Here is a 144,179-nt window from a genome sequence, read left to right as displayed (position 1 = left end):
ACTGCTGTGAGATAGAAGGAGGAGAGTTGGCTAGGTGTCATATTGTTGGCATGATCCATCTCCTCAATAAAACAACCCCCTGGAGACGCTGGGAGAATTTTTGGCTGGTATCAAAACACCACTTTTCTCTACAGTGCCCTCCCGTGTTGGCCACTTTTTTCTTCCTTCTTCCTTCCAGCCATTTTCTCCAGCAGACCAGGAGAACATCTCTTGTCCCACCTCTTCCTCTGCTGAAGCACTTGCTTTGCTGAGTTCTAGCTGGCATTGACTTGCTCTCAACTTGTGGGCCAAACAGATCTGCTGCATAGACAGAAGTCCACTCCAACTTCTGCCCTAGGCACTTGGCCTTCCCTCCTCTTCTGCTGCTGGACTGCAACGCACTGTTGTGCAGTATTTCTTTTGTTCCAACCTCTGCATATTCAAATCTTCAGTCTCAGGGAAATCAGTTATATTTTGTCATTAAATAGAATCACATGAATATCGGCATGCAGCTTCTGAGGGCAGTAATATTCTGCCCCCCACCCCCCAAAAAAAAAAAAAAAAAGAAAAAAAAAAAAAGAGACATTGTTCCAGGTCATGGCAGAGTGCTTTCTCTCTGCCTTCAAATACTGTTAAGGAGCAGAGGAAAATACTGGGTAATTCACGCAAGTCGTGACTCTAGAAGTCAGGAAATTCTGTCATCCAGATTTAGAGGGGGGAAAATCTGTGTACTTGTTTCTGTCTTTGATGCCATGGTAAGGAAGCCACCAAGCTCTGGCTAAATATTAGGAAGCCTGTCCTTACTTGCTCTTCTTTCCTTTCTTTCCTGTCCAAGAACAGACTGGCAATATTGTGTATTGTATTTTTTCTATACTTTAATTGTAATTGCAGCTAGGATTTTAAAAATGCAGAAAAACATATCTACTTGGAAATAACCAAGTATTTTTATTTCTAAGGAAAAAAAAAGTTATTTTTTGTTGGAAGGGAAGCTGAAGATTTAAGTCTCTACTGCATACCCTTGTCAAGATTTTGTATCCAGCCATTAGATTTAGTTCTTTGTAATACTAGTTACTCATCTCAGTTTATTCAGTTTTATGACTACTATAACTTAGCCATAACAAGATACAAAACACAGATGGAATATCCTGTCTAAACAAAATATATTGATATTTGTACTATGTTACAAAAAGTCCTTCTAATATAAATGCCTTGTTATTTCCACTCTGCTGTGTTTGATTTTTCAATGTTAAACTGTTTCTATGATTCATTAATACCGTGTCCAAAATATATTCCAGCTAAAATATTTAGGTACATTTTCATGATATATGTAAGTTTATATAGCCATATCTTGAACACAGGAATAGTAACCACTTCGTCTTGAGGAGTGTAGAGATCCAAGAGAAATTACCTACCATACCTGTAATTGGAGTTCTCTCAAAGGTCATAACCCTCTATAGATCCACACTTACCCTCCTTCCTCCTCTTGGGATTTGGAATACATTAGGCTTAGGATGGATTGTTTAGTTCTCTTTAGACCATAAAGAAACTGATGAAGAATAAGTCACATGGTGCTCCCTGTAAGGCTTGTATATAACTGAGCATTATATAAGTCAGTCTGATAGATGGCTAGAAATAAGCTTTCCAGTAACATTACTCAAATATTGCACTTAAAGTAATCATGATCTTCAAGTAATTTCAGTTGCATAAAATTAATTCCATTGCCTTCTACTGTTATAGCATCTACAAAGTCTCCTCTTTTGACAATATGAGAGTTGATTTGGCTAATAAACAATACCACTGTTTTATCAAACATCACACAAACAAAAGAAACCCAGATTTTTTTTCTGCTGGTTTTGGGGGTTTTTTTGTTTGGTTGGTTTTTGGTTTTTTTAAGAGGAGAATTGCAAAGAAATTACTGTAGGTATTATGTTTCCTAACAATGACAATGATGCAACACTTTATTTGTCATCCCAGATGGGACTCATGCTTTCTGTGCAAAAGATTGCTACTTTACCTCTCCAATATTAACTGCATGAATATAAAGGGCTGGCTTGAAGTTATAGCTTTCAGTGTAGATGGCAGGTGCTGTATTACAACTCTGATTTCATCCTGAAAATAAGCAAAAATACCCACTTTTTGCAAAGATTTTCCCTCCCTTTGTTATACTTATTTCAGCATCACATAGTATTAAAATGCCTACATATAAAAGGTCACTCTTTTTTCCTTTCAAAACATTTCTTTGTGGTTTATGTTCCCAGAGGCACACATAGAATCAACAATCGATAAGAGAACATCACATAACACTCTGACTTACCTTTGAGGAATATCATTTAGGTCAACACATTTTGTCAAGGAAAGTCTTTTACAGACAATCATTTTGTTTTTAATGACATTTTCTAATCACTAGGTAGATTTTCCTTGAATAACAATAATACAGTTCAGTTATTCAGTTTGATGCATTTTAGCAGGGAAAAAAAAGCACTGAAAGACTTCATTCTGAGCAATCCAGACAGATTTTTATGAACTGGAGCATTCCCTTTTTATAATTATGACTATTCCTGAAGTGAAGAGAGACTTGGTTTCCTAAAGGATAGCTTAGCAAGTTTCCACTGGCCTGCATAACCAGTGGAACACTAACAGAATCCTAACAGAATCCAGGTATCCTGGATTCTCTTGCCATCTCTGAAATCTTGAATTTCAGTGAAGAAAGTAAAATTTGTAAGTTCTGCTACTTAAGTTCACGTACATTTTTAAAATATTCTTCAAAGTTCAGGAATGCTTTTTGTTGATGGCATTATATTTTTCAAAGTGATCACAAAACAACACAGAAGAGTTCTTTCAAAAGGCTGTGAACAAGGTTAGTGTTTATAGCTCACTGTCAAAACCAAATCCAAATGCCACATACAATAGTTAAGCTCACAACTTTTACAATTTATTGAAGGACATAGAAGAGACAGAAAAACAGTGATTTTGGAATCATGTTAGTCCTGATACAACATTGCGGCCATTGATTTCAATGTAATAGGAAAAATAATTTTAAAATACACATTCATAAGTCACTGTAGTATTTTTCTATAATCTAATCTATGCTTTCCTATATGGTGTGAACAATATTGCTGTCCATGGAGACATATGTGAAAGCCATTTTAAGAAAAAACATCATCGCTACTAACCACCTGGTCAGTTCCTGTATTGAAGTCTTCACAGACTTTCAAACTTGTTGAAAAAACATGTTTGTTTTGGTGTACCATGACTTCAAAAGTCTGGTTACACCCACCACAAGGTTATGCAACCGTTCACATGCATTATGATCACATATCTTTCATAGGTTAATTTAATTGTTCAGTACAGAGAAACAAAGCATGTTCAATTGTTTTTTCTCTTCATTGTTCAGAGCATCACCCTGTGTTTAGGATACATTTCTCACACCCTCTATTGCATTAAAAAATGTTAATTGCCTCTCAAACATTACTATGTCATTTACCAGGTAATGTAAAGTATGTAAAGAAACTCTAACATAAGTTACAGTAATATTTACTAGTATTTAGCAGTATTTACTATGTTAGAGTACTGCAACATAGTTAAGAGTATTTATTACATTTACTTCAGCCTTCCTCACACAGTGGAAGAAAAGATTAAGGACAGATTCAACCAACAGGAAAAACAGCACTCATTGACACTTGGTTATTCAGCAGCACAGATAAGAGAGGCTGTGGCTGTGGCTGAAAATAGTGTAGGTTTAGTTCTGGAAAGCCATCTTTTGCTGTTCTTGTGAAGCAGTCCCACAGAGGAATTAGGTTGCCCAAGCAGCACAGAGCACGACCTGGATTTCCCACACCTACATGCAATTTTGAATCTTCACGACTGCACTGAGCCTGTGCTGAGCATAGGCTTGAGGAGTCTAAAAGTTATAGTATGTACTTGTACTGCTAATAAAATTTTACTGGCTGAGAAGCTCACTTTTTAAATTGTGGAAATTAACTCAGAGACTTTATATTGTGGCATCTCTGTACTGTGATATCCAGGCTTAGTTTACAGATCTGAAATATCCCATAGTGCTCATCCACTATTTTGCCTGGATGCTATGCAGCCAAGCAAAATAGAAGGGGTGACTCAGAAGGATTTGATTTTCAGAACAATAAATAAGTAAATAAAACATAACAATTTTGAGGTCAAAAATAACCTTAACAGTCTGCTGATAGTATGGGAAAAGAAAAATCACTTGTGCCATAGTGACAGAGCTTCCTTTTCTTCATTTCTAGCTGTGCATGCTGAGTTCAGTGGGGTGCAGACCACGTATGTGAAGTTTAGTGCTACTGTAAATTATTCTGTGATGTACCTGGATAAGATTCGGAGTGCCCTACTGGCAGTAACTGACTTGTCAATTCAGGTTTGGATGCAATATCTAATGTAAGATGTTCAAGAAATTTGGGAGAGGCACAGGAAACTGTCTTGACCAGAGAAAAAGACTTGATCCCATTGCTGGTGCTATGAGGGTCCGCATATATTTCATTTATCTGAATTTGTGTGGAAATTAGAAAAAAATTACAGGAATCAGCTGAAAATACTATCACCACGTAATGACATTGAGCAACGAGCATCTAAGAATAGTTTCAGATGTTAGCTGATGTCTTTTGCCAATGTGCTGGTTGTGAGCATTTCCCTTCTGAAGGAGTAGATACCCAAGGGTGGATGGATGCTGTAAGGAACCTCTCTGGTTAGCCACATGGCTTCTGTGAGAAGAGGCTTTCCAGACATGCTTTTGGAAGATGCAAATCAAACAGAACATCTAGAGGGCTGCCATGCTGACTCCAAAACCTGACTGGTTACCTCTTAAAGCAAGGATGAGTTCCATGCTGTGGGCATGTTGGGAACCATACAGAGAAGGGAGAATGCCATGCAGACCAGCTTGAGAATACACATGTGACCCCCCAAAGCATTTGATTACTTGTGTATGCAGACAGCTCAAGGGCCCTCCCTGACTGGTCTGAAAAATGAAGAAAGCATAAGAATAAATTCCCTTTTCTGTCATCTCAATCGTTTAAAATGTGCGTCTCACCATTCTAAATTCTGCAACTTCTGATGAAGAAAAGCAACTATTTGAGAAGATCAGGTCTGGCAAAAGTGGAGAGAGGAAGATTTTGGTGTTTCTTCACTACTTTTATCACTTTATTTTTCTCCTATGGAGAGAGCCAAGGGCAGGTTCATCTCAAAGGAAGATTTTCTAATACTGAGTGCCTGCAGTATGTTTGTAAAAGACAGAAATTAAGAACAGCAGGAAGAGAGAAGATATCATGAAAGGGTATGCTTCCTTTCTCCTGGTGCAGGTGTAATTTAGGGAGTGAATACAGAAATTATCTGTCATTTGTGACAAAAGGCAGTTAGGATCAGAAAAGGTTGGCCCTGAGTGAAAATGTGCTTCCTTGTGATTACAGGATGACAAAGTACACAGAGAGGACATCACAATTTATGGGTTATTTAGAGGTTATATTTTTTAAATGTACTCGATTGGACATAATATCTATGACAAATGGCTCTGGATTTGCACCATGAATAGAATCAGCCTGCAAAGGTGGCAGTGACATAAAACTGGCATTTTAAGATAAGTTCTCATAAGTCATTTAGCTCTGTTTACAAGATAAATCTTATTTTCATGCAAACAAATCTACAGAGAACACTTTAGCCTGCTAAGGCTAAAGTGATGCAAGGGGAAATTTTGTGTCATATTGGTAAGTCTCTGCTCTTTTAAAAGACTATAAAATATTCAGCTAAATACAGTTGAAAGGCAGGTATCTTGAAAAATGCAACCCCAGACACTTTTCCTTAGTTTATCTAGGAACTTGTAAAATAGTTGTTTTTTTTTATTGTGGGCAAAGAACATAAGGAAGCCACACTGACAGCATCAAATTCATTTGGAAATATTGGTGTTAGCATAAGGGACCCCTTGTCCTCCCCACAACGACATGTCTGCCTCCTCAACTTGGCCTCTTAAAAGACGGGTGGAATTGTATTTGGTGCACTGGGCCTTGTGGAATTACACAAGTCTAAAGAAAACTACTCCAGCATCTGTCTTCTTTCAAGCAGATTGTCAACAAGAGGTGGGGGGAAGGGAAGAAGGGGAGACTTTGCAAGGATGTTTTAAAGCCTGGAGATAAACTGTCGCTTTGAGCCTTGACAGCTCAAGAGCCTGACACATGCGGCTGCTCCCTGGGGGCTGTCCTGCGGCTTGGCAAGCTGATCACAGCCGCTGGGCTGTGACGCCACAGCGCCTGCCTGACCTGACATAATGGGCAGCTATTTACTGCAAACAAGGTAGATGGAAGAACATAGACTTAAATGATGCTCTGGTGTAAGAAGGAATACACCAGGGCCCCCAGTCAATCTTCAGGGCTTTTTTTTTTCTTCCCCTTCTTTTTCTGGGATTTATTCTTTCCCCAAGGAACAGGTGACTGTGGCACAGTACTAAGCTTACCCTCTCTAGATCAATAGAAAGAGATGAAGAAGTTATTGCAGGACAATAAAGAGAAAGAGAAAATGAACCTTAGATAAACATACTAACAGTTTGCTTTGCTTGTTTTTCGTGTATTACTGTGTAAGGTAAAAACACAAGCCCCTGGGAAGCCTGCAATAATGCTGTGAGCTTAATTACATCATGGAAGCATGATAATACTTGATAGGTGAAGAGCAGGTATCAATGAATCCTTACAAATATTGTGTATTACATGACCCCAAACACATGTGTTTCAAGTATTTCTTGCACGCCACGTTCAGCTATGACTGTGTTAAGGCAGAGGTACCCTACATTTCTGCTTCCCGCTGTGGCAGGGAAGGTAGTGAGTTAAAAAAAACCTGGCTTTTTTTCTCGTAGCATGCCAGCTGCCTAGTACAGACATCATTCTCCACTGATGTAAAACACCAGCAGCATTGATCCAATATGCTGGCTTAAATCAGATGGAAAAGCCATCCTGCTCGGCCAATGTAAGTTTATATGTGAACATGGTGATTAAACAAAGTTTAGACTTACATGACATTGGTGTAGCTTCAGCAAAAACAGAAAGATATGACAACACACAGAAAGTCTCAATTTCATTGTATGTTTCCTGACCTTCATCTGTTTCTATCATATCACTACATTTCATTTTCCTGCACAAGCTACTTTTTTCTTTTTTAATAGGTTTAGCAAAAAAACTGTAAAGATATTTATACAAAAGCTGTTTTTTCATTTATTTACTAAAGAAGGTTTTGGTTTTAGAATGGACTTTGGCAAATGTCAAAATTATTCATATAAGCCATATTAACATATTTGGATATATGTCCAAGCACCTGACTTGGCTGGAAGTTAGAAACCAGAAATTTAAAATGTTTTGTTGTCTTTTGGTATTTAAATTCCATGAACCAAAGAATTTTGCACTGCAGGTATGCTTACCTTAGAATGTAATAAATTGTCAACAGTTTAACTCAAAACATTATCAGAAGTAATACACTTCCATTATATTCTCCAAGTGCATGTAATGTTTTATACATGCCACCCTTTAAAATATTTATATACTTCCTTGATGCACCCTCCAGACCTAGATGCTTTGAAGCCTTACTAAAAATTTGAGCTAACTGACATAGTGTAGATGTTATTTATTAAGTAGGAAGGGGAAGTGCTTGTTGATCAGCTCTATTAGAAAAGTCTCAATATGGAGACATCTCAGTAGTGGATATATTTAAAAAGCCAGTTCCCATACTGCTTACTATGACAGAATGGAGCCTAGGACCTGTGGGTGGAAACAACCTTGCCACAACCTTGGTATGCCATAAGGTGTTAAAGATCCAATGGGCACATGTGGCTCAGCTGCTGCATCCTTCTCTGTCTTGACATAAATCCTTGTTTTACATCCAGTTTCAGTGAACGTTAGTCAGGATCACGTTGTATCTTAAGATGAATGTACCTGTTGAAGATCTTAAAGAAGTAGCACAAAACACTGTGAGTAAATTTGGCACGTGCTCATCAATCAGGTTCACTTCTGCTCATGGCAGGTCTGCTCTCTGAATATGCCACACACAGTATAACCTCATCAAATCTGCCTAAAACATAACTGCAACCTTTCAATTCCTGAAAATCTGGCTAGTTGGCTTGGCACAAAAACCAAACACACACTTGCAATACTAGATAAAGCAAAACTGAAATAAAATTTATTTACTGAAATAAAATAAAATTGTTGAGACATTTATGGTTATCTGCGTGAACCAACATCTGTCTTCACATTGGTATGGCATATAAATTATGTGCATCTAAAAGATACTATCAAAGAGCATGCAACCGGCTGTTTGGAGATGAAAAGTGTTTTTGTTCAGAAACTTCAGCATATATGATTAAGCATGAAGGGACCAGCAGCAGCATGAGATTGCATTCCTCAATACTACCATGAAGAATTACACGTGCATTTGTTTATACTGGGATGTATCCACTGCAGTCTCTATTTTTGTCTATTACAGTGATAGAGCTGAAACATACACTGAAAGGCCCATGAATAAATGGCACATTTTCCCATGTCTTCTGCGAAGGAGTCAGTATACATCATGAAGAATAATAAATAACAATGTAAGGATTTTTTTTCAGTGTGTGGTGAATTGAATGATGAGCTGTTCCTTGCATTAGTGAGAGCTCCTAACAGCATCATGGCTTCCACAAATGACATGTTATGGGATGTTTTAGGAAACATCTTTCTTTGAATGAATTCACTCTTCTTTGCAATTTTTAGTATAATGATGAATTTTAATATAATGATTTTCACTTGCCTTTTTTCATATGGCGTTAACTGCTGACCATACAAACAAACACAGAATAACTGGAAAAACAAAAAAAGTAATAATGACGTTAGGAAATTCACCACCTCAAGAAGAAATATGAATAATTGCCTTTTTTTTCCTCGGGTTTTGACTGACAGTAGAACTCATTCCACTATGAAGACATGGTGGATTCTACAACCACAGATCCCAAGCTGTACTGAATTCTATCCTCCTAGCACAGAGAGGTATTGCAACTTCATAATGTAGCACAAAAAAATGCTGACTACTGGCTCACACTTGTTGCCAATGTTTTGTGAGCTACCATAATTACACTGGGAGAATTAATGAGAAAACTACCCCAACACATCTGAGGAGAGAAGTCTCTGTAAGTTTGTTTCATACTGTTTGTACTAAGACTGTGGCGTTATTTAAGTTTCAGGAAGGTCTGAAAAGAACTCCCTCTCTCTTCCTATGAGAGCTGTGTAACTCTTTTTCCATAGGAAGACAATAAAACATTCACTGACAGATTTTTTCAGTGATTCTATGCCATGTTTTTACTTTGTGCAAAAGTAACACAACACATGAGAGAAACATAAATTGATACATATATGATCAAACTTCTGAATTATTAATTTTAAGGTCAACTCTAGTTGACACCAATAATCCTTGAAGTATCTGGAAGTGAAGTAGAGGGGAAAAAAGTCAAGATTATAGAAATTATTTAGACCCTTTTTTACCTGAATGTCTCCAAATTACCCTTTCTGTGTAGGTCCTTGTCTTTGACAGACCTGTACTGATGGACCTGCAGGGGACTTCAGAGCATGTGTTACCAGTTACTTGGTGCCTTGTAAGAAATCTGCAATTTGGATGTGGTATTTTCTCTGGCAGCAGAAAATTGCTGGTTCCATTTAAACATTTTAGAAGCTACCTGCTAAACTACAAGGATGGTAATATACTATTTCTCTCATGGGATTAGCTGTTTAAGTAAGAGTACCTTTCGAAATACAAGGCTTTACACTGGTTTCAGAAGAACAGAGTACCAGATGTGGTTCAGCAGTTTGCTGTGTATATCATCTCAGGGAAATCACCTGTGTCATGCTCCACATGAACATGGAGGACATTTTTATATTCTAAAACATCACAAGTGTGTGACTGAAAGTTTAATGAAATTAATGGAATTCAAGTAATTTATAGGAACTTGACATCAAAATTGAAAGTATCACCAGGCGGTTTCTGTTTGGTTGGGAGACCATCTTTCATGCCTTCTTTCAAGATACTGTGCTTTTTCTTCCTCGCCATTCACAAGTTCCTACATGAGCTGGAAAATCCCTTCTTCTCAAATGTGACGCATCTTTTGTGTGCCTACCGGCTTAGAATTATATCCTAGTATTTCATAGCATGCAGAGAACCTTCAGTGCCATCAACCATCACTGCTGAAATGTATTTCCATTGATCCTCGTGATGCCCACTCTCCCATGGCCCATGCAGCTCCAAGAGGCGCCTGAGATCCTTTGCCTAAAGTGTGGAGGAGATGAAATATTTCAGGTGTTCCTCGGCCTTTTTTATAGCCTTGCCACATCCTTGGAAGAGGAGCATCATGTTGTCTTCTAGTTCATTTAACCCACTAACCAAAGCAGGATAAGCTTAGTAATTGTCCATAAAATAAAATAACAGTTAGAAAATGATACATACCATAGACAAAGCTGAAGAATCTACAACAATGATAATTCATCTCTTTGTGCTAAGGTTGCATCAAGAAAGTGCCTTCTAATGATCTTATTTGACCTTAGTCCTCCTAATAAAAATAAAATTCCCTTCCATAGGTACACAAACATCCCAAACATTTATATCAGGAGTCTACTCTGGTAGGTAGACAACTCTATTCTTCAATAAATTGTGAAACTTATAGATCTCCCTTTGTAGCTACTTGGATTTCTTCAAACTAATCAGCTAATCTCTAACCAGCTTTTCCATTCCTGTCGGCTTGTGCAATATAACACACAATGCAAACATCTATACAGTCTAATTGTATGCAGCTTATTACTGGTTTATGACCTAGCCTAATACTTTGAAATGATCACAGGTTTGTGTTGGTGAATCTCCATTTTCCAAATAAGGAAGCTGTATCAATATGTACCAAAGCAATAACAAGAAAGAATTTATTACTCTTTGACTGAACTGTGAAGGTAATTCTACACTGACATAGTTTACTTTGTTTTAGTATCTGCCTTTAATTATTTACCACTTAAATTGCAAATGCTTACTCTTTTTTTTTTTTTTTTTCTGGAGCTATCTGCCCTTGCAGAAGACCCAGCTGTTTAAGGTATTGCACACTATGCATTATGATCAGGCACACCAAGCTGTCCAAAGGGGAAAGCTCTGAAGCTTGAAATCTGAGGCAAATGATGGATTTTCATTGCTGTACTTTTCCTGGGGATTTGTGGAAATAGGGAAAAAAAAAACTTGCAGTTTTTAAATGCAAAAAGAGGCAGTGTCCAGATTCTTACATGTCTGCTGGTAAAGCTGATGTGCTGCTGCTCAACCAGACAAGCCCTGACACCAAACTATCCACAGTTCAGAAGGGTGCCCACAGCCATCACTAGAAAAAGTCAGGCTTCATGCTGGCTGGATTTATCAGTCCTAAAACAGCTTCAGCAAGTCAATGGAATCACATCCATCTGGTGTCCTACAGAGATCTGGTGTCATGATGCTTCCCAAGTCCAGATACCAAATGTTGCTCCATATCAGACAGAGTAGGGCAGATAAGCCATGATCCCATAACCAGACATCATTTGTTGTGATCCACTGTACCTCTGACACACGTGGTGTGAGAAGAGCCAGCTCAGAAATCTAGAGAAGAGAGGTTGCACCTGGCTAAAAGTCTGTCTAAAAGAGGTGGCCCTCAGAGCAGAGCTGTCTCTCTCTGTTCCACATACTTCCTGTTGCTTGTTTTGTGCCTCTCACCCTAAATGGCCACCCTCATTAACAATGTCTCTGATAGAGGAGGAAGTGAATTCAGATCACTTAATCTCTGGGTACAGGTCTTCTATATCAATTTGCTAAAGGAAATATTTATGGGACACTCATGGGAAAATGTATTTGTGAAAAAAATCCTTTGGTTTTCTTGGACTTTACTGAATTTTCTTCATTTATTTCTGGATCTGTATGAGATCTTAGGGAACAGTGTCCTCTATGCAGTGATCCCTCTTATGTGTAGGTCTTAAATAAGAAGTATGTGGTGGAACATTCAAAACCAAGTTTCTAATTAGGAAATTAACACATAGAATGTGTCTGTCATCCAAGCCTAGCAACCATAACCAGAGACAATGAATAAATGGAAGAGTATGACGGGTACAATATTCATTCAACCTGTGTGTTCATAGGTGATGCCTATGCTCCCCCTAATGTTGATTGACAGGTGTATTTACATTTCGTGTCAAGGCCTCAGTCTTTCTTCTTTAGAAGTCTGGACTGTTACCAACTTCCATTTTATCCAGCTCCTCTGAATGTAGTCCTGAAGTAAGGAACTCGCTTAGGATTCTTTTCAGAAAAACGATACTTTTGATTATGTAATTTACCTTCTGAGACAATTCCAGAGATGATGTCCTTCAGACTGATTGATGTCTGTGTTAACTCAGATCAAGCATTCAAAGGCAAAGCTTTGCTTGTGCTACCACATTTTTCCTGTGCTCTGCATTTAGTCACATGCACACAAGGACATCTCTTCTTCGCTGGAGCTATAGTGTCCTCTGTGGAAAGCTGGAAGGCAGAATAATAAATGCATGTATGTATAATTATGTCAGCACTCTCACAGAAATGCTCAGAATAGTTTCTACATTGTAGTGAATTGAAACCAAGGACCACCAACCCTTGTCAGTACAGAGCTGGGAGCCGGTCACCCAGCTGTAGGGAATGTCTGTGGAAACCTGCCGGGCAGTTGGGTTTCCAAGCTGAGTTTGGAGATAGTTTAAATCTAGGGAAGTGCCAGATTAATCTTAATTAATATACTCCTTGAATTCATGGAACAAGACAGTAAATATCAAAGTTTCTAACACAAGGGGAAAAAAATCAAGGTGGGAATGTGGTTGTCCTGAGCAAAAGTCTGTACCAAAGCAACATACCTTTTTCATTTCTGTAGTGGTATTCAGCTGTGACTGCTAAGTCCTATAAACTTGGTCTGCAGGTGCTAAAATCTTCATCTTACATTCTCACTGGCTGCATTCCTGCTGCTTGCACAAAAGCAGAGTTTATGTTAATGCCCAGATACTTAAAAAGAAAAAAAAAAAAAAAGTGTAGTGATCAGTATCCATCATCTTTCCAACTGCCTTGTCACTACATCAATTAATACAATTGAGCAAAAAATGTCACAAGCCCAGTGGAAAAACATTTACACAGCCTTTCAGGGGGAAGTTTACTCCCAGCTTTTTTTCCCTTGCATTAGCTCCTGTCATCCACAAAACAACAGAACCCAGTGGTGTCAATTATATTTGATTGACTGAGTAAAGCACACACACAAATAAGCAAAAACAATGGACACAAAAATCTATATATGACTCCCCTTGTCAGTGAGAATGCTTGTCTTCTCCATTTTCATGCTGCACGGTGTCCTGCTGCTACGGGTTTAAATGTTTCCTTCAGCCCCCAAACTATCACCAATTAAGTTAGCAGGGTCTTCAAAGGTGTCAAATGACTCCCAGGGCAATTGGCTGTAACTGCTGTTCAATAAATGAGGTCTAATTTATCAGTTTAACTTCACTTTTAAAAACCTAATGTCTCCTGGTACCATGTGCCATTTGCCCAGAGAGTGAAGGGATGCCTGCCACGTTGCATTTTGAAAGTTGGATGAGCTCATGTTAATAGTCACGTGTTTTGTCTGTCATGCCTTTTCTCCCAATTTGAAAGACGTATTTGAATAAAATATGCTTCAGTGGTGTGGACTTGCGCAGTATGGTATCCAAATAAATCCTTCATAGAAAAATGAATAAAAGGACTTAAACACAGCTCATTGCTCACTTTGGCACCGGAGGGTTTGATCACATCTTAAAATACAGCCCCATGTTACTTTTTCTGCAATGCTTTTTCCTTGACCCTGTGCAGAAACAATGGAATTTGTGTTGAGGTGCAGGAATTCTGTGGCCATCACAAAAGCTCTTTCACAGGATACACTTTTCAAGGAATAAGGTGCAGGGTGGCTTACAACCAGCACTCTAAAGGTATTAGGCAATGTCTCAAAACGTCAGAAAGCCATGATAAAATTTTAGGAAATATACAGGGAGCAAAATGCCAGAAAAGTAGTGATTGGCTGGCATTAAAAAGTAAAATAAGCTTTCACTATAGACAAAGCTTGTGCTAGGAACAAAACTTTTGCTTTCACATGTGTCAGCATTAATATACATCTGTGGTAATGGTAATTCTGGTAACACAGGACAGCTTTAATTGAATATTTAAGTAAAACTGAAGTGATACTATTATGTGGTTTACAGTTTTTTAATATATAGAAGCCAAGTTGTTCAATCAGGCAAAAACATTCTCATGTGAGCTGCTACTTCAATCCTTTTTCTTTATTCAATCCTACCCTGCCCAACACAGGATCTGAAACATTTGGAAAAGATATCTTGCTGATGAACTAAAACTGAACTAAAAATTACATACTACACTGTCACACCACCAGATGAGGTGTAATACATTTGTTGTGTAACTTTCTCACCTTGCTAACCTCTCTTTTGATCCAAAGGTACCTGCAACACACCTACTCCTAACTTGAAACTGTCCTTTCATACTATGTAAGAACCTTAAGTTCACATTGAGGTTCACCATTGATATTAGCGTGGCACAAAGGAAGCATTTTAGACTTTAAGTCTGCATCCATATGCATCCACTCTGAAAACAAGTGTGGGAAGACAAACCACAGAAAACCTTAAAATAATAAAGCCAAATAATAACTACCTTTAGAATGCAAGTAAATAGCTATAGAAGCAGGAGCATTTGGTCAACATCAGTTTGGGAATAATTAAAAAAAGACATTCAGAACTATCTATGTGTGGTGAAGTACTTTTTCATCCCTCAGCTCTCTGAATATAAGATATGCGTCTGACTAATTTCCTACTGCTTCCTGATCCGTTTTTCCTTGTCAGGAAAGGTTTGGTAGGCAGGTATAGCTCTTTGTCGATGTCAGGGAGAGAAGGGGTGTTAGCATGCAACAATAAACACTGCATAGTCTTTATTAAAAAAAAATTATGGAAGCACAGAAAAATGACACACAAATAGACAGCTTCAGTTTACTTCTTGTTTTTGCCCCCTATCAACCTGCTGTCTATTCAAGCTTTGCTTTGCTGTTTGTATGATTAAACTTATAATGGTGCCCATGTGAGCTCATTTCTGCTTAGAGCTGGAGTAGAATGAGAAAACCTCCTCTGCATAGTGGGAGAAGAGGCACAGGGTCTCCAGTGACAGGGTGGGCAGTAAATATCTTGGTGAGGAATTAAAATGACTCCTGGGCTCCAGGAATTAGCAAAAGCCACAACCGAAGTGACCTTCTGAAGGAAACTTGGGAGTGCTTTCTGGTATTGCCAGAGATAGCCATAGTTGGAGTGATTTCCTAAAAAAAAATAGGCCCCATCTAGTGCACCTTTCAAAAAAATAATGATATTATTAATGTATTTAGTGGTACTAAAGTATTTTTGCTACTAGTCCAGAGTCAAACATTATCTTGCATTAACAAAGCTGTACAAGAAATTTTGCAACCTGGATGATGCTTGAAAGAATTTCTCTTTTCTTAATGTATGAAAAGTGCAATATTAAAAATTAAAATCAGACTAAATAATAATAATAAAATTATACACTTGCCATACTTATCTTAACGCTGTTAGTAAACACCCATCAGAACTTATCCAAATTACACAACACTCTTTTCATGACCTATTTTCTCCTCACTTACATCCTATCCTGATTTCCCTCAAGCATGTCACTGAACTTGCATTTGACTATTTTCAGAGGTAAAGTGTCCTTTTTTTCCCAAAAAGCCCAACACTGTGTTACCAGCTGTGCTTCTGGCACAGCTTCTGGCAAACCTGGCTGACCTTCTGCACCCACCAATGCTGTGGGTCTATTGACACGATGGTAGTATCAAGGAAACTATTGGAAAGGATATTTTAATTTCCTTTTCTTTTTGTTTTGTTGGGCATTTTTTGTTTGTTTGTTTTTATTTGATTTTGGTTTTTGTTTTGTTTTGGTTTTAATGAACACATACCTACATTCTCGTCGTGTTGTGGACTATTGCCCTCTGGAGTTCAAAGCTGGGATGAGCGTTTTCCCAACGTGTCTTTCCCGTTCAGACAGAAGATTGCACTATTCGCCTCTTTTGCCTCGGCTGAGTGAGTTTACAACTAAGAAGGAATTTTTCTGGCTTTCACTGAGCCCGGTTTACCTGCAGAGACAGCACTGAAATATTTGCTCCTTGGAATTACATCTTTTTCTTTGGGGTCAAGCCAGCAGTGGAGCTAATCCATGTTCATTAAATCATTAATGCTTATCTCAGCCATAGAACTATTTTAAAGACATTTAGAAGCCTTTGACATTTTTGAACATGAGTGGTTTCTTATTCCCACACATTGCCATTAGTTATGGAAATTACCGTTCCAGCCTTAATAGACAACCACAGTCATCACAGCAAGGTTTGTGTGTGTGTGAAGACAAGAAACTCACCTATCCTTTCAAAGCACACTTTTAAGACAACATATATGAAATTAATTTAAAAGAAAAAAAACCAAAAAACAAAAAAACACCCTTGATGTGTTATTGCATTCTGTGTAAATTTGACTGTACAGAGCCACAGGTTTTTGTTTGTGCTTTGAGTTGTTCACAAAACTTAATTAGTAAAAGCTCTGGTCTAGAAATACAGATCCAAGAAAGAATAGCACTTCACGTAGCTTCTTCTATGTCTTATGGAATCATATAAATATGTTAGTGTTCATCTGTGTATTCCCTTTTAACAGCATTTGAACCCTTGATTGCTTGGAATTATGGGGGATGCAGCAAGAGTGGTATGAAGCTGGGTTAAAAACAGCCAAGACATGGCATAAATCTGATAGGTGTGGTAAATGTGCCAGATTCTTCCCTTCTTGGACTACTAAATAAATTAACCAGGAAATTCAAATCCATAGGAAATCATACTCCCAACATTCTGCTCACCCTGAAATTAGCTATTTTTAAAATAGGGTTTGGTAGGAAAGCGCCACCCCTAGCTCAGGTTTAAAAACACTTTCAGAATATTTAGAACATACTTAACCATACTGCGGACTTCCCTTCCAGACTTGGAGATATGCTCCCTCTCCTACTTTTCTGCCAGAAATAAACTTTCATTTGCTTTGGTTTTGGTAGGGTTGGCAGGTGGTGAAATTGGGCAACCCACAGCCTGTGCCTTCAAGGGTCTGTGGGAGTGTGGGCATGAGGGAGGCAAAATGTCTGATGAGATTTCCTCTGGCGGAGCAATTTAGGCAGCGACCCTGCTGCCATCAGCATCTCCACTGAACCAAACGAGACCATTCGCAAACAGGCAACAGGACATAGACATTAAAATGGCATTGGAATATCTGTTCCTTAAAGTCACTGATAAGGAATACTCCACTTGACAAGAACAATATAATATCATCCTTGCTTTACTGTGGCATCTGAATAAAATTGCAGGTGGACAGTGTTGTTAGCACAGTTCCTAATGAAGATATACAGGGCTCTATTTTTGGAGAGTCTGTAACAGGTCTTGTGACAGCTCATGGAGATTTATACTGCAGGATGTCCTCAGGCATCTACTGGTTTCCCTTCTGCAAAGGTATTCCATGGTCCTACGGACTTTGTCCTGATGCATCTCAGGAGAGAGGGCTGCTTATTAACTCATCTAGTGTGGAGTATTAAATGATGGCCTTGCACTGCGTTTTGTCATGCATTAAGCTTTATCCAGTCACTTAAACAATCAGATCCATGCTCATGTATTCTGAATTCTTAATAGATATTTTACCAATAGTAACAGGAGCATTTCTTGGCTTAACACCAAAAAAATCAGATTTTAAGAAGCTGAAATACTAATCAATGGTGCTTTAAGCTGGCTTGTTTTTATACTACATTTAAAAAGTTCTGAAAATGTTTGAATCCCCAAAAGTCTGTTGAAAAAAATGAAATCTTCTTCTCCCAGACCACAGTGTGGTGAAATAAATTAGTATAATGATTTATGTTTACAGTTTTAGTCAATTCTGATAGAGATTATAGAGACAAAATGACAAACTGCCTTAGAGGTAAACTTAAATCATGTCAGCCAATCTTTAGTTTTTCCTTACTCTAATTGCTCCTCTTGTTCATTTATCTTCCTAGGCAATCTTTAGAAGAAATACTAGTTTAATCAGTGCATGTGCAAACCACCAGAGATAAAAAGTTTAGCCTAATTTGTCTCACTAAATTGTAATGCCTCTAGTAAACAAATCTTGGCTTGAAAGGAAACCAAGAAATCTAAAACACCCTCCACAAAATGTTTCTCTCCTCTTTGTTACATGTAGTATTGCTGATATTTTATAAACTTTGGCTTTTGATGCAAGCAAAACAAAAACATATGCACTATATGATTTGCAGTTATGCTGGATAGTTGCTTTCAAATATGCATAATAGTTTTTAAGCATAAGTAATTTCATATTATTACAGAACAGTAATGCAAATAATTAAATGGCAACATGAAATACTACATTACAACAACTGTGCAGTATATAATCAGAAAATATTAATTTTCATTTCCTTTTCTATGGTTTTGAAATCAATACAGTTTTGCAGCTCACACCATGCAGAATTTCTTAGCTTGGTATAGCTTTATTGCTGTTAATCTTATCTTCCTCTCACTCAAGAGAACAGTTTTGCCACTCACTTTGAGAGAAGTAGCTTCAATCCACTAAGCTCTGCTTCCACAAATGTGGAAGTGCTTGGCATGAAAACACATGCAAGTGTGTGAATCTTTGCAGAGTAGAGACATAAGACAATGAACAATCACTGGCTTGAAAGCATGCCAGGAATAAATTAATTCCGACCCCTCTGTTCATTTCTGCAAAGTTAATGACCTTGAATCCAGACGGCCCTTTCTTAAAAAATCCACAGGTCTAATTCACCAACAACATGCAGTGGCTCAATTTTAGAGGACTATTTCAATGGCTACATTTTGGTTGTTTTTCTAAAGAGGCCTACCAATTGAAGAAATCTCATAAAAGGAAATTTTGCCCTTATAAGGCTTCCAGGATCCAGACTTTCTGGGCAACTCAGATTAGAATCTGATCTCAATAGCTAGGTTTTTCAAAATACATCTGTGTGTCATTACTCATAAAACTAATCTCAGCAACTTGAATCAGACCTTATATGTGAGAAAATGAGCACGTATTTTCAAGCACTTGCTGGATTGGGCCCTAACCTTTTTTTTTTTTAATGTCTAAAATTTTTTGTACATATATATATAACTGCATAAACCTTGATCCTATGTCTCCTGATCTACAAGGAGAGACATTTTTAAGTTAAAAGAGTACAGCAGTATCTATAATAAGGCTGTTAGCTAATATATTTTGTTATTACAGAGCATCCTTGCCAAATATATATGCAATGGGTGAAAAATATGCTTTCTTCCTAATTAAGAAATTAGAGAGAAAAGATAAAAGCAGAGCATCTCCATTTCTGGACAACAGAGACATAACTCATGTCAGATGCTGCAATTCTTATCACTTTCTCATTATGCACATTTATCATGGTCATTCATCTACTTATCAGGTCTGCACGATGGTACAAACATCAAAAAAGCACAAACAGCCATAAGGCCTCTAAAGGAGCATGACTTTGTGCCTGACCTTTGAAAATATATCAAAAACACTTAATGTGCTGTCTCAGAGACGGCAAATTATGTAAATTTCAAAGATTAAAGACAAGTCTGAAGAATATTTATATATATAAAACTCTATTATCAGCATCTTTTTAATGGTCAATGTCTCTTTTTTTCATGCTTTCCTTGGTAAGCCTGTCTCTCAAGTGTTTTAAATTGTCACTACCTTCCCTACAAAATCAGGTCACAGCTGTGCCAGTTTACACAAACTAAGGATCAAACCCATGCTCATTTCTGAAAAATGGTCAGGTCTGGATCCTGTTGTTCTACAGCTTTAAGAGAACCTGACTACACTCTGTGAGCAGCAAAACTACACCAGTGAGAAAGTAGGAGCAGGTCCTCTCCCTCCCCTCAATACTACTGTGTGTGGAACCACCACAGCCCTTTTCTGTGTGCTGCAGGGCCTTCACACAGAGGCTCATAGCCTGGCTACATGAGTGACCAGATAAAAATAAAGGTTTCTCTCTGTTGGCTTTGCCAACTGATGAGCAGGCTCAATAAATCAGAACAATATTCTCTAAGAACACCTACCTCTATTTCCAGAGCACATTGACCAGCTGATTTTTATAGCTGTTCTTTGTAAGGGTGACTGATAGAAGATCAGTGCACGGGGAATAATTAATAAAGACTGGTCTGATACCTGTTGGTTACTATGACTGGAAGCTGGTGGGAAGCAGAGGAAATGGCTGAGCTTCTGCAAGCTGGTGTCCTTGTATCTGTGTTATTTATCCCTTGATATGGGATCATATCAGCTGAGTAAGGGCATCCTGCTTCCTCATCCTGTAAGGTACAAGCAAGGTAGTGTGGAATGGTGGAAATCACTGAAGCAGACAACTGTCCACCCTCTCTGGATTACTCACATCTCCTCAGGGATGTCTCTCACTCTCAGCCAGGGGAGTGTGCTAGGTAAAGGCAGTTCTCATTGACACTCAGAAACTCTCTGATACATTGCTTCTGAGTAACTTTCTACAAGTCTATCTGAATCAGAAAGAAGAAACAGAATACTGTCCAAGCATTCTTCTAACAATTAAATTAAACAAGTATGAATAAGGCACCTGACATGTAGCTCACTTCTGTAAGACACACAGTGGTTATGAGACCTCAGACATAATTTTAGATTTCTAGGTGTGAATTACAGAGAATTGTACTGAGTGTTGAAAACAATTAAACAAATGTAGGCTTTTTGTGAGATTTTAAAGAATAGATTACAGTTTTACAAAATAGTAAGTAGTCTAAATTTTGTGGTGAATAGTTAATTTAGTTGATTTAAAATGAAGGTACACTTTGCCTACTTACAGGTTTTGCTGTAAATGTTGTATCACTTGACATGCTGTGTGACACCTTCACTAAATGGCTTCAGCATCATACTCATAATGAGCAGCTAAAACATCACAAGGTGATAGACAAGAGCAGGCAAGATCTCTTGACTTAAGCACTGCTTTAACTTCCAGGCACTGCAAAAATATATGGGCCCTGGCTGCTTTAGTCTTTAAAGATGTTGTGCCACAACTGCCTAGCTAAAGGGATGCTGGTGTTTGTGGTCCTAAAAGAAATAATTTCTGGTGGGAACAGTGTCACTGGAAGCTCCAGCTTAGACTCCTTTGATTTGATCTTCTGAAGACACGGTGTGACACTAAACACAGAACCCACTGCTCTTAGCAATTCCCCAGTGAGTGTCATTAAATTATATGGGATATATGACCCATAACGGAGAGATGAGGATGGAACAATAAATGTGAAGAAAAAAGAAGGCAGAGTAATAGTCTTGGAAGAAAGATCAAGCCTTTTCCCTTGATCCAAGAATCACAAAATAGTACTTGTCAATGTCTCTAGCCTAACAATGCTGCCTCGCAGAAACAACTTTTGTAAGAAAAGCCATAACCTGTAGAGCTATTAAAATTCAGAACTTATTTTCCTGAAAATTATAGCAAAAGTCCAAATAAAAATGGTCATGCTTTTGTTATGGGGATGATTGACTATGACAATGTTATTATAATGACATGTAAAATAAGTCACCAAAAACCTACCCTTTGGTACATATCACTGCATAAACCTTGATCTTGTAGAAGAAGGCTATCACTGTCGAGAGAAGGCACAGAGCAAAAAGCGCTTATGAAAGAAAATCTGTGTTTCTGTTACTGATCCCACGAGACCACGCAGCCCATTGTTTCTGTTTTCACTGAACTCTTGCTGGGGCTCTGAAAGGATTTACAACTTTAGCAGAGGATAATCAATTCAAATACTCTGAAAGCACAGCTCTGAAACTATCCAATCAAAACCAAACTGACAGTGACAAAGAGAAAAAGCGTGTGTTTGGAAGCTGCACTCTTGAGATTACCAGAACTAGTGAGTGTAGTGGCATTGCGTCACCAGGTAGAATCAAAATGTAGAGGCAGGAGACAGGCTACTTATGTGCACAGCAGAAAGAGATTAAAACTGCAAGATGACAGGCTGGACATCACTGTTTTATGGACTGGAGGCTGTGCAGATGTCTAATGATGCTGATCCTTTTACACCACTTCCCATTTCCCAAGGCCTGAAGCCTTGGGGGAAAAAAGAAACACCCTTACAATGCTGAGATTGTAATATAGCATTGAGTTTTCCTTTTTGCTCATGTTTGCTGCGTTTTGATTGTGTTGAGGCAGTGTACCATGTACAACCTATTAGCATTTTACAGAAAACACTGCACACATTAACCTAAAGGTCCAATAAGTTATCCACAGAATATTCTGAGAGGGTTTAATGAAGAAAAATATACTTTAAAGTTTAATTCACAGCAGTTTGTTCATTTGTTTGTTTGTTTTTCTTTTTTTTTTAAGAGAGACTTACAGTCCCAAATGACTATAAACAGATCATTCAAGCCCTAGAATGGAAAACACAGTATAATTGCATAATTGGCAATGCATGTAATTGTATAATCTTACTTCAGTGATGGTGGCAAGATGACCTGTTGTTATTAAGCATGAAATCTCTCTTGAATCTCAAATCTAATGTGGGGGAATTAATTTACTACTATTTTTGCACTGCTGTAAGCATAGACAATTTCTTAGTTTCCTGCTCCTAAAATATTTACCTTTCTTCAAGGTTAGGTTGCAGGGTAAAATAACTCGTAATCAAGAAGATGTTAATAAGTAATAAATAAGCAATAAATAAAAAAAACCAAGGGAATGAAAGCTGTCATCTAACAGACCTGCTTTGTAGATATGCAAATCAGAACAATTGAAATAAATTGGTAACTCCTGCAGCTTTGTACAGCTACCAAATAACAGCAGCAGAAGCTCACACTGAGACAAGATTCACAATTCTTCTAGGCAGATCATTGGCAACATTTATTCAATCAGAACAAGATCTGTGTAAGTATGAAATTTTAAACACACAAAATTAACACCTTGAGATCACTATAGGAATATATAAAGGATAGAATTTAAAAATAAGTGCTATCTTGGTCAGTGACAGAAGCCCTCAGTTGTGTTGCGGGCTGCAAAATGGTATAAGCAGTATAGACAAAGCATGATGGGGCAATAGATCACAGTAATAACATTTGCAATAAACAATAACAGAACAAAGCAGACATCTATAAAAATCCCATGAGGAATTTGCCTTATCCATAATTTTTCTTTACATTTGAGAAACTGTGTCAGGAAAGCCATTACAGCCAATGGCACCAATTAATTTCTGCAACTTTTAATGACATGTTTCTGGGTAAAAACCTCAGATAATACCCCAGGCTCATGATTGATAGAAGCCTGTGTTTGATTTGTACCAGACTGTTGATTTTTTAGTATTTTTAAAGAGTCCCAGTGCAGCCAATCAAACAATCAACATGAAATACTCAGATCTTCCCTTGTAAAGTACAAGAAAACAGAAAGACAATGGGACTTCCTTCATAAAGTTGACAGAATATTGGTGATTTTATTTCAGTAGCTCTCCAGATGATGGATGACCCAAATTTTTATTCCAGAAGCAAATGATAGCAAAAAAGAAACCCTCAATTCTCTTGCCATTCTGGATATTATTTTACATCTAGAAGGGTTGTTGAAATGCAGAGGAGATAAAAATAATTGATTTTGAGGGATGAAACATCAGAATAAACTGATTTCATGTTTGGTTTTCTGGTTTTCAGCTAACCAACAGGTTTCAAGCATATAAAAAAATCCAGCTTGGATTTTTTTGTTTCTCTCTCATAGATAAATATGTGGAGAATTTAGAAAATTTGAATACATTTCCCTATTATTTTCCAGAAGTGTTTATCAACATCATTCTCTTATACTTTGAGATCAGTAATAGAATTAAACTGCCTGAAAACAGAGGGAGGTGCATCTTTGCTGTCTACTGAGCTTTGTACACCCGTTGCAGATTCTTATCCCCCAGTCTCTGTCACAGTAAGACATATATAACTGCTGTGATACTGAAATTACTTAATTATTTCAATCTCCCAGTGAGGACGTGGAAAATCACGTGTTTGTGAATCAATTCCACGGGGCAGCTGAGCGTGCAGGAGAAGCGTTTGTGCGTGTAGCTCTTTCTGCATGTGTGAGTGCTGGGGGTGATGCCTGGACACCACAGCTTTCAGAGTGAACAAAAACAGAGAGAAAGTGGCAGGGGCTGGTTTTCTTAGCTACCTGCTCGGCAGTGAGTGCTGTAATCAGCCCTCGCTGTTCTCATGGATAGCCGGCCCGGCCTACAAGCAGCGCCGAGATACGGCCGACAGGCCTGTGAAATCTGGTTTATTGCACCGGCGTGGCCACGTCCTGCTGGGGCACGGGGAGCAGCAAGCCCACAGCCACAGACCTCCTACCTTGCCAGAGAGCCTCTGGAAGGCAGACTGACCATGTCCAAGGCTTCTGATGGAGGCCTGAGTGCGTATCCCTCAATTCCTCAGGCGCTTCCCGCAGGCTCCGCGGTGACCTGTCTGTAGCTGCTAGTGCCTGCCTCCACATGGCTCCTAAATTCCTGAAGATGGGATGTGTGTCCTTACATTCTCTGGAGAATACAGCACAGGATGACCCCTCTGAAACTTAGCTCTTAGGACAGTAACTTTCCCAGTTATGAACTCAGTTTCATTTCTGAGGTCTGTGGCTTTGACATTTGGCCATTGTTAACTGCAGGTAAATGTGCAACAAGAGCATGGATCTCATTCATGAAACTGCCTTAGAGGGCTTCAATAACACCAGTTTAATTGACTTGTTTGGAATATTTGCTGAATGCTGGAAAGTTTTGAAATAAATAAGAAGATATGTAACATGATCAGCAAATAACAGTTCGCAGTAATGATCGTTGGTGCATTGTACTTTTCATGATTGGTACTGATACTGGTACCTTACTACTGAAACAGTATTTATTCTATTTCCCTCTCACTGCTGATTAAGATCTCAAACTTCAGGTTCAAATGGTAAGAAACTGTTTAGCTAGGCCCTCTCATCTGGACTGCCAGGAAGGATCATGCCAGCTCAAAGAAAAGGGCAATTCTACCAAATTTAGTGTATGGTGGGGAGTTCAGAACTGCAAATACTATGAAATTAATATATCTCCTTCCTTCCAAGCCTTGCATGCACAGTAGTAGAATAACTCCTTTTTAAAAGACCACTCTGTCATATTAAACTGATTTTAATCAGTACTCCCAAGCTTTTGGAAATCAAAATAACTCTTCCTAAAAAAAGTAATTTCCTTTTACAGTGTTTGTTCAGATATATATAGATATACAAAAATCTTCTCTATCAGTCCCTCCCTGCCTTAAGAAGTTACAATCTTCCCTCCACAAACAAGCAGATTTTTTCATTTCCTTTGGACAAGAACATTTTCCATTAAAGTCTTTATTTAATACTTCTTTCATTACAGGAAATCCTTGTTACAGGGGTCACATCTGCTATCAGTGCCTAAAATAAAACTGTCATATAACTGTGATTGCATTTGAGGTTAAAATTTGGCTCTCATAATATGTCTTCTACAAGAATTTTCAAGTTCTTCTTGTTCCAAGCATTGTCCCTTTCAATTGTCCCTTTCAATTACTTAGTGCTTTCTCTTTGAAGAATAATTATCCACCATAAAAAAATAGTATCTGTTCTCATGCATATCAGATATGAAAAATTCAAAGGCTATGAGTATTAATAAATAACCTTGTTTAATTTTATTGTCAGAGTTATGCAAAAGAATACCCTAGGAACAGCACTTCTGATATTAATTACTGTTTAATGACCAGAAAAGAGAGTCTGGAAAAAAAATGCCACTAGATTTTGGATACAGGCATCCTATTTTTCTTTCTTGTTGCCTTTGTGGCAAGTACTGGGAATACTCAAACTAAATAATGAAATATGTCACAGATGACTCAAGTAAACTTGCATTTGTTTTGTGAAAAGACGATGGTTTCATCCCAGAGCCTAATTCAGTAGATTTATCTGCTACAATTACAGTGCTTTGATCACTCCAGAATAGGTGGTGTAGTGTGGGGTGTAGCTGTCCTTTTCCAATTCACTCTCCTTATCAGGATACATGTCTGTTGATTTGTGGGAAGCTGGCTGTTTTTCGTTCCTGACAAACTCCAGTGATTAAAATGTAGTGGCTTGCTCTTGTTCCCCTGATAAAGGTGACAGCTGCAGAGTTTCCAGTGTTAGTGGATATGGTCCATGCAGATTGCTTTTTAATGAAAGCAATATATTATCTTACCTAGAGGCCCTGCAGCCTTACCTTGTTAATGTATTCTAGCTTGGCACCACATTCATCTATAAATTAGTTGTATTAAACATGCTTCTTACTATTTATCCAGTCTCTAAAGAGTTGTGGTTCTTTTGGCTGGGATTTTTGGTTGTTTGGTTTGTTTGTTTTTCTGGTTTGGTTTTTTTTTGGTTTGGTTTTTTTTTTAGTTTATTTCTTAACTTTGCTTCATACCTCTTCCAGCAGCAACATTATACACACAATGAACAGTGGTGTAGTGTTTTCAGAAAAATATCTAGGATGAAATAATACAGTCACAGATACTGTGTACTCTGTACTTGATGACTTGATAATCCTTCACATTTATTCATTAAAATATGCACTAAAGGATGTGGAATCAAAACCACTTGATTATAAAAGTCATATCTGGAAAGGTTTTCCTCTTCAATTTTAAAATCAAGATGATTGGGGCAATTAATAAAACAAAACAAAACACAAGGTAAAGCTAAGCAAAATTTGGCTTCAATATCTCCTTTGAATTGTCTGAAACACAGCAGATTGAAGTAGCATTATATTCTTTAAGAAAAGACTTCAGGTCTGTGAAACACTCAAATGTCAAATTCATTATCACCAGGAGCAGTCTGTTCTTCAGATATAAGCAATGTCACTGCTAGAAATTTATGTTATTTTCAACAACCTTCATTTTGAACTAAGTTTCAAAAAAGGACTGGAATAGGGACCAACTTCTTATATTAGAAGTATTTTTCTAGCAAAAGATAAATATATTAGCCAAATTTCTCTCATAAAATACACATAAATATAAATAAATTTGAATTACATTTCTGTTACTTATTCCTAAATTATAATGAGAATTCAGTGCATTGGTATAACCCAAAGGTGATCAATACCTTATCTTTACAAATCTTTTGTATTTATCATAATTAGAAAAGAAGTGATTCAATAATTCCAAAATACGTGAGCTGCTAATGACTATGAGAATGTTTTATTAATCTTGAAAACTAAGTATACCTGGGTCAAATCAAAGACTTTTTCAGTGGTGGGCATTCTGTATTTTGTATTTAAAATACTGGAATTTAACTCCTTTAGCATATCTGTGTGTCTTTGCTCTGCTTGTATCTTTTTTAACAATGCATGTACAGTAGGCAAGATAAGTAAGGGATTAGTAAGGATTAAAGGAAAGCCTTTGATTTATACACAGTCTGAACACTGCCTCCACAGTTAATTTTTTGAATTTTTGCATTTTGTTGGAAAGATAACAAAAGGCAGTACCTGTTTATTTCCTCCATCTAAAGCAGCACTCCTCTTATATTCTCATTTCCCTAAAAAATTCCCTTTCTAGATATTTTATTAAAATAAGGATACTCTCAGCAGAAGCTTTGATGTGAAGTATTTATTTATTTTCTGTCTTGCTTTTGTTTACATTGTAAATTTTAAAGTCATCTGGACCTGTCAAGTTTTCTTGCTTCAAGTGAATAAATTGTCATCGTTTTGTTGAATACCTAGCATCCACTGAGCCTGTGAATGCAGAGATAAAGACAGAGAAAGAAGGCATGTAAACCTGTAATTCTGAGAAGGGCCATAAAGCCTTCTGGTCACTTAACCCGGAAATACCAATTGGCAGCTGGGGTGGGGACTGCACTTTCTCATGCTCCCTTTTTTTTTTTTGGCCAAGGTTTCTTTCTAAAAACAGATTCACTTTTTCCCCATGACAAATATGTGAGAGGTATTAAAGATATAAGTACACGTCATTCAGCCTTGCACACTTTTACATTCTTTTTGAAATCAACAAAAAGGCTTCACCTTGTTAAGCTACTTTGGACATATTTGTTCCCTCTCACTCAATACAATTTATTTATGTTTTCTTTGTAACCATCTAAAGTGCTTATTATGGCATGCTGACTTCTAAATCATACGTAAATAACTGAGGTCATGGTTAAAATTCAAATGCTTAAACTGGTAAATTAACATCATGGGTGGATTTGAGTCTTCATAAGCAAATTTGGTTTTTGCTTTTGCAGGGAATAGTATCATGAATTCATACTGGCACAAACCTAACCAGCACTAATTTAACACTTTATGCCCTCTGCAGCTATCTAAGAAGGCTGCTTGTACTCAGCAGTACTTCAACTGCTAAGTATTCAAGTTGATTTTCTGAATGAGTGCCTGTCTTAGCAGAATTGGCTCTAATAAAATTGAAAACATTATAATTGAAAATTTCATTTAAGCATTAACTTACAGATTGCTTTTTCAATTTTGTATGATAGTGTTAGTATGGCTGTCACTCCACTGCCATATTTTGTTCATAGAAATGTAGAGAGTTCATGGAAACCCACATGTTTCACACATCTGAAGTGCATTTCATTTCAGTAAATGCTTGCATTTCCTTCTCATAAATAAAGAACTCAGTAAGAGAACTCAGATTGGTAAAGAGCTTGTAAAATTTAAAATATTATGAAGTGCATAGTTTTATAATTGTGTAGAAAGCAATCAAATGGAGCACTAGTATTCCCATATCACTAGGAGATATTGAGGACTACAGTTAATGTATTCTGCATCTTGCCTTTGGCTTCCTTACATAGCCTCTTGAGCACACAACCTTGAGCATTTGGAATGCATTCCATCCTTTTTTTGCTCATCATCTGTGCCTCAAGAGCACACAGCCACCAAACCAGACAAAACCCTCTGGGCATTCCCAGCCTCCATCAGGGAAATGCAACAGCCAGGTCGCGGATGTAGTCCTTCTGTTCCAGAGAAGGCTAGAAAGACGAGGAGATGTGATGAAGCAAAGACAGAGGATATGACTCCACCATCAGGAAAAAGAAGGGCAAAGTACAAAGGCTCAAAAAGGAAAAAAATAGTTTTCATTTTGTGCCCATTAATCATTTCGACAACTGTACAGGTCCACAACACGTACACATGCAAACCCATAGAGTGCTGATTGCAGCATTTGTTCTTTACATATAACCAACCATTGCTTTGCAAATTGGTTCCTCTGATATATTTTGCCATAAATAATCTGTTTAAAGTAAACATTAGATACACTATATGGGCTGTTCCCCGCTATCTTTTTTGTATATTGCCATTGCGCAAAGAGAATTTGATTGACAAAATAACACACTGGTATAAAACAAGCAGAAATACCATGTCATAAATCACAACAGAAAGAAAAGAGATTATCAAACAACTAAATAATGCAACCCACAGCAAAACATACCAGTAAATCATACAAAGCAGGGTAAATTAGATAACACTGTCCATATACAATTACACCAGTTGGCTCCCACAACAGCCTTTAAATGTGACATGTTATTTGACATGTATGCAATTAGGGCTTAAAATCAATTTTTTTCTATTCCATTTAAAATAAAAAATGTACTATTTCCAAATCAAATGCTACCTTTTTAGTCAAGATGGACAAGAAATAGTATCAGGTTAGCAGCAGCATCTCAGCAGCATAATGCAAGGCAGAAAAGGATGGCTTCCTTGAATACTGTGAAAGACCAGATTTCAGATCATTATTCAAGCACACTATTCATGCTTATTTATTATTCCAACCCTTTTCCCCCCACCGACGGCTTATTGCAAAACCAGAACCCATTGAAAAGTAAAAATTCTAAAGCATGATTATATGGACGACATGTAAAATAACAAAGAAGGTTTAGCTCTTTCCAGGTAGATATGCACTGTTAGAGAGCCATTAGCATCTCTAGTGTTCAGCCCACGGGACAGTGACAGAAGTGACACCCTGGTACAGCACTGAGCACGGAGCTGGAAGGAGGAACATCACTGATGTGATGTTTCAGGGCTGTCAGATTCAAATACCTTCTCTGCCACTGTGCTTTTACCAGAAAACTCAAAGCAGCAGTGGTTTGCTTCTTTACCCAGTTTAGGCAAGCATTAGAAACATTGACTGGTCTCAGTGAAAGTTTGAGCATGAAGGTGACTAGAAATTTGTTCAGTGTTCAGCATCACTGGGTGATAATTGCCAGCGTAGTCCCAGCCTCCTGGTGCTTTTTGGCTATCCACTGACAAGTGAGCACATGAAATGGTTCCATGGCTCCAGGCTGACAGATGGGTGACAGGATGTCACCCTAAGATTGGAGAGACATGTTGGTGCAGGTAAATGGTCTAGGTTTCTGGCTTTTCCTAACTTTCACCGGTTGTCTTTCCAGCCAAAGAACCTTTTACTCTCCATGTTCACAGTCTGCTTGCATGGCTCTTCCAAAAGTAGTCCATTTGCTCCTCCCTGGCCCTTCTCTCTCCTCCTGACCCCACCTCTGCAACGACTGCTGAGACACCCTCTGCCTAAGGAGAGGAAGGTGGACAAATGCATTTACAGACGGAGCTGACAGTAGGTAGCAGACCATGCAAATAACACTAGGGGTGGGGTCTGCAAGGGTTCCTGAGATTTAAGGAGCCACAAAGCCCATTTTAGATCCCAATCTCTGTGGAGTTTATGTTGTAGGGGCACACTGGTATATCCATGCTGTGCTGTGGCATGCTGAGCAGCAGACTGGTGGCCCAGCTGGTCATAAGCAAGTTCCAGCTAGGTGATATCTTCTTGTGCTTCTCCAGAGATGGATTTGCTGCACAGCCCTGGAGAATAGAGGTAACTTTGATCTCAAATTCTTGAGTTGTATTTCTCCTCATTTTTACTTCCCTAGCAGTCATCTTCCAGCTGGCTTCTCCCTGTTTATCCAAAGCAGGTTGCGCTGACAAAACAACAATTCTGACAGTTTGAGGACTCAATTTGAAACATTAGCGTAAATTCAGCATAATTCTCTCTGTCCTTCCTGCATTTGGCAAAGAAACCAAACCTTTCTAATCCCCAAAAAAGAAAGATGATAAAATTATTCACACACACACACACAAACACACACACACACAATTAAATATACAGATATTTCCCTTATACTTAAAAAGACATATTCCATAAAGATCAGCTGTACACTAATGTTCTTGTACATTTTCCTATATAGAAAAATTCTCATGAAATGCACAGTCTACATAGATTTTAAATAATCCAATGAATACTTCAAAACTCTCAAAACCAATATTAGCTCCTTTATGAATAAAAAATATTATTATTGGAATAGGATTATATACATCCTGGTGCTTCTATCTCTTTTTTTCTTGTGGTCTATTTATTACCCTGATGGTTTTAAAAAAAGGTAGAAAGGAAGCAGTTTACAGTTTCCACACAAATTTTTTTCCAGGTCATCATGAAACTTTCGGCTCATTTGAGGAATGAAATATAATATAATATTGCACCTGAAGAGAGCCCCCAAAAGTGAGATGGTTGCACAAGGTAGAAACCCAGGGAAATGTTAAACATCACAGGTAAATAAAAATGGAGGTGGGGAGAGTTGCCATTCATTCTTCCTTCTCTTTCTGTGTCTCTCTGGTCTCTGAACACTGGGGCTGTTGCATCAGGAATTGGTTTTATTTTATGATCAGGTATGTCATACTTGCTTATAAAATACAAATGCTTATTAAATACACTATATATAAAAACTCTTCACTCATTTATATTCCTATAGAGAACATGAAATCTCAGGAAATTATAATTACTGAAACAAACTGTTCTGCGATGATGGCTGTAATCATGATTGTACTTTAAGACTAGGTATTACAGCAGCTACCTCTAGAATGCTTCTGTGCACTACCCTGCTGGCAGTAATGCTGTGCTGTGGAATCAGACTCAGAGATAAAATTAATTCTAGCGATGAGTGATAAATCAATTCCTCACTGCTTTCTTTTGATTCTGTGTATGATTTAGAAAATGCTGCCTTTTTAGAGAAAGCTCTTTCTGTATCCTTGTCATCATTTTCATTCAATACACTTGATAAGCAAAGCACAAATATTCTGGAGAGTCCTCATTCCAAACCCTTGATTTCTGACCTTGCAAACAAATAATTTTCCTGGAAAATCATACTAAGACTTAGAAAATTACACCCTTTGAGGAGGATTTTCCTAGATACACAGGAAGCAATTAAATCTCGCTGCATTTCTCATATTTTCTCTTTGAGGTCTGCCGATTCCAAAAACGTGCAAGACCCAGCTATGCCTTAGTGAAACCACCAGATGTTCTTGCACAGGTCACTGGTGTGATGGAGAAAGGCGTTTTCCCAGATTGCCTGCTGCAGGGAAGGAGGATCGAGAGGAGACCCAGGGAAACACAGCTGCTTACAGTAACGCCTCTCCTGGGTTGCTAAGCCTAATTTTATTTTTTTGCAGAGGACAAGCAGAAACCTTCCCTTTAACACAGGGACAGCACTTGAAATTCCGGTTTCCTTCCTCCGCTTGTCCCGGTCCCCGCTGGCAGGCGGCAGAGGGAGCCGAGCCAGAAGGGCGCTGCGGCTCCCGGCTCCCGTGGGACGGGGACAGCCCCGCATCCCGCCCGCCTCGCCTCTCCGCGGGCCGAGGGCCCCCTCTGCTGCTTTCCTGGAGAAAACGAGCTTCCAGGGAAACGTGCGCTCCCGCACACGGCCGGCGGCGCTGCTTCAGGACAGAGGCTGCAGACTCGCCTCTCACCTGCCGGGGGATGCCCGAAGGCAGGTTTGGCGTCTCTTCTGAGTGGGAAGAAAGAGGCGATTAGGTCACCTCACAGGATATTTTCACCTCCTGTGCCCGCAGCTACCTCCCTGGCCGTGCCTCAGTCTGATGCTCTGTCATATCGGGTGGGTGGGCATATTTTCTCCCCCTTCGTAGCTGCTGCTACAAAAGCCTGAATGTGAAAACACGTAGGGCACTCTTCATGTGTAGGCAATCCCCTTTCTTAGCTATGGAAAAGCAGGCAGTTTTGCAGTCCTCATTTATGGTGTTAGCAGTTAGTCAATATACCATAAAATCAATACACAATCAATTTTCATAACTGAAAGGAGGCAGACAGAAGGGCAGAACTCAACAGTCATCTTCCCAGTCCTGAAGTGACAAATGACTATATGGTCTGTTATTTGACTATATGACTATATGGCAGTTCTGCTTATAAAACACTCCTGGTGGATCTCATAAAAGACCAAGTCACCTACTTAATGCATGAGAAGGGACACTGATCTTACCACACCAAACCAGTTCTGGGTCAGTCTACCTTCAGTGTTGTGATGGCAGCTGTATTTACTCAAGAAGTAACACAGCTTATTGAACCTCCTTGCTTTGTTACTGTCCTTTGATAAGTTTATCTGCTTTCAGTCTCTGCATGGGCATCTGATTGCTCATGACTATAGTCAGAAAACTCACAGAAAGGGTTCAGATAAGGTCTTACCAAATGTTGGAGATGCATCCACTTCTCACTTTTACTCTTTGCTTGGCAGCTGCAGACAGTCATTGCTGTAAGAAGCTCAGAGACTGACAGGAATTAAAAGTTCATCATACTAAACTGCAAAACAGCAAAAGCAGAGAAAGGATCCAAATTCAGACAAAGAAAAGCCATCACATTACAGATTACCCTCACCTCTCTATCTCCTGTGGGCCACTCGAGAGAGTCTCTGGGTTTTACCAAGTGGGCTATTTAAGCCTGATGCATTCATAAAAGTACAGCAAACATAACTGGAGAGACAGCCCCATCTCAAAGTATGAAAGGCAAGCTTGTGAAGGCTTGTGGTCATTGCATAAGCAGAAACAGAGCAGAGAAGATGTTGTGAGAGAAGTTGTTACTATTGTGTCTTTTTTAGGTAGCAATGAAAGAGAAAAGATGTTTTAGATTAGGTCAGCTGTAATAAATACATGGGTTGTCAGATACCGGTGTAAAAAATAGCCTTGAGAAAATTGTGGTCCTCCAAGCTGATTCCTCTATAACTAGTTGACATGCACCAATTCTTCTGTCTAGGAGAAGAAATCAAACCAGGACACTACATTTTCCTCCATGGCTGTCTTGCTGCCTCAGAAAGGGGAAGGTTTTTTCCAAAACAGGTTTCCTTTTCAGTCATAGACAATAAAAACATTCTGCTTCTTCTGAGATCCTTTGTGGTTTTCATTTTGTAATAGGTTTGGTTCCATGCTTTAAAATGCTCATATAAAGGTGATAAATTTGGGTGTCATTTGTCTCTGAAACAGATTGAAAGCAGAAAAGCAAGTTCATCTCCAGCAGGGGCCAGTGCACATTTCAAAATACAGCATCTTGCCCAAAGGGTGTTTCAGAGACCTGTATAAGCATGTTTCTTGAAGTGCTCTCTGCACTCGCTCACATCAGGCACAGTACTAACATGTGGCACTATCCCTCAGTGCCTTGTTCATCATTTCTTAGTCCTCTCTGCCAACTCCGTTCTTTTTCTGCAGTTCTGCTTCACAGTTTCTTTTCTGACACCAAGTTTTGTATTTGTCAGTGCATAAATAGAACCAGGATTGTAAAAATATTCTGCTTGGCAGCCAGGCTTGGCAGTTCCAATCAATTAGGGCTGGAAGTCATGATGGGATGGAGAAGGCAGCCCAGGCCCAGCGTGTATAAATGTTCTCATGGCCCAAAAATTTTCTTGGCAACCCCAGCCCCAAAGCTATTCAGTCTGCTTAAATTACTGTGTTTTCCAGTGTGCCTGTGCTGCTTGACTTTGTTTGCCTCATACTTCTTGGGTTAGTGGTACCTCAAGGATTGTTTCTGTGGTGCTGACAAAGCATCTACTTACCTTGGGGCCTGAGGGTAAGAGAGGTGGTTGACCAGGGACAAGAGAGGTGGTTGACAGATCTCTGGTGAACACTCCTTGTGTATCTGTGTAAGGGCATCCTGAGGCATAGACAGCAGTGGAGCTGCAGAAGTGCACAGCTTTCTGGACAGCTTTCTGTCGTTATGGTCAGTCTGCACAAAAAGGGGGAAGGTGGCACTTCTAGCTCTGCTCCACTTGCAGTCTGTTTAGCTTCTACAGTGAAGCATGGTGCAGCCCAGACAAGCCATGGAGAAAAGCCCCATAGGAATTACATTAGAAGAAAGTAACAGTGGTGGTGGTCCAGCCAGCAACACTCTTACACAATTCCTAGCAGCAATTCTTTGAAGAATTAAGTACAACTGAGGGCAGGTCCACAGCATGTGAGTGGCATGTAGTTAAACACACAGTAAACTAATATTAGTCATTCCTCAGAACTGTTCTAGTATCTACTACACAAGTGACTTACAATCAAGACAACTTACCTATACATTTACTTACATGCCTTCTACAGATTCAGCCATGAGGATAAATGGTATTTCCAACATCTATCTGTCTGTCCACAGCTGGGTACATGCAAGACAGTGCTCTGATAGTTCATCTCAGCTGTTGGGCAGAGCAAAAGGGAGAAGGCAGGACCAAAACCAACTACATTACCACTGCAGCTGTGGATTCCTTTGATTAATTTGGCAGCTGATATACCTTGCCGAATATAGGTTCAATTTCTCCCATGGGTACTGCCTTACCTGATACCAGCTCTTTCTGGGTGAAGCAGAGTGTAGTAGTGATTATGTCAAGAACAGAACAACTCAAATTCATCACCTGGCTCAACAAAGAGTTTAGTTTTCAATTTAACGTGGTCTATGGCCAATAAGAAAAAGAAAGCATTGGTTGTCAAATCTCTGTGCTGCAGCCAGTGGGTACCTGTGTGCAGCACTGTCTGTATTCTGTATACACAGATCTGTGTGTGTTCCATACTCATCGTAATAGCTGCTTCTTTCTATCAGATCCTAAAATGTTAGTTTTGGAAAACCATTCTGCTGGAAAAGGTGTTCTGGTTTCAGCAGCAATCTTACTTTGCTGAAATAGTGGTTCAGACACTGTTCTTGAAGGCAGATTAGTCTCAAGTTATGGGATCGGCCAGATGTGACTGCATCCTGATCTTCAGCTCCCTTTCTCAATCTGGTAATCTCTGAGATTAACTGCAGTGGGAGTTCATCCTCTTGGTTGCGGGCTACTAACTGCAGGCTACCTTGTGGGCATCTCCTGTGAAAATTAATATCAGACTTGTTCAATGGCGTGAAGTATTTTCCCAGAAAATACTTGCCCTCAGAAAACATGCCTGAAATTATCTTTTTTTTTTTTAATTTTTTTTTTTTTAAACTCTGGTACTCTTTGTGTTAAACACAGTGTGTTTTAACACTGGCCTTTTTGGCCTACTCTTAACTTCTCTTCTCCTGTAAATGAAGTCTACTTTATGTCCTTGTACTGTGAATATTCAAGTTCTCTCTTAGGCCCTGTTCAAGCTTTGTTAAACCTTGTATTGCTTACTTGCCCAACAAATACACAGGCCTCATTTACCTTTTACAGTAACCAAAACTGAAATTATTGATTACCTGTTTCCTTCAGGACACGGTGTTAAACTGCTACACTTCCAAACCAGAGAAACTGCACACAGCAGAAAATCCCCCAGAAAATGTAAAAAGGTCAGTGGTGCATTTGATGACATGAGTGCTTATGAAGCCACATAATTCATCATTTGTTACTGCAGAACTTGTTCCTAGGGGGATTAACATTTGCCAATAAATATACCATATGCTGGATTCTGCATGGAGATTTTTTTAAGCTACTTTACCAAGTCATTATGGATCTCCCATGACAACTATGACTAAAATGGGCCAAACCCACCAGGGTTCCCTAGACCAGTGAAGCATGTAGGTTAAAGGATGAAGTCATGTCTCATTCGTGTACCAATTCTTCAGTGAGACGTTTACAATTAAATAGTTTGGTTGTGACTTGTCTTTTGGGCAGAACTATTACTCCTCTGTGAGGTTGTGGACTTAACCCTTCCTTCTCTCCAGAAGAAGAATAGAGGAAGAACACAGACAAAAGCAAAGTACAGTTTAAGCAGCTATTAGTGGTTGGTGAGTTTTAGACTCCAACAAGAATTGTGGATATTGAGGAAAGGCTATTAGTAGTTTCCTATTACAATTAAATTGTAACTTATTTTCTAAGTCAAAGGACCAAATGAAAGAAATAAAACTAGTTTTTGGGAGTTGGTAGGAAGCTCTTATATGTTCCACTTTCAAGTTGTCATAGTTCTTCCTTAGCAAAGTTGCCTGAAACTGCAGGGAGAGAAAATGGGCTTTCCAGCAACTGCAGCAGGAAGCTCTATGAGACAGACACAGGCATGAGCTCACTCATGGTCTGTAGCTGCTTGTACCAACCAGCTGAGAAAAATCCTTTTGCAGATGGTGAAAAAGCATCAAATTGCTTCTTTGGATCTCAGCTATCTTCCTGACTCTTTTGCCAAAATAGTTAATATTTCCGTTGCCTCCCGTCAGCCTCTCCTGTGTTACGCTCTGCCAGTAAATGAAAAAATGGCTCTTTAACACACACAACCTGCCTTTGTGCATGTGCAGATTCAAGCACTCACACAAAACGTGTTTGCTTTTGGTGTAAAAACACTATATATACACACCCAACACTGCATGTGCTGAACTAAAACCTAAATCACGTCACTAGAGGCAAATTCTTTGAAGAATTAAGTACGACTAGGGGCAGGTCCACAGCATGTGAGAAACTCTGAAGATCTCTGGAGATGAAAGACATTACTTAATTATAAACACTGGGAAGAATTCCCAGTATAGCTGGAAATTAATGACAATATTCCCAAGGAACTTCATAAGAAGGAATATTTGGCTCATGTGACATAGTACAGATGGTTAAATTTTATCATGATGGATACTGTGTAAATGACTAAATAAAGGAGGAAAAGACATGATGAAACAAAACCAAAAGTACTAGACATTTTCTAAAGTGATCTTAAAACGATTGCTCAAAATAGATGTAATTCTGGGCTTTTGCTTTCCCCAGAAAACTTTCTGTTTGCATGAACAGAGAGATTTCCTAAAGCAAACCATGCACTGGCAGAGTAAATTCCAGTTCAGGTAATATTCATGTGAGTGCCTGTCCTACTTGTAGAAGTATATATGGCTTCTTTTTTCTGGCCACTATAGAATTCATTCTGAGAGTGAGAACCAGCATGAACTTGACATATCTGAGAGGAAATACAACAAGAGAACAGTATGTGTCTGCTTATCTATTTCAGCTCATTTTTAAATGTGAAAAAATTTCAGTAAAGCCAAATGCCAGCAATTAACAACCAGGTAATCCTGTTGGCCTGACTGATCAAGAAATGGCACTATTTTAGTGCTACAAAAGAAATGGTTCATAGAACTGGCAAGTGGGACACTTTTTCCACACTAAATTTAAAACAGTTGCAATAGCCAAAATTAGCCAAGGCCACGGCCATATATGAAGGTGCTATTTTGAACAGAAAAACAGAGCTCTCTGATTAAAAAAATATTTTTTCCTTTGCTCTGTTTTGGAAGCTTCAGTGTCTTTCCTTCTTCTCCTCAATTCTTCAAATAACTTTGCATACCACTGTGTTTGAACAGAAAAAAGCTGTTTGTACCTGGTAACTTAAAATGAATGCTGTGTAAGCAATCCATTCCTCCTGCAATCATGGGTGGTGAACAGAAGAAATGATAGATTTCCTGTGTGTGTTTTGAAAGACAGAATACTTGAGAGTCCACATTATCCTGACCATTACAGAATGGTTTTGCTCCAGCACATGTCAGGGAAATGACACTGAATGGGCTTTCAGGGAAAAACTGTCTGACAGCCCAACTACTTGCAAATCATTAAGTTGCCAGTTTTTTCTTTCCTATCAATAAAGTAAGATAGAAAGCAGAACAAAGTAATTTAGCCACATAGGCAGTTAGCAAATGCAAGTTCTTGAGAGCAGAGGATGTTGATTAGCTATGGGACCTGTGAGAAGCCATCTCATCCAGGTAATTATGAGGCCTCTGAGACCAGCTGGTCTATTGCCTGGAGCAGTACTATGATTTTTGGCTGCTAGATTTTTTCCAACAGTCATTGCTACAGCCACTGTAGACTTCTAAATCATTATTTTGGCTGATGAAACAGTAAAGGCTTGAGTTCATCATCCACAGGATGATCTCACTGCTCTGCAGGTGTCAGGCAGAGATCATCTCTGCTGTCTTTTCAGCTGTATTGTAACACAGGTTAATTACAAGAAATGTGGCTATGAAGGAGAATGTACTTCTCAGTATTCTCATCACTAAAATTTACAACATATTAAGAAGTTTTGAAATACTTAAATTTCATCGTAGACATGTCCTTTTTAACAACGACATGTTCTCTCTAGTGTGAAAAAAAAGGGTCTCAAACACCCCTTTTTTTCTTTCTCAACGAGGCAGCACCCCAAAAAGCATATATGCATATGCTTTTGTGCTGATTTCATTAAACCATTTGTGTTTACATATGTATTGCATTAATTTAGAATAAAACAAGATGACTACTAGTAAGTCTGCCTATATTCAGAAATATTTTGTCCTGCGCTGGTATGAAGTTACTCATCTGTCTCCTGTGATATGCATGTCTGCCCAAAAGAAAACAGAGCAGAGCATTGAAGTCTCATTATTATTCCTATCTGTCACTGTTTTGGAAACTTGCATAATCTCATGCTACCTTTACCTTGAGCATTGCTTGCCACTTTCAGCACTATCTCGAAATGTTACACGCTCTGTCTCCCTCTGGTGATCAGCGAGGCCACAGGGCAGCCAGCATCTCCATGATGTGTTTCTGTGGTCTACACACAGGACACTGCTCAGCTGCCAGTCAAAATCCAAGCTATCGCATGCAAACAGTATCTGCATTCTTACACACATACCCTCGATTTTAACAGCTTAGTCCCTGCATTTTGCTGACAGTTTGCTGAACATTGTTCCTGCAATACTTTAGTGCCTGAAGCTAGAGGAAATGTTAGACTTATGCTTTAAAACCTGGAGTATGCTGCACTCAATGTTGCATTAAAAAAACCCATCTGGAACACAGAAAACAATACTCTGAGGATAGTTACTAATTGGATAATCATACTACTGACATATGATTTTACTGAGTTTCAAATAGAATTCCAATGCAAATGGTTTGAACTTGTCTCCTAAAAAGTTTGTATCTAAAATCTTTCCCAGCCATGTTGAATCAAGTTCTAAATATATCATTAGAACTGTGGCTTCTAAAGAGACTTTTATGTGAAATATTTCTTAAAGAACTCCCTATTGTCTTGCACAGCATACTTTCAGTTCTTCGAAGTTACAGTTATTTTGAATAGGCATATTCAGAATATGTTCTGCTCCATAAGTCTAGGTGAAGGTCACAAAATGTCCTGTTTGTTTAACAGTAGCTGCCAAGTTATATTTTGTGTTATGCCTGTGTGACATCTTAAGTTCTTCTGATGTGTATCTATACATTTACATATGAATATACATATAAAAGAGTGTATATCTATCCCCATCCATCCACATACTTAGAGGACAAGGGTAGAAATGAAAAAATCAGTCTCTGTAGAAATGGATTTCTCCTGTTTCTGGAAATCTGTACTCTTCTTACTGTCAGAACAAATTCATTCTCTTCCCCTACCTGACTTAATAGTCGTAAAGGTGGTGGCTTCCAACTGCTTCAAAAGGTGCAGTTACAGGAGAAGCATGAGTGGCCTCTTGACTGCCAAGCACTTATCTGAGAGACAGCAGTGGAAACCTCCACGTGGCTTAGCTGCTTTGGTTTTAAACAACACCAAACTCTCTTTTCCTTAGTCTCTGCTCGATATGGTCCAGTCTTTGTTCTAAGGGCTGATCAGAACAGATAACTGACATGTTAAACACATGGAATCTGATCTAAAATGTTCATGTGGAAGCGCAAGTCTCTCCTGTCTTTCAGGAAAAAGGCTGAAATAGGCATTGAAATGCCTCCCTACAGATGGCTATTTGTCATGTGGCAAATTTCTATACCCAACAAAACCAGAAATTCCAAAAGAGCAAGTTCACTACTTTTCCAGTAGATGACTTTCACAAACACAACCTCAAATTAAATTGAAATATACATTTGATATCCAGATGAATATTTGTCTTTTTAATAGTGCCTAATGAAATATGTGCCTATTTAATGTGAGTTTTAAAAGTATAAAAAAGGCAAACTAGGAGAAGATCTGGGGTTTTTAATTGCTATGGCATAAAAAGGATTTTCTCCCTGTTTCAGCATATGCTTACCCTGTTCATATGAAGACAGCAAAGGCTTTCAAGGTGAATATCTACAATGAGATTTCTTTGTAGTAATCTTTGTTCTTAATTTCTTTTAATTCTTTGAAGTATGCTTTAAAGTGCTTACCTTCAGTATCAAAAGATGTATGAAGACATATTGCCATTCTACTAAAAACCGGCAAAAATTATCCTCAATGCTGACACTGGATGTCACTGGATGGCAGTTTTCTACCACAGAATTAGAGCTGCTCATGAATATGTTTGTTTTCTACTCTGTACTGTAGAGGGAAAACAGCTTCAGAAAAGCTGCTTAGGAGAGTATGCCCAGGAACATATTAGGCAAATACACTGAAGACACTGGGACATTCAAGTGACTTTCAGGCGAGACCAGTCAGCACTTTTGCTGACTGGCAAAAGTCAGCAAAACCAACTTTTTTTTGTTTGTACTATTTTAAAAGCAATGCATGTAAATTTCTTTATTGCAAATGCATTCCCAGTGGATCCAGAAATTATAGGCTATAGATTTTGAGGATATTTCTTTCTTCTGTTAAGATTTTAGGAAATCCAAGGACAGTTGTGATCTGTAAGGGGTACACAAAGGATTTTCTCATTATCAAGTGTCTCAGAAAGTAGTTCACACAAATGCTACTGCCCTCAAATATGTTTTTGGGATTTAAATCTTCATGGTAAGAGGAAGTTTATTGTCTCCTCTAGGTCAACTGTCAGATATCATGCTCCAGGAAATAAAAGAATTGGCTGATTTATTTACTTTTTTACTTGGTAAATAAAGGACCTGGAATAACAAAGATCTAATCAGCATCCTATCATGTATTGCCAAGTGAGTTCTTCTTGAGCAATACCAGTGAATTATTCCCTGACACCAGCAGGAAACAGTGAGCACTGCAGCATGTGAGGGCACTGCACCCAAGAGAGCTAGTAGTACCTGTGGCAAGTTCAACTAGTGACATATTACAAACAATTCCCTCTGAAAAACAGGAAAAAAACTGTGAACAGCCTGTTTTACACATGTACTTTTAGGGTGCAGTTCTTTTCGGGGCAGGCCTTGCTCCCGCTGCTAGGAAAACAAGCAGCTCGTGTACAGTAAAACATGAGACTCCTGTAAAAACCCTTTTCTTATAGCTCCTGGTGCCTGGTGAAAAGTGGGCATTGCACTGAACAAAAGGATTTTATCTTAAAAGACCAGAAGAATATTTTAGAAGCTGTCACATTTGGGTAGACATTTTCAAGAAAGCCTAAAGTTAAGTCATTTCTTTGATTCCTTATCAAACCTGTAGGTGAATCTTATCTGACCAGTGCTCTCAGAAAAAAAATGCCATATCATGGACCACTGGCAGAATTGTTGGTTGTTTTGACAGTGCTATAAAAGTCACAAGGTCTGAAGACCTCACAGTTTTCCCTTTTAAGTTGATTCTTAAAAGGGAAAATCACACTAGAATCACAGACCCATTAAAGGAGAGCTGCCTGAAAGGGATCTCAGAGGGACGTCACCCAAGTCCAGCTGCCTGCCCGCCTGCCTGTGGCATTTCTGATGGTTGTTGGTAGCATGTCATTTCAGACAGTTGCTTCTCCCACCTGTTCTTAAAATCCTCTGATTATGACTCTCTCCCATCATCCCCCTGGCTATTGTTTCCAGTGCTATCATTACTTGTGGAAAATTTTGCTAACACATGACCTCCGTATCATTTGCTACAGCTCTATATTTACTGCTTCTTGTTCTGCCCCTAGCAGACAATGTGCAGACCAACAAGGAGAGGTTATTTCCAAGGGAGGATTATTTTCATCCTCCTTTTTAGCTGTATACTGGAAGATAGTGGTCTTAACATTTTCATGCATATGCAAACACACAGGCATATGGCCAGGCCATAGTTTTTTGAACTGCAAAGCCCCTGAATCTGTCCCTAAGCTGCAGCTTTTCCATACCCTATCTAAACATAAGGTTATGTTAATGTCTGAACAGGAAAGAGGGCAAACTCTTTTTTGGGCCTTTTCCTTTCACTTCCAGACCCGCATGATTTTCTTTTCTTGGAGCCGTATTGCCTTTTGAAAACAGAGATAAAAAGCTAGCTCTGTGTTCTAACAGCATCAGGATTTCTTATCAGTTTCCCAAATATACCCTGAATAATTATTTTCCTTCTTCCTGTACACTGCTTGCCAGTAAGCACACTGGCAAAACACCTAACTGTTAGAGTGGGAAAGGAAGTGACTCTGCAGCTGTCAAAAAAATGTTCTCCAGGAAACAGATGGCTAGAGCTATTATTTACAGCTGACCATATAAGTTAGACAAAAGCCGTCCACGCTACAAAATCTGGAGTATCTGGAAAAGTGGTGCTGCATTACTGAATGTGTGTAAAGAGCACGGGTTGGTGCTGTGTACGCAGAACCCTTCTTCACTTGGAAGAGGTTGTGTGGCATATTAAGAACCTACCTGCTTTCTCCTGTCTAAAGTCTCTGATACTCGGATCAAAGCTACATATTGAGCAGCCATTATAATGAAGAAAAGATGGGTACAAATAGTGAATAGTACATCTGGTGTATGCAGGAAGGTGATAGGGCAGTGATATTCCGCAGAGGCAGAGGATGGACTGTGGGTAATCGCCTGTCTGGGCTTTTTTACACTTGGGCACAGAGTGCTCATGGTAGTTCTATGTCTGAAAGATACTGTGGTTGCAGGGCATGTGCTGTACTTCTCCTGCATAACTGTTTGCTTACTTCCAACCTCAAAATGCAGAGATAAAAAGTTATACAAAAGCCAATTAAGTAACAGCCTATACTTGAGCACTGCTGTACAGTGGGAAAGACATTTCAGAACTTATGATAGGAAATGAAATATATTTTGAGAAATTTTTCCTACTATGTCATTGAAAAAACATTTCATGACAGACAATTAAGCCTTGCAGTTTGATGCTACAAATGTAGGGACCACAATTAAAACAAATCTTTCTGTTGATTTTTCATTTACTAGGTTTTTAAAAGGCTAAGAAATTTTTCAAGTGTATGAGGAGGTGAATATTAGTCTACATGCAAAGTTGTCTCACCTTTGAGATCCCTTCACTAATCCATTAACTCATACCTGGCATATGATGTGCTGACATTTTTACTTTAGTTTTGATCGTGTTGCATGATCATATTCTGATGTTTCTTGTGATGTTAGGTGATGAAACATGCAACAAATCAGCTCTCAGAGAGCGATTTCTGAGACAGTTACCACCTTGTTATAAATAAGTGGATGTTGGAGTATTTTTTTTACTGTTATGCTGTCAGTCATATTTTGTTATGCCATTGATCTTATGCCAGCTTGATGTTACAAAATGGTTTCTGAGTGACAGTTACAGTGAAGTGAAGTGAATATTAAATCTAAACTGTCTAACTAGAGTCTTCCATCATACAACTATGCTGACTATAGTTTATTTATTAATACCTTTCTAAACCAACGTATTTGACCTCTCCCTTGGACACTGTAAGGCAGACAAATGGACTGTTATGAAAATGCTGCTTTACTAATGCAGGACAAAGTAAAACCCACCATTCTGCTGATTAAATTAAAGCACCATTCTTGCAGTTTTGATGCTGCATGTGTGTCCATATGCTGATTGTATCAAATACCAGAAATACATCAGTCAACCATGAAAAAATCACAAGGCTCTTAGCAAATTATTTTCATTTTTCAAAAAAGGTGTCAGAGTTTACCTGAAATTGGGAATTCACTACTGCTCTCTGGCACCCTGTTTATCACCTTTGGTACAGAACAGCAGGATAAACACCGGGAGGCTTATTCTGACATCTTCAGGAGACAGATCGTGAAAAGTTATTCTTTGTATCTGTGGTGTCCACAGGTACAGTTTTACTAAGACACACATTGGTTCATTAGCAAATCACTGACTTCTTGGATCAAAAACTTCTGAGTGGATGGAGGAGGATCTTTTATGTAAGAGCTGTAATCATAAGGGGTTTATGTTCCTGCTAAAAGCTTTGGGTAAGTGGCATTTTCTGAAGATGTTTGATGTAAATTCCCTGATCATCTCTTCTGCCTCTGGGAAATGCTTATGCTTTGCTGACAGAAGCCTGATTTAGACTCATGCCAGAAGGGATATGCTTCGAGGATTATAAACTAAACAGGAGAAATAACAGCACCTGGATTTTATAGCTACTAAGGATACAAATACACAAAGCACACAGGAATCAGCCAGCTGAAGATCACAGAAGCAGCATTTCTCTAAAAGGCATGACATCAGATTGTACCATGTGCAGGCTTTGGGGCTCTGGGTAGGAAAGAGACTACAAATAAGGAACAATAATACAAATAAAATCAGCAGTTTATACAACATGAGTTCACAAGCCTTCCAGACACTACTTTTCATGTTTACATCAAGCTGGCCTCTCTTCTGCACTAGCTTGCCCCCAGATATCTTTCTATTGCAATGTGCTCAAGAGCCATGCATATCTTTAAGCACAGATCCCAAACATCTCCTGGCATCATATTATCTCATGTAGTAATCTGCATTGCCCTACCATACTTGCATTATACAGCAGATTCTCCACATGCTGTGTAAGAATATACTTTGTAAATTGCTGCATTGCAGAGAGCAGATAACTTTTAAATCCTACTCTCTAGAGTAGGCAGTTTCTTACTTCCAGGGTTTGGCAATATTTACATCTTGGTCTGCTTCAAATCCTTACACTGAAATTCAGTTTTATCCCCTGCTTCAGCTAGGTACAACAGACTGTGGCAGACTTTACACATCTCCAGTCAGTCACGATCATTCAGCAGGATTGCTGCTTCTGCCATTCACGTGAACACGATCAACTCTCTTCACATTCTCAAAAATGCAGATTGCCACTTTGTTTTAAGCCTCTCTACCAGACACAGAATCTCTCCTTTTTAGCTCTCTTTCACCACTCTGGCAATTGCAGCACATGTGTCTCTTCTCATTTTTCTTTCAGATTTTTCATATGCACACAGATGACAGGAGGCCCAGTTAGAGGTATTGCTGTTCCTGACTCACAGATATTTTTGGAGGTTTGGTTGTTTCTTTAAACAGGTCAGCTAGCGTGCAAGGTTTATCACTTTAGCTAAAAAAATCAGAGCGCTGCCAAGTGGCAGATAAGAACTGTGGAAAGAATTTCTGAATTTCATTTCTGCAAGTTCAGGCTTTTATTTTTTTATATTGTGTGAGCTTTGGGGTGGGTTTTTTGTGTATATTGGGGGTTTTTTTTTGTTGTTTTGGTTTTTTTTGGTTTTTTTTGTTTTGTTTTGTTTTGGTTTTTTTTTTTTTGTTTTGTTTTGTTTTGTTTTGTTTGGGTTTTTTGTTTGTTTGTTTTTTGGGGTTTTTTGTTCTGTTTTGTTTTGTTTTTTTGTTTGGGGTTTTGTTTGTTTGTTTCCTGTTTGTTTATCTGTTTTTCTGATGTCTCAGTTGCCCCGGTATTTATCCAGTAGTACTCTGTGCTTACCCAAGGTGCTCGGGGCATTCAGCCATCTTGGTCCATGTAAGCTGTGTGGCTAAATGTGACATTGCCCTGAAGACTGACACAAAAAAAGACATTTATCACACCTAATTAAAGGCATCCAAATAGTAAGTAACTATTCCTATAGCTTTACTATCTCAGCTTTCCTTAATAGGAAGGGATTAGCTGATTCTCCTGGCAAATATGACATATCTAACAGGTAGAATGAATCATAAAGAGGAAACTTCTCTCTCCTTACTGACCATAAATGAAGCCAAACAGTCAAGATAAACACAAAAAAAAAGGCAAGAGAAACAGCACAGAAATCAACCTCATTGTACTTAATCAAAATCCTCATGTGCCCACATTTTTTTACGTACTAATTCTGTGTTTACAGGAATTTAATTATCACAAGATCATAATTTTTATGTCCTGGCCCACTACTGGGAGGTTGGAACTCAATGATCTATAAAAGTCCTGTCCAGCCCACACCACTTCATGATTCTATGACTGCTTTGTGACAAAGAAAAAATTTCCTTGGCAAACTTCCTTTGACTTCCTTGTGTTATGTTAGAACAGTCAGCAAAACAAATCCTCATGAATTTGAATCTTTCTCAGCAAACTGTAGTAGTCTTCAAATGGAAATAAATCAACATAATCAAAACAAAATAAAGCAAATATATGCACACATATTTGGTATAAATAAATGGTGACAAGTAAAGATTGCCTAGTAGTCTGCTTTTGGATGTTGTGCTGTAGGATGCATTTGAAGAATGTACTCATAGTTTACCAGAAACAAAGTGAATTAATTAATTTTCTCTGAAAAGTTAAAAGAACATTCAATAAAGGAATCATGACAGCTTTGAGAGAATGTGGATTAGAGTTTCAGCAGATTATGCAGTAACTTCAACAAAGCTGAGCACACTTCCAGCGCTTGGAAAGCAGCAGTAATTGGTAACTTAAAACTGCATTTACACTTTTTATTTCTACATGTTTTAAAGCTGATAAAGGACTACTAAACATTAAAGCAACTCTTGACACAACTAACTGACTGAAATCCAGATGTTGTCTAATTATCAAATGTTGTCTAATTATCAAATGAACATCAAAAAGAACAAAAAAACCTCATACCTCAAACAGGAAATTAATTACAGCAAGTATCTGCACAGTGTATCCTATTAACACTGTCTTTATTTCCTTTTTACAAAAAATAGAAATAACAACAGACAAAACATACTAAAAAAAAAATCAATGCTTTTGCCTTCATCTCACTGAGGAGCTACACAGGCAGAGTCCTGGATGAAACTTTGACAGTATATGCTGTTGACAAAGGGAAATAAAGATATATGACAATATATCCATGCAAGACACAAAGTAGAAAACGTGTTCTGTGGCCAAACAAACATTTTGGAGGTTGCAAGTGTCATAACAATTTTCAAATTGTTACTTCTGCTCACCCATGCCTTTACACAGCACAGCTTACAAACAAGTTACATATACACATATATCATAAAAAAGATTTGTATATGGTCTAACTGATACAAATTAAGGCATCCTAACAGCTGCTGTTTTGCTGGTGAGGGGTATGTCTCACATTAGTGTTTCAAAAGGCTATATTTCAGGTATCTCAAACAAAGTGAGACATCATGACATGTTTTAGAGGAAGAATTCCTGCAGCTCTGGCTCTTCAATACTCATTTGACTGTCAGATTTCTGTATTTTCCAGTTGATGTCATCATGCCTGGAAAAAAAAAAGGAGAAAATTACTCAGTGGTAACACTAAAAATATAAAGGGGTTGGCAGTGTGTTTATTTACCCTGTTTTGTTTCACTTGTATGTATTCAAATCTGAATTAATCTTTCTCTCTGGGCTTATTTTTCTAGACATATGCTAAACAAAACTCTTTTTAATATGACGGATTTTTTCTGATATAAATTCATTCTGAAATCAAGCCTGAAAACCAATGGGATGATGAGGTGCTTTTTAAGTCACAGCACTAATTAGTGTGCTGTTGTCACATTCTGGTAATAATGCAAATAATATTAAAAAATTCCTTGTACTTTAGAGAAAAGTATCACAGTGACAGAAGGATCCACTACAACTAACATCAGACGTATCCTATTGGTTTCTGACTCTGCCTGTAAAAGACTTATCAACGTTAATAATCATCAGAGAGAAAAGAACCTATCTATCTATTGTGTAGGAGATTTGAATGACAACTTGCCAATTAGAGTAGAAAAATTAAGCGCAACGTATTTGTAGCACTTATTTTCTTCACTTCCTTTCATATGCTCTTGTTCTGTATTCCCAGCATGTTCCCCTTCAATTAACCTTCCACCTGACTGTTCACTAAGCATCCAAGCCATGGTAATTTTCAAACCTGTTAAGAGCCTCACTTTTAGTTATTACTACTGAAGACCAAAACTCCAACAATACAACCATGACTAGCTCATTTGCTGCTGCAAAGGACAGACGCTAGAGTGAGAGCAAGAGTGTGTATGAAGGAGTTTGCCTTTAACCCATAAGCCTGACTCTTGTAAGCCAGAATAGCTTTATTTCACTCTACAACCATCACAAAGAACCTAATATTCACAAGAAACTTATACTTTGGATGGTTAGTTAACCTGGTGGTTACTTCAGGGTTTAACAGAAGCTGACCAATGGTTTTGGGTCCTAATAAGAAGTGCATGAGTGATCATTCCATTTTAAAACCCCCTTTATTCATCTAAATTACAGTTGTCACATACCCAAAACAAGAGCAAAAGGCACAGAATTGAGCCAGACAAGACAGATTTTGCAAGACTGAGTCTGAGGAGGTAAAAGAGGAGCTTAACTCTTTGCCATACCTACATGTTGGCATTTCACATGCATTGCTGTTATCATAGCATTAACCATGTATCTTTACTAAAGGATGCTTTATTAACCTGCTGCATTGGCCTAGGCTTGCAGTGTTGAAAGAGCCTGTGGGTGATTTCCCCATGTAGAGGCTCACTAGGCAAACCAAAAGCCCCTTTGGCAGCTCTACAGTTGCAGTGTGACCTCAAAGAAGAAAGTTTTTGACCAATGCAGATGTCTCTAGGTGACAATACTGAAGAGATATGCTTTTTACAACTGTGGCTCCTGATCTGGAGAAAATGTATTATTAATATTGCTAATTAGTAACCAAATTTCTAATTGAATTTCTAACAGATTCTAGTGTCTGTATCACCACTAATACATCATCTCATGCAACAAGCAGTGACGTATGATCACAACAGTTCACAAGAGAACAAATATAAATCTTCTGCAACAAAGTTACTTTCACATTCATGTTATACTCTACTAACATGAATGGTTACTACTTTGATGGACATATAGATAGGCATTATTTTTCTGGAGAATATATTTGAAGTTGTAATTTATCCAGTATTAGGCCTAGGAGGGGAATATGTATTAGGTTAAAGTTGCTGTTTTAGAAGCATGCCCATTTTACTATCTGACAAACATCTGATGATAGACTCTGCTGAGCACGCCCAGGTAGAAAGCAATTTTTGCTGTTCATAGCTATACCTAATACAGGGTTTTATATTGATATGGTGAGTTACTACTTATTTTAATGTAATGCAGATCTCAGATGATTCAAAGTGTGGGAAAGAACTGTTCATTGGCATACATGTGAGATGGAAAAATATTACAAGTATTTGCTTTGAGTTGTAATGTGCAAAAAGTAGCTAATCCCTCCAGAAGAGGAAAAAATATCCCAAACCACCTCGCACATCCAAAATTCCCTCCAAGGCTTTAAGAAAAATAGAGTATATAAAATTTAAATAGGCCACTAAAAATTTTAGCACAGTCCTTTACTATTAAGCTTGACCAACTCAAAGAAGTAAACTACAAAGCCTTAATGTACTTTAGGGTATTTCGAATGAAAACAAACCAAACAAAAAAACCCCCAAAAAAACTAACCAAAACAAAACCAAATTAAAACAACAGAAGCTGAAGAAAAAGTGCTGGAAATCAGTTGGCAGGAATGCAATCTCACTGAAAGCAGATTTTGTATAATGACTTTAGATTTCAGAAAATGCTAATGAAATCCCCTGTTATAAGGGTGTAGTGTCACAATGGGCTTGGGCCAGTGTTCAGAAATATAACTGCCCAATGTAAAAATCTGTAAAGGTTTTAACCACCAAAGACCATCCTGTTTTCCAAAAATGGTGGGTTTTTTAATTTTTTTCAAGATAGTTCTGAAATGGTAATTACATAGTGTCCTCAGACTATCCAGGAAAAACTCAAGCAGTATCTAGGAGGTTGTGGTGCACAATGGTGATGTTCTTTTAAGATTTAAAGCTACTGGGCATCATGTAGCTGACAAATGACAGGCACCCATTTTGCCATACAAAAATCACAAAATATGCTAAAGGTCATTACAAAGGCTAGCTTAGAATCTCTGAGAACCTTCAGGTCTGTATCCTGGTTTCTGAAAAGCAAAATACAACTTCCATTCTTATGTGACATCTCGAAAACTCATGCCACAGACTTTGGCACATAGTTTGCCCATGTCCTGATTTGTGGGTACTGTAACAGCCTCCTCAAGCTGCACCATTCATGCACTCTGCTCCTTGCTTCCTACTCTCTGGTTCTTCAAGTGTCCATGGTAATGGGGACAGCTTTAGGACATGGTGCCTGGACCAGCAGTGCCTGGAGGGATAGCCTGGAGCTCATGCCAACCATCACTCCCCGAGCAAGTGACTCCACAGCCCTGCAGTGGCAGCCAGACATTCCCTGTCTCTCATTTCTGGGAAAATGCCACATTGCCATTCCCACACAAGAGCAGTTACACAAGGCAAGTGACAAATTATAACTGCCTACACCTAGGAGATGTCTCTAACATAAGGATGAGATTAATCATTTTGTATTACTCTACGATCTGGACAGGCAGCTGGATGTTTTGACTGGAAGCTGCCCACTGATGCTCCCTCAAACTGCTGCTATCCAGTTTTCTGCACAGAAGTTTCCCTCTTTTTTTTTCAGGAGAGAATGAAACCTCTTGGAAATCTTACAGTTTCTGGTTTCACATACACTGTGCCAATGGCTTCTGAACAAGACTAATATTTCCATTACAGAAATGGAGTTTTTAAGCATGGGAAGGTCCTGACAACAGAAAACTAGTGAATGGACCCCCCCTTTCTCCATGCATCAGATATTTAGAAAACACTTAACTTGAAAGTGATGTAGGATCTTGAACTGCAGAATAACTAATATCAAACTAACTTTACATCTCAGTTTAACAGAAAAAGAAAAAAGGAATTTATGAGTGTTAAGAGTTAAGTGAAAATGACAGGTCATTTTTAGAGAGCATTTGCTTATAAAAGAAACATTTTATCAAGTGTTGTTTTATCCAACATATCTTTATGGAATTGAGGGGTTGCTTTCTATCTGCAATGGATGGAACAGGACTAAGTTAAGGAGTTTGAATACAGACTGAGTTAATCAGAATTTTAAAAAACAGATTTAACTTCAAAGTCTAAAGGAAAGTAAGAAAAATGTGTGAAACTAGAAGAGCACTTAGACTTACGGGAAAGCATTCTGCTTCATGTTCTCTGTATTCTCTTTAGAGATGAACTGTGGATTTTTGTACTTCTCATGAGGGGAAATTTAATTTCCATTCTCATCTGGTACTTGACTTTTATTCAACAGAGGCAGAATACTCAGCCAAAGTCTGCTACATACCCTGGTGGATTTATGAGCATGAATACTTTCTGTACTTGCTTGGAACTGAAATCCTGTAGCCAGTTCAATGGTGACATCAGCAGAAATCCATCATAAATTTCTGCTTTTCTAGGAATTTAGATGTTCATCTACTTCCCCTCTTGCGAATCAATCAATTTGAGTGCTTCAGTTACAATGTTAAGAAACACATACAATTTGAGAAAAGAAGACAACAGAGATGCTAAACATTACCATGCGTAAGCACATACCAAGCATAGTTACACAGCTCTTCATTCAACGTGCTAGCAGAAAGACTGGTGTAGCTGAAGTAAGGATCCTAAAGAAGTACAACATCATAACAATTAAGAGCATGCACAGAGCTTCCCACATGCATAATCTACTAAAAACATGCAGTCAGATAGCCACAGTAACATTTAAACAAATTTCTTTTTGCCCCTGAATCTGTTGCCTCTTTGAGATATGTGCTGTGATCCTTTGGGTTGGTATGAAAATTTTATTCTTTCCACAGTTCTGATGCTGGCAGCAGTGACATGCAAACATGGTCTTTTCACAGAACAAGCATTTTATATTGCAATCATCAATACTGTTAGAATTATCTCATCCAATCCTTCAAATTCCTTAGGGAACTACAAAAAATGCTCATGGCCTTGCAACCTATCAGAACATCTTTGAAAACAGACTGTCTTTTCCCGTCACTACAAAATCTGAATCACCCATTAAAAAAAAAAATTGTGTTATAAAAACTTCTTTGTTAAATCGGCTGCTCAACTAGATGGTGCATGTCTTTAAAGACTCAAATCAGTAGTTCATATTGTGATTTTGAGTAGACTTTTAAGAAATGCGAGAGTGATGTACTCACTTTAAGAGAAGACTTTTAAAAAGTCCCAGTTCTATTTAGCCCTTTAGGTCTCCTTTGAATTTTTCATTCAGTTTCATTTAATTTCATTTCAGTTTGCAATAGCATTACTGGTCTAACAGTACCCACTAATATGGACTATTCACTATTTCCCAGTTCTCTCTTTCCACTCTTTCTTTTGCATCCTCTTTGCCTAAGATTTTCCTGTATTTTTCTCCCATTAACTTGTCATACTTTTTACAGTATATAATTCATTACTGCTGCCCCTCCTCCTACTGGCCTGCTTTATGGTTTTTTTCATCTTGAGATTATTGTTTCGCCTCATGTCTTTCCACCTACTGCTTCCCTCCCTGCCTGTCTTCCACAGAGGATTAAATCATCTGCAATTCCTTCTCACTCATCTCTATTGTATCTCCAGATGCTCACACTCCTCTCTACTCCACAAACATACTGCACCCACAGTATTTCCTACATCTGTCTCTTCTATTCAGTACAAAATCATAGAATCACAGAATTAACTATGTTGGAAAAGACCTTTGAGATCACAGAGTCCAACCTATGACCTAAAACCTTGAAAGAGGCCTTTTCTCCAAGTATTTTCTCCTATCTTTTAAACAAGAGGACCAGCCTTTTAAGTGCACACATCCCTCTTTCCCTTAGGTTCTCAGAAAGGGCACTCTGTTCACTGCGGAGAGGGAAAGATCTGAACCCAGTGTGTTTTCTGACAGGCCAACCATATGCTCTGACACAAGAAGAATCTGTGTTATGAGAAAAAGGTGGTTAACAAGACTTGCTGCTGACAGTTTCAACACCTAGGGCTGGCTGTAGCTCCCACAGAAGCAGGAAGGACCACTTCTGCAATATTTCCTTGTTATTTCTCTTATTTAGTTGGCCTCATCAGCCTTTATAGGACAGGACAGGGATAGTCCTTCAGTTATTTACTCCTAAGAAAATGCATTGTTTCAAGACTCACTGAAACAATTCTCACTGTGTGTTTTGTCACTCACTGCAACACCAAACATCATTTCCATGTGAATCACATCTCTGTGAAAAGCTTTCAACACAGAATATGAGAATCATGTGCCCTAAGAGCACAGACTCTATACATAAGCAAGAGCGATCCTGGCCCTCCGTGAGCTATCCGTGAGCATTCCCCGCTGGGCTTCTGCCCTCGGGGGCCATATGACACTCCTTGGAAAATTCTTCCAAAACTGAAAAGTGGATGGGCTTTCTGTAGGTCAAATACAATAAAATATTTGTGTGTATCATTTTGCAACAGAAAGGCAGAAGGAAGAAGCTGTCAAACTTATGCATTACTTAATGAGACAAGGAAAAAAGGCCCCTCCTTCTTTCAGTGTACTCACTGGCTTGTTTCTTCCTTTTGAGACAACTGCTGGATTTCCCTTGCTTTCTGCTGTCTTCCTTCCTAGTGAGGTAAAAGGCAGCGTTGAGGAGGTTTTGATGAGGTTTGCTGTTTGACAGTTGTTGTTGTTATTTTGGTTGCCACTCAGTGTCTCCATTATGGACCGAAAGGCTCCAAAAGGCCTTTTCAGCTGGTCCCCTGCATGCTCCCCAGAGCTGGCTGGAGCCCGCATGAGTCCTTTGCTCCGCTCTTTATCCTTTTCCTCATTTAGTTCTGACTCTGCTAGTTCCACCTGCACCACAGGCTCCTCGAAAGTTACTCGAAGTTTCAAATTTTGAGAAGTTCTGCGCTTTGAGGATGGAGACTTGAGAGCACTCTTTGGGCTGGTGGCAACCTTCTGGGCAGTAGCACTGTCTGTGCTGGATGGAGAGCTGTCTCCACAGAACTGGTTCTGAGGTACTGTACCACACTGATATGGGCCTTCATTATCTGCATCGCTGCTCTCTGAAGTAGGGGAAGGACTGTGGCCATCCACAGACTTAGAAACCCTGATACCAAAGGGGAAGCGCCGTCCTGCCGTGGAAGTGTGCTTCTTAAGCATCATGTTCAAGCTCTCTGTGCTCTCAACACTCTCCACTATAGGCTGAGGTCTTGGTTTGTCAGTTCGTTTCAAAGGGGTGTTCTTGTGGTCCTCAGAATTAGCTGAATCTGTATCAGACTCGCTGAGAGACCGCTGCATCAGCTGCCTTAGTCGGGCTAATTTCAGCTCCCTTTTCTCTGGCAAAATCTTCTTCACGTTCTTGGAGGATGCATGAGCATCCTGAAATTCCAAAGTCAGCTTTTCCTGCATACAGACATTTTCAGAGATTTCCTTCCCCAACAACTGGCGCAAGATTTTATCGGAGTCCTCATCTTTTATCTTAGCTCGAGCACGAGTAGATGTGCTCGTTCCCAAGCTGCCAAGAATCTGAATCCCATCTTGGGTGTTCAATTTACTTTTTGGTGGAGACAATTCATCTGCTTCAGATGGTTTCCACTGGGGTTTGCCAGAAGCAGGAGATGATGGCAAGCTTAAAGAAATAAAGAGGAAATGTCACAGCAAAATTAAGGTATATCTAAATGTGAAACTGGCATTTCCAATATATGTGTCTGTCTCAGTTTATTGTTATTTATCCTTTTCATCGCTACTCACATGGAATTCATTACTGTGATGCTAGCAAAGATTCCATAGAGAAGGATGTAATACTGCTCCTACTCCTATGCAGAATTTGAGTATCTTCACTTTCTCTAACAAAAAAAAACAAAAAAACAACCAAAACCCAAACCTGCTTAAAATCAAAACTTAGAATGGTTATTCAAACACCAAATGTGACTTTATGAGGAAAACTCTAGAGAAACGACTCCTGTTTGTGTGAGTTGACATGCAAAAAAAATCCACAAGGTCAAATGCCTGCCATTCAAGTCACATATTAACACAAAAGTAGCTTATTCGAAGTCCTGTGAAAGTACCACCTCTCTGCAGAGCATTGATTTCATAAATCTAAACTGCATCTGGTATTAATAATAACAACTATATAAGACCTCATAAAAAATCAGGGTAATTTGCACTGAAAACCTTTTCAGATATGAAATACTGAAAAGCAAGAGAAAGGTGATATGAATGTATTTCAATACTAATAGAATAATAAATTAAATTTAGAACTCCAACAGTTTTACAGAAGGAAACAGCAATTTCAACAATGCCTGATTTGTGAAGAATGTACATTGCATAGACCTTTTCTTTTCCTGTGACATATGCTAGAGCTCATAACACTTCACCTTCTTACTTTAAACTACTTTTCCTCTAAGCAAGGACAAGGTGACAAAATTTAGGTTCTTACGAGATTGGCAAGCACCTTCTGCTCTGATGAGTCCATAGTTTTCACAGTGTAAAAAATTCACATGCTTGTACTAAACACCAATTTTCAATAAATTTTATGCTTTTTTTTTTTTTCCTGAGGCAAACCTACATACTCTAAAGAATATGCATTTATCTACAGTGCACATTCCTAATAAAAGGGATATGTTCTCTTAGATCCGCTACTGCCTCCTTGGATGATGAAAATATCTACAAGTGAGCTCCAACTAGAGGGAAAAGTAGCAGCCAACTATGAAATAAAATAAATAGATTGTAATTTTCAGACTTGGTGACTTAAAAAAAATGATGTTGAAGCCTACTCTTTTACAGGAATAATGAACGATGAGGGATTTGCTTTCACCTGATCTTATCTGATACTGAAAGTAAAACAGTCCTGGTGCACACTAGAACTCAGATGAGAGACCACTTAGAAAGATCAGGCAGCAAAAATCACAGAAACCAAATGAGGTGGAAAACAGCTTTTTGTCCCATTGTCTCTGTTGAACTGGCACACAGGGAAGACAAAGATTCCTAAAAAAAGGCAAACCCCATTTTTTCCAGTGTGGTTTTCTACTTCAGCAGGAGTTTGGAGTTTACAACCCTTTCCAGCTGAAGTTCCTTTACACAAATGCGTCTCCAATCCTACCGTCTTTGTTATCTACAACTGCAACTCTTTGCACTTGTCTGAAATAGTGACACATGAAACTCAGGGCCAGGAGCACTTGTACAGCAAAATGCTCTGGATTATGTGAGAATTGAAAAAACGCAGTCACTGACCCTACCAGTTCATACTTTATGACCACAGCTCTGACTGTCAATAGCTGCAGAAGCTTTTATGCTTGCTTTACAGTTTCACATACATGTAGACCCCTAAAAACTCTGAAATAGGGAAAAGCACTGTATATGGCTTCCAGAGAGGAAAATAGATTAAAAAATAAGGAAAAACCAAGCTCTATTTGCATGTGAGTCACTTTATTTCTTTCAAAATCATCTTCAGATTGCTGAGAGAGTGAAGTCATGCTTGCTTCATCTGCTTGCATGCAGATCTCTCACTGTCAGACACAGTCCTCTGTCTCCCTCTTTTAATGTCTGAAACTTGTGTTTCTTTCTGTGACTTCTGACAGGATGCGTAAACAATAGTTTCCAGAGTTTTGACTTTTTATACAAGCCAGAGCAGGTAGAAGATTTAATGAGTATAAGAAACCTTCTCAATATAAAAGCAGGTTTTTTTGGTAACTTTTTATAACTTACTGCTAAAAGTAACGTATGATCGACCAACAAATCATTAAACTTTACATATTTTCTAGGGTTTCTAGGATCTTCTGCTGTTCATCTAATTCAAAACATACTACATTCCACTGTAAAATTGGCTTTCACTCTATTGGGAAACAGGGACTATATACACTCAGAAATTTCCAATATTTATCAGCATTACTAACTGTCAAACTCTAGAAGCTCAGCTTCAAGTCCACGAGGTAGCCCCACATTTTCTTTGCAGAACACATCTACTATTTAGCCAGATCACAACTCCTTCTGATAACTGATATATTATGAAAATGTGCAAATACAGGCAGCAGTACAGTTCCAGTCACCTTACCTTGGGGATGTGGGCAGTGACTTGCCCTCTGACCGCTGGGCTTCTAAAAGCTGCTGGAGCTGGTTCTGTAATGTCACACGTTCCACAGTCTGCCTGCAAGAACATGTAATACTGTTTACCTCAAATTGTAAAACTGACTGCATAAGTAATCTACAGGAAAACTGATAATACCCTTTCAACTCTGAATTAAAGAAATGAGTCCTCTTCACCTGTACTTTATATACTGAATAGAGAACTTATAAATAAGAACATAGAGAATTTGTGCTTCTGTCTGAATCTCTGCTGACATTTTGTGATCACTGTAAAAGAACAACTGAGAAAAACTTATTTGTCAGATTATTTATTATACTCATATAGGGACAAGTGTATGATCATAGGCACCAATGAATTGAAAGTGACTCACAGACAGAAGAATATGGTAAACTTAGGGCCATTTCTTTCTTGTTTATGGAAAAGAATAGAAAGCACACGGATTAAGCAGCCACTTCCTATGTTCGGTGGACGGCCTTCATCATCTGAGCAACAGCTCAGGAAACTGCTCTCTCCCTTTCTATTTGCAAATAAACTCAGAGAAAAGTTTCTGCCCACTGGAAAGGACTGGTCCAAACTACAGCTGCAGGATGGAGTTGGGTGTTTGATGTCTGTACTACATCTGCTTGTGCAACCTTTTCAAAGGTCCTACCTGGGCTCTGCATCCACCTTATCCCTGTACTATACCTATGAAATTTTATCACTTTCAGTGTGATGGTGTGATCTACACTGTTTTTCAAATAACTTTACAGACCAGCACTTAAAAAATTGCAATAGTACCTAAAAATTGTTAATGAGAGTGATATCCACAGCACAAACTCCATTTTCCATTTGTCAACTGTAATCATATCTGTTTGTCCAGCAACATATCTATTTCCCTAATAGTCTAAGTTGAGCATTACAACCTGCAAACTCTCAAGTACAAGAATGACAGATCAATTTGCCACAAAAAGATCATCTTTTCCCTGCTTCCATACAATTCAGACATTCCACTCTCACATCAAAACACCCCTTTTAGTTGACCACCACAGGTAACATCTGTTTAGTGATCAGTAATTTCCAGTGCATCTAAACACTGCACAGACAGAATTATTTGAAAACTTCTAGAAAATTAGAGATTTAGAGGTTTTTATTCCCTGGACCTGACCAAATGACCATGGGAAAATTACTTTTTACCTGCTTCCCCCAGCCTCTGCTTCTGTTGCTGTCTATGTTTTTTGTAGTTTTATTCTTCTTGGATATGCAGAACTAAGGCAGTTCTCCACCAGTAAGCTGGACACTTTCCTAGCTCACATGCCATTAGCAAAAGATTTAGCTGTGTTCCAAATGCAGTCCTTATAACTGGCAATGTCAAGGCCAGAAAGAATCCAGATCACTTTTTAGAGGTTGTACTTACAGGGCTCGCAGAAAAAATATGTTTTACTTTTAATATATCAAAGTGAGTTTGAAAAGTGAAATAAAGGTGTGATCTTGACATACTGCCTTGCATTTTACAACACAGCCATGCTTTACGTAGATCCTTTCTTCCTTTAATTTTCCATCTTTCTTCCTCTGGCGTACACACTTCCTTAGACTATTTTAAAATTACTTCTACCATCTGTCAATATTAGCTTATATTGCAGATCCCCAGATACTCTCCCATAAGAGCCAGTGAAATTCTTTTTAGGCTGTGGTGCAATTCATCTGTTTTCTTTTTGTTTTATCATTCCTGCAATTGATTTTTCTAAATAATGCAGCTAACAGTTTTTTATGCTTTTAGCTTCAGTGGAGATCTATAACGTCTGCCTCTTGAGGTAATGCTCATTCCACTTAAACAATTTATTGTGCTAAAAGAGTTGAAGTTTACTCCATTTTCACAGTTTAACTAGTTAGTACATAAGTCACAGACACCCACACTTCCTGCCAGCACTATCCCTAACGATAAATAACATGCACATACATATTCCAAGATAAAATGGAAACAGGGGATCACAACCTCTTGGAATAGCAATACTGCAAAGTATTAAAGCCAGACTGATTTAGAAGAGAAGATCACTGAAGCTTCAGAGGTAAGAGGGCATACTAGTTTTATTATAATTGATGGCCAAATTCTGGGGATCTTAGCTTAGCCAATGTTCCAAGTTAGTAATATGTACAGACTCTTTGGTGTCTAGTTAAGACATCTGGGGACCCCAAATACCTCCCTATGGAATCAGGGAGCTCAGTAACTGCAGAGGGAATAGGCTGAGGCACTGGGCTCTGCAGGAGTATTTTGCATAGCATGCTTTTTTATTTCTCTTTTTTTTTGTTTTGTTCTTTTTGTTTTGTTTTTTTTTTCAAATAACAAGAATGAATATGCTACAAAGCAGAACATAAAATGGTTTAACTAAGTGAAAAAGAGATGAACGTTTCAAAGTTTATATTGGGTCTCTTACTATATGTCTATATAACATGATCTACTCCACCCCACACAACCAAAAACCACCACAAACCTGCACACACATTACCATACCACTACGGAATTTTTTATTCAGTTATTTTTACAGCTGCTCCTAAGATGTTGCAGAAAATAAAATGGACTTCTTTCATACAATACAGAAAAGTGCCTACAACAGAAAATCAGATTGATTTTCTCAACCTCATCTTTTGACTCATGGTTTGTTTTGATCTTTGACCTGAGAGATTTTGGCTTGACAGCATATCAGCAGAATCAGTAGGTGTCTCACTCATTAATTGATTTGTCCACCCAGGTCCATAAATGCAGGAGAGTACCATCTGGAAATGCAGGTCTATTTTCAGGCAGCATTGCAAAAGAAGTCTATAGAAGCACTCACTTTATGCCATTAATTCTGACATGGTTTCTTCAGACCAGGAAAGCACAAATAATGCAAAATATACTGCAAGTAGGAATTTTCTACACTGGCAACTATGGACTTTTTTGGGCAGATGAAGTAAGTGAGAGAATAATTAAGATTGCAAGACCTGGGAAGACCTCAGGAAGTAAAATGAAAGCAAATTAATTTGTATAGCTTCTATAGGAAACTTTTGTGACTGTTCTAAGTATTTTGTTTATCTCAGAAAGTCATACTCAATTGAAAAAAATCTGTAATTAGCAAGAGATTTAAAGCAAAGCTTGCATTTTGAAACCAGTAACACCAGGTCTTTGTGGGCCACTTTCCTTTCTAGCTATGGAAATAATTGCTTGGTTTTTTCCCTTTTAGGGGAACCCTCAGCTAATCCTCTTGTGAAGATTTGATGGAACATTAATAATTTCCACTAATTTTCTTCTTCCAAATATAAAGGCTTTTGTCCCTGAATGGAGACTTATACTCAGAATATTTTTCTATACTCCTCTCTATTTGTCATCTGAGCTGCTTTGGTTCAAAGAGCTGAAAGACGTGAAGACTGGAAATAAATGATGTTATTGTTTTGATTTTATGTCTTCAGTTAATAAATGGCTCCAAATAGTATGATGGCTAGGAATAACTTCTCTCTAGAACTCCTTGCTTGATGACTGCTTGATGACTGGAAGAACTCATACAAAGGGAATGGAAGATGATACATCCTTCTTTGGGTTAAAACTTTTTAAGATATAGGTCTTGATAAGTACTTGTCTAAGAGAGTTGCTGCACTATTTTTTTTCTTGCAGAATATCAACCATTCCAGTGTTTCTTAGGTGGAGAAACAGTATTACAACACGAGGCTCATTAATTTCATCAACAAGGCACTCAACAACAAAGAAGACTGCATGATCAGCTTGTGTTTATGGAAGCTGAGGGAAGGCTGGGAAACACATAAGAGCCCTCAGTGTTTTGACGGTTCAGGTAATCCATCATGATACAATCATACCTCTTCTGCCTCTAGAACAGTGTTCATTAACCCTGGCAGAAGTATTGGTGAAAATCCAGGAAAGCCAGCTCAACTGCCCAGGTTGCAGTTATTCCTACGTAACAGCTGTCACGTACACTTCAAAGAATTAGATAGCAAACTTGACTTCCATCTGTTGACACCTAATGTCTTCAGGATACTCAGAACTGCTTTCAGGATTTTCAGAGGTGTTGCAGATAGTGAATTCTCCTGCTGTGAATAAAGCCCCCTTGACAAGCTGCTCCATGAATGCACTTTGTACCATCCTTGGATTTTTCAGAAGGATGATGACTGCAAAACAGGGCAAGAGTCTTCTTCCATCATCCCTTCTAGCTCCTGAGCATGAGCCTCTGAACATGGTCCATTGCATTTATCAAAATCTCTTTGGGTCTGCAGCCCAAATAGCCATGCAGAAGCTGCTCCTTCAAGCAGAAAACAGATTATTTCACTGCCTCAGTAAACTGCAACAAGGTTCCGCAAGAGACGTATCTCTGTAGAAGAGGGAGAAAAGGCTGCTGCTGCACTGAAACTAATCTGAACCCTGAAGAAAAAATAGGCTGCTGAAGGGAAGAAGGTTTAACTCCAGCTGAAACAAACAAAGAAACTCATCAGGATCCAGATAAGAATAATTTAAAATACTTCCTATGGACACAGTCTGTGAGACAACAGGGATACTTGGTAAAGTGTTAATGCTTTTGTCATGAAAATTGCAACTAGACTATTTCTGTGGGAGTAACCAGCCTGCTTAACTCCTTTCTTTCCAAAAGAGGGGGAAAACTTTTCTCAAGTACTGGGTCAGAACAGAAAAGAATTGAAACACAGGTATTCTGTGGCTGCCACCTCAACTTCCTGGTGAGTGTGTGTGTGTTTGTTTGGGTTTTTTCTACTGAATTATGGAGAAAATATATTTCATTATATTACTCATGATATGAGTCAGCTGCTAATTCTGTCTTCTAGGGAAAAGCCCTATATTTATTTTTTTCCTTTATATCAGATGATAGTATTTTTCAGCAAATGTACAACCTGGTATGTGTGTGTGTGTGTGTTTGTCTGGGTTTTTTCTACAGAATTATGGAGAAAATGTATTTCATTATATTACTCATGATATGAGTCAGTTGCTAATTCTGTCTTCTAGGGAAAAGCCCTATATTTATTTTTTTCCTTTATATCAGATGATAGTATTTTTCAGCAAATGGACCAAGTACAACCTGGTACATTTACATATCCAGGGAACATTGTCAGGCTATAAAATTACGAAAATCGTAAATGTCAGTGTTTGTATTTTTGACAGTATAAATGTAAAAGCACAAAAATATTGCAAAGGGAAAACATAAATGTAAAGACAGAGTTCACTTCCCTGTTACTGTCATGGACAAAAGAGATTCAACATGGGGAATTTAACTTAATTCATGGTTTATTAGCATAAATATTTCATTACTGGTTCAGGTATTGGGAAAAAAAGGACAGACATTTAAAACATCCTCCCCTTTTCCATGCCCAGCTTCCCTCCCAGATTCATCTGCACACCTAGCTCCTCTTCACCATTCTCAGGCTTCACTCTAGACACCTCTCTTGCCCTCTTCTCACTGCTGCAGGTCACCCCCAGTCTTTTCAGTAAGCCAACATGCAGCACTGGTCAGGGGTCATGTGCAGCACTTTCTCCCTGTTGCTCCTTTCTTCCCACCCTTTCCTGTTCTCTAGGGTGGGTCTTTGACAGGCTGCATTCCAATCAGGGTGTCACTGGCTCTGGGCTTGCCCATGGGCTGCAGCCCTTTCAAGAGACAGATGTACCTGTTCTACCATGGGTAGTCCAAGGACCATTTTGGGGGTAAGCCTTCTCCACCTTGGTGCACCTCCAGCTCCTCTGGCCTTGCTGTTCCCTCTGATTGTCACTCCTCTGTTTCCTTCATTTCTCTGGCATTTTCTGCTCTTTTTTAGGTATGTTTTCACAGAATGACTGGTGGGGCTTAGCTGTGTCCTGCAATGGGTCTGTTTCAGAGAGTTCTGTTTAGCAAAGGGAAATCCCTCACTCATCCTCACTGAGGCCACTCTGCAGCTCCCCTGCTAGCAGAGTACTCTAATTTATATCCAATACAATTAGCTACACATTTATCAGCATAAAATGATATGGTCTCCTTGAAACATGGGTTATTAAAAGTCACTTTCATGGACTGTAATAGCTGACATCATATCACATATCTATGGAACAAGGTCAGGTCAGTGCTGATGATTTCTAAGAGTCTTATGAGGATACTGACATGTTAAGCCACAGTAACTGCATCCACAATTAAAGCAAGCAACTAGAATAATTTGTGTTTCTAAATAATAGTCTCTTTACAGACTATTTAATAAAAACCATACCAAAATATTAAAATCAGTTCATATGAAGAAATATATAACAGAAGATATTTCCTGAGTAGCCATTGTAGGTTTGGGTGACTTTCCAAGACCAAAAAAACATTCCTTGCATTTACTGTCTCTACTATTCCTCCTAACATCAACACCCAGCACTGTAACCTGTAGATAAAAGCATGATATATATGAGCAGAAACAATGATCTTTAATGATGTGATTGCCAGATATGCAAAGTTAAAAGGGACTGGATTTCTTCATACATACCCTTTTCAGCTGCCACTCCCTTCATGTATGTCCACAGCAAACTGCCACAAAAAGAACAGCTGAAAAACTGAGCAGCTAAAGGTGAAGGGACAAATACTGAACAGCAGGGAAGAGTGGAGAAATAAGGTAGAAATCCAACTTTAAATGTCATATATAAGAAGAAGAAAATAGACACTGCTAATAAACTGAAGATGAATTAGGGTATTGTTTTAAGATCGATCCCCCTTGCTAACGAGACACTTACTCTTTCAGCTGCTTAGTCAGCTTGACAACCTGAGAGGCCAGTGACATGCATGTCTCCACAACTACTAAGTAGCGGGAACACATGGTGTGCCCATGTCGCTCAGCACTTTGAGAGGGTTTCTCTCCCACATGGTTTTGCATGGTGACATTTGCTCCATATTCAACCAATGTCTGTAAAAACATAAAAGGGAACAGTGACATCTCTAAGTGTAAATCTCTGCTGTAACTTCTGATCAGCACAAGAATGGTTGAACAAAAAGCACCCCTGAGTAAAATGCTTGAAAAACATTAGTCTAAGCCAGTAATATTTTAAAACTCAGTCACTGACAAATCTGTTTGCGGTTTGAATTCAAACCACATGCCAATAAAATCTACCACTCAGGTGCAAGAGTAACATAGAAGAGTGAGCTGCAGTTCAGAAGAGCTATAAAGAGACTATGTTTTATATGTTATTCCTTCCTCTCCCCTTGAAGTTCTACTAAATTAATTTGTTTTCTGTTCATTCATTTATACAGCATTGCGTCTCTTATAGCATTCATAGAGTGAGTGGGACTACCAAATGAAAATAGAGGACTTTTGTTCGGCCATGTATTGATTCTCTCCTGCACCACAATAACAAACTTTTGCAGATACACCTATCTGTGCATTACAGAACATTGTGATAACTTTACACATGGCAGACCTAGAAAAGAAGGCACAGGACATCTGTTCTAGATGGCATCTGGGTCCAGCGCCGCAGCAGCATGAACACATTGCTAGCCAGTTTATAGTGGGTAGTGATCAGCCGTAATAGCTTACCAGGTCTTTTCTTGGGATCTGCACACTGCAAGGTATTGCAACATGCCCTTAGAATCTCATTTTAGTAATGTTTTTGCTACAGTATTTGCTGACTCCTTTTGTTGTTTAACTCTCCATTTTCTACCACAGCAGAATCCCTATGTTTAAAACACTCCACAGGGAAATCTCAGTGTCCTGACTCCTTAACTAAGTAATGCTTATGAAAGATATGAAAGATAGGGCAGATACTTTAGGTCAGATAGGCACAAATTTCTTATTGCACATAAAGAACTGTACATCATATATAAGAACAATGACTATATCAATCTAGTTGGAATTTTGCAGGGATTAGGTCACTGTGGCTTTTTAATGCTGAGAGAATCTCATTGCTTTCACTTGGCTTGGTTAGTCACTATTTTCTTTTAAAGACATACTGACAGCTTTTAGTCTTCAAGAAAACTAAGATCTTATACTCTGATGTATAACCCTGTGTTACTCACAGTACCAGCAGAGAACCCAGCTTGCTGCTGGAGAACCATCCAGGTTGTAAGCATAACATTTGAGTTATTCTGATTCTATGTGCAAAAAACATTCTGTCTGCCTGACCTGAAGATATCCAATAACTGAAGCAAGATTTGAGACCAAGTCTTCCCTCCTTATGATCTGTTTGTGATAATCAGCGTTAGGAGCTATTTGCATTGATGGAGTAGGTAAAATAGGACCTTAATATTCTCAGCAACGTTTTCATATGCACTGATACCAACCCCTAGGAAAACTTGTGATCCTATTCAGCCAGAAGCTACAGCATCATTAACTTTATGCATACACATGCAGAAGAGAAATTGCCTGGCTGAGCTCTTGGTTGACTTATCCAAGCAGAGCTGGTAAACCACTGAGGGATGGAGTGACTCAGCTGATCACAAACAGCAGACACAGAGACCTTGACATCTGCTGAGAGAGAAGTGGAATGGGTGGTCTGTCTGATCTGCTAAAACCATACAGAAAGGAAAGTTATGAACTTTTGCACTGCATCTTGTGTCAATAGGTTGGACTTAATTTGTCAAGAAAGAAAACAAAGGAGAGTTATGACCTTGCAGAAAGTAATCATACAGTTTGAAACATGATAGGAGCGTCATGTGCTCATAAGCACAGTGAGTAAGCAGGCCAGAGAATCACTGACGGCCTGTGATTCTTCATTTTTTATGCTGCTGCTTATAGTTTCTCTGTTTCCTTTATCACTTCTTTCTTCTTACCAGATTATTCACAGTACATTATTTTAAATTAGACTGTAAGCTTACTTGGCACAGAGCTTATTTTGTTTCACAGCCCAAAATATCAACTACACTTAAGACTGTGAGGTGTTAGTGAAGTGATATTACTGACATTGCATATTTTTATCACCACTAGATACTTTTATAAGTTATTTCTCATGGCCTCATTTCAACAAAAAGCACTTGTTGGATTGCATATTTACTAAAATAAAGTAATCTTTAGAATTCTAAGCCATTTATTAAGGTTTGTTCTTCACAGGAAAAGTAGGGCTAGTCTCTTCTTTGTTTAGTTTTATCCATGAAAACAGCCTGCAGATGTCACTACTCTGTTCAAAGTAATCTATACCCATTTCTCTTTCAAATGCACTGCACATCTTGATGAGGCACTGTTGAGATAGCAACCCTAAACACACACTCCATAGGAACCCTAAGCACACCCTCTACCACAACAGTGCCCCCCACCAACAAATCATAAATATTTCTTCTATCCATTTTTTCCAACTGATCATAGCAATTGGCTACAATACAAGAGCAAACCCACCAGATTCAGCATGGATGTGATGATTTGTTTATTTTATTCTCATATGAGTTTTTACAGGATCCATTCCTCAAGTCTTTAAGGAAAAAGACATGTTCCCTCAGTAAGAAAAGGCAGAGATGACCATGTCCTCCAAATCTATTTTACTGTCTTCTTTTCAAGTCTATTCACTCAGATCAACCTGTGTTTCTTTTTTTTATTATGTGATATTCTCAAACTGGCTTTTACAGAGTTATGTCTTCTGGGTGACTAAATATATAAATATACTATAACAACAACAACAACAACAACAACAACAACAACAATAATAATAATAATAATAATAGTAGTAGCTCTGCAGCTGTAGATCCAGCATAACAGCGTGCACAAATATACTTAGCTCTCTGGAGAGGTTAGCTGATGAAAATTAACTTTCTGTATTTCTTTTAGGGTTAGACTAACACAAATGTTCTGTATTTGCGGTGGTCCGAAGAGTAACGTGGATTGGTTCTGTGTGGTAACAGGAATAACATGTTTACTGATACATATCTGAGTCCTTGGAGAATTCCTGCTCCTTCTTAGACATGTTTTCCTCCCTAACTTGACTTAATAACTTTAATTTTTATTTCTTGCCTTTCTGCCAAGAGGTTATTTATTTTTTTATCTGTTATTCTGCAATGACTCGTTTATTTATCAAATACTTCTCTGCAATTTCCTGGAATAATTTTATTATTATTTCTTCTCCAAAATGCTTTTGCTCACAGACAACACAAACACTGAAATGTACTCCTGTGACTAATGATTCTAGCAAATTTGATGGACAGAGGGTACATTTGCAATTAGCACAGAGGATACATTTGCAATTGCAAAGTTAAGTTGCTTCACCTTCAATAATTTACCAGAAATGCTGATCAACCAGGAAGGTTCCAGCGACTGGAAGTTGCCAAACTTGGCACCCATGTGTAACAAGGATTTGAAGAAGGAAGGATCCAGGGAAGAACAGGCCTGTCAGCCTGATCTCAGTGCCAGAAAGTTCACAAAGCAGATCATCCTGACCATCCTCAGGCAATAAGTACACGACAACCAGGGAATCTCACCCATAGCATGTGTTTATGAAAGGCAGGCTCTGCTTGACCAACCTGATCTCATTCTGTGACAAAGTGACCTGCCTAATGGATGAGGAAAAGGTTGTGGATGTGTTTACCTAGATTTTAGTAAAGCCTTTGATATGGTTCCCCACAGAAGTATTCTCCTGGAGAATTTGGCTGCTTATGGTGCTCACTGAGTGAAAAATTGGCTGGATGGCAGAGCTCTGAAAGCAGTGGTGAGTGAATTTACCTCCAGATTGTGTCTGGTCAGTGGTGGTGCTCCCCACAGCTCAGAGCTGGGGCCAGTCCCGTTTAATGTGATCAACAACATGAACAAGGGGATCAAGTGCATAAATTCAGATATGTCAAGTTGGGCAGGAGTGTTGATCTTCTGGAGGGCAGGAAAGCTCTGAAGAGCACTCTGCACAGACTGCATTGAAAGCCTGAGGCCAACTAGATGAGATTCAACTGCACTTGGACCACCCCAAGCAGCACAACAGGCTTGGAGCAGAGAGACTGGAAAGCTGCCTGGCAGAAAAGGACCTAGAGGTGCTAGCTGACAAGGGTTGAACATGAGCCAACTGTGCCCAGGTGGCCAAGAAGGCCAAGGGCATCCTGGCCTGTGCCTACAACAGTGTGGCCAGCAGGACCAGAGCAGTGATCTGGGCACTGATGAAGCCACAGCTTAAGCCCTGTGACCAGTTCTGGGCCCCTCACAACAAGAAAGACATTGAGGTGCTGGAGCAAATCCAGGGAAGGGCAGCAGAGCTGGGAAAGGGTCTGGAGCAAAAGCCCTGTGAGGCTGAGGGAGCTGGGGTTGTTTAGCCTGGAGAAAAGGACACTGAGGAGGGTCATTGCTCTCTACAGTTGCCTGATAAGAGGTTGTAGACATGTAGGAATTGGCCTCTACTCACAGGTAACAAGTTAATGGGATGAGAGGAAGTGGCCTCAAGTTGTGCCAGGAGAAGTATAGAACAGCTATTGGGAAAAAAAAAATTCACGGAAAGGGCTGTTAAGCACTGGAACAGACTGACCACTGAAGTGGTGGAGTCATTGTCCCTGGAAGTGGACAGAAAAAACGGTGTGGGTGTTGCATTTGAAGATGTGTTTTAATAGTGAACATGGTGGTGGTGCCAGTTTGGTCAGACTTGATAATCTTTGAGGTCTTTTCCAGCCATAACACTCCAATGGTTCTAGGACTCTGTGACCAGCCATCCAGTTCAACTCCATGACTTTTTTGGTACATCTGCACTGAACACAGGTACTGGACGGAGGTATCTAAACTGGTTTAGTCTGGCTCCTGTAAGTACTGTAGATGTGTAAGCCTTCTCAGCTGGACATATTACCATTTTTAGCACCTCTATAAACAGAACTATATTGTTTTCAGTGGCCAGGATGATTTACTGAAAATTAGTTAGAAATCAGCATCACTTTTCATTGTATAGCACAGATTCATTCCAGGATGGTAAGTCTGAGAAGGATGGTTTATTCAAGGTGTAAATTGTTTAACAGACCTATCTTTTATACTTCCTCTGAGCTGGATAGCTACAATGATCCTTTTTCAATGGAAAAAGAAACAGAAGGAAAATATCAGAGTAATGACAAAAGTATGCATATCTGCACTGGCTGCCCTTTTGCAACACAAAAATATACACACTAGCTGCTTATATATAAACAATATAATCATGCTTTCATCTTGCAATACAAGTTAGTTTAGGCTTACAACACCATACTTGAGAATAGAATCAAAACCTGCAGCTTTTCAGTATTTCAGTCTGACTCCTGGTTTAAAGAACTTCCTTCTGATATATTTTAATGTATCAATAATTATTCCCACTTAGATTTCTAATAATTCTTTTTGGTCATTCAAGGTTGACGTTTAGAGGTTTCTGCTATAGCTATAATTCTACCTGTATGCATCCTAGATAGCCATGTTGAGCAGCTATGTGAACAGCAGTATTTCCGTCCTGGTCAACTTCATCCAGCGAAATCCCTTGTTCTTGCATAAACTGAAGAAGCCACAGAAGGATTTTCTCCTAAGGGCAAAGAAATGTCACAAAAGAGAAGAAATAATGAAAATAAATACTGGTGCTGTCATCTATTACTAATACTATCCAATAATTCCTTGTTTTCAGTCTCTCTTAACTTTGTAGGTTTAATGCATCATGGAAATCTGGTTTGTCTTTTGGGGGGGTTTTGGGTTTCTTTTTTCCCCCCAGGGAAAAAAACTGAAATACTTTATTTTATAAGAAGAAATAATAGGAAAAATATGAGTACTGTAGCGCATTCTGAGAAACTGTACATGAAGATTGTGTGATCCTCTAGGTTGGTGAAGAAACCTGAGGAAGAATAACCCATATATCAAGTTGAAAATCAGATTGAGAAATTTGGTCAGACCTCACAAAAGCCTCTCTGGAAAATTAAAATAGGATTATGCCCAGATCACAGAGATGAGGGGTTAGACTCTTAAAATCTATAATCATTCCTCATCTCTGTATGGTTGTGCTAAAGAAGAAGCAACACAACTAAAACCAGAAAATAAAGCTACCCTAAGAACTCAATGTATTGACTCATGGACCATTTTGTATGCCCTGCATGTCAGGAAGGATGGGGAGATGTGGACTGCAGAAACTTGTCACTGAAGGTCTGGAAGCCAAAACTAAAGCAGAAACATTTTTTTTTTTAATACCACCTTTTTGTGTGTATGTGGGTGCAATACACATTTATTTGGGTATTCTTTTAAAACAGTGGAAAGTTACATATGTGCACTAAGCTTTTTTGGTTTCTTATTTTCCCCAGGGAGTTTATTTGGAAAAAAATTTCTTCTCTCTAGGAACTTCCCATGCCATTCCAGATTAAATTTCATTTTGCCATAATGAATATGATACATATTGAAGATCTAGACTAAATCTACAGATTACATAGAAAACTGGGGTTCATGAAAGCTAACTACAGCTGCTTTCCCAGTTTTTTTCTATCTGAAAAAGTGAAAAGACTAAATTACTTCCTAGCATAAAACTTTTTAAATTAAACATGTATTTTTAATACCTTGCATTGATATCTATCATGATATACTGACTCAGAGCTCCAGTTCAAGGGGGCTTTGTGGATTCTAGTGCTGCTGAGGCAAATACTGATCCACAAACTTAACCTGCAGCACCTCAGTAGCTTCAGTGACACATAACTACATAATCACCCAAAAATAGAAATGTGGAAAACTAAAGTAGACCTAAATAAAACAGTACTGAAAGCACACATAGGACTCTGAGCAGTAATTAAGTAGAAAAGAGAAAGAATAAAAATGAAAAAAGAAAATTCTAAAAAGGTTGGATATAAACCTGCATTTTTTGTGTAAAAGTACTACAGAAATTTTAATCTCAATGAAAAGGAGAGAACCCCTCTAGAGCTACTCCAGGATGATTCTGCCCATTCATGCATCTGGGTCTCTGCTTACTACTTCAGAGGGCTACTCTGTCTGATGCTTATCTTATTCATATCTTCACTTTAGCAGCAATTTTGTTCTGAAGGTGAAGGCATACGTATTTTCTCTTCTCCTTGGCTGAATGTCCAACACAGCTGACATCCAGCATGGAGAGATGACTACAGATCACATATCCCTTTAAAAATACTTTTGAGCCTTTCTCAATATGCCAGTGGTGTTGGCCAGCAAGGAAGAAGGATTATACTACTCCTATGAATTGCCCCTATGTTTTAATAATTAAAAGAAAAATACTTTAGCAAAACTTATCTGCAGAATTGGAAGACAACCATAGCTTTGAAATCATATATTTCTTTGGAATGTATTAGGGACCAGAATGTTAAGCATGTTCTGTAATTTTATGATCAAAAATCAGCATGGAGCAAATGATGCTTTCTAGTCATTTATCTTATCAACAAGGAAATCAAGTGGTTGTGTGGCCCTATTCAATAATCTGTACTTAGGACTACCTGTACACTAAGTGATCACAGGCAAGTGATCACACCATAGCTCTACTGAAACAGTTTGTGTTTCAACAAATTTATCCTTGACCAAAAAAATCCAAGAAAACAAATTTTTTTTCACTTAAAACTAGGGAAAACAAAACCATCATATATCAAAATATGCCACATTTCACTCATAATATGTATTTACAGGAAAAATGTTTACAGTCTTCAATTTATTCAGACAAAAGGAAAGATAGTAAGAAAATTAATCAGATGAAGACAATGAAAAATAAACACTTTTTTTGTGAAGTAATACGAACTGATATATACTGATAAATCATTCAGTGTATCTGTTACTTTTAAGACCTACAATGCTTATGCTTTAGCAGTTATTAATACCTCTCTGGCATATTCTAGACCTACAATAATTCAAATCTCTCTACAAAAAGATTTCCGGAAAATTTGGGACAGGCTGCTGACTTTGGTTCCATCAGATGACTTTTGGAGAAGAAAGTACAACTTCTTTCTTTCAACATGAAACACTTAAATCATTACATGGCCGACAAATGGAAGGGTTAGCATGCTGAAGAGTACTTACTCTACAGTTAATCTTAGTCCCACCACTTGATATTAACTAAATAAACTGGTGACACAAACTATTCCTTCACAGTAGAGGAGTAGGAGTGAGTGAAAACAACACATTGCATTTGTAATAATGACATTAGACAGCAAGGCAAATGTCCTGAGGTGTAAAACAAAGATGTTTGTATTAGGTAATACAAAATTACAAAATTACAAAAATACAAAAAATTAGGTATCTGCATACCTGAATGTCATACACTCCTTCCCACCGTGCTCTCCAGAACTGTACCACCATCAAGGTGTGCACAGGATCCCTTCTAGATCCTCAGACATGCTTCAGGCTGGTTACCCAAAGTCTCCCTAGATTCTTTGGAAATTAGAAACCACAAACCCTTGGCATTCCCCACCCTCTGCCTCTTACCTGTGCAGTCCATACTACCACAACATCCCTGACGGAAAGACATTCCAGCCCCAGGATGCTCTAAGTCAGGACTAGGACAATGTGCACCCAGGACTGCACCACTACCTTCCTGTGACTGCTGAACTGAGTCAGACACAGCTGGCATGTCCAGTGTGAAAAGGCCTGCCAGCCATCATGGTTTCTCTTGCACAATCTCATGCTTAAAGAAACCCTTGCTAGGAGCTAGGAGCTGACCAGGCTACAGGTTGACTTTGAGCTTTTGTTCTCTTCAACCAGATTAACTTCTGTGGTCCCCTCTCCCACTGGAAAAATAAAATGTTGCTGACATGTACTTGGAGGCAGGCCGTGACTGTAGTTTGATGACCTTTAACATAGGAACTTTGTTATGAACTCCCTTCTGCTGCCCATTCTAAATTATAATTCTTGAAGAAAAATATGGCATGCATGTCTAATGCCTGGAGAAACAATGGATGGACTGACTCTCTTAGAAAAGGATTCAATAACAGGTCTTCCTTGTAAAAATATTACTCTTGTAATTCTGCCAAGACCAGTGTTTACATAGATTATCTCTCATGTAACTAATGGTAGAATAAATTAAAGCTTCCAGGACAGCGCCAAGTAAGCATTTAAATTTCTTGAAGTTTTTTTTGCTCTTAAAACAGTTGGGTAAGATAGTCTGGCACCTCTTCAGCCTCAATATTCCCTCAAGTTTGAAGGTTGTTTATCGATTATAAAAAAAAATAATAGGCATTACATATGAACTTTGTTTGCCATTCAGCTAGCTAAGAAAATTTGGCAGCAATTTATATACCACCTTTTCAAATTTCATGGGTGGCTGACTGTAGCTGGTGTTTCTTAAGTGGTAGAGCTTCCGTTCGGCTCTGAAAAGAATCTAGATAAAGTGTGCCAGATCTGTTTCTGGGAGCAGATAGCACAGCTCACTGAAAAAAACCCCAAAACTTCATTGGCTTTAGTTTATATCAATATCTTTAGAGATGAGGACAAAATCAGGTTAATCAAGTGAAGATATGAATTTAAGTTCACATGCAACTTTCTCTTCCAAACTTTTTTTTCCCAGTAGCAAGCACTCTTTTCTCTAATCCAGTTCTGATCTGGCTCACATGTTCTCTATCCTCAGCGCTGGCTTTACAGCAAACTTGCTAACACTGGTAATCTGTATATCCAGCAGTGTCCTATCTTGCATCAGTAACATCTGTATAGTAAGAAAGTGCAGAAAAAAGGAGATCTTTGCACAGCACGAAAACAAGGGCATCTCTGTGCCTATGGAAACAGCAGGAGAAAAGGTCGACTCCCAGCTCCATAGCCATCCAAACCTGCCTCCTCTCCTTCCTTACCTCTACAGTAAATTCATGCTTGGACAGAAGCAGTTAGCAGCAGAAATATGCCACAATAATTGTATGGCATTGAATGAGAAAACCGCACACAGCAAAGAATTATTTTCTCAGTGGTTATACTTTGTTTGCTGTCTCTTAAGAAAAGTAAAAAGCATTAGCACAAAATCAGTGATGTTTGGTGTCTATGCCAATGTTTGGGGAGTTGGAACTGAATGATCTTTAAGGTCCCAACCCAAACCAGTCTATAATTCTGTAATTCCATGATTTATCTTAAATGTCTGTCAAAGAATCTGTGGGATAAAATGGTCATCTGCCAAAGAGATTAGAGAAGAATAACTGATCACTATTTCTTTCACAGTAGATCCTGGAGAAGGTCCCTTGAAAATGGGTTATTGCAAGATCTACTTAGGAGAAAACAGACACTACGGGAAGAGAATGTAGTGTAACTAAGTGGCATATATGTTTCTCCAGATATTAGCAAAGCACTAGAATACTGTACTTCAGTGCTGTCTCATTGTTATATTAATAGACAAGTTAGGTATGAAACAGGATTGATTTACAATTAGCTGGCTAGAGCATGGTACTAATAACAGCAATCTTATGGATCAAGCCCCACATGGGCCACTTATTTAAGAGTTGGACTAGATGATTCTTGGGGGTCCCTTCCAAATCAGAATATTCTGTGAATTTACAACTTACTTTTGTATGTAGTTTTCAACTAAAGTGGCTAAAGCTAGACAGATGATGTTCAAGTTCCACCATACTTCACTGCCAATACAATGAATTCTTAAATTGCAAAATTTTGTTGCTCTTCTGATGTATCCTGGGAGTCCTCAAGATGACAGGTAATCTCTGTAGACATTCTTAGGATTTAATGGTTGACCTAATATGCCAGCTAATCTTCTCCTTGCCATTATTCAAACCTTACAAAACAAAACTCAAACAACCAAAAACAATCAATGAAAGAAACAAACAACTTTAGAGGGGAAAATGCTGAAAAAATTATACAGGTTAAGTTAGGAAAGATTAGATATACTTCCACTTATTCAGAACACCTGTAATTAAAAGCCACAAAATGACACACAAACTTTAATTCAAATTCTTGTACAAGCATCCAAGTAATCTACTTGAAGAAGTAAAAGAAAGTCATACCTGGCCATAGCAACCTGCATAATGAATAAGGCTTGGGTGGTCTTTTGAGCAACTGAGTTCTGCAATAGCTTCTGTTTCACTCACCATCCACCGAACGCACTCCAGCTGACCATTCTAAACAAGCAAATAAAAAAGTCTAAATTCCAGCTGTTTCTATTCTAAGCCCATCTACTAGAGAGCAAAAATCTTATCAGAATTATTTAAAAATTCCAGTTTATTTAAGAATTTAAAGAATAAGCCAAAAACACCTTTTGTCTTTTTCTGCAGAAAGGCTGGTTTGTTTAACAATTGGTTCCTTTACTTCCAATAATACTTGAGCATTCTTTGTCATTCACAGAAAAGAGTGTGAATGTGCTGGAGTTCTTCCTGTAAGTGAGGGTGCCCCAGCACAAGTATTTCTAATGATGACCTACATAAATGGATACATCCTGGGTCATTGCAAAGTTCTGTAACAGCCTTAAAGTCATCTGGCTTAACTAAATCTTGTGGCTGTTGATTCTTACTTCCAGAGTGGTTTTCAACATTGATACAATGATATTTATTGTTCTTGCTCTTCCTTTATATCACTGCAACTCCCATAATGTTGTACTATGTGGGGTGTGCACCTCTTTTCCACAAAAGCGGTAAGTATTAGAATTTACTGGCTTATATATCATATACCTACCTTGAATAAACAAGAAAGAAAAATTGCAAAAAATTTCTTTAAACTGGCAGACTGTAACTATACAGTTTTATACAGGCCAAGATTTCAGAGCATTTCATTACTACAACCAGGATCAGTTTAATTTTCTAATCATATGGCTTGGCCCAGAAAAATAAAAAAACCCAACCCTGCCACCTGCACTAGAGCCCTAGATCACTGAAATGATGCCTCAAGTATGCAAAACTGCAGGTTGGAATCCATCAGTCTTCTTAGCTTCCAAAACTTTCCCAGGAAGCAAGTAACAATAAACCTCCTCAAAGAAACGGAAAATCTTGTATTATGTTTCACCCCTTCCTTTCTTTGTTCTTAATGTATTTAGAGGATAAAAGGAATGACATTTAACCATTCACTCTCACTAAAGAACAAGAACGACTATGGTTAAATCATCAACTGCTTTAGACAAATGGGAATTTTTTTGATGCAACTGCTTTAGACAACCAGAAATTTTCTCCTTCAAGGTGCTTTTATGCTTTGTAAACTTGATCTCACACTTGCCTTACACGATAACAGCAGTATTTGCAAAAAACCAAGAAATTGTTAGGCTCCCTAAAGAAACAACTGAATCCAAGCTAAGTGAAAGGTGCTCGAAATATAACAAATAGTCTTTAGATTCAGTAGACTGATTTAAAAATTAATGCATATGCATTGATAACAATGTAAAAATTGTCATTGTTATACACTGGATATTACATCTTGGGTAGTAATCCATTTTACTTTGCTTATATAATACCAGCCAACAGGGGCTTTTTTTCCTCACTTATAAAGCTTGAAAAATTACATCCTGCTGGAAGCATTTCTTACTGCCATCGCAGGAGGAAACTAAATGACCTTTATGTGACATTACAGTAGAGAAAGGGCCCGTTACCTTTATTGCTAACCCAGCTGGAGTTAGCTGCTCAATGTTTCGTTCATTCAAACAGTCTTCACCCATCAAAGAAGTGAGATGCTGCAGGCATTCTGCATGTCCCTTTGATGCTGCTACATGCAACAGATTGTTGTCACATTCATCATGGATCTTATCCAGATTATCTGCTGCTAAATGTGGCTGTTAAAAAAAGCCTACGTTAGTTACAACTAAGGATAAAAAGATACATTTATCCTCACAGCCCCAGACACAAGCCAAACACAAGGTTTCCCAATAGGCATGTTCTTTTGCAGGTCAAAATCCAGAGCTTTTCACTTCACTGTATTGAACCTGGGTACTACTAGCATAAGGACAGAAACGGGATGTTCACTGGCTTGATTAATTGTGAAGTTTCTCTCCTTCTCAAGCAATTGCCATGCAACAGTGCAAGACCTTAACTGCCTTTAAGTCTTTGCACTAGTCTAATCAACAAGGTAGCTGCAAAAATACCCACATTTTAATAATTTCTGTATATTTTGAGTTTTCTTTCCTTTTTAATTTTTTTGCATTATATTGATAATTAATTGAAGAGAAAATATTCATGCCTTGTGAAAGACATTCCAGATTAATTCTGTTCATCACAAAAGTGATAGCTTATGCTAAGCACTGTTTAAAACGTAGTTAAAGCACATGACAGAAGACTTTTGTGTGATAGCTTGTTTCTGTGAAAAAAAACTGATGAGATACTTACTCAAAGTTCAACACCACTATGATGTAATACATTATTTCTGCCCAATTCTAATTTAAAGACAAAACAATTGAATTGAGAAACTCCAAAAGAAAAACAGAAGATTGAAGACAGAGTCAAGAAGTAGCAATAATAAAGTTCCTAGAGTTACATAGTCTTGCCAGCGTATTGTTCCATGAGCGTACTTCATGAAGAGATTTCAACCAGTTTGGAAAAAATAAGTATTTTCTTACCTATGATGTCCTCTTTTTTCCCCCTAATTTCTATTTCAGGATGAATTTAAGTTGCTTTTATTTTTTAAGGAGTAATCTAATACTCTCTTCTGCCTCTGTCTAGTTTTGAATATCTTCCTTTGTCCTTGCTTCTATGTTAATGGCATGCCTTTGTGCTTGAGCTAGACTGCTAAACAGAGAAGCTAAACAAAAATCTAACAAAAACAGTTTTTATACATACACTGTGCCTTCACCAGCTGTTCCGTGTGGAGATCACATGCTCTGCATCATTGTGCTAACTTGCAGCCAGTTACTTTGGAAACCATCATTGACAGTGCCTGATCACAGTGCTAGAATTTACTAAGAAAACCTTCATATGGGTCAGAGGCCAACAAGGCTTTACAGAAAGCTCCTCCCTGAGAATGCTGCTGCAACAAGACAGCATAAACACTCCTGAATAATAATCAGAATACAACAGAAGCCTCTCTGTTCCCATTATCAACCTCTACCTAACAACAGTGATAAACCAGCAATAATTGAGCGAAGTGACCCACAAATGTGAAAGGCAAAACTCCGTTAGGATTTAAATTTGATATTTACATGATCCTATTAGTTGAACTGTCTGCATTCTTTATAATTTCAGTGTACTGCATAAAACAGCAATCTTGGCCATGCATACATAAACCTAGTATCTTGGTTGTGCTACATATTTTATTTAAATATTGATACTTTTCATTTGGAAGCCTATAAGCTTAATTCCTAAGGAGTCTACAAGATAAAAAGGGCAGTAATTCAAAATATGAACATCAGCTTAGCTAGCTTAATAAATCACCATCATAAATCACCTTTATTCCATGTTTCTTATGAAAAAGATGATACTTACCAGTAAAGATATTTGGCCTTCCTTTACGATGTTTAAGATGCTCTTAATTTTTTTCACTTCTTCGCTCTTCTCTTCTGGGCCTCCTGCACTGCTCCAGGTCATAGTCAGCTCCTCTAGCTGCTTGCTTTCTGCCACTGCCGTCTGCAGGTGGAAAGTCCTCCGGTGGCAGTTTGGCATATTCTTCTCAGTTTTGTGAGCAAGAGGATCAGGAGGTGTCCTGCTGAAGAAGCCCTTGCCTTGGGCTTCAGATTCATGGGCTGAGCTACACTTAACTAAAGGCTGGGAAAGCTCTAATTCTTCTGCTGAATGCTTGTGCTGATCAAGGACAATGGGCTGCGTTTTTCTCAGCTGAGCGCCTTTCACAGGAGACAGCACACAGAACTGCGTCCCGCCAGCAGGCGAGCTTTCTGTGCTCCCTGCAGGACAGGTCTTGACACTTAGACCATTCACGGTTGAACACACACTTAGAAGTTTTTTCTCAGGAGCTACCTTTGTGAAAGGAACGGGTTGCTGACTTGATTTAATATAAGGCACATCCAAAATTTCATCCATATCCAGGTCATAGTGCTCCAGCTCCCCAAGCAGAACAGCAGGCTCGCTGCTTTTGGTTTTAAGGCTTTCTCCTTCTCCTGGACTCTGGTCATCATTTGGAGGTGCAGACTGAGAATCACTGCCTTTCTGATATTCTCCCTTCTGGTTCTTCTGGTCATCACTTTCATTGTTCTCAGAGCTTTCTGGCTGGTGCTTTAATGGAGAAACCCTCTTCACAGGTCTGAATTTATTGCACGCATCTGCAATTCCTGTTGGTTTCTGCGCATTTCCAAGGAGAGTTGAGACCCCACAGTTCCAGCTGCTGCTGGAAACTAGAGCAATAAAGGAATTTGATTTAGCAGTGAGTGCTACCTGATATGTGACATGTTAGCATGCTTTAAAGATACACCTGGCCAAACACCAGAAACAAGAATTATATGATAACATGCCGGATTAGTATCTAAACATCTTAATGGCATTTCTATCAAAACTGAAGAATTTTAAATTCCTAAAAGAAACTTTCTTCAAGGACATATAATGTAATCATTACAAATAATTAGTTCTAATCAAGTTCTAACTAAAGTTGTCTGTGAGCCAACAAGGTGTTCTTGTGCCCAATAAGACCAACAGCATTCTAGGGTGCATCAGGAAAAATATTGCCAGCAATGGTGTAGAGGTGTTCCTCACCCTTTACTTTAGATGAGGCCACACCTGGAGTGCTGTGTCCAGTTCTGGGCTCCTCAGTACAAGAGAGACATGGAGCTCCTGGACTGAGTCCAGCAGAAGGCTGTTACTAGTAAGGGACAGGACCATCTCTCTTTACCAAGAAAGGCTGAGAGAGCTGTGCCTGCTCAGCCTTGAGAGCAGACAACTGGGGCAGGACCTCATCAATGTCTACGACTATCTAAAGGGACGGCTTCATGAGGAGGGATCAGGCTCTACTCAGAGGTGCCCAGCAATAGCAGGAGAGGCAATGGGCAGACACTGATGCACAGGAAGTTCCACTCAAACGTGAGGAAGAACTTCTTTACTGTGCAGGAGACTGAGTACTGGAACAGGTTACCCAGAGAGGTTTTGGAATCTCCTTCACTGTAGATACTCAGGAATTACCTGGACACAATCCTATGCCATATGCTCTGGGATGGCCCTGCTTGAGCAGGAGATTGGACCACATAACCTGCTGTTGTCCCTTCCAACCTGATCCATTCTGTGAGTAATAGCCTAGTGGCATTTACAGGGGTCCTGTCCAACTATGTTAGTTTGTACTCTACTCTGCATTGAGAGGCATCATAAGAGTAGGATGATTTTCTGCAAGGGCAACAAAAAAGTTAGCCAAAGCTTTTTAGTGGATTTGTTACAGCAGCAATAAAAACAATTCAATTTTTAAGGCCTCTTTCCTCTGGAAGACGTATTTTTATTACAAGAACTAGAAACTCATGTACATCAACTGAGAACTGGGACTGTTCAGCTTGGGGAAGGAAAGGGTCAGGAGGAATCTCATCATTAAGAAGAGGTAACAAGGCTCTTCTCCATGACAGGACAAGAGGCAACCAGCACCAAGTGAAATAGAAGAAATGCTATCTGAGCACAAGAAAACACTTTTGAAATTGTGTGGCTGGTCAAACACTGACATAGTTGTGCAGAGACTTTTTGAAATCTCCATCACTAGAGATACTCAGAATTCAACTGGACACAGACCTGGCTTAACCTGCTCTAACCAACCTAAACAATTCTCTGATTCTCTAAGCCTACTTATTGAGGTATGATGTTCCTTCTGAACTTCTCCTCTCTAGGTTGGGCTTCTCTGTCAAATTTTCCATCCCTTATATGTATAACCTGTGTACACTCACACCCACATCCACACCTACAGATCTGGACCTTCCAGACAATTATTTCAATGCAATACAGGACAGTTTGACCAGTGAATCTGACTTGAGAGAAGGGAAGGAGCTCAAGTCAATTGAACTCTTAATTCTACTGAACTTGAATGCAATCCTAGTGAATTTGTACTCTTTCAGAAATACTGCCGTCTGCATCCTATTACATCATCCTGTAATATTGATGATCTTCATAATAAGTGGAATTCCGGCAAATAGTTTTCTTTCTCTTGTTATTTTCAGTTGAGGGACAGCACTAAAACCACAAAAGCATTTAGGCAGGCAGTTACTACCCCTCTTTCAATGTACACTAAGAGTTAATGCAGTCTAAAAGTCAAGAATACTGTTTAAACTAAGCAGATTTATAACATGTGCTAACTGCATATCAGTGGGATCTAATTTGTGGTCAAAACACACAATTTGCCATGAACACCTTCCTAAGGAAACAGATATATACACTTTCAGTGCCACATTAATATCTGAAGCAAAAGATTAGTATGGCTCAGTAGTTATGGATATCTAAAAATTACATTAATACTTTTGGAAGTGCTTAAGAAAACATTTCCGAAAAAGAAATAAAAATAATAATAATCAAAAGGCATGTAACTTAGTGGGCCAATACAAAGAACGCACTGTACTGACTTATTTATGTATTGTATAAGATTCTAGGTTCAAAGGCCTACACTTTTATGTTGGTTTTATTTACATGTGAAATTTTTTCCAAGTGATACAGGGAAATGGATACCATATGTTTCCCAGCTGTTTTGTTCTGACAGGAACTATTAAGCACTCAGTATGGAAATGAATTCTGTCTGAGTTTTATGAAAACACTGCTTTCAACACAGGGGTCTAGACAGAGGAAAAGGCATCAACATTTTGTTTGTCGTCACTTTATTTAAGATTACATTTATTTTGCTGCTTGACTCTCTCCACTTTTTAACTTTAATAACATGCATTTACATAAACCACTGGTGACCAAACTGTACAATCAGGCATTGAGAAGAAGCAATGACGTTTCTTACAAATCTGCCTCAGATAATTGTGAAGTCATGTACTTCTCCTTTCATTAAGGTTAGAGCAGAGTAAGGAACTTCCATTTTTCATTGGTTTTCTTTGCCAAAATCTCCTTACAAACACAGCTTTTCCCGGGAAAAATAACCAAACTGGAACAGTTAGCTGTATTGGTAACAAAACCAGTTAGCAATATTTTTACTGACTTAAAAGCATTCTTTTCACTTAACTGAGATGATGAATTTCCACTGTTTTTAATAAAGGATTAGAACATAGTATTTAACCATATAGCTGAAGGGACAGCTAGCAAGCCAGAATAGCAGACACAGTATTTCTTTGTGCCATGTACTCCTTGGGAGCTGCATCAGTCCTCAAGCAGTTAGAGCATGATTTCCCTCTACATGACACCACAGCCATAGGCTGGAGTGGACCAGGACATGGCCTGAATCTCTTTCATTCTGCTTTCAGATGTTCCCCAAAGAAGCAAAAGCAAGTGTTGCCTATAACTCCCAAAGCACCAGTACAGCAGGAGTTACACTGAGTAGTCTTGAACAGCTGCTCCAGAGGAAAAGCCTCTTGCACATCTCTCCATACTTATGAACTCAGACAGGGGCCATTAAAAGTCTGGGTCAAATAAATACTGTTTGATTATTTTACAAACAACAGTGAAAGATGGCCTGAGTTTAAGGCAAGGGGTTAGAATGTGGAGCAGCTAGTTTGATTCCAGAATCTGACAAATAATTCTGGATAATCCTAAAACGTGATTGTTTTTTTCCCCAACTATGTGTCAAAATTGTTTCCCAAACTTTTACTCATTAATATAAGAGACTTGGATTATCCTACTATTATATCACTGAGGCAAAAAGAACGTACACTCACACCCACATCAAAAATTGCAGACTTCTTTTGCATCGGTAAACAAGTGTTAGCTGCCTGATACACCTGAGGTGTCAAAGTATTTCTTTGGCACAAAAAAACCTTTATCTGACAAAAACCTGCAAGGGCCAATTTGCAGATGTAGCTCCTCAGCATATATTGTCCTCTGTTTTTTTGGTTTTTTTTTTGAGGAAGACAAAATGCAAATGAGTCCAGAGGCCTGCAGGCTTATTTAGAGATTTTCTTACATATTTATTTACTTAGAGATGTAATAGAACTACTAGGGGCAAATAAGCTGAAAAGGGGGCAATTAGGAAGCAACTTATCTTTCAATTTAATCCCCCCGATTCCATTTTCCAGGAATCAAAATTTGATCCTTATGTCTCCAGTTGGAAGCACCTGTTGACTTCAGAGTATTTTTCAATCATCTCTATGTCTAGAGCATGTTGAGAGGTGGAGTTTTATCTGGTATACAAGCATCTGTAGAACTGGGTAACTGAATTTCCAATCATCAAGATGGAAATCATGCACAGATGAAATTTTCCAGGTGTGTTAGGCAGTTTCTGTGATACTTAGAGTCTAATGCCAAACATCAAAATGCCTCTAAATTGTCCTGAGTATAATGAAAATAGTAGTATCATGTTTTACTTTAAGAAAGTTTGTGAATAGCAGTGACAACTGCCCATACTTTTTAAATGCAATATTTCAACATATTGCTCATGTAATATTAGGAGGGGACCTGCAGCAAGTCTACACAAAGTTTCATATTTGGAGTTTTACTGTCATCTGAAAGAAATGCCTGAGCTTCTTCCTTGTGATATGCCTTCAGCCCAGGTCTAAATAAAGCACTGTGATTCTGACTTTGTATACAGGTGGTAAGGTGTTGACTACACTAAGGAAACTTTCCAAAAACTCATGTTTGTTATCACCAATGTATTTCCAATACTTAGAGAAATATCTGGGCTCCATGTGATAGAGGAAGGGGTGTCTCTTACAAATCAATAGATAATCAGAGCCAGATCCAAATATCTATTTACTCCTTTATTACTATCACAAAATTCATATTTAACTGAATTCATTTTGACTGAAGGTGGCACTGTTTTACAGTTTTAATATATCGATAACCCGAACCAGGAATACATACTGGAGTTCTTTAACATAAACTCTATACCATGAGAATCTCAATTAAAGAACAACCCTGCACAGATAAAAATGGAGAAGGTTTGCTCCCATTTAAGTGGAATTTCAAGTCACTCTAAAGAAGAAAGAAAGATTATACAGGGTAAATATTAATTAAATGCTTTTAAATAACAGTGCATCTTTTCCAGGTAATTCGAACATTTTGTATCTCAGTGAATTAGTATTTTTTCTTATCTTAGCTTGAGGAAGAATAATACAAAACCTGTCATTCTCAAATAGATAATAAATAAAAGGAAAATAAAATTTTGAAATCAGTAAATTTGGTTTACTCTTGTATAGAGTGTTCTATGGATGTAAAAGGAAGGTAGCAAGCAAAGTTCCAATGAAAAATCAGAAGAGGTTATTCTGGCACAAAATGTGTGAAAAGGAAGACAAAGGATGCAAAAATTAGGTAGGAAAAGAACTTATATGTAGATAGCACAACTGTTTTGTCACTAAGAAAATTCTTTCATATTCTGCCAAGGAATGATCCAATCAGTATTTTATTGTTTCAGACATATTTACCTGGGAGATATTTGGAGAAGAAGTCAGTGAAATTGATGGTTTTTAACACTGCTTCCAAACCAAATTTTACTTTATTTTCTCATACAACTAAAAATGACCAAGAGCTTGAGACACAATTTTTCTGCTCATTCATTTATTTTTCTCAATTAGGAAACTAACATTTTGAATAATTTTTCAAATGGCAGTTTCTTTGGGAATGAATAAGGCAGTGCAGAAGGATAACTGCTGGACATTAAAAGTTTTTAATTTGGAATTTGTTTTTACCAATCAGTGAATAAAGATCTAGAGTAGTATATTGCCTTCACTGGAAACAGCCATTTAATGACAACTGAAAGTTGTCACAGATGACAGAATATACTTCCACAATGACATGGTTCAGTGGAGCTTGTTGAACACTGTTGTCTTGAACCATTTGTTCAGGTGCCCTTAGAAAATTTGACCAGAAAGAATGGAACCAATTTAATGCTTAATAACAAAAGCATAAAGGACTGATTTATGTTTTGGTTCATCAGTCTATATTAAACAATGCTGGAAATCAATGGACACTGTGGTTAACATTTCATTTCAAGAAAAATGTGCCAGTTTGGTCCATTTCTAAACCACACTTTTTAATTTTCTATCTTTGAAGATAAAAGAATTACAGAATCACAGAATATTCTGAGCTGGAAGGGATCCACATGGATCATTGAGTCCAGTTCTTAAGTGAAAGGCCTGTACAGGGCTTAAACCCACAGTCTAGGAGTTAATTAGCACCTTGCTCTAAACAGCTGACATAATGTCCACCTTACAGGTTATTATGCTACCTAAAAGATCATTATCTTAATGCATGATTGTAGAAAAAACAATTACCCTTAATCACACTTTATTGTGGATAAGCCATAATTTTCCCTGCAATTTCTTGCCAATACTGTATCTCTCTCCCATTGTAATCTGGGGGTACTGATATATATAGTTGGGCTCCAAGGATCCCTTGGAACTTTCCTGAGTCAGAATTCCCTAAATCCAAGAAGGACTCAGAGAAGTCATAAGAGATTTGGATGCAGGACTTGAAGGAATACTAAGGAAGTTTGCAGATGATACAAAATAGGCAAAATAGGAGGAGCAGGTTATTCCCTCCGAAGACAGAGAGGCCCTGCAGAGAGACCTTGACAAATCAGAGGGCAATCACCAGCTGTAAGAAGCTTAAGAAGGGAAAGAACACATTCTGCTCCTCAGATGGGGTAGCCCTGGATGAATGGACAGACTGGGGAATGAGAGGCTGGAGAGAAGAGCCATGGAAAGGGACCTGAGGATCCTGTCAATGGCCAGTTGAACAGGAGCCAGCAGTGCCCTGGCAGCCAGGAGGGCCCCGTGCCCTGGGAGCATCAGGCACAGCATCACAGCCGGGCAAGGGAGGGGATTGTCCTGCTCTGCTCTGCACTGGGGCAGCCTCACCTCGAGTGCTGGGGGCAGTTCTGGTGCCACAACACAACAAAGACATTGAGCTGTTAGAGAGTGTCCAGAGGAGGGTAACAAGGATGGTGCAGGGCCTTGGGGTGAAGCCGTGTGAAGAGTGGCTGAGGTCACTTGGTCTGTTAAGGCTGGAGAAGAGGAGACTGAGGGGAGACCACATTCTAACCCTGCAGTTTCCTTGTGAGGGGAAGCAGAGAGGCAGGCACCGTTCTCTTCTCTGTGGTGACAGTGACAGGACTCAGGAGAATGGCATTAAACTCTTTCAGGTGAGGTTTAGGTTTGATATGAGGAAAAGTTCTTCACCCAGAGGGTGGCTGGGCACTGAACAGGCTTCCCAGAGAAGTGGTCACAGCACAAACCTGACAGAGCTCAAGAACTGTTTGGGCAGCTCTCTCAGGCACATGGGCTGACTCTTGGAGTGTCCTGTGCAGGGTCAAGATTTGGAGTTTTGATGATCCTTCCAACTCAAAATGGGTTGGGTGGGTACCTTCCAACTCAGAATATTCTGTGACTCCTTGATTCTGAGTCAGGACAGAGACTGTGCTGCTTCATGGCTGTCATGCACATCTTGCAAAAGAGCAAGGTAGGAACACGACCTTCCCAACAATGCACTCTATCTGCCAGTGCTCTCCAATAAAGGGAGGCAATGGTGGCATTTCAAGGAGGAAAAACTACACATGGAGAAAACTTTCTAATATCTCCCTTTCCAAAAGAACAACTAATCCGAGCAAAAGTTATAGACTATCAGAAATAGTTAAAAAACCCCAAAAAGTCTGCTGAAAGAATGTGAAACGCTTGAGAAGACACACTGGTTTATAAACACCAGTACTTGCTTAGGATTAAAAGTGCTTGGAGTAATTTGAAAACAATGTAACCAAATACTTTAAAATGTTACATGAAAGGGGAAAGAAAATCGGAATGACAGGGCTATTTACCAAACTTATCTGCAAACAATGAATAGTAACACTTCTATATTATTAGCCATATAGTTAAGAAATGTAATTCCATAACAAGAAACTGGTCTGGTTTATATCTGTTCTAACAATCCTGCTGGTGAAAATAGCTGCCTCTCTATATATATATTTATATATATATATATATATATATATATACACACACACACACATATATAATTATTTTTCCAAGTAGAAATTCAAATCTTACTTTCTCCACAATTTTGTCTTAACTGTATTAGTGAACTAAATATTTTCCTTAGACAAAGATGACAGACAATTGTTTTTTAGATTATGATATGTCTTATCTATGGTCAATATTTGCTTACCTTTTAGTTCTTCTGAAAAAAGAATTATTGGATAGCTACTTTTATAGTTCTCTGTGTTTTAAAGGAGAAATGCAACCTCTAACTAAGCAGGAGTCAGTATGAGGTAAAAAGCTGGATCAGCACTTTGTAAAGCCTCTGAGTTTTTCTATTCGTAACTACTTGAATTAATAGTGGAATGCAGATACAAATTAGTATGAATGCTTCATGCTATAGTATGAAAGATTTATTATATAATCCATTTTCATAAAAACTAGCACATATAATCAATACTTTGGCAACATTATTTGAATGATCTACAGTATAGGAAAGACAAAAGACTGTGTCAAAAGCAATTGTGAAAAGTTATAAAATCGAGCCATATATAATGTTTACTAATCCAGCTCTGTTGATATTTCAAGATACTTGAGATACTGATGTCTGTACAGACATGTAAAGTGATACACTCCTGTTCAGCACTGTATTATTACTCAGTATATAAATAGGGTAAAAATAAAAAGATTTCAGTACTATCTCCTATTCACCAAAACAAGTGGTAAGTACAAGAAAACCCAGCTTTTAGTACTGTTTCCACTTTGCCAATACTACTAACAGTGCAAAAGACCTCTTTTTTACTCAAGACTTTTAACCAATCTGCAATTAACTTCTACTGGCAGACTCCCCAGGTACAGTCTTCCAGCAATCCCTGTATTTGCCTCTGTCAACCCCTTTTAAAGGAACAGAGGAGCACTGAAGTAATTAAAATCAATCAAAAAATGTACATCTGCAGAGACAATGATGGAACAAGAGAGATACACAGTATGCTGTCAGCATCCCACAATCTAAAGGAAGCTCATAACCAGAATTTCATCCTTACTATTGGATTACATTTCACTTTATAACTACTACCTTAATTTTAAATGGAGAAAGAAGAATGAGAGGAGGAATATTGGGAGAGAATGGTGGGAGCATGTGAGAAGCAATGAAGGATTAAATGCTATGGAGAATGGCAGGGAAGAAGAATGAGCAGAAGGGGGAAGAAGTGGGTGAAAACAAAGAAAGGAGGAGAGAAGGGGGCAGGAGGAATGAGAGACGAGTGGGAGAAGAATAGTGTGGAGCAATGGTGTGACAATAGGAAAACAGGGAGAGCGACAGTAAGAATGGGTAAGAAAGGAAGGAGACAGAAAGAAGGTGGGAAGGAAATGGAAGAAAAGAGGAAACAGCAGGATGCAAAGGATGAGGAAGGTGGGAAGAACCAGCAAGAAGGAAGGAAGAAGACAGAAGAAAAGGGATAGGAATGAGTCAGGGGAAGGATGTGAACGGGCAGAACGGAAAGAAAGAGGGGAATGTGCAGGGGAAGATGGAGGGGAGGATGGGGAGAGAGTGGGGTAGAAGGAGATAGGGCAATTTGAGGGGGGTGCATCAGGAGTCTTCCACCCATTGTACTTCTGCCCTGCTCTTGCTTGCAACAAGTAATACTGTGTGTGCAATCACTGCCGTGCCCTGTGTAGGCAAGTGAGCACTGTGAAAGTAATACGCAAATAAGTATTGTAAGGAGAGCTTTGCATCTCTTTATTGCCAAGGACAGTGGCACGTGGTGACCTGGCCTCTAATAACTCTGTTAGAAGAAGCAGCAATCAGAAAGTTTCCACTTAAGTTAAATACAATAGAAATTTTCAAAAGTCTGAAAGGAAATATAGAAATAAAAGTTGCTGAAGTATAGCATGGTTCTTAAGTCCTTGTATCATCCCATCAGTTCCAGATCTCCTGTTTCTGTTATAAAAGTACTTGATGAAACAACATTACCAAAAGTTCAATTAAAAGATCAAAAAAGCACAATAAACTTTCATAGCTCAACAAAAATGCTTCTCTTACCAATTCATTGCTCCTCCATCAGAAGAGAAAAATAAAAGTGGATTAATCTGATTTACAGAGTGAAAAACAACGCTGAATGCACTTTTTGTCAGGGGGCAGGGGGAAGGTCTCCAGCTGGTTTTCATCTATATGCCATGATTCTTCATTTAGTTTACACTATTAAACTAAAAAACTCTGCTTTAATCTTAACTATTACAGTATGCCTTAGAGTAGATTCTATCATGTAGCATCCTTGATACAGTTTCAGAGTCTGGCAAAACATCATCCCTCAGACTGGTCGTGGCCATATGGGTAGTAAATGTATCCAACATTTTTTCATTGGCGCCTACATTATTACGTCTTGTCACCAATGGTTTCTCGGGTTTTCAAGTAAATTGTTGCACATACTGTGGTTTGGAGCTGCTGAGATGAAGCCCTACATTTATCTGTATACAGCCAAATCCTTTTTTGGAACTTTCTTTCTAATGAACTAACATCTGTTGAAAAAAGAAACTCATGTTTCCAGAACACTGTACATAAATGAGAAAAAACAAAACAACAGGACACTGCCAAGAAGTTACTGTTGCCAAATTGTACATGATTAAACAATGCCTAGAATATTATGGGTGGACAGAAATGGGCATCATACCTGATCTGTCTTCATTTTGTGAATCACATCTTCTACATAATTCTGGGATGGTCTTGAGAGAAGTTACAGAATACTGTAAAAAAGAAGAAAAAATGTATAGAGTAAATAATTAAAAAATACAAAAAGTTAAGATTTTCAAGAGGTTCAAGTGTTATGGACACTAAGTAAATCTACAAACCAAGGCTGCTCCTGGCAGTCTGATGGTCTTAGGTTGCATGAGAAAAGCAGATGGCACCTGCTTTTTTGTTTCCCACCTGGAGACATACAAAACACACTTTAAAAGCCAGAGCAAAGCACCTCCTCACCTCAGATTTCTCCTTCCTGCAGGTCACCATTACTCAAGGCACAAATACAATGTGAGATACACGGAGGTCAGACCACATTCAGGCTTCAAGGGTCTCACTTTGCCCACCTGTTATGGTGTTGCACTGCAACAATTACCATGTTTACAAATTACAATTCAAGCTGTCACAAACCAATATGTAAAAGGGATGCAGAATATCTGCACTGCAGAGATTTATTTCAGAGAGGAGGGTGTGTACCTACACACATCAGACAACAGGCTCATTTCTTTAACCTGGGCTTCATTACAGTAAATGTGTACTGTTATTTTGAGGTAAATAAATTTTTTACAAAATAAAACACATCAAATATGAATCAGCATGCTATTCTCCACACTGACCATTCAAAAATGGAAAAAAACCCCAAAACCCAGAGGTGCCGTAAGTATTTTACTAAACAGAATTTTTTTGTTTAGTGGAATACCTTTAGAAAGACACAGGATCCAGCATTATAAAACCATACATTCTGATATGCAGTTGCTTTACAGAAAGTTTTTCTAAATTGAATGCTCAAATGTTACAGGAATCTCCACTTAAACAAATGAAAATCATTATGTTTGTGAAAGAAATATCAATTACTTTGCTTATAGAAAAAAGACCCTATAAAAGCAGTATTTTGGAAATATAAATAGAAAAAAAAGCATTTAGGATTAGCACAACTGAAATTTTTCTAAGAATACATAAACACCATATGTTTTCAAAGAAACAGATATTTTTAGTTGGTGTGCTGTTGACCAATGAAGCAGAACAACTACACATAAAACCATATGAACTTTCCACACAAAAAAAACCCGAAATGGTGATACATTGTCTTGGGTTTTGCTGACAGCTTGTCACTCGGTGTTTGACATTTGAATGCTTCTAAAGCATAGCTGGCAATCTCCTTCAAAATAATCTAAATTCAAGCTCATTTGTGACCAATTGCAGAGTTAACATACTTTTCTGGTGCAAGTTTAAGACTGTTACTGAAATGACTATAGTTACTGCATTAAGCCTAGAAAATCTCCCAGGCCCTACTTTTCCCCTTGCTGACCTATTCAGGGATGTATTGAGAAACCTCAACCACAAGAAGAAACCCTCGTAAGTATTACCAGGATCAACACTGAACTTATTAGTTAAAATGTGTAGCAGCACTCCAGAACTACCCAGTGATTCCAATCCCCATTAAACAAGGAGTTGTCTATAAGGCTGTGACTGCTTCAGGATATGACAGCCTAAAGCAAAAAAGAACAGAGCTGACAGGGAGAAGGATGCTGCTAAGACAAATTAATACACAGACAAACACCATGTGCTGTGCTTCACTTTAGTTATTGTTTAATAAAGCCTGAGCTGTTAAGCTATACATCTTGCTATTTCCGCGCAAAGACTTAGAATGCAATGTCAAACTGGTCTAGTAAGATTCTTAAAAGAACCCAAGGAGCATGTCTCCAAGGAATATGGTAGCTTCATAAGACCAGCTGTTGCAGTTTAAACTATTACACAGTTTGTAATTCAATCAGAAAGAGGCCTTTTGTATTCTATTGCTATGTATTTTGTCAGAAAACTTCAAGAACAGAAAGCTGTCTTTCTTTTTGTCTTTTTCCTGTTCTTTCTTGGAAAACCAGATATTTTTCTGTTTCAACATTGCTCTAAAATGTATTCGGTTAGTCATCCCACCACCAAAAAATCTATTGAATGTTTATAAATTTGTTATGCATTTTAATTATATTGGTTTGATTTCATTAACAGATTTCCTCCCACATACCTCTGTTCTCAAAAATATTTCTGCAAATTTACATTTCTGCCTTCTGTATTTTGTGGTTAAAATGTAAAGAACCAGCTTTTGGTCCATGAAACAAATAAAATTACTTTTTCAAGTGGACCTTTCCCAACCATAAAAACAATCCATTCCCTCTAGTAGCTCTTCCTACTAGAACTGATTTCTCACATATCTAGCTCCAGTTCTAACAATCAGTAATATTTTCTTCAACTGTAAATTTCAAGGTTACACAGGACATCAAAAGAAGTTGAGATTGCAACTCTCCCTTGGAACAGAATTTAAGACTTAATGCTTATTCATCTGCATTTAAATTAATTACTTCTAACTCTTCATTCAATAATTTCCATTTTTTTCCATGCAAAATTAAACACTACTTCTCACATATCAACACCTGAGGGACATGCCAAAGGGCATAACTGGCAACGTAAGAACTGAGAACATCATGTTACTTCCTTAGTTAATGCTTACTGTGATCTTTGGCATTTAATTAAAGTCTGTTGTGCTTGATGGTGACTTTCAGTAACAAAGAGCTTGTTCCTAAGATAACACATGTAACGGAATTTTTGATTACTGTTTGAGGTCTGGGCTCCTTTTCTGCATTTAAGGCCTGCCAAAATTGTGAATTCTAATAAGCCCCTAAAGAAGTTTTTAAGATGGAAGAGCAGTATCAACAGCAAATGAGACAAGGAGCAGTAGCAAGCATTCCATGCAAATGCAAGATACTCCCAGATATTTTTCCAACAGACACTGCTAATTCAGGGAAAAATGGGACTTCCTTATAATACAATACATTTGTTCATTATGTAACACTGCACTGCAGAATCTGAATTAATGCCAATGTTAACCTTTCAAATTTCACATGGTTTTCAAATTTTAATGCAATGAATTTTAAACAAGACACGTGAGAAAAAATATCTTTAATAGGGCTGTTCTGCTCTGTGCCACTTGTCCACCACTTGCACATGCACTTATGGTCTAGAAGTATCAGAAACAAGAAAATACTGACCATGAATAGTAGCAGAGAAATATTACAGAAAATTGTAAAGACCCCAAGTAAAGTAAGAAACAAAAGTTACTTTTCAACATTCTGCTGTATCCTAAATGGACTCCAAGTGCTAAGTTGTATGCATAATGTGATTTTCAGACCAAATTGTCATAACCATAACACCCCCAAAGCATGAAGGACCATATACAACTGCTTGCAGTATCAGAACTCAAATAATTTACCGCCACCAATGACTCTGTCCTGATCCTAAATGCAGAGCTCTTTGTTTTCATTTTGGTACTGAAAACAGACACATTCCTCCATTACAGCAGTTTCTTTCAAAGTGTGTCCAAACTAATAGTCTCATTTCAGTTTATTTGTGATAGTGGGGGGAAAAAAAGTTTGATTGATATTAAAAACCTATTGAATTAGTGACTTTACAATGCATTTTCTTAATAATTTATTAACTGCAATGCCATCATATTTCTGAGACATTTATTTGGGAATAGCAAGATATATTGAGAAAAAGCAAAGGAACAATACTTGGCCTGATGTTGCAGGAATATTTTTCTCAATAGCAGTGTCAATTTAAGTGGCTTCCAAACAAAAAACAGAGAAGGAAAGAGATTAGACTGGTATGGTGCATGTGGGAAATATCACCTCCTCAAACTAAATGTCTTTCTTACAGCAGTGATGAACATCTTTGGAGCACTAGTTAAGTTATTTGTGCTATGTGTTGTGCATCTTATATAGACACTTGATATGTTATTCTTCCCTTTAGCTTAAAAGGGGACCTATATAGACACTACTAACACTGTTAGGGGTACAAAATGTCTGTCTGAAATGAACACTTCCTATGAACTACCCAGTGGACATCTGCATTTTGCTTCATTCTGAAATAGGAGACAGGAAGAAAAGAGAGATGTAAGAGAGAGCTTCAGCTGGATGGTAAAGGAATCAATCTGCTGCAGCTAATGATTGTGCCTGCACAGCGATGCAGGACCCCACACACTGAGTCCAGCAGGACTGGTGGCTGTGTGTGAGCCTGAGGGGTGACCCAGCTCTTCCTGTGGCCAAGAAAGGGTGCAGCAGCCTCAGGAGGGGCCCTCTGTTGAGTAAATGGGAGGCTAGCAGCTTGGGCAGACTCCTGACCACATAGAGTCTATGTCTTCCCTGCCAGGCAAGGATTCACAAGAAGTTTTTAAAGCTGTTCAAAAATTCTTGATGATTCAACAGCTGTTTACTTAGATTTGAACTCAATTACTGCACTTGCATTTCACAAACCTTTAAATCAGGTGCAGTCTCACACTGGCACCACTGTACTTGGCTTTCATTCACACAGAGCTAAGAGAACAATCACAGCAATTATCTATACACTCAATCTCTAGCAGTTTACAAGTATCTTAGCATGAGGAACTCTGGTTATGATGAGGTTATCTTGTACTATTTCTGTAAACCAAAAAAAAAAAATTGTTTCAATTTCCTCAGTTTGCCAGCGCAATATAAATCCTGCATTCCAAACAAAGGGTTAAGAAGCCTTCAGGTAAGCATACCAACAGCATAAAACTTCAGAGCAGGAATAAATTTATAGTCAAAATCAGGAGTGCTGCTGAGCACTCTCAAGAGTATTTTAACAGTCCTAGGAGTCAGTCTCCAATGACTGGATAGAAGTCATATTACATTCTCCTTTAACAAGGATGAAAAGAAGGTCCCCAGGAGCTACTGGCAGGGCAGCCATACCTCAGTGCCCAGTAAGAGCATGGAACAGATCCTCCTGGAAGTTATGCTGTATGGATGGCAGAGAGGTGAATAGAGACAGCCAGCATGGCTTCACAAGGGGAAAATTGTGCCTGATAAGATAGAGGCCTCCTACAATAGTGAGAGAGCTACAAAGTGAGCCTCAGCTTTTGTAATGCCTGTAACCAAGTACAACTTCCTTGCCTCTAACTTGGAGAGATATGAGTTTGACAGATAGATGGACAAGGAATTGGCCACGTCCAGTGAGTTACAGCAGCTCAGTCTCCAAGTGAAACTCAGCAATGAGTGGTGTCCCTCAAGGATGCATACTGCAACCAGTAGCATTTAATATCATTGTCAAGGACATAGATTATGGGATCGGGTGCAAGTTTTCACATGACACCAAACAGAGTAGTTGATTTGCCGGAGGGATGGAAAGCCATCCAGAGGGACCTTGGGACAGGTTGTGGTGTGGGCACACGTGAACATCATAAAGTTCAACAAGGTCAAGAGCCTGTGTCTGAGCAATTCCCAGTATCCACACAGACTCTGCAGACTGAGAGCAGCCCTGCAGAGAAGGACAAGGAATACTGGAGGATGAACAATTTGACATAAACTGGCAATGCTCACTTGTAGACCAGAAAGTCAGTCATACCCTGGGCTGCACAGAAAGTCTGGGCAACAGAGTAAGGGAGGCAATCCTCCCATGGACTTCATTCTTGGGAGAGTCCACCTGGAGTACTGTCTCCACTGGGACAAAAATGACATAGACATGTTCAGTGCATCCACAAAAAGTTCATGAAAATAGCCCAGGGGCCTGGGCCACCTCTTCTGTGAAGTAAGGCTGAGAGAGAGTTTGGATTCTTCATCCTGGAGAACAGGTGGCTGCAGGGAGACTTTCTTACGGCCTTCCAATATATACAGGAGGCTTGCAAGAAAAATACAGAAAGACTATTTTCCAGGCCCTGTAGTGACAGGACAAGGGGCAAATGAAAAAGCATCAATTTAGATTGAATACAACAAGGACCTTCTTTACAATGAGAGTAGTGAGACACCGCAACAGGTTGCCCAGAGAAGTTGTGGATGCCCACCACACATGATTGTATTTGGTTCATGTGGCAAACTAAGAGTCAAGGCTGCCTCCATGTAGGACTGGCTGCTGGCAAATGCTGAGCCCATCAGAGATGTTGGTAGCACCTCTGGGATAACAGACTTAAGAAAACCACTGCATAAAACTAGCTGGAAGAGAGGGACCATAAAATGTGAGATACCAAGGTCAGTAAAGAAGTAGGGAAAGGCAGAGATCCAGATGCTGTAGAAGACACTGCCCTGCAGTCACAGGAGAATACCATAGTAGGGCAGAGATCCAGCCTTCAGCCCACAGAGGACCCCACACTGGAGTGTGTGGATGTGCCCTGAAGAAACCTGCAGCTTGTGGAAAGACAGTGCTGGAACAGGGTCCTGGCAGGAACTAAATTTTGTGGAGAGGAGACTACACTGGAGTTTTCTGGCAGGAACTGTGACCGTGTGGGAGACTCATGCTGGAGCAGTCTGCTTCTGAAGGATTCTATCTATCTCATGGAAAGGATGCAAGCTGGTGCAGTCCATGAAGAATGCTGGTCCTTGGGAAAAACTCACACTGGAGAAGTTCACAGAGGACTGACTTCTGTGGGTGGGACCCCACACTGGTACAAGCATGAAGAGGATGAGGAGGGAACAGCAGAGACACTCTGTAATGACCTGTCTTAGGTCACAATATAAGATGTTCCCAAAAATGTATGTATTCTATCACCATCTTCATAAGCTGTTAAAACTAGGTAGGGCCGTGCTCCTTACCTAATTCATGACACATCCCTGATAATTCCAGGGGATAACTTTTGCTAATGAGCCATCAAGTCTCACTGCAAGACTGATAAAATTACATCAATCCATTGTGAGATGCTCCACCCAGAAGGATGATCCAAGCATTTCTACCTGGATATCATCTGAAGTTTGGAACACCACAGGCAGCTTTATCCACTAAATTCCTAGAGGACAAAAGCTCCATAACCACCACTGGATCTTTGGAGGAACATCAGGCCCTTCTACAGCATTACTGCTTCAACAGAACCACATATATCACTTCAAGAGGACTGCAGCCACCATTTAATCAGACTGCTACAAACACCCTGACCAACAGGGTGTCGGGTCGTATTTGGACTCTGTCAGTGTTTCTGTATTATTGCATTTATTTTAATTTTCCTATTAAATTGTATTTCTGAGTTGGGATTTCCCACTGGTTTGCTTTCAAACTAGTACCTAACCTGATTGCAAACCCCATCCTCCCCCATCCCCCTGTGCTTATTGAGGTGGCAATGCAAAGCACTCAGGAGTGAAGTTGAGACTATGGAGAGGGAGGGGTGGGGAAGGGTGGGGAGGGGTGCTTTTAGATTTGTCCTTGTTTCTCATAATCCTGTGCTCTTTGATTGGCAGTAAATTAATATCACCAAGAGGAGGTTTTTTTCTATTACATTAATTGGTGAGTGGTGTCCCTCTCCATAAAGCACAAGTTTCTTGATGGAGTAGGATTAACAGAGTGGCTTAGTGAGCATCTGATGACCAGTCAATGTCAACCCATCACAATGAGCCTTGGAACAACCTGATCTAGTGGAAGGCATCCCTACCTATGACAGGGAGATTAGAATGGAATGACCTTCGAATGTCCCTTCCAACCAAAACCATTCTAGGATTCCATGATATAGGAGAAATGTAGTTTCCTTTTCTCATGTACAAATGTAATATAAAAACAAACAAACAAACCAACAAACAAAAAAAATACAAAAAAACAAAAAAAAAAAAAACCAAAAAAAAAACCACCACAAAAAACCAACAAAACAAAACAAAGGAAAATAAAGTAAGAACCCAAACACACTCTTCCCACTCTCTTTCCCTTACTTACTTATATATTTGACTTTTAAATCTACTTCCTGTCTTTCTATCTTTTTTGATTATTGCATTTTGGTCAGGTTTGCTGAAATGGATGACAAGGATCAGGGCTACAAACAGCGGCTTTCTAAATGAGGTACATTTGTAAGTGCATCATTTTAACCGCCTTCTTGCTGCCATTATTATTAGTCACTTTTCTGCACTGGATTAGAACCAGAGGGCTAACATGAATAATATAATTTGCTAATACAGATGTTATGCAGCTGCTCCTACCAGAGCAGGCTAATGATAAAATGCGAAGGTCAGGTATTTCTAAACTGTGTATGATGAGATATGAGTAGAGCACTAGAGTAACCATGAATTCTCTTGTTGATTTGAGTTCTGGCAACAAATCCTTTGTCCTCTTACTTGTTAAAGCAGGGAGTAAAACTGCTACCTCAATCACTTATGATGATTTTTTATTTAAATGTTCAGCATCCACTGAAAGAACAGCCTATGAAAGCAGGCAGCCTGGGCTGTCCAGCAAAAAAGCGAGTAACCTAACCCACCAGTACGCAGCAACAGCCACAATGGGAGGGACATGGAAAGGTTACATCTATTAAGTTTTACAGTTTTACTAAACTGAGTGTAGAAACAGATACCAGGACATAATCTGGCATATAACAGCAATATAAAGAAAGTTGCCCACAATAAGGTATTCACTCAAGATTGGCTCATTGTCTTGTAATATTTTGGGCATTTGCCATATTCTGCTTTAATAAAAATTCAATAGTACAATAAGTAGAAAAAAAAATTCTCTTCAAAAGGAATTTGTCAGTGAATAAAGCATCTGGAATGTTTTAAAATGAATCAGGAGTCCCAAATGCTAACTGGAAAACCAGGACCTTTGTGGAAAAAAAAATTACTATAAAACTACGAAACATGTGGAGGGAGATGGTGGCATACTTTAATCTGAAAATAGAATTAATACATTTTCTTACAGGAGATTTAATTGATGTATTCAAGTCTATTTTTTATCAAACATTAAACATATGAACAACTCCACTACACAAAAAGCTGAAATACTAGCAGTAGAATTATAAGTAGTAGAGAAATATACAGTAACAGTGCCTCCTATAAAAAACACTAAAAATGTAGAAAGTAATACATATTTTTGCTTGCAATTAGGGCTAATTTATTTGTGACTCTAATGATCACTGCTGCCTATGAATGCCTCAAAGTCTTTCTACCTCTTTCTGAACACTACCACATCACACCTATAGATAAAATTGAGCTGTATGGGAAATGGCTACTCGTGAAAAAGGCAAAGGTGAGAGAAACAGGTTTTCTGCAACTGAAATACATTCTATTAAAAAAAGTAAACTTAAGATGTTGGTGTCTAAGGCCAGCACTACAGCACATATAGCTGATTCAGGATGCAACAGGAGAGAAGCAACCCAGAAATGAAACAAATTTATTAATTTTGTCTACAAGTAATTTTTACTGCCTGAAGGAGAGGGAGGAATCAAGCTTTCCTTTCATTCCAAGGAGAGATTCATTCATTTGTGGAGAGATTTCCTTTACAAAACATCTGATTTTTATTCTAGATTCAACCTATTTAAACATTCCCTTAAATGAAGTAATAAGAAGTGTGGCTTCTAACAAGAGTACTGCTTTTTACATCAGGACTGAGATATCTAAGATTGTCTCAACTTGAACAAATAAAATAAGACTTGTACTTACCGATATATCATCACTGAAATCTATTTCATCCAAATCAAGATATTCAGGAGCTTCCATTATTCTCTTATGGACATTTTGGGTGAGTCAGCACATTAGTAAAGACCTAATTAAGAAAAAAGAAATGTGTTGCCTTTAGAGAGCCAAAATCACACAGAAAAATTTTCATATAGTTGCTACAATACTGAATCATTTAACTTGAATAGTAAAGTGTTTCATAACTTAATCTTAGAAGGCAAATACAATTTACCACCGCTATTCTGCATATTGTAAAGCAGACATTCCAGTTTTCTGGGAGAACAGCTAAGTGCTACTTGAAGTAGAAGTAAAAAATACTTGGCTCAGCACAACTCAGTCCCCACAGAAGTTCAATACAGGTATAAAGACCTAGGGTGTTGAACACCCTCACGACCTTGCAACCATAGCTGTATAAATGACATGCCTTCTCATGAGGATGAGACATTTACTCACAACAACCCCTGTTACTGTAGTTTTCCTCTGCCCAAGATGGCAGAAAAGAACTGAGATTCCTGCTGTTGTACAGACAATAAAATCCTATCACACCTTATCTCTGCTTACAAGCAGACTAACACACAATGTATGTAGCCAGTGCTTTACAGATTAATGGTTTACCACCCCTTAGGCTCTGAGTGCACATCCTCCAGAAGGACAACAAATTAAATACCAGAACTGTATCATGTGCACTAACTATCAGGGGCATTAACCATTTTTTACAGCAAGAGGAAAAGAAGAGCAAATCCTCTTGCAAAGCAAGAAATTTGTCTGGAAGCCAATATTAGATCTGAATAAATTGAAGCTTCAACAATCAGAAGAACAAAGACAATAAACCCCTCTTTGTCAATCCTAATTACAACGAAGGTATGTGTTATCACTACAAACAACTGCCACAGAAGTAAAGTAAAAAAGGAAGGTATTTTAAAGGAAGCTGAAAAACAAAAGCACAATGCATTTTTAAATAATCTGAGTCATCACATGAGGATTAAGTATTATTACTGAAGAAAATTAAATCCTCCACTACTTGTATATAGCAAAGGAAAGACCTTAAAGAAAAAAAAAATACACAAACCCAATTTATTCATATGACAACTACAAAAAAATATGTTTATGAATAATGAAATCAGCTGTGTAGGCCTAAATAAAATCACTGTGTGAAACTTTCACATGCATTTAAAAATGTCCTAGGACATGGGGTCTGAAAAAAAAGCTTTTCTATAAGTGTCAGACAAAACAAAACCTCAGTAATTTATCTCCCTAATAATACACTATCCAAGCACAAAGCTGGCCTTAATACACCTGCTCTTGAGAAGCTATTAGAAAGAGAACCAGCAAGCAAAACTCCAGTAATACGCTGAAATAGATGGAAAAGCAATTTTTTTGTTTCTCACCAAGTTACTGAAGCTCTATCAGCATCATTTTCTCATTAAGTGAATGTTCCAGTTTTGGCTGGGGTGGAGTTAATTTTCTTCACAGCAGATAGTATGGGGCTGCGATTGGGACTTGTGCTGGAAACAGAGTTGATAATTCAGGGATGCTTTAGTCACTGCCGAGCATATGGAGAGTGGAGACCATACGGAAGCAGTCTGCAGGCAGGACTTGTGACCTCCCTCTAGAGAAGTAGAGACTAGCTGTCAGTCTATCACTGTGACTACTGACACCAGCTCAAACTAAATTATTATTAGTTTTTGAAGCAAGACAAAGGCTGACTGTCTATGCCAAATGTATTTGACAAATTCTGGCTCTATGTGCCAGCTACCAGAGGGTTGCTGGGCACTGGAATAGGTTTCCCAAGGAAGTGGTCAGAGCACCCATCCTGACAGAGTTCAAGGTTTATTTATTTGACAATGTGCTCAGACACATGGTGTGACTCTTGGGGCTTTCTGTGTAGAAAGCTGATTCTACGATCCTTTTTTGGTTCCCTTTCAACTCAGAATATTTGCATGATTCTGTATGTACTGTCCTAGACAAATTAAAGGACTACGTTACGACATAAGGTGATAAATGCATGAAGAAGGAATGAGCATTAAAAATAAGTTTAAATGTTAAAAACATATATGGACCATATAACATAGAAATAATCTGAAATCAAACCAAGGCTTCAATGAGTTTCCATTTTCCACTGGAACTAAATGGACTAAAAGCTGACCACCAACTATATTTAAAAGTCTACAGAAGAGATAAATAAAGCTACTTTACACATGTCATGTAAGGAAGAACCAAGAAGTGATCCAGAGCTTTTATTTTCAACTAAAACTGAAGTTATTAAATTAAAAATTAAATGACAATTTTTTTTTAAATAAAATTTTGAAATGTTTTTTAAAAGTAAAATTAAAGTAGTCACTTAAAAAATTACTCAGTTCATCAAAAACTCCAGTAAAAAAACCTCTACAGCTTTAGTAATATAACTATTATTCCTGGTTACCACATATCTCAAGATTTAGATAGAGATCTCAACTTTTCAAACTCATTTTTTCACTCCAAATTGGAAGAAGCCATTGAAAGAAAAGAAATTCACTGTATCCATGCACAGTTGACAAAAGGACTTCATTCCATCTAGTGATATACAAAACCCATAAAGTCAGTCCACAGTCCTGCATCATTACTTCCCCAAAATGTTATCTTCTGTCTTCAAAACTAAAGACTATGAAACACACAAAGGCTGAAGAGGAAGTCAAGAACCAAAACAAAGACATTTTCTCTATGGAAAGCTTACTGAAAATAGTATTCAGTTACATGAAAAGAAAGAGATTAATAAATTCTCTTTACCACAAGATTTTAATTTTTTTTCTTAACAAAGTAAAATTGAACAGCACCTCAATTCAATTATTATTACTAAAGAAGATTGTTCATGACTATACTTGGAGTTTTATGGTAAAGGTGTACTTTTAGGATACAATTCAACACAGCAGAACTCCACCATGCATAATCCAAACCAGATGGTAACGATGGTACTCAGAGCTGTGACTATTTTGAGAGCTTTGATGATGGCTGAATACAGCACAACACCAGAAGCACAAACAATTTGAATAGGATTCATAGGAGGATCATAAGCACAACTGGTCAAATTCAAGGTAGAAATAATTGCAACCAAAATTACAGCTGTTAGCAGTGGCTGACATGAGATGAATAATGTGTTTTCAGTACCAACATCAAAGCAATACAGATGACTGTCTCTAGCTTGTCAGCAGAAATGCCTGATATTTAACCTATAAATGTTCCTAACTGTATTTTGAAAGCTAGTAATTTAATATTCCACAAAATTTTAGCCCCAAAAAGGGCATTTCCATCTGGCAACTTGACTTGCAGAGACACATATGCACACACATGTATGTTCTATACAGGTTAATGAAATTCGGTCGACTCTCAGAATTCACAACTAAAAGAAAACCACATAAACATCATCCAAATGTACTCAGGGAAAAAAGCAACTTTTTACAATTTTGTGAACCAGTTCAGCAGGAGAAATCAAGCTAAAAACTACTACAAAGAAATGGGGGAGTACTAGGACTATCAGTACAATAACATATTACATATGTTACATTGCAACAGATAGCAGTATTTGGAACCAAACTCATCCTTCTCCTTTTCAAACATTTTTTAAAAACAGATTTCCTCTGCTGTTTTCCTTCTCAGCTAAAACTAGACACCTGAGCTCAAATCCTGTTGCTAACATTCAGTACAATCAGATGAATTAGGGAAAAAAGGGACAAAAAGAGCAATTTCTAGAAAAATACTAATATTACTAATAATAGTAGCAATGGCGTATGAGATGTGGCGAACAAATCCATCAACTCCTGCAAACACTAAAAACCCACTCTGGGTTGATGGTACATATTACCAAGGTGTAATGCTTATAATTGTTCACAGATTTAGTTTCTAAGGTAGATCAAGCCTTGGGTTGTTCTCTCCACACAGTCTCAGACAAACAGTCACACCATCAGCAATCCCTAGGGCCCGATGTGCCTTTTGAGGATGAAGTAGACTCAACGCAGGAATGCTTTAAGAGTCAGATCAGCCCCATCACATAACCCATACTAGTGCTCATAGGCAAGAACATGGCCCTACAGGTGAGCATCTGCTGTCGGGCAATTAACTGAGTGAATGAGAAGACTGACAGAGGAGGCAGGATATGTGCAAATATTGGGTTCAGGCTCTTGTTCTGACTGCTCAGTACAAAACTGTGGAACAAAACAGCGTAACTGATTTGTAGCAATGCCTTTGCCACAAGGCTGCAGTGAATTCAGAAGCTTTGAAAGAAACTGATCCAGTGCCTCAGACAAAAGCAGTCTCAGCATACAGCATGTGAAAGGCCAAATCCAAGAGGGAGCACAGGGAAAATGTCCTTTTACAGATCCAAAATAAAATGTGTAATTGAAATAGCATAATTTTAATTATTTATGGATACATAAAAACCCAGAATAAATAACAATAAAAGATCTGCTGTCAATTAAATATTTATTTCACTTGTAAGTCAAAGAAATCCTCCTAAATGCCACATGGGATTTTATTTTCCACAAGTCAGAACTACTTTAACAAAATATTTGGGGATTTACTTAAACTTTCAATCAAATATAAAGTGTATCAGATGTAAAATACTTCTAAGTTTCCTTTAGCACAGTTAATATTAAAGACTTAGGCTTTAAACGCCAGAATGCCATGACAGTTGCCTTTTAATTAGGGGATAAGGTTACATTTTCCAATTATAGGTCTAAGATAACAAAATAAACATATGGTCATTTCCTAAGCACCAGGAGCTATAGTAGCTCAAGATGAACAAAATCTGTGGGCAGAAATGAAAGACACTACATCTTTAATTTAAGCACACATTATGAGTTTCAACTAATGCTTGAAATCTGGTAAGCGTCTGACTTTTGTTCCCTACCATTAAGAAATACCAAGATCACAACCCCAAATTTCTTCACTTTCAAACCAACACAGAAGTGTAACATTACATTATGTTAAATCTATTCAGCATGCAATGAAAAACCCAGCACACAATTAAAATCTACTGTTGAGGAAGGGCCAGCATAAGGAAATGCCTAAAGATTAATTCGGTTCCTCCATCCTCATATTCTACTGTAACATCCAACGTCCACCAAAAATTAATTTGGCCTTCCACCTCTATTTAATACACAATGTGCAGACAGCAGTACAGTAAGTCCATGAGCACTGCCACAGCTGGAGAGAGTGAGAACTGGACTGCCCAATGAAGGCAAGAAAGCTTAGCTACTCTGGGCTACAGTACCATCTCTAGTTATGCCACCACTTCTTATGCTCCCTGGTACCTGGCTGTGTGCTGTCTCCTATTAAAGATTACATGTTCTTTGAGACAGGGATTGCATGGTCACTCTGCATTTGTCTGGCTTTTCGTATAGCTGGTGTCCTTATCCATTAACAAAGCTTTGTGGTGCAAGAGTAATCCAGTTAAATACAAACATAATGCAGATACACTGGAGTGGGCCCTGGAAGAGGACACATTTGAAGCTTTGTAGACAACATGCAATATTTTATTCAGGGCAGGTGATAATGGCAAAGTCAAGGAGAAAGCATCAAAGACAGAAAGCATCGATCACATAGGAAGCATACAGTTTCATTAGAATAGAAGACAATAGCTGAGTTGGAAGGGACTTGCCATGATCATCCAGGTATGAGTAATTGTTTAAATTTAACACTATACCTATTATCCACTTTCAGAAGACCCCAGCTTCCAACTCATATTTCTATTATCTTCATCATCTCTAAAGGGGAAATTAGTTGGATATAATCAATAAATTTTTAAGGAGTGATTTTAGGAATATAAAGAGCGACAATGAAGCTTAAATGGAGGTTGATTTCCTTGCAAACATACTACTATAACTTCATGCATTCAAATAAAATGGCAACATGACACGTTAGACTACATTGGTATTTTTAAGTCATATAAGGGTTTGTGATAGTATAATGTACTCTGAACTGCATTGTTCAACCAATTTTTGTTACCCCCTAGATTTCCCGAAGTATTTTTTCTGATTATGCGATGTAACATTTTTTCTACAACTTGTCATTGAAATTACCTATCAAGCCAGATCTTAAACACAAAAATATAAAGGGAAGGCTCAATAGGAGTGGTAGGAGATATTAAAGAGTTAAGATAAATTTTAAATAACAATTTATTGGAAAAAAAAAAGAAGAAGTAACAGTGAAGCTGGAAAATTATGTGATTTATTTCAGTGAAGGAATGTATTCTGCAACTAAGATTACCTAATCCCTTATCACACTTATTCAGGAATACTCCTGAGTTTAAAAGTTCACAACAGCAATTCATAATAGTATGATACCTCTAAGGCAAGTAAAAATAAAAGCACTGCTTTTAATCACCACTCAAATACTATCAGTGCACAAGCTACACAGATAGAACAGAAAGACAGAACTGAGCAGAGCACAATTTTCCAAGATCAAAAGATGCTGTTTGCAGAATTTTACTTCAGAAAAATTCTGTATTCCAGACATAAGGAAGCAATCCACCTACAGCCCTGAATAGTCCCAAATACTGAGCCTAGTTCTGTTCCTAGTGAAGCAGCATATATAGAGGACTGGTTTCAGACAAGAACAAATGTATTTATTCCTGGCCAAACATAGTTGAACTTCTCCTGATTATATACCCAGACCTTGAGAACACATGTTCTTCCATATGGGTTGCATATAAAGGGCAGGTCTGTCCCTCCCTGCTCTGCACTGGGGTGACCTCACCTTGAGGCCTGTGTGCAGTTTTGGGCACCACAATATAAGAATGATCTAAAGCTATTAGAAAGCGTTCAAAGGAGAGGTATGAAGATGGTGAAGGGCCTTGAGAGGAAGCCATAGAAGGTGCAGCTGGGGGTCACTTGGTCTGTTCAGGCTGGAGAAGAGGAGACTGAGAGAAGCCCTCATTCCAGTGCTGCAGTTTCCCTGTGAGGGGAAGCAGACGGGCAGGCACTGACCTCTTCTCCGTGGTGATCAGTGATAGGACTTGAGAGAATGGCATGTAACTCTGTCAGAGGAGGTTTAGGTTTGATATCTAGAAAAGATTTTGCAACTACAGGGTGGTTGGGCACTGAACAAGCTCCCCAGGGAAACGGTCACAGCACCAAGCCTGACAGATCTCAAGAAGTGTTAGGACAGTGCTCTGATACAGGTTGCAATTCTTGGGGCTGTCCTGTGCAGGGCCTGGAGCAGGATTTTGATGATTTTCATGCTTATCTACTGACTTGGGATTTTCTACGCATCTATGATTCTATTATTCAATCCCATGGAGCCTTAAGAGAGATGCACAATTTGCACAATTTCTGCAGCCCAGAAAGCCAAACATGTCCAAACCAAAAGCAGAGTGACCACTAGGTCAAGGGAGGAGATTCTGCCCTTCTACTCTGCCCTCATGAGATTTCAGCTCAAATAGTGACCAGTTCTAGGATCCTCAGCACAGGAAAGGACCTGCTGGAATGGGTCTACAGGCCATAGAAAATAACTGGAGGAAGGGAAAAACTTTCTTACAAGAAAAGGCCGAGAGAGTCAGGGGTGCTCAATCTAAAGAAGAGAAGGATCCAAGGAGACCTTACGCAGCTTTTCAATACTTCAGAGGGGGCTTACAAGAAAGATGGGGACAGATTTTTAGTAGGGACTATAGAGATACAACAAAACGTAACAGTTAGTTAGTTTAAACTAGATATAGGGAATAATTTTTTTTCAGTGTGGATGGTGAAACACTGGAACAAGTTGGCACGTTGTCATCTGCCAACTACCCCTGCCAACATTCATTGGACTGGGCTCTCAGCAACCTGATCTGGTTGAAGACATCCCTGCTTATTGCAAGGGATTTAGACTAGATGACCTTTCAAAATCCCTATGATTCTAGGATTTTGAAGAAGTCATGTGGAAGTAGGTAATAACATATGGTTCACGTAGTCTTCTACTTCCATGAAATGAATGGAAAATTCATCACAACCTCAGGCATTTTAGCATCAAATATATTTAACTTCTACAAAGACTGACATCTGTAAGATGTGTGTCAGCATACAAAGAGTGAAGATAAAGCATGCTTATTAAGACACAGTTCCTCATGGTTTTGGGTTTTTTCTTTTAGCACACTGAATAATACTTCAGATAACTTCCTGCAAGTATTACCCTACTACATGTGAGCTGCAGTAACATAAAAGCAAGTTTTGCCATTGATATCTGTGTGTCTAAGAAAGATATCTACCAATGTAAGGTGTCTACCCACCTTAGTGCAAGGAGTGTCTATTTGGCTGCTGGAAGCATCTCCTGGCTTTTAAAATTCTGTTCCTTTTAGTTGTCTCATCAACAACCATTACATTTGTATTAAAAGAGAGTGATTCTACTCCTTCATTTCCAAAATAACATAGCAACTTAGCAAGAAGAAACTAATATTCAGGCTACTGAGTAATTTGACAAACTGAAGAGTTGCTTTTACCATAACCCAACTGGAAAGGCATCTGCTCACTGCAAACCACCTCAGATTTCTTATTAAAAAACATTCTTCCCACTCAATAATTTTATATTCCTTCAATATTCAAGCATAAAGAAACAGGGACTCCAAGCATTCAGCCAGAAATATGCACTTGAGCATTTGGAGTAAGGCCTAGAAAAATAAAGTTGTTTGTTTCACTTAGCCTTGAAAGAGAAACCTTAGGAGTTGAAAATTAGTAACTTTTATTTCAAAACAGCCCCAGCATATGATTCAAGCACTGTAAAAAAGTTAATACACTGTCTGCTTAACTTTGATGACAGGATCAAAACAAATAAGAGGTCAACTGATCTATTCAAGCATATTTAATTGGCTGTAGTTGATTAATTTACGGTTTTATTCCCTTTGAAGTACTACATGGTTATTTGTTCTTAATATGAAATATCCCACAGTCATGCAAAAGTAATACGCTTATCTCATTGCAATCTTGCTTATATGACAACTGTTTCAGTTATTTCAGACCAGCTAACTCCTTCTATATGCTTTATGATTTACTGACATGCAGATCAAATCCAGATCAAACCACCTCCCTTTGTAAATAATGCATGTACATATACTGTAAAAGCAGGGAAAGACGGGGCAAAAACCTCACTAGAAAACAGAGCAAGAACAAACGCTATCTCCATTATCACAACTTGTTTCTACAACACCACTGTTGGTAGTGATCTCCAGGGGGACAGTTCCCACACTGGACACCCTGTGTTTGGAGTGAAACACACAGCTGCTGCCTTGGATGTAGTCCCAGACAAACTGCAAGAAAAGCAGGTAGTGGGATTTACTTCAACTTCTAATGTCTTAACTTTTGCACTAGAAGTGGAATTGGGTCTGGCTTTGCCACTTCCCAGTTGTCAACTGATGCCAGTAAGAAAAGCATTGTGTTATCCAGGTACCACACGCAGAAGTACAGCTTCTGTGGAGTGTGCTGCAGGAGCATCCTCTCCTCTTCACTGTGACATGCTGTTATATTTGTACACAGGGACAACAGAGTAACTTTAACCATTGAAGTCTATAAGCTCATTACCTTTTTAGTAATATTCCATATTAAAAAAAGAGGCTCTACCTGTGAGAGGAGATTAAATGAAACAATGAACTATTAATTCTTAGCCATTTTTTTGTTAATGGCCATTAAACTAGTCAAGCATGGAAAACAGCCTGTAGTTCTACTTATTTCTACTGCTGCTTTCATGACACCTAAGATGTGGAGTACTACTTCCTGCCAGCCATTGACCCTACTTGGGCATGAGGGCTGCTCCCTTCACTTGTTTAAAAACGATCTTTAAATGGAAGCATGAATTTCTGCTTCTTCCTTTATACTGCTCTGTGAATATGTATTTATTATCATGTTACATTCAGTTACTATTTGTTCTCAAAATGGATTTGTTCAGTCTTCCTGTTAAACATTTTTGTGACAGCATGACTCTAAAATAACAAAGTGTTTCTGTTTAGCACAGAAAATAACAATTCTCAAATCTCTATTACAAGAGAAATAATAATGTCCATTTGAAATTACCTACTTGTAAGTTTAAAGACCAGTCACCCAGAGGCATAAGAAATAGTTGCAAATAAAGCAATCTACTTAAATGTGAAATTCTTATCATTCATGAATGAAATGGCCACTTCCCACAGAAAAGACCAGCATCACCTCCATGAAATATAATTTATTTTCTCAAATGAAATGTTCTTGTAATTTCAAAAAGGACACTTGAGGTAAACACTGCATTTACAAGAAAAAACTGTAACAGCAAAAACTCAATTAAAAATTATTTTCCATCAAGAAAATTTGATTTTTATAAAAGCGAAAATTCATTTTCTCAAAGAAAAAAAAATTTAAAATCAGCAAAGATATTTTTAATAGTTTTATATATCCTCAAAAATAACCAGCAGATAGATCAACATTATCACCCAAAACAGCAGCATGAAAAAGGCAGAAAGGGTTTGCCTGAGTTCATTTACCTCAACCCCTCCGCTCACAAAAGTTCAGGTACAGCAGTTTAAATCCAGGACTTTCCCCAGCTGGTTTCTGAGTATCTCTAAGAATGGACACTCCAAAATTTCCCTGGGCAACCTGGTCCAGTATGTGACCAGCCTCACAGTGAAAAAGCATTTCCTTGTGTTTAGATGGAATTTCATGTGTTTCACTTTGTGCCAATGGCCTCTCGTTCTGTCAGCGTGCACTGCAGAAGCCTTCACGGAGAAGAGCCTCACTCTTCTTCACTCTATTTCAATCTGGAAAAGAGAGGGCTTAGGGATTACCTTATTGTGGCCTTCTAGTTCCTGAAGGATGCCTACAAGAATGATGGAGAGGGACTACTAATAAGTTAGTGACAGGAGAAGAACAATGATTTCAAACTGAAAGAGAATAGGCTTAGATTAGATATTAGGAAGAAATTTTTCAATGTGAAGGTGGTGAAGCACTAGAAGAGGTTGTGAGAAGAAGTGGTGGATGCCCCATCCCTGGAAGGCTTAAGGCCTAGCTGGATGTGAAGAATCTCAAGTAGTGAACGTTGTCCCTCCCCATCATTGGGGGCAGAGAACTATCAAGGTGGGAAGAGATCTTTAAGGTCATTAAGAGCAACCATCAACCCAGCACCACCACTGTAATTCCGAAACCACTAAGCTACATGATCCAGTGCCCAATCCAGATCTCTTTTAAACACTTCCAGGGACAGTGACTGCACCACCACCCTGGGCAACTTATCCCAATGCCTGACCCTGCTAACAGGGACACAAATTTCTAATATCTAAGCTAAATCTCCTTTGTCTCAGTTTAAGGCCATTTCCTCTGGTTCTCTCACTGGAGGCATGGGAAGGGTACCAGGCCCACCTGACCACAACCTCCAGAGAGCTGTGGAGACCTATGAGGCTTCTCTCTCTCCTTGAGACTAAGCAAACTCATCTCCATCAAGAGTTCCTCATAAAACATGTTTTCTAGACCTTCTAAAATCCTTGCTGCCTGACCCTGGATGTGCTCCAGCACTTCCATGTCCTTTTTAAAGTGAGGGGCCCAGAACTGAACCCCAGGTGTGGCCTCATCACTGCTGAGTACAGCGGATGAGCACATACACTGTCTGATCAATCAGCACCCAAGGTCCTTCTGCTCTGCAGCTTTCAAGGCTCTTCTGCCCAAGTCTGTGGTTCTGCAGGGGATTACCACAATCCCAATGCAGAATCTGCAGCTGAACATCCTGCAGTATCCTCAGCCCACTGACCAAGTCTGTTCAGGTCTCTCTGCAGAGCCTTCCTAGCCTCCAGCAGTTCAACATGCCCACACAACTTGGTGCTATCTGCAAATTCACTGAGACTATACTCAATCCCCATGTGCAGATCATCAATAAAGATGTTAAACAGGACTGCCCCTAAAACTGAGCCCTGGGGAACGCTGCTAGGGACAAAGTGATAACTGGATTTGCTCCATTCACCACAGCTCTCTGGGCCCAGCCATCCAGCCGGTTTTTTACCCATTGAAGAATACACCCATCCAAACCAGCTCTTCTCTGTGGGAGATGGAGAATGCTTTACTGAAGTCTAGAGAGACAACATCCACAGCTTTCCCTTCAACTACTAAGCAGGTCACTTTGTCATAGAAGGTGAATCAGCTTGGCCAAGCAGGATCTTCATTTCATAAGTCCATGATGGCTGGGCTTGATTCCCTGATTGTCCTACATGTGCCATGCCACAGCACTCAGGATGATCTCTTTAATGACCTTGCCCAGGACCAAGGTTAGGATGTGTAGCACGATGCTCTGCCCTGGAATGTGGTTCAGCCACTGGACTATATCCTATTTGCAAGGCTCTCAGTAGTGGATTGAGAGGGGGAATCATGTGTTGGTTTTGGTGTTGAATTATGCTAAAACCAGTCTGGTTCACTAAACCCGAATTAACATCCTGATTACTGAGGCAACTGGAGACATGTGACTAGCAATCGATCACTTTATACTACAAAAGTCCAGTCTACTCTCATGTGGTTAGGTTCTTCTTGCAGTATGTATGAAGTTTCCTCCTCTAAAGTGGGAATGCCCCTTCAAGGATACTCCTCGAGGCTGCAAGAGATATGCCCAGAAGCATTGGTATGGTGAGTTACATCAATCTCTACTTAATAATTGTTTCTTTTTGCTAACTTAAATATCATTCCTTTGATATAGTGCAGTATCCTATTTTATACTATATGCTACTAGACTAGATTAGATTTTATGCTGTGTAGTAAATGATTCTGATTAAGATATTTTGTCTGATCATTTGTCATCATAAATAACATATACATCTGATGTGCCGCCTTTAATTCTGTGAGACAGTTATTTAAACTGTTGACAAAAGACTGGGGCTAAGATTGGATTCAGCTGCACTCAGGCCCCTCTTACCAGGAGTTTAGAAAGCAAGGAGGTCCTTTCTGCACCTCATGACTCAATGGGACAGCTTCTCTAATAAACTTCAGCTGAAGCTCCCACTCCCATCCGTGGCAGGCTGACAGGGCTATAGTTCTCTGGATTATCTTGTAAATGGGCACTATATTTGCTAATTTCCAGTCAGCTGGAACTTCTCCACTAAAACAGAACTGCTGTTAAATGATTGAGAATGATTTGGCAAGTTCTTTTGCCAGTTCCCTCATTATTCTGGGGTGTAGCCCACCATGGCCCATGTTCCTTAAGGTACCTCCCAACCCAGACCTTTCTACAGTTCTATGATCAGCAAGTGCTTTCCAACTCTTCTTTCCAGGGCTGTACCCATGGGATTCTTTTAAGCAGGTCTTTGAAGTTAGGTATGGAACAGTATTGGTGGCTTTTATACTAACAATGACTTCTTCCTCTAAGCATTTATTTTCTATTATTTTGCTAGTTTGTAAATGTGTGTGAAACTCAGTAATGGGAAATTTATATTTCAAACAGGATATCATAATGTGAGTACTGTAAGATATTGAACACTGAGAACCAAATCCAAGGCAGAGGTGAGGACTAATTTTGCATTTTTTTCAGGATGATAGGGTTTCAATGCTTTTTCATTCTCATGCCCTTTTTATATATTGAAGTATTTAGTAAAGATAAGAACAAAAAAGAGATAATGCTGTTTAAAGGCTTTTTAACAGATGTAGAAACAGAAATACCTATCAAAAGAATTGTTTGCATAATTATGACATAAACAAGCTGCAATTAGACTGTACTTATAATTTCATTATGCTGCTCATTATGACCAAAATATCCTGTTTGTTCAAACCCAACCCTTTATGAAAGTAATTCTTTAATAGTTTCAGAAGGAAGCTGTAGCTGGTAAACACATGTTCTTATGGGAAACTGCCATAATCCTGACTATATCCCAGCAGGCCCTGAGAATATTTCTCACAAAGTCTCTTAAATAAAATCTACAACATATGTAGAGCAGACTGTGCTTCACATCCTTTTAAGGAACTTACAAGATTAATGAAGAGGACATTACTCTTGTTTTTCCTTCCAAATGTTTACCTCTTGCAACAGGTATTCTGTAATATTTACTTCCTCTCCTATTTTCATGGTTTCTGCACTACCATGAATCTGTAAAAGAAGTTGTGAAAGTTTACAACTAGACTGCCTATTGACAGTGTCTCACTGTCAGCTTCTTATGCAGCCTATCCAACACACAGACTATTGATAAATGCATTTCATTACATTTGTACCACTAAGCTCCAACCATTCTTCCAGGGCAATTATCAGAGAAATCAATACAGCTGCTATTTTTTATGTGGTTGCTAAGAGGTTTTGAAAATCAATACAGTAGTTATTTTTTATATGGTTGCTAAGAAGTTTTGAAATTGAACTCACTTTTTTCTTTTTCTTTTTTTTTTATTACTATTGACTGATATGTCAAAAAGAACACAAACAGACCAATACAGCTCTCTTACTAATTGTCATTCAGCTAAATATCTATAAGCCATTAGGGACATATAAAAGTCACAAATTTCTGGATGAGGAACACTAACATTGCTGAAAATTTTAATAAACTTCACCATTTGAAAAATGTAGATCACTCATCACAATCTAAAATGAATGGAACGGTTTTCTCAACTATTTTTTCTTCACTGCTTCTTAACTGGGTTTTTGCCCTCCTGCGTCAAACATGACAATTCAGTTAGAGAAAAATGAGACCACATTATAGACATGGAAAAATTCTCAGTGCAACCAGAGAAAAACTCAAGAAGTATTTGGAGCTTTTTATTTTAAATATAGTTTCTTTGATATTCCAAATCAGAAACCTAGCAATTAGTCTTTCTGAAAAGCTCTATGATCCAGTATCACCTACTGTAATTATCTATTTTTGTCAAAACCAGAATCAGTAGCAATGAGAAGTCTGCCAGGATTACTGTGTACATTGTCTCATGCCTCATCTTCTTTTTCAAATGTTGTTTTTTTCCGGAATTGTTTATCAGACAGATGAACAGTCAAGCCTCATTGTATTGTACTCACTGGAACAAAACTGACCTTTACAATTTGTGCAACTTCAAATTATGTGTTCAAAAGACAGCACGGATAACAAAGGGGATATACACTTCTGATCTGTGTAATTTACTAAATCTGTAAAAAGTGGATTTACAACCCCTCTATTCTGATTTACCAGTGTTATGCTCATACTTAGGCTGCATTTGTAGAAATAGCTGCAGAAAATGCAGGAGGGAAAGAAAAAAGTCAGATCTCTAATGAACATACAGAAACTCATAACCAATGTCCTCCACATTGAAATACTACAGATGGTAACATTAATTTTTGAACTACTGTGCTTTCCTTTACCACATGCAAAAATATTGCAATAGTATTTTTAACTTTTTGGATGTTAGTTGGCCACAATGACTTGCTACTACAGTTGGAAACCAGACCACAAATGTTCTACCACTAAAGTTTAAATCTATCTCTCGGTTTTGACTCCACACTATAAATGACTAAAGTAAACAGGAAAACTTTTCATTTGCATTTCTGTTACTTTCTATCCAGGACTCCATTCTCCAGAAACTATTCAGACTTCTCCGCGTTACATGTTACTCTTTAAAGCCCAAGGTTTGAAGTGCTCTGCCTAGAGGGCTCTAGATACTTCTGTGGGTGTCACTGTTAATCAACGACACATGGAAAGGAAATGAAGGAGCCAAAAAGCAGCTTTGTTGTCTGGAAAAACCTCAGAATACATGGACATGGGTGACAACGGTAGGAAAATCAGAGCTGGATAACAGGAAATGTTTGCAGCTTACTGAAACAGTTTAATTAGAGCCTCATTTTAAAGCATATGAAGCTGAATGAACAAAATTTAGTCACAAATTAATGGAAAATTGAGGCAATGACCTCAAAGTTTCAAATGTACCCAAACCCCTCAAAACATTATAAGGATGAGTCTATCACAACTGTTTAAAAGAAATTTCATTTATTTTTACATAGTCTGTGCAAATTAAAACATATTTTTTCTTTTATATGTCCTACTCAAACTTCACCATACCTGTAGTCATTTGCAAACCTACTAAAACATGTTCAGCTATAAAGAGTGAATTAGGGTGTTTAATAGCTAAAGATGATCAGATAGGCCCTTGCAGTAAACCACTAGGGAGTAACAGAAACACACTTACTTACTTACTGACTGATTTGAAATTAAGCTTTTTCCTCTGTGGTAGCCTCATTTTTCATCCAGACAAACTACATTTCTGTTCACAGCAACAAGAAAAGCATGCCAAAAGCATACCAAATACGCCAGGTAATTCTGATCTCTGGTTATATTAATTAATACTCCATTTTGGTTTCTAGCTGCTGGCTTTCACAAGTGAAACAAACATATAGCTTAGGATGACCTCTGAGAAGGACTGCAATTTAAAATATATAAGCTGTACTCCCAAATTGCTTATCATACATAGTGAAGAACTGATCTTTCACCAATGAACTATCATCTTCATTTCCAGACCTCCTCAAGTCCTCCACCTCCACTGTGATGGCCTGAAATGCATTTACAAACTCTTTTCTAGTCATGACTCTTGGGCCCACCAAGAACAGCTGTTACATTTAGCATAATCTATTGACAGGGATTTGAATGAATGTATGGCCAAATACCACAGTCTCTTGTTTTTTCACTCAAAAATTATGCCAATGAACATTTCTACTCCTAGCTCTAGGAGGATGTAAAAGAATAAAATTAAAAACTGGGAATAGAAGAAAACCCCCCCCCATCCCAAATTGACAATATTTGGCAAACATCAGCTTAGCATGACAAGTAAGTATGTAGTTGTCTGCAACTGAGAAGTAAGCAGAAACACTGATTGGCTAGATTTGGTTTAAAAATCTACGCAAACAACTAAGAATCAATGTTAGAATGTTTAGTTTTTCAGTAAACAATACAGTCATAAGAAAGCTTGTGCTCGTGGATTACTATACTACAGGATAATTTGCAGTTTTATTAACATAACTTTCAGCATCTATAAAACAAATCATTAGTCTTGGCATGTGACCAAGGTACAAGTGTAGTCACTTCACTGGGTATTAATGCAGTTGGCTGCATTTATACAACAACCAGTTGGCAGTGTTGTAAGACACTGTTGTTATTCCATTTTTTCCCAACAGAAGAGTACTTCTTTTACTGCCTCTTTTTCACCCACATATACACTGAAACAAGCAATCAGTTAGGATCTCTCCCAGTTTCAGGAAGGGAAAACAGCTTTAACACCACTCAGAGCAAATCAGCGCCAGTTGCAACTGTTTAAGAGATTATTCCTTTTAAACAAGCTCCAATCCTTTCCATTCACTTGTCGCAAGGTAAAGGGGCATTACATCTGGTGGGAAAGAGGAATAAGGATTTCCTGCTTTGTATATCCTACTACGCAGAAGAAAGCATTGCCAATCCCAGAAATTGAATTTTGGAATACTGACAAAGTTATGAACCTTATGTGGTCCAGGATGTTCATATGGTGTTTCAATTACACAGATGATTCACTGATATTTATCATACCCATACAGTCTGAAAAGGAACTTTGGATGGCTATGTCAGTTAAGGAGTTAGCTGCTACTGACTAATATAATCTTAAGCTGCTTGTTATCTAGCAAATCTATCTTTGAAAATCTATAGTCTTGCTATTCAAAAGTCAGTTGCTACCCTCACAAATGCTCTTAAGAGATAAGAGACGATGCCTTACAATTCCAGCAGAACCATGCCAGGCAAAGAAAAGAGTATACTGTCTGCAGCTGTCAGAGTCCAATCTGTCTGACATCCTGGATCCAACTGTTTCCAGCCCTCAGAGCCAAGTTCTCAAAATTCTGACCATTAATGAAGGATTTCACCCTCTTTGGCTGTTCAAACACTCACAGATCCACCACCATCACAAGTGCCGACCAGCAAAACTGAGTTTTGTAGCAGTACCATTCTCTGAGGATTTCCAGAAATGCATGCAGAGCCATAAAGTGCTGGAGAGTCACACAAAGAAACTACTAAGCAGCTTATGAAAGAGCTTCCACAAGAGATCAGGCACATCTGTAGAACTGTAAGCGATAAAGACACTAATCTCTCCCTTAACTGATAGATCCAAAGAACCTATCACCAAAATACTTAGGAAGCTCCATTCTTTGCTGCATGATCATAGCAACTTTCCTTTTGCCTCCAAGTTAGTTAATGCTTGTACAAATTCTTTAAAGCCCTAGCAGGACCTTTTAAGTAAGAAATGCTTAATCCTTTAATGCTGAGGGGAGTGGCTCTTTCCATAAGGAAAGCCAGGTCTAAACAAGATCCTCCAGAATCAGCTGGCATTCTCACTAGGACAGAAAATACACCGTTGTGTAATTCTGTGCATATAGAAACCAGGACTGAATATAATAAGCAATTCTACAGAATATTCCACTCTACATAATCTACCAAAGAACCTAAAATTCAGATTTACACTGAAGAAGAAGGCAGTAATTGCTCTTAATGTAAAAGATCCACCCACCCACCTGAAATCCAGAGCTGCTGCATCAGCCAGCCTCCAAAAATGAACTTAAGTGAACTTGTAACACATACATACTTTTCAATTCAGATATTTAAAAAGCTCCCTTTGAGTCTAGAAAAGAGCAAGCACTGATTACCCTTCCACTTTCACCAGTGAATGATGTAGAAGTTCTATAAGCAGCCATGCTGACTCCAAACCATCACCACTTCCATCAACAGGACAGGGAACCTTAAAGTACCCCACAGAGTTTGAGTGAGGGATGCAAAACAAATATTATATCTCTTTTTTTAATGCACACTAGATTTAGTTTACAAAGCAAAAAAAGAGAATTACTTCCTTTGCTCTGGAGAATTACAGTGATGTAAATATCAGCACTGGAGATTTTCTCACTTTCTCAATTTCATGGAAGCCATCTCCCTCAAAGCAGTTTATTTATTATGTTTTGCTTTCTTCCTCATCATAACCATGAGCCTTAACATGTTTTAAAATATTAATAGAAGAAGAAAAAAAAGAAGAAAAAAAATATTTGAATTCCAAACTCTTCCCAGAGCCAATATTAGAGCAATGAATTGATAGTGCAATATTTTCTTATGGAGGTTCCAGTAAGATTGAATTTATGATTTATCACACTGTACTACCCTATAATCAGCACAACTTTTGAAACTGCAAGATCTCAGCAACATGTAAAAAGCAGTTCTGTCAGGGTCTGTGAAAGGGCTTTTTCCTTTGCTTTTGATATGATAAAGGATATCATGTCAATGAGTACACTAAACCAAAACAAAAGCAACTGAACCAAAGGGAAAAAATTACATATCCTATCAAGCCATGAATAATGTTAAACTAGACCAAAAGCAGAATCTGAAACAAATAAAACAGAACATACACAACACTGGGAAACCTGCCATTGATGTATTTTGTAGCACTGAATGTACAAAGACTCAAGTATAAATTGTGCAGCTAGTAACTAGTTCATTGTACTTCCTCTGAGCTTTAAAAATATTTTCTTAAGCAAAACTAGCCAAAGAGTCTTCAAATACATTTGTTTTGAGTACCGGTAATTCAATGCTAACACCAAACTCAGGTTAAAATAATACATTCACATATAGATCTGGAGATTATGTATGACATAATTTTCCATGGAAAATTAAGATTGAGCAGAACATCAGGAATTTCACAAATCTGTTCTTCAGTCATTTTAGAAGTGAAATCTGACCAGAAAATCTTTCTTTACAAGCTAATCTTAAAAGACATTCATCTTTTTTCTCTACTTCCTGCAAAATTTCAGGAAAAATCCCCACTGCTATTCCAAAGTGTGACTCCCTGGAGAAAATGTACATACAATGTTTGCAATTACTAGGAAAGTCCACTGCAAATTAAATTTATTACTTTACTAGTGGAAATTCAGCAGCTGAACTAACAAAATCAGGTTGAGTGTTGATTCTTTTTAATAACTACCTCTTATATCACTAAATTCTCTAGCAGAAATAAATTTTATTTCATGTTACCCCTCTGTTCTGCCAGTGCCAGTGCAGGATGTTCATAAATGTGAATCCTCAGGAGGCTAACATGCATCACTGAGAACAGTAAAATGAATGGTTACACATTTGCAGTCTGAACTTTGAGATGAATACAAGCAAATAGTGAAGGCGCATTTTTCAAATGATTGTGCCCATTATTTTCCACTGACTCATGACTGTTGGCAGAAATGAATAATACATTTTAATATGTAGAGGTTCAACAATCACAAGTACAGAGCGTATTTATGTGTATATATCCATCTTCTCTGCATTCATAATATTAAAGCTATAGGTTTTCATCTGTTTTTTTATACTTAAACATCAAATAATTTATAATGCAGAACTGTAAAATATATATGGAACACCGCATCAATCAATATGAAAGTACAAGCATTTCTGTAAATCCTTCATTAAACCTAGATTTGAGACTGAACCAAAGACTTACATGGATCAAGTCATGGTCACTTGGAACACTGAGAGACATAAAATGCTGTGTTATTACATGTCAAGATTATTTGCAGCTCTCTTTTTTATTTCAAAGAATATTAGTGACAAATACAGTGCATTCCACAATAAAGCCAGTGCTTATGCCCTTAAATTCAGGAGGCAACTGCTAAACAAGGACTGGGAAATCAGCTGACCTGAGTCCTGAGGTATTTTACACAACTAGTACACTGCTAATGTACACACAGAAAACAAAGATGTGTAACTAACTTTCAGTAACATCGTCAAATAAGAAGGAATTAACTACATGAATACTGATAATGTCTTGCTCTGCATCTCTACATTCCCTATCAGGCTTTGTAACAGACCGTATGCCACTTCTCAAGACATCAACCACTACATGTCCTGTATGGAAATAGACAGAAAAAATGAAAATTCAACCAGTGTATCCTAAGTGGTGGCTGAAAATGTAAAGCACATGTGTCACCTAGAACCACTTCAAAGCAGCACAATACTTTACTAAAGGAAACAAACAGCACAGAAGAAAATGTGTGTGTACACTGCCCTCATACTTACTTGAGCAAGACTTTGGAGATACGCATTTGAGGAGAATCAAGCAGAACATTTAAAAAATTAATGGTTCGATATGGTTCCAAATCAACTCAAGAAGAAACTAATGCATAAAAATATGCATGATATTTTTATTTAATAACTTTTTACTCGAGGTACAATTTAAAAAATACTGCACTGTCAAAGCACTCACAACTTCTAGTCTTTTGGCAAAGGCAATGAATATTGAACATCTGCAGGGCTGTTGTGAGTTCATGAACTACAGAAATAAAAAATATGCCTTCTTTTGGTAGCCTAGTTCTTATGTAAAAATCCAAAAATAATACACCCTAGTAACCACATCCACAAGGAACCAGATACTTGGCCCCAAAGTAGGAGAGAGCAACTTAGGCCTTATGGCAACTACCACTGCTAATGTAGGCTGCAGCATTCATGTTAGGATGAAATCAAGCATAGCAGAGCTCAGCCTTTCCAAATCATGCCTTGGTTTAGGGGGAGGTGGAGGATTCTGTGTCAACATCTTTAATAAAGCAGATGTGACTCACTGCACTCTTGTTTCAAACCATAAACTGAGGTTTCTCTTCTTTCTCAGAACTAGTGGCAGCAGCACTGGGAGCAGTAGCACTAGGGCAGTAACCCTTCATAAGTTTTTGCTCAGTATTTTTTTAATTTTAATTAAATTATATTATTTGATACTTAAGTTCTGTTACACAGAATCCTGACTTTAGTTTCTCTTCCTAGTACTTTGCATCCTTATTCACTTTATCTTCTTCAGGTACTGATCATATAAAAATATGGAACCAATTTAATCAGTGTATCATCACCATAAATCTTCCTAAGCTGCATTTTCTTTTTGCTGAAGAATACATTTAATTTATAAGTGTTGTTTCAATAAAACCAAGCAATTGAAAATGTCTTTGTTTAACATACTTTTAATGCTGAAAGCATCTATTAGGCCATGTTAGGGTTTGAGGTTATTTTAATCATTATTATTTTTACACAGATTAATAAAAGGAATTTTTCAAACACTTTCTTGCATCTTTCTTTTTCCCATTTAAATTACTCACCTAAATTCAATAATAGTCCAGTAGAATTTCAACACCTTGTAGCCCCATAGTGGCCTGCTCAATTATTTCTAGAAATATCCTGGAAAAGAATTAATGCCAAAGAGTGCTCTTAAGTTCGCAACATTCAAATGCTGTACTTGAAGTTAGAAATTTAGAACTTGCCTTATTTACATTTCCCTGCCAAAATCCTACATTCAGTCCCATGACGATTTTCTGCTTCATGTAAGCTTTAATTATAAAGTCAAGGGAAAACTCCTATGTAAGGGTCAAGAATATGCCAAGGGTCAGAATATGCCAAGTGTATCCGCCATTTGTGTGAAGCCTATGCACTGTCCTGTTGTCTTGTGGGAGGCCTGTTTTCTCTGCAACTGCTTTCCTGTGGTTCCAGTCTTCCAACTACACTCTTTTTTTATTCTCTCCTTTTATATTTTTGGGCTGTCAATTCCACTGCCCCATCCTTTGTGCTCTGAAACTGACTAGAACATCTAAGAGCTACACTCTAGCAAATTCTGAAACTCCAAATTCCAAAGCTGAATTTTCCATTGACACAAGGTGAATTCCACTAGCAGTCAGGACTGAGGGGCAGCAGTGGGTAACCAACACTACACTTCAATTTGGGATGTGAGCCAGCCTTACATACAGTACGTCATACAGAGTGTATATCTGTGCACATGGTGCCCATGACCGAAAGAACTAAACCTCAAACTCAAAAAACCAAACCTTGAACTCAAAAAACTCAGAACTCATGCTTCTTGTCACTCGGACCAACCCACTTTCATTTGAGACTACTTGATGAATAAAATAATTTTGAGAAATACTATATGCATGTATTAGAGGTTTTACTTTTAATTTATTTATTTTTAAAGCAAAAAACATTGAAAATTAAAAATATATATTTTATAGTTTCTACTGCAAACATTAACTTTTGTCTGACTTAGAAATGACACTTGACCACCACTATCTATGCAAATATTTTCATTTTCATAAAATTAAAATTAAGACAGTAGAGAAAGTGCACAGTATAAAGTATAAATAATAATATTTATTAAACAATAATAATAAAGTATTTCATACTTTATTCCACAAACATAGACTATGATGTTATTTGTAAAACTTCTTAAAAATTAAACAGTGCAAACTACTGTAAATTTAATCACTGTCAAAAAAGAACCTTTTATTTCCATTATAGTTTGGTGGAAACTGAAATATTCAGTGAAAGACAGCTAAATTATTCCTGAGAGACATCTATGCCCCTGAAACCAGAATGCTGTCTTCTGAAACTATCATTATTTTCTCATTTGAGAAACAGACTGTAACTGCAGCTCTTCAGCTATACAATGCTATTCTAGGTAGAACACTGCTATCCAATATTATTTGTTTAAAATATTATGGGCAGCAGATACAACTAGCATTAGTGTTCAGCTGTGCAGCTATCATTGTTGTAATGAACTGTGGAATGAGGTGGCAGAAATACCAATTAGAAGTAGTACTATTATTTTAAGCTGAAATTTTGTAGTGTCTTCAGAGATTCCTAAAACCCTTCATTAAAAAAAAATGTAACCATGTTAAAGAAATGAACCTCACTATGTGAAAACCCACAATGTTACAAAATTTACATATAAGCACATTTCTTTGCTTGATGATTTTGATGCAGGAACTAACTGAAGGATCCCACTTCAATGCTTTGCAAAAGGTGGTCTGTGTCTTACACAGACCACACCCAAACTACTCAAAAATATCAGGTGTGCATTTTCATTTCCTGTGTTCCCCCACCCAGCATTTAACTAGTCTAAATTTATTTAAAATTTTAGACTGACAAAGCCCAATAGCAAGCGGAAGATATCCTTGCAGCTTTTTTCACTGATGCTCATCAGTAAAGTCTAAGTGTTTCACTAACATTCCTCAACTCATTCACAGTCCTATTACAGGGTAAGAAAGCATTATTATCCCCATCCAGAGGCTGGAAACAAAAGGGCTTACAGGAAGCCAGAGAAAACCACAGCAGAAGGGCCAGAACGAGAAGCACAGGAGCACACAGGTGTTCCTGTGTATCTATCCACATCTCCAGCCTGTACTGATCACTGCTAGAAGTGGGAGGTGCCTCTCACTGCAGTTCACTCACCCCACATACCTGACACCAAAAGGCTCAATGAAGACAACCTATATAAGAAAGCACACATCTTTCCTGGCTACAGCCATGCCATGATTTGGGCTGTGCTTAGCAGCTCGCAAGGCTGCCATCACAGAGACACAGGGTATTTCCTGTAGTCTTGAGTGTATTAATTACAACAAGGTTTCTTCTTTTCACAGGGTTTCACAGAACCACAAAACAGCGGAGGATGGAAAGGAGTTCTAGAGATCATCCAGTCCAACTCCTTGCCCATGCCTCAGCTGAAGCCTGTTGCCCAGGTCTGCACCATGTGGCTTTCGAGTACCTCCAAGGATGGAGAGACATTCCACCACCTCTGAGAAACCTGTGCCAGTTCTTGGCCACTGTGATAAACTGTTTCCTCAGCAAGGCTGATGATGACATCAAGCTGACAGTGCAGTTGACACTCCTGAAGGGTGGGATGCCATCCAAAGAGACCTGGACAGGCTCAAGAGGAGGGCACATGGGCTCGAGATGAGGTTCTACAAGATCAAGTGCAAGGCACTGCACCTGGACTGTGGCAATTCCCAGTATCAATCCAGGCTGGAGAATGAAGGGATTGAAAGCAGCCCCAAGGAGAAGGACCGGGAGGTACTGGTGAGAAGCTGGACATGACCTGGCCATGGGCACTCACAGCCCAGAAAGCCAAACACGTCCTGGGCTGCACCAAAAGCAGAGTGGGCAGCAGAAGAGGGAGGGGATTCTGCTCCTCTGCTCTGCTCTGGTGAGACCCCACTGCAGCGTCCAGCTCTGGGGTCCCAGCACAGGAAAGACAAGGACCTTCTGTATCAAGCCCAGAAGGGGGCCACAAAGATGATAAAAAGAATAGAACATGCCTCCTCGGAGAACTGGGATTGTTCAGCTTGGAGAAGGCCCTGAGGAAATCTCCTCATTGTGGTCTTTGGTACTTGAAGAAGGCCTACAACAAAGTTGGAGAGGCATTTTATGCCATGACTTGTGAAAATAAAACCAGAGGCAACAGTTTCAAACTAAAAACCAGGCAGTTTAGTTTGGGTATTAGGAACAAATCCTAATTTGTGGGACTAGTGAGGCACTGGAACAGGTTACCCAGAGAAGCGATGGATGTCCCACTCTGTCCCGCACCCTGAACCTCACAGTTTGAAGGTGCTGGAGTTGTTCAACATAAAGTATTAATCCTTTTCATAACAAAAATATAAAGCACTGTTTGATTGCCACATTACAAAAAGATGTTGCTACTGTTAATTTGCAGTTCTCTACTATATTTTCTTCTCATAAGTTAAAAGAATTAGATAATTTATTCAAGACCACTGCAGAAACCAGGCTTAGCTTGCATTCTTGTACAGCATCCAATGAACTAAGGCTGCTCTTTTTCCTCAGAAAGGTGTCAAGGACAGGAGTAAGAAACACATCTTTTAAAGAACTGTTTGATGTAAGATAAGAGAATATTTTATTTATTTCAGTTTAACCATTTATCTAGAAACAAAATATTTTCTTGGCAGACAAGTAAGCTGTAGCATTCCACCAGGCTGAAAAGCTCAGTTTCACCTTACTCCTCTACAGCATATCTCATATCACAGTAACAAATGAGCGTCTATTTTGTATTCCTCTTTGTCTGACAGTACAGATTTTATGTGAAACATTTTTATAGCATGAAAAAAACCCCATTGCACTAACTAATCCTTTCACGTTCTCATTTTTAAGCTATGTTTTCTCCCTTGTCTTTGTTAAATAGCATGGAAAGTGCATAGTGAAAGAAGTAAGACACTTGACAGATGTTTTTAGACTATATCCTTAGATACAGAACAGGGGTTTTTTGTTGTTGGTTGGTTGATTGTTTTTTAATGCAGAAAGAAAATCAATTTCTGCATTAAAAAAAATTATTAAAATCTGATGTGCAACTATACCTGTAGTCGAACTTCATTTATTAAGAGTACCTTAATAAGAAGGTTCACTGACTTCATTTTCAAGCAAATGGAGTAACCTAACAATTAATCTGACAAACCAAAAATATCCCTTACTACATAAACTAAAAACAAAAAAAAAAAAATCCCCAACCAACAATAAAACCCCCACAAACCAAACCAAGAAATTCTTAGCAGTGCAACGATCTTCCTTGAAATGCTGAAAAAACATACACATTCCTTTCCTTAAAAATAATTCTAAATCCTTTTAACAGAGTTGAATTGTGTTTTATATATTATAATGACCTTAGTGTTATTGCTGATATTTCTTATCATTTATATAATTTCACTTTTTTTCCCTTCCTAATTGTGCTCTAGATGCAACATTTTGATACATTGAAACATTTTAAAATGCTCACTTTCTAATTTGCCCCTTTAACCCAGTCTCTCATCTAGATTTTAACACTTGCAAAAATGAATTGCCTGGACATGATGGCTCTTTAAGGCTAAACTTAACAATCAAATTTGGAACAGGGACTATAAAATTAATTTTTGGAGTGGAAATTTGCCGGAAGTCTCTCTGACACTCTACTGCCCTTCCTACAATTCCTTAGAGAGGGGAATTAAATAGTGAGACAGTCAGTTAAACTCCATAGAAAAGCAGACTACCTCAGTAGAAAGAATAATGGATGTGCAGCCAGATGCAGAGCATCCACCAGCAATGCTGCAGGGGGCATGAAGCGGGCATGCTGTCCTGAATTTATGTCAGCATGTGTAGGCGCATCCATGACAGTGCAGATCCAGAGAGGACAGTTAAAAATAGCAGTGGAGACAGATGAAAGCAGACTTCAGCATGGTTTAATAATCTGTCCAGAAGGCTTGGAAAGCCCTCTCTTAAGTCTAGGCTGGCATGTCTTCACATCACATACAGATCAAAGCAATTACAGAGCTGTCTGCATGTCCTGCAATCACACTACTCGACTGCAGTGTAGACACATCCAGAAATAGTGCTACTGTAGATATGTTCATCTAAAAACTGCATTTGCAAAAAGAAAAGCCTGGAAGCATACTGTAAGCATATGGGACCTGATGAGGAACATATGCTGGAGAGAGTGTCCATTTTGCTAAATTCTATTAGCTGGAATTGTGGAGGACTTCCCTTATACTCCTGTACCATGTGTTGGTTGGCCTCGCCTGTGGGGATTCACAGAGTCAGGCCAGATTAACCTGAACCTTCAAGGACTGCAATTTGCCCAGTTTTACCATCTACAGAAGAGACACCATACACTCTACAGGCAGCTGGGAGAAACCTTGTGACATATAAACAACACTCATTCCTCTCTATTCCAACGCAGTGCCAATGCTGGGATCTGAGCCCCTAACCTAAGCAGGCGTATTAGCTACCTACTGATTCAAGGACAGTCATTCCAGAAGAACATCAAGACACCAATGCCCTTCTTTATCTATTAGTGCTGCTAACAAGTAGAGAACCTGCTCTGTGATGCAGAAACCCAGAGCTGATAAAATCCTTCAAATTCAGGACCTCCTCTCCTCCAACAGCGGTTTGCTGCATGGCACTAACATTACAGCTACTCTACTGGCTACAAAAAGCAAACCACGACAGACACTACATCCTCTCAAGGATGGCTTACTATCTTTTGTCCAGCAAGTGACAACAGGGATCCACGCATGTTCTTAAACTGACTGCATAGGCGAATTATTCACTCTGAGGAGATTTTGTGTGCATTTTGCTAAATCACAACCAGAAGTTAAGAAGGAATGCAGTTATTCAGCATATTTTGCTGCCTTATCATGAGAGTATAAAGACACACTAATGTTAACTCAGACAACTAAAGACCTGGGAGGAACTGGATCACAGCAGCAGGGATTACATACAGGCCAATTTACCATGGGAAGAATCAAGGTAGTAAAATACATAAAATTGTGGGTGCAGGGATAAACATTTTGTGCTGCTGCCTGTCTCTGTGGAAACCCTGAGCACATGCACAGTTGTGCTCCAATTAGTTGTCTGGACCTGAGCATCTCAGCACTCAAACACAGCAAAACCTCCAGTCACCCGGCAGTGCTATTCCAGCAGATTCCACTAAACTGGGAGAAGCTGCTGACTCCATTGAAGAGGTCCCCTGCAGACACCTTGACAAATTATAAGGCTGGGCAACCACCATCCATATGAAACATAAGGGCAAGAGCCATGCTCTGCACCTGGGACATGGCACTCCTGGCTGTAACGACAGACTGAGAAGCTGGAGAAGGAATGGAAGGTCCCATGGAACAGTATCTGATGGTTCGGCTCAAGAGCAAGTTGACTATGAGTCAACAGTATGCCCTAGCAGCCAAAAGGCCCTGGGGTGCATCAAGCACGTGGAAGAATTTCTCTGCCTTATAAATGTGAATTTGGTGACTACACAAGCACTACCCTCAGTTCTTGTCAACAAAAGAACAACACCCCACATCCTGGGGTGCATCAGTCACAGCATCACAGCTGGGCAAGGGAGGGGATTGTCCTGCTCTGCTCTGCACTGGGGCAGCCTCACCTCGAGTGCTGGGGGCAGTTCTGCGTGCCACAACACAAAAAAGACATTGAGCTGTTAGAGAGTGTCCAGAGGAGGGTAACAAGGAAGGTGAAGGGCCTTGGGGTGAAGCCGTGTGAGGAGTGGCTGAGGTCCCTTGGTCTGTTAAGGCTAGAGATGAGGAGACTGTGGGGAGACCTCACTGCAGCTACAAATTCCTTGTGAGGGGAAGAGGAGGGGGAGGCATTGATCTCTGCTCTGTGGTGACAGTGACAGGGCCCAAGAGAATGGCGTGAAGTTGTGCTAGGGGAAGTTTAGACTGGATATTAGGAAAAAGTTCTTCACACAGACGGTGAAGGTTCTTCACCCAGGAAAGTGGTCACAGCACCAAGCCTGTCAGAGTTTCAGTGTTAATGAGAAGCAAATAATTAATGATGTAAGTGAAACTCACTTTCCTGGTGATTCCATTCTGTAACTCAAGGTAAGTTCTTGGCCATGTCCTAGCAACAAACACAAATATTGTGCTTCATTCAGAGCTCAGCTTTGGATGAGTTAGTAAAATGGTAATATCCTAGATATTAAGATAATTCAGACACACAACTGAAGACTCTTTCCATGTAATAAGAGGAGAAGTGAGTACACTTAGAACAGCAGAATATGGGTCAGGGAATATGACACCATTTATTTATCTTACTAGCACTCTTCTGCTTCTGTGTGCGGTATATTTCTGAGATGTATTTTGCTTCATTTTGTTTGGCCCTTTTTTTTGTTTGCTTTTAAAAGCATCTTGGAGACAGCTTTTACAAATATTCAAATAAGCATCTTAACAGGCTGACAACTTCAATATTTAAAATCTTGAGCCCATTCAAAAACAGCTCATGGGATCTTCATAAATTTACTACTGTGACTCAACTGGATCTGACAGCATAGCATACAAAAGGCAGAATATTTACATCCAAATTTTAGTTAAAGAGAACATGAGGAATGTACATGCACGTATAAGCAGTTAAAGGTATTTCCTAATTCTATAAGTAAAAGAGGCGAGTCAGTATGGCAAGATCCTGCAAAAGAACGACATGGATGAATAACCCGCAGAGAAGCAGAACTTCAAATCACAATCACATGCATGTCCCTGTCATGCACATCACAGATTCATGGAATGGCAGGGATTGGAAGGGACCTCTGGAGATCACTGTATCCAGTCCCCCCGATAAAGCAGGCTCACCCAGAGCAGACCGCATAGGATCATGTCCAGGCTGGTCCAGGAAGGCGACTTCACAACCTCTCTGGGCAGCCTGTTCCAAGAAAGCTATGCAGCACAGCCTGATTTTTAGTCACAGATGTAAACAAGTTGGTTAAAATGGAGGGGGGGGGGGTTGAAGGGAAGTGCTAAGTTCCTGATTAGAATTTTATTTTAAATGGAAAGCTCCAGATTGATGCAGTAACAATAAAACAGAAGGGAGGAGAAGGGGGAAGATTTATATGTAAGAAGAGGTCATGTAGTACATGGTATTGAGTTTAAAAGATAAGTAAGACAATGCTTTTTTATCTGGTATAAACAAATATAATGCCAGCAGTTTGACTACAAACAAGAACTGAGGACGAAATTGAACCAAAAAGGAAATGATTACAGCAAACCTCACAAACCTAATGCTATGCTTTAACCAGAAAAAATACACTTTCAAGCACTGCTTCATAATTCTTTATGAAGTGCAAATCAGCCATATTCATACTCAAAATAAGCTTTTCCACTCCTTAACACACAAGAAAACATACCAAATGAAGGATTGCCCTGACTTCCAAACTGTGGTAGCTGAATTGTACTTTTCTTTGATAAGTCTAAGACCTTCAAACCTCTGAATCACTGGGTGCTTTATTGTAGATGAGGAAATCATAGTTCCACCTTCGACAGGTAAACAGCACACAATATTTCTACCACAAAAATTAATTAATTATTTTCCTCCCTCAGTTCAGAAGTCTGTTAGGGACTTAAATCAATAAAGTATCTGATGCATATGTTCTATCTTCTTGTTTCCAATGATTCCAATGTGCATATAAATCTATCATAGAACCACATTTGCATTTAAAGAGAAATTCCCTTGTGTTTACTATGCACCTGCTTCATGTAAGCCTATCTTTTCTACCTCCTTTGAGAAACAACAGATCTGCCAGAAAAAGGGGGAGCTCAGACACAATGTCACTCCAAGTCCTCTTGCCAATTATCTAAGCATCATTTCCTTCAGTTTAGTTTAGTTGTGGTGCTATTCAGAAAAGTGCTGAAAAGAATTACTATTTGCCCTTCCAAAATCCAATGTTTCTCAACTTTTTCTAACATATTTTTCATTTTGACAGTGATCATATAGATTTCAACTGTAAAAAAACCACTGTATTTGCTAAGCAACACAAAGTAAAGCACTGACAAATAGATTACTTACAGACTTGCACATGAAAAATATAAACTTTTACTTGGCATTTATTTTAATTTTAATTTTTGTCCTGCATAAGGAAGGATGAGAATATTCTCCTCTTGACATCTACCTGAAAAGAGATGGTTTATTCTAGTAAAATTGAAATAAAACAATAATTATTCCCTGCCTCCTTAGTTCCCTGCCTGCCTCTAGAGCTTCACACACACAATCAAAGACAGACAAGGGTGCAGATAAAGCTCTGCTACACACCTCATCTAGTCAGCTGAAACATTTAAACACCAGATGAGGGAGATAATTTGCTGCATCCCACAAAGGCCGCTGAACTACTGCCGTTGTGCTCATGAGGTGCAGCATCACCACTTCAAGACACCAAACTACACCAAACTATGTCACAGGACCATCATCTCTGCACCACTGCCAACGGGACTTTTGTGCTGGTGTCTGTGACAGATGAGCCACCCCACGGGACTGCCTCTGGCTGTCTGCTCTCCTTTTCTTGCTGGCATATCCGGCACGTAGAGGCAGTGCTACTTGTGTGTCTGCATTTCAGAGGACAGAAGCTACAGCAGCTCTAGCGGGGCTGTCACGCTTTGCCTTTACTGCTTGTAATCAGACAAGTGTCCAAGGACAGAGCTGCTGTGGAATTAGGCAAAGGTCTGAGACATCCTGGAAGAGGACTGCAAGAAAGAGAGCTGTGCCAATGCAAGTGGTATTCCACCTCAGATGTGTGTGTGACTTCTTGCACCTATGGAGTCCACATGGGAACAGATTTCAGCTGCGAGGAAAAATGGCCAACTCGAAAGCAGAGGGACACTTCATAGTTTTTCAAGCTCTGTTGATGCCCAGTCAAGAAACATTTACAAAATACCTAACATTTGGGATTGTGGTTTTGCAATTATGAAAAAAATTACTTATTGCTGATTCACAGTACCCCGTTAAGGGACTGAATCTTCAAGGGTACCTTCAGTCACCTTGTCCAAGCAGACTCATTTTACATACAGCTCTTTGTAAACTTGGAAGCTGGCCCCAAAGAACACATGACATACTTACTTTCCATGTTGCTGTCATCAGAGAAAAAGATATTAAGACAAGCAGTTTCTAGCTAATGTAAGCTACTATCTTCTACAGAACTTACTTACCTGAAAGACTGCCCAGCTCCTTATTCGAAAATTACACTTAAAAAAAAGCCTTTTGAGTAGCCTGCACTGGACTGCTTGCTCAAAAAATAAGGAGATTTTTTTTTAAACCAGTCTCCTTGAATTTGGAGGTAACTCTACACTGGGCCAGTACTCTGATGTAGTTTTATTTTACTCACTTTTTGAACAAGCTGCAAGTCACACACGTGCTTTCTGCAGCACCCTGAACCAATGACACAGACCACAAATCACAAACACCTGAAAAATAAGTGAACTGCCAGTTGAAGACAGTGTAAGTGACCGTATTAAGCAGAATGGCCAGTCTGCACAAGTCAGTCTTATACCACATACCCCTTACAAAGGGAGCCTTTTCACTACAGGCCTTTCCACAAATGGGCTATAGTGATGAGGCAAGTGTCTCTTTGACTACTGAACAGGTCAAATTATAATTGTTTCATTCAGATGAAAAGTGCTCCCCACTGTGTTTGAACTACCTCTTGAGCAATCCCCCAAGCCTGCTCTTGCAACCAGTTTTTCAGCTTACCTGCTAAATCTTAAAAATATGCCTCCAGTATTCCACAAGGCATATTTGCAGGCTTAGCAGTCATGAAAACTGAAGTGGTTTACCAAGTTCACCAACCATGAGCTCACACAAGAGCAAGTTGCAGAGGATTTTAGGGTGAAGAATCTCATTTTTATGGGTGGTAGTAAGACAAGAGGTCATGCTTTTTATGGCTTGCTGGAAGCACATGCAATGCATATAACTCCTAAATTCAGTAAGGGCAAGGACACCATTAAAAGTCTGCTACAGCATGCTACAGAAGGCTAAATGCACGCACATCATTCAATATAATTTCTGACTACAGGATCAGTGCTATTTGCACAAAATATAAAATTATTTTGATTTCCCACTGGTATGATTGTGTATCTTTCTTCAGCCATTTAAATAACAAAGAAGGATCCAACAGTCAAGCAATTTGCTTCAGTACTATTTATTTAAACATTTTTTCAGCTACCTTTTGCTGTTGGAATGCTGAGGTACAAAACGAGGCTAAGATGCTAAGATTTTCCACGGGAAACACAGGCACTAGCAGTTTTTCAGTGGGTTTTGAGGTGAGGGGACTGTTTGAGGACCGGTTGTGACTGATTAATAACCCTGTAAGAGATGTGGCTTTAAGCCAATCATATTCTTTATATATCCAGTACCATCAGAACCTGATCCTCGAGCTCTTCTTTATATAAATTACATCTGCTCATATAAAGCATTCATTGATACGGGTATGAAAAAGGTTTGATCCCCGCTGCCGCAAAAACACGATTTTGGACTGACCCAAGCATAAGCCCTGGAGCATGTTTCTACCAGGCAACTTGGCATTTGTTTCCCCACAGTTACAAACTGCTTGATTTTCTTCCAGATTTCGGCTTGCCCGGCGGGACAGGAGGGTGCTGAGGGCTGGGTGCCCGCCCGGACGCCCGGCTCCGAGCAGAGCAGCGGCAGATCTGCGGCGGGGGTGAGCGTCCGCGGCTCACACCGCGCCACAGGCACTCCGCAAGGCTGACATCACGGACGTGCTCAGCCCCAGCGAAACCCCCCGCGCTCAGCCCTGATTTCATGCGGAAAGCGCTTCCCCGGGGCGGGCTGGAGGGGCCGGGCTCGCCCCGCTCGCTGCCGCCCGCCGCCCTCGCCTCCCGCCGCCCGGCAGCCCCGCTGCGCTGCCCCCGGGGCCGCCTCGCCGGGGAGAGCGCCTCCAGCGCCACCCGCGCCCCCCCCGGGGCTCGGCTCCGCGCTGCCTCTCCCACCGCCCCGGGGGCAGCGCTGTCGGCGGCAACAAAGCCCCCGTCCGCTCCGCTCCGCTCACCTCACCCCCGCGCTCCGCTCGGCCGCGGCCGTCCCACGGCAGCCAGGGTGATGGAGACGGGGGAGGACCCAGGTGCCGCCTCTCGGCTGCCGCCCCCCGCCACTCCCCGCCGGTGCAGGCAGCGCTCCGGCAGCGGCCCGGCTCCCGCCGCCCCGCCCTCCGCCCTGCCCTGCCACCGGGCAGCGGCCGGCAGGAGCGGGAGGAGGAGAGGGAGAGGGAGAAGGAAGGAGGGAGCGAGGGACGGAGGGAGGGGAGGGGGCGGCTCCGCCCGGCTCCGCTGCGTCACAATGCGGGGGGCGCTGCCACGTGACCGGCAGCGCGGGGCGGGGGCTGCGCGGGACCCCGCGCTGAGGCGGCTGAGGCGGCGGGACGGGCCCGCGGCCTCAGCGCTGCCCCCGGGCCGCCTCCCCGCCGCCTCAGCGCTGCCCCCGGGCTGCCTCCCCGCCACCGCCACCACAACCGCCCCCACCGCCCCGCGGGTCCTGAATCGCCGGGAGCGAGTGCCCGCGGCGTCTGAAAACGCTGCTCCGGCGTGACCAGTGCGAAGCGCGTGGCACGCCGCTGCGCTACAAATAATGGAAATGCAGAGCTGGAGCCTGAAAATGCCGAGTTCAATCCCCTCGCGTCTGTTTAAAATAAAACTCCATGGGTTTGGGGTAGATTTTTTTTTTTTTAAATCTGCTGTAAAACCTGGAAAGGCTCGCTGCATCGCTCTTGTTCTCAGGTTGGCGTGGGCAGAGGCGGTGGCGTCCGCGGGTACGCAGTGCCGCCCAGCTGGTCCCACCTGCCTTGGCAGGGAACCAGCGCCCTCCCCGACAGCGCTGCCGAAGGTGCTGCTGCGCCCCGCCGCTGCCGGGGCTCGATAGAGCCGGGTAGAAACCCTCCGGCTGTCCCTCGGGCACTGCAGGGGTGCAGGAAGAATGGATCTTCCAAATAGGTTAGCCCTGCCACCCAGGCATCTGATGGCAGCGGGAGGAGAACAGAAAAGTGAGCCCTTTGGCTGGGTTTTCCTCTTTGTGATTCAGCCTGTTTTGTTTCCCCCTTACTTTTCATAGGCACATTTTCCATCCTGTGTATCTCTTTATATACCTTTCCGCTGCTTTTGTGTGCTTTTACCTTTCCAACACAGAACATCTTAAATTTCATTTGTTTGGATGAGTGAGGAGCGCAAAAGCCCGAGAGATGCATATAGGAAATTTAAGAGACTTTATGCTAGTTTGGCATTGTGGAAAACTACTGCCCACAGAGCTCACTCAGCACTACCACAAGCATGCCCACATCAGTCAGCACGTGGCACTGCTCTGGATGTGTGTCTCTGGAAATGGAGAAAATGCTCTAGTCTCCAGCGAAGTAGGTCTCTGTTCTTCGTGTAGGGATTTCTAAGTGAAAGTGCCTAAACTCCCCTACTCCCCCCATTTTAATTTTACTTAGTCCTGAGACAAAGTCATCAGGCAGTAACAACCTTGAGAAGCTTGTCATCTGAACCCAGTGACTTGGACATGAAAGGAAATACAATCCTCCTTGATACATTACTTGAGCTATCTAGGAGCTGCAGCATCATGCATTTTCAGCTTAGTTAACATAGTTGCCCAGAAGTGGAAAGCTGTTATATTTCTTTATTTTTAAATTAGATTTTCAAGCTGTGTAGAAAACAAACTTGAATATGAATTACAGTGATGGATTCTAGTGTTTATGTGCAAAGACAACTATGTGGTGCAACAGTATCTTAAGGACCAGTGCATATTGAATGTGGAGAAAGGAGTGCTTTGGGCAGGTCTTCTGCTTTTATGTAATTCACCTTTAAGAAAGGGACATTTGGATACTGCAAGTTTCACACTTGTACATATATGGAGATTAGTAACCATTTGGGGTATTTGTAATTCACTTGATTAGGTGGTTTTATCCAGGAATGTTGGTCAGCTGTGTGTGATTAAACGGTTTGAAAGGAATGCAGGTCAGCTCCAGAATACAATGTCATATAGGAGTATGACCTGCCTCCTCAAATAGTGGTGATGAAAAAAAACAAAACAAAAAAAAATTTAATTTAGAGTCTATGAATACCATTCACATGCAAATACAATTTGCAAGATAAAAGCTTGCCAGTGTCTTTGTATGTGTTATATATTAGTGTTGCAATTAGTACTGATAACCCTGTTTGTGTATGTACTTCTGAAATGATTGCTGAAAATACTGTTTAAATAAGAAGTGCTGATTAGGCTGTATGACTGTAAAAACCCCTTAAATTATGTTACACAACTTCAGTTCTTGTAAGAACTTCAGGATGGATTTTTACTGCAGTTATATGGCCCCATCATTATTTTTTGTCTAAAATAAAATCACAGAATGTTCGCTCTCTTCTTGTGTGTGCAGATACAAACATTTACTGAGATAGTAAAAAGCTTGTCATTAATAATCCTATTCCCAATGGAGTAAAGTGATTAAAAAATATGTTGCCTGTTGTTCTTCGGGTGTGTCTCTGCAGGATCACTTAGTGGCTTGTTGAACCTCGGTATTCCTACATGGTGAAGCCAAGGCCAGTGTTTGTGTCAGCTGCAGAGTATGGCTGGATGCACATGAGAACAGACTGATCTGTGGCCCACACCAAGGGCCCATGGCAGTCAGCAGCAATCACAGCATCCATCAGTGGTCACATACATTGACTTTAATAAACACAAGACAAAACCCTCCATTACTTTTGAAATTCTTCTAATAGATGAGTTTGAGACAGATTTAAAAGTGTGGTGCTTGGTGACACTGCTCATGAAGTCATGACCACATTGTACTTAAGGCACAAAGCCCTTGGAGACATTTCCTGCAGGAGCTTTTTCTATGCCTATACAGGACCAATGGTAGTATCTCTATATTTGTTCCTTGGTATGTGCAGCAGTCTTGTGAAGCAAAAGGTAGGCAGGAACAGAAAGGAGGCAGCAGAAGCCTGGAAGAGATGAGCCCAGCAACATAGAGTACGTTGCCATTTTTTCCAGAGCATTAAGGCTGGGAATCAGTGTTGTACAGGTAACTCTAACAGTTGGTAACCTTAGGGACTTTATGTAATTAATACATACAGGCAGCCTTTGAACTTCTACATGGTGACCTACAACTGCTGATATGTAGTATCTCCACCAAGTAACATCACCAACAGTATCATATTAGCAAAACCCAGCAATTGCAATCTAAGAGTACCTCCTGAAATAACAAAGAACAAGCTTTGGTTCGGTCAAATGATGAACCATGATGACTCACAGTCATTCAAGGCAGTCATCAGGGCACTTAGATGTTCTCTTAAAAAAAATTAAAAATATTAAAAACACATTTAGAATCAGTAAGAGCAACTACCATTTTTGGAGCATGACAGAATTTATCTACTGATTTCAAAAGAGTGAGTCCAAACCAGATGAATTGTTCCTGGCTTCACCTTTCAGATTCTGAGACACAGATCAAGTCAACCTTGCATCTAACTCTTGAAAAACATAATTCCTAATTTTTCTCATCTTCAGTGTACCCTGTCATATATATAAAATATTTTGCTCAATTTGGAAAAAAAAAATTCTTTAATTTTTTATCTTTAAATACTTTAATTCTTAGAAGCACAAAACAATATAGCAAAAAATTGTATAAGCACAATTCTCTTAGGCTGAGAAAATGATGACAATATTTCATAGACTGCTAGAAGTAATGATTTACTGTTTCACCTTGATTATGACAAACACATACACACATACACTGATGAGTAAGTCGACCATCTGAGATTCATGGAACTGCTATATCAGAAGGAAAATTGAGACTACATAGCAAGGACTGCAATAAAACAATTGTTTTTCTGCTGTGTTTCTGCATTGTTTCCAGTGCTTGTAATGCCTGAACCTGATCTGTTAGCCCACAGTGGGCCAATCTCACATCAGCAGAATTTAGAAAACAAGAGTTTGCCTTGAAAAGAATGCAGATAATTTCCTCATCCATAGGAAGAGAGAGGCTTACAAAACCATAAATAAATAGTTCAAAACCATCTTTCAGCGCATATAGCTTTGTTTCTGGGATTGGGCAGAAAGTATTTTCTGCAATCTTAAAAGGCCATTTAGTTGGCAGCATTGTGGGTGGAGAGGAGACTCAAGCCTGGGCTTTATTAAATGCTTATTTATTTGATCTATTGTGCTGGATAAATCACACAGAGAATTTCACAATGTGACATCCAAGGTCCTGCTCACACATTTGGCGCAGCTGTGCAGAAGAACTGAACATAGTATGTATGGTTGGAAAGCTAGTACATGGCATTACTGCATCAAAAGGTCAGGGGCAATTACCATAATCAGCTACTATGATTTCTGGCATAAAGCCCCACAATTCCTGGTTGAACTAGAGAATGTTTTTCAGAAAGTGATCTAATCTTGATTACTATACTCCTAACAACGTTGTGGTAATAGATCATTAGCTTCACTGTTAAATCATGTATGCTTTGTCCATCTTCTCATTCAGCTTGTTTGAGTTTTGAAATTCTGACTTTGCACAATATAAATAAGAAGCTGTCTATTCTCATAGGTTTTCTTACCATCTATTTACAGTATGTTTTCAAGCCCCCTTCCAAAAGTTTTTTTGACAGATTATAAAGGATTTCTTAAAATTTTCCTGATATTTTGACAGTAATACAAGCCCACAACTTTGAATTTCTGAATATTTGACATTACAGAGCTTCATTCTGAAAATTAATTTTGGCAAATTGGAAAGCTTCTAAGTGTGATCCTCACAACAAATTACAGATAATAATAAATATTTCTCCTTTTTTTCCCTTCAAATTATTCCTCTGTTTTATGTACCAAGAGCACCTTTGAATATGGCCACAATAGCAAGCTGCCACAAGGCAAAGTGGCGAATTTGAAGCAATGGATTACATGTCTGCTCCATAACTGCCCTGGTGTAGCTCCTTCTCCCTCCCATGCTGAAGACAGATCACTTGCTAGGGGAATGCTCCTGTTTAAGGGGTGGGTGAATTTGCACTGTTCAGAGGATGAGAGCATGCACAGAAGCAGATCCCACAAAGCAGCTGAACCCGACCGTTTTTTGCATTATCTTACAGTATTAGAGCTTTGTGGGATTACTTGGCTACTGTTTTATACTGGGAATACGTGGGGTTGGCTGTCCAGAATTACACTCCCGTTTTCTTCCATCCTGTATATATGACATGCTTTTTCTGATGTGACCTCATTAGGAAAGAAAAACAAGGAAAAAGAGTTGTTTTTTCAATGTGACTTGAATATAAAGATGTTGTATGGTGCCAATCCAGCGATAAGATAAAAAGCCAAAAGCCTTGGAGTTTAGGTTCAATGTCAATTTACACATATCCTTTTCAATTCATTAGGGGTATGAATGAGTCATTAGAGGAAATCCTGACTGGGGAACACATTAACTTGGATTAAGACCAAATATTATGTTTCACTTGAGCCTCAAGCAAAATCTGTACCGCCATAAACTTATTGTAAGAGCCAGAAGTGAATTCCGGTCACAACAACTCTGTGAATTAATAAAAAACTTTATAGCTTTAACCAGTTCACCACTACTGATTTCACTGTTTTGAAGATACCCCAATTAATAACATTATTTTGAGAAAGTTTAAATCTGTGCTTACTGTCAATCCCTTGACAGAAGACTCTATTTCCTGAATCAGATCAAAGCAAGACATTTCAAACAGTCTTTAAGTAATTGCTAAAATAATGATTAAAAAAACACTCTAGAGAAAACACTCTGTAAACCAGCTGACTGTAATAAAAGCCTGAAAGGAAGGCAAATTCCTATTAAAAAGTTAGGGCAGAAAAGTTTCAACTTTGGGGGTTGACCAGTGTATTGGGGCCTGTTACTTCTCTGTTGAATTGAAGAGTTCTACAATAACTCTCTGTAAAGGGAACTCGGGGACAGAGAGGAAAACAAAGTGTTTCTAAGCAGTTAGAGAGGTGGCTGCTTCTTGTTCTCTTGTCCTGTTGAATCTCAGGTAACATGTGTGGACTTGCAGTTGAACACAGACACACCTCTGTCTGCATGTCTGCCTATATGAAAAGAACCTAACACAATAGCAGCTAAAACTAGCCCTGAAGTTATTCCATGGAAAGTAAACATCGGTTCTTTATCCTTCTTAGTTCACTTAGAAGAGGGGGTTCATTTTGCTGGGTTAGCTCAACAAATGAGAATATACAGTGGTCTGCTTTGGTTTTTATAAAAGTAAAGATGCCAACAGTGGCCACACTACTCCCATTATGGATGACTCTTATTGTGATGCCTTCTTAACATCTCAGAAGGCTTTTTTCATTATCAAAGGCACTATTTTGGGTAAAAATAGTAACAGAATTTCAACATATGGGGAGAGATGACAGCAAAAATTGTGGCATTTGTACAGATGGTTGAGTGCAGGCATTTTGTGTGTGAGCACCAACACAAGGCTACAGCCACCTTTAGTAAAGGTGCTGCTTTGTCCTGGAAGAAGACTAGTTCTGTAGCATGTGATCATTGCTGTGATCAGATGTTGAGAGTTACCACCTTCTCAGTTGCTGACAAGATGCCTCAGAACATAAATGTTCACAAAAGGAATAAAAATTCCCATTCACATGACTCCTTATTTGGCAAATCTGTGTTTACTAGAGCTTACTAAAACCACCTGTCTGCCTGAGCTTCCATCTGTAAGACTGGAAATAGTTCTGTGAACAAAGAAAAACATGGGAGAATTCTGCTTTCCTTTACCATAATTAACATTTAGAATTAAAGATTTTTACATATTACTATGCATTCCTACTGGAAAAGGGAAGATGTCTTGTGAATCTTCAAGCTGAGTTAACCTGATTGCTTTAAGGTTAAGAAATCAGGTTTCAGGATGATTTCTGTACAATCACAGAATCATAGAATGGACTGGGTTTGAAGGGACCTCAAAGATCCTCTAGTTTCTTCCATGGGCAGGGACACCTCCCACTAGACCATGTTGCTTAGGGCTATCCAGCCCAGTCTTGAGCATTTCCAGGGACAGGGCATCCACAGCTGCTTTGAGCAGCCTGTTCCAGTGCCTCACCACCCTCACAGCAAAGAGTTTCTTCCTAATATCTAAACCAAACCTGCTCTCTTCCAATCTGAAACCATTATCCCTTCTCCTGCCAATATATGTTCTTGGAAAACATTCCTCTCCCTTAGGCTCTCTTCAGGTAAGGGAAGGCTGCAGTTAGGTCACTCTGAAGCCTTCTCTCCTTCAGACTGAACAATCACAATTCTCTCAGCCTTTCCATGTGGGAGAGGTGCTGCATCCCTCTGATCAACCTGGTGGCCTTGCACTGGACTCACTCCAACAGGCTGATGTGCTGGGAACCCCAGAGCTGGATGAGGTGTGCCAGGGAGTCTCACCAGAGCAGAGCAGAGGGCAGAACCACAGGAAAACCTGCTTTTCTTACCTTATATAGAGGCAGTTACAAATAAGCTTATTTCAGACAGCATTTTCCTTTGGCTCTTCTGTGTTCTATTCCACTGCTGTTTTCTTCCACTGTTGTAATTACCTATCTTTATGCCATCTTTGATATCTAATGGATACCTATTTAAAGTGTTGGGAACTAAAGAAGAAACAATTTATGTCCTTTTTTCTGTACTACTCTGCCATTGCTACTCAGTAGTATTTGTCTGCAATAAATAATTCATAAAGAATCACAATTATAAAGGCATATTAGACTGTGGTACTCTTTGTAAAGACCCTTGACAACAAGATAAGGACTGTGGGTAAAATAGACCAAAACCTAATTAAGAAACAACATATTGTTCTTCATGAGGAAGAGGGCATATTTTCAAAGAACAAGCTGAACTGAAGTCTAAACTAAATCACTCCAAACTCAGGATACTCTCTAAACCTGGAATACATGTTCTGCCCACATGGTCAATAACACAGAATCAATGTTTCCCCCTCCCAACACTCACATGTGCAATTATCAACCAGCAATAACACAATTTGGTAATCATAATTTGAAGGCATCATTTAGTTGCTTGATACCAAATAGGGTTTTTGCCAAAGAAAACTTTGTTAGTTATTCAAGTGGCATTGTATTAGCATTCAAAAGACTTTGAAAACTCGAAACAGCAGTCATGTCCCATGGGATTCATAGTTCGTATTGTCAATCCATCCTCTGTCCCGTGATCATTGCTGTGATTTACAAAAATAAGACAGAAAAAAGTCTAAAAACAATATGGGCCAAATAACAGCTGTTCTAAATTGTCATAACTTTTCTAATCAAAGAAGAATAATGTTGATTTACAATCATGAAGATTCCAACTCTGATATTTTATTTTCTTCCTTACAATGTGTCATAAGGAGGATAATAGTAGCCAATGATAACACATCTTGCATGGTATTCCTGTTCTATTTGTATTTGTCCTACTAGTATTGTGTACTACATTAGTGTTATTTTTCTCTTTTCTCCAGCTGTTTCTGTTTCTCCTCCTCTTTCTTTTGTGCCTTTTTCCTTGATGTATTATTGTTGTTTGAAATGGCAAAGAAACAGGTTCCATTTTCTTTTCTTCAGAAGAAAACAGATTTATTTGAATCTCTCTTGGCAGCAAGTTCCCTGCTTATGGGCCACCATGCAAGTACCAGCCTGTGTGCTTTGTGACAACTCCATTGTTCTACATACTGGTTGTAATTATGGTGTGCCTGCGTAATGAGAAAAAAATCCGAAATACTTAGCCTCTTGAGAATTTGGAAAATGAAGATGTGAAATTATATCATCTCCTGGTTCTATACGCTTAGGAATATGAAAGGATTACCAATGGGTTTGAAACTTACCATCTACCAGAACAGAATTTACTAATTTCCAAGGAAGCCTCATATTAGCACCTAGGTGGATCCTTATATACAGTTTGTCCTCCCAGTCCAAGAACTAGAAGCTGTGATGATTGCACTGGGATATGCCAACCTGGCAGATGTTTCCTCCAGAGCTACTATCAGCTGGTATAGTTTACAAATGCCTTTTGGTCACTTGAAATGGTTTGGGAGCTGGCCTTGGATCAACGTGAGGACCAAGCTATTCAGCCCTCCTTCCCCGACACCCCTTTGTATGATTGACAAGATCAAATTGAACATCTCAGACAATCTGCGTCAAAAATTAGAGTTTAACCCAGAAACCTACTGAGTCAGATGCTCTATCTGTACTATTAGAATTTGTACAGAAATAGGCTATCACATCTCTCGGTCTTTGGGAGATTATCCCAGGCCAGGTATGGTACATTGCAGTTATAAAGCCTGAAGGCTCAGAGGGTCATGGGACATCCATCCTCCAATAGCCAAAACAGGTTGTCTCCTGGCCAGCCAAAATTCCCAAGCTGTTTTTTGTTTGCCAGCTATTGCTTTTGGATGTCTGTTTTAAATAGTGAAGCATGAAAAGGCAAAGTTTACAACTGGACCTAAGGGTGTGAAGTTAGTTCTTTCACTTAAGGATGATATCAGTAAAAACAAAATGTAAGTGGAAGTTGGAGCACTGGAGATCATGGAGGTAACTGTAATGTAGCTAAAAAGGATTTATGAACTTCAAGGATAAAATAGACACAACAAGAGCAATTGTGATCTGACACTGATGTGTGCCAAAATCCTGCATCTCCATTTGAAGCCACACAGTTTAAGAAAAGCTGTGGAATTTGCACTGTCAGCACCTGTCAAGATTACAGGCTGACTTCACAATTTTTTTCCAAACATGGGTTAAAACAAGAAAGTGGAAGGATTTCTGAAAACAGGAAAAGGAAGACAGAATTAGAAATATACAAAACATTTAAGAAAAGGAGTTTACTGTGTCCAGTGTGAGAAGGTGAGAATATGATTATGGCATGTAAGAGGGTTGGGAACGCAGTCAGCAGATTCAGAGAGAAAATAGGTCAGAGCAGTGTTAACTGCAACAGAAATTCCTTTAAGGAATTTCAGGCCATATGGAGTAATTATAAAATGTATTCACAGAATTACAGAATATCATGAATTGAAAGGAATCCATAAGGACAGTCAAGTCCAGCTGCTAGGCCTGCACAATATAACCCCCAAAATCACCCCATGGTGCCTGAGAGTATTGTCCAAACCCTCTTAAACT

At 38.9% G+C, this 144,179-nt stretch overlaps 1 protein-coding gene across 4 annotated transcripts; it reads right to left on the bottom strand.

The window, feature by feature from the left end:
* Positions 1-47,942: 47,942 nt before the first annotated feature.
* Positions 47,943-134,341, bottom strand: LOC120513575 (synuclein alpha interacting protein). 4 transcript variants are annotated; one of them, XM_039733140.1, is made up of 13 exons: positions 134,098-134,341; positions 122,111-122,189; positions 100,088-100,190; positions 90,619-90,691; positions 79,407-80,269; positions 77,585-77,764; positions 76,017-76,130; positions 70,493-70,618; positions 64,931-65,100; positions 58,192-58,284; positions 54,699-55,767; positions 52,727-52,794; positions 47,943-48,510 (listed from the first exon to the last, which is right to left on the bottom strand). In XM_039733140.1, the coding sequence occupies exons 3-13, from the start codon at positions 100,142-100,144 to the stop codon at positions 48,426-48,428; spliced, it is 2,898 nt and encodes a 965-aa protein (XP_039589074.1). In that variant the 5' UTR covers positions 100,145-100,190; positions 122,111-122,189; positions 134,098-134,341; the 3' UTR covers positions 47,943-48,425. The 4 variants fall into 4 exon arrangements, with proteins under 4 accessions (XP_039589074.1, XP_039589073.1, XP_039589075.1 ...); XM_039733139.1 differs by lacking the exon at positions 122,111-122,189; XM_039733141.1 differs by lacking the exons at positions 122,111-122,189; positions 134,098-134,341 and adding an exon at positions 101,491-101,540.
* Between the last annotated feature and the right edge of the window lie 9,838 nt (positions 134,342-144,179).

Source organism: Passer montanus, unplaced genomic scaffold (genome assembly GCF_014805655.1).
Source record: "Passer montanus isolate IOZ18808 unplaced genomic scaffold, ASM1480565v1 scaffold83, whole genome shotgun sequence".
Taxonomy (NCBI): Eukaryota; Metazoa; Chordata; class Aves; order Passeriformes; family Passeridae; genus Passer; species Passer montanus.
This window is presented reverse-complemented; position numbering and strand designations above follow the sequence as displayed.

Excerpts from the sequence above, each read along its gene's own strand:
- LOC120513575 (XM_039733140.1), bottom strand. The coding sequence starts at position 100,144 with ATGGAAGCTCCTGAATATCTTGATTTGGATGAAATAGATTTCAGTGAT. Across the intron at positions 90,692-100,087 it reads ATTTCAGTGATGATATATCG|TATTCTGTAACTTCTCTCAA; the intron begins GTAAGTACAAGT and ends TCTTTTTTACAG. Across the intron at positions 80,270-90,618 it reads ACAAAATGAAGACAGATCAG|TTTCCAGCAGCAGCTGGAAC; the intron begins GTATGATGCCCA and ends TTATTGCTCTAG.